The sequence below is a fragment of the Macaca nemestrina genome, chromosome 5, assembly GCF_043159975.1.
Source record: "Macaca nemestrina isolate mMacNem1 chromosome 5, mMacNem.hap1, whole genome shotgun sequence".
Lineage (NCBI taxonomy): Eukaryota > Metazoa > Chordata > Mammalia > Primates > Cercopithecidae > Macaca > Macaca nemestrina.
Window position 1 is genome coordinate 157,831,803 of NC_092129.1, and position 119,582 is coordinate 157,951,384.

At 41.8% G+C, this 119,582-nt stretch overlaps 15 protein-coding genes, 3 long non-coding RNA genes and 1 pseudogene across 23 annotated transcripts in view; 8 read left to right on the forward strand and 11 right to left on the reverse strand.

The window, feature by feature from the left end:
* LOC139363482 (uncharacterized) overlaps positions 1 to 1,960 on the forward strand; it is a 13,884-nt gene extending 11,924 nt beyond the window's left edge. Inside the window, exons 2-3 of the long non-coding RNA XR_011623950.1 lie at positions 249 to 488; positions 579 to 1,960. This is a non-coding gene — a long non-coding RNA (uncharacterized lncRNA). The remainder of the gene's footprint in view (positions 1 to 248; positions 489 to 578) is intronic.
* A 672-nt stretch (positions 1,961 to 2,632) lies between these two features.
* Positions 2,633 to 6,242, reverse strand: LOC105482596 (uncharacterized). Its single transcript, XR_987722.2, has 2 exons — positions 5,112 to 6,242; positions 2,633 to 3,412 (listed from the first exon to the last, which is right to left on the reverse strand). It is a non-coding gene; the product is annotated as an uncharacterized lncRNA (long non-coding RNA).
* Positions 6,243 to 8,469: 2,227 nt separating this feature from the next.
* LOC112422912 (histone H2B type 1-F/J/L-like) lies at positions 8,470 to 10,887 on the reverse strand. The gene has a single exon (XM_071097472.1). It carries the CDS (start codon positions 10,813 to 10,815, stop codon positions 10,435 to 10,437), a length of 381 nt encoding a protein of 126 aa, XP_070953573.1. The 5' UTR covers positions 10,816 to 10,887; the 3' UTR covers positions 8,470 to 10,434.
* A 903-nt stretch (positions 10,888 to 11,790) lies between these two features.
* LOC112426770 (histone H3.1) lies at positions 11,791 to 12,331 on the forward strand. Its single transcript, XM_024793003.2, has one exon. It carries the CDS (start codon positions 11,834 to 11,836, stop codon positions 12,242 to 12,244), a length of 411 nt encoding a protein of 136 aa, XP_024648771.2. The 5' UTR covers positions 11,791 to 11,833; the 3' UTR covers positions 12,245 to 12,331.
* A 3,701-nt stretch (positions 12,332 to 16,032) lies between these two features.
* LOC105482587 (histone H4) lies at positions 16,033 to 16,480 on the reverse strand. The gene has a single exon (XM_011742787.3). It carries the CDS (start codon positions 16,411 to 16,413, stop codon positions 16,102 to 16,104), a length of 312 nt encoding a protein of 103 aa, XP_011741089.3. The 5' UTR covers positions 16,414 to 16,480; the 3' UTR covers positions 16,033 to 16,101.
* A 5,346-nt stretch (positions 16,481 to 21,826) lies between these two features.
* On the forward strand, positions 21,827 to 24,414 carry H1-3 (H1.3 linker histone, cluster member). Its single transcript, XM_071097473.1, has one exon. The coding sequence runs from the start codon at positions 21,890 to 21,892 to the stop codon at positions 22,550 to 22,552; it is 663 nt and encodes a 220-aa protein (XP_070953574.1). The 5' UTR covers positions 21,827 to 21,889; the 3' UTR covers positions 22,553 to 24,414.
* Positions 24,415 to 29,584: 5,170 nt separating this feature from the next.
* Positions 29,585 to 32,855, reverse strand: LOC105482589 (histone H3.1). Of its 2 annotated transcripts, XR_011623951.1 has the most exons (3): positions 32,733 to 32,855; positions 30,330 to 31,882; positions 29,585 to 29,738 (listed from the first exon to the last, which is right to left on the reverse strand). XR_011623951.1 is itself a non-coding variant. In XM_071097474.1 (2 exons), the coding sequence occupies exon 2, from the start codon at positions 31,873 to 31,875 to the stop codon at positions 31,465 to 31,467; it is 411 nt and encodes a 136-aa protein (XP_070953575.1). In that variant the 5' UTR covers positions 31,876 to 31,882; positions 32,733 to 32,855; the 3' UTR covers positions 29,585 to 31,464. The 2 variants fall into 2 exon arrangements, 1 of the variants encoding a protein (XP_070953575.1); XM_071097474.1 differs by having other exon boundaries at positions 29,585 to 31,882.
* A 6,917-nt stretch (positions 32,856 to 39,772) lies between these two features.
* Positions 39,773 to 40,376, reverse strand: LOC105482591 (histone H2A type 1-B). The gene has a single exon (XM_011742791.3). It carries the CDS (start codon positions 40,280 to 40,282, stop codon positions 39,890 to 39,892), a length of 393 nt encoding a protein of 130 aa, XP_011741093.1. The 5' UTR covers positions 40,283 to 40,376; the 3' UTR covers positions 39,773 to 39,889.
* A 180-nt stretch (positions 40,377 to 40,556) lies between these two features.
* Positions 40,557 to 41,084, forward strand: LOC105482592 (histone H2B type 1-C/E/F/G/I). The gene has a single exon (XM_011742792.2). It carries the CDS (start codon positions 40,614 to 40,616, stop codon positions 40,992 to 40,994), a length of 381 nt encoding a protein of 126 aa, XP_011741094.1. The 5' UTR covers positions 40,557 to 40,613; the 3' UTR covers positions 40,995 to 41,084.
* An 11,496-nt stretch (positions 41,085 to 52,580) lies between these two features.
* Positions 52,581 to 53,002, reverse strand: LOC139363483 (histone H4). The gene has a single exon (XM_071097476.1). The coding sequence runs from the start codon at positions 52,958 to 52,960 to the stop codon at positions 52,649 to 52,651; it is 312 nt and encodes a 103-aa protein (XP_070953577.1). The 5' UTR covers positions 52,961 to 53,002; the 3' UTR covers positions 52,581 to 52,648.
* A 1,581-nt stretch (positions 53,003 to 54,583) lies between these two features.
* On the reverse strand, positions 54,584 to 55,674 carry LOC112426769 (small ribosomal subunit protein eS10-like; annotated as a pseudogene).
* Positions 55,675 to 57,328: 1,654 nt separating this feature from the next.
* On the reverse strand, positions 57,329 to 57,866 carry LOC105482594 (histone H2B type 1-C/E/F/G/I). Its single transcript, XM_011742794.3, has one exon. It carries the CDS (start codon positions 57,757 to 57,759, stop codon positions 57,379 to 57,381), a length of 381 nt encoding a protein of 126 aa, XP_011741096.1. The 5' UTR covers positions 57,760 to 57,866; the 3' UTR covers positions 57,329 to 57,378.
* Positions 57,867 to 58,023: 157 nt separating this feature from the next.
* On the forward strand, positions 58,024 to 58,569 carry LOC105482595 (histone H2A type 1-D). Its single transcript, XM_011742795.3, has one exon. The coding sequence runs from the start codon at positions 58,076 to 58,078 to the stop codon at positions 58,466 to 58,468; it is 393 nt and encodes a 130-aa protein (XP_011741097.1). The 5' UTR covers positions 58,024 to 58,075; the 3' UTR covers positions 58,469 to 58,569.
* Positions 58,570 to 58,994: 425 nt separating this feature from the next.
* On the forward strand, positions 58,995 to 61,351 carry LOC112426763 (histone H3.1). The gene has a single exon (XM_024792990.2). The coding sequence runs from the start codon at positions 60,061 to 60,063 to the stop codon at positions 60,469 to 60,471; it is 411 nt and encodes a 136-aa protein (XP_024648758.1). The 5' UTR covers positions 58,995 to 60,060; the 3' UTR covers positions 60,472 to 61,351.
* Positions 61,352 to 68,512: 7,161 nt separating this feature from the next.
* LOC105482584 (histone H4) lies at positions 68,513 to 84,654 on the forward strand. 3 transcript variants are annotated; one of them, XM_071097479.1, is made up of 4 exons: positions 68,513 to 69,552; positions 69,748 to 69,872; positions 73,294 to 76,398; positions 80,857 to 84,654. In XM_071097479.1, exon 1 carries the CDS (start codon positions 68,567 to 68,569, stop codon positions 68,876 to 68,878), a length of 312 nt encoding a protein of 103 aa, XP_070953580.1. In that variant the 5' UTR covers positions 68,513 to 68,566; the 3' UTR covers positions 68,879 to 69,552; positions 69,748 to 69,872; positions 73,294 to 76,398; positions 80,857 to 84,654. The 3 variants fall into 3 exon arrangements, with proteins under 3 accessions (XP_070953580.1, XP_070953581.1, XP_070953582.1); XM_071097480.1 differs by lacking the exon at positions 73,294 to 76,398; XM_071097481.1 differs by lacking the exon at positions 73,294 to 76,398 and having other exon boundaries at positions 84,249 to 84,654.
* LOC105482585 (histone H2B type 1-C/E/F/G/I-like) lies at positions 73,503 to 73,934 on the reverse strand. The gene has a single exon (XM_071097478.1). The coding sequence runs from the start codon at positions 73,932 to 73,934 to the stop codon at positions 73,503 to 73,505; it is 432 nt and encodes a 143-aa protein (XP_070953579.1).
* Positions 77,925 to 101,064, reverse strand: LOC105482580 (histone H2B type 1-M-like). 3 transcript variants are annotated; one of them, XR_011623952.1, is made up of 3 exons: positions 100,467 to 101,064; positions 88,486 to 88,633; positions 77,925 to 87,209 (listed from the first exon to the last, which is right to left on the reverse strand). XR_011623952.1 is itself a non-coding variant. In XM_011742781.3 (2 exons), the coding sequence occupies exon 1, from the start codon at positions 100,926 to 100,928 to the stop codon at positions 100,476 to 100,478; it is 453 nt and encodes a 150-aa protein (XP_011741083.1). In that variant the 5' UTR covers positions 100,929 to 101,064; the 3' UTR covers positions 77,925 to 87,209; positions 100,467 to 100,475. The 3 variants fall into 3 exon arrangements, 2 of the variants coding, with proteins under 2 accessions (XP_011741083.1, XP_011741082.1); XM_011742781.3 differs by lacking the exon at positions 88,486 to 88,633; XM_011742780.3 differs by lacking the exons at positions 77,925 to 87,209; positions 88,486 to 88,633 and adding an exon at positions 98,897 to 100,169.
* Positions 101,065 to 101,754: 690 nt separating this feature from the next.
* Positions 101,755 to 102,643, reverse strand: H1-4 (H1.4 linker histone, cluster member). Its single transcript, XM_011742782.3, has one exon. The coding sequence runs from the start codon at positions 102,562 to 102,564 to the stop codon at positions 101,905 to 101,907; it is 660 nt and encodes a 219-aa protein (XP_011741084.1). The 5' UTR covers positions 102,565 to 102,643; the 3' UTR covers positions 101,755 to 101,904.
* Positions 102,644 to 115,121: 12,478 nt separating this feature from the next.
* LOC139363484 (uncharacterized) lies at positions 115,122 to 116,349 on the forward strand. The gene is made up of 3 exons (XR_011623954.1): positions 115,122 to 115,204; positions 115,309 to 115,426; positions 116,216 to 116,349. It is a non-coding gene; the product is annotated as an uncharacterized lncRNA (long non-coding RNA).
* Positions 116,350 to 119,582: the final 3,233 nt, after the last annotated feature.

The window sequence follows — 119,582 nt, forward strand, 5'->3', positions numbered from 1 at the left end:
TCTGTATTTTCTCCTTGAACTTTTCTTTTCTCTTTTCTTTCTCTTTCTTTCTTTTTTTTTTTTTTGAGACAGTCTGACTCTGTTATCCAGGCTGGACTGCAGTGGTGTGATCCTAGCTCACTGCAGTCTCGAACTCCTTGCCTCAAGCAGTCTTCCCCACCTCTGTCTCCCAAAGTGTTGGATTACAGGCATGAGTCATGACCCCTGGCCTCCTTACTGATTTTGTTTAATTTTTTTTTCTATTATAGAGATGAGGTCTCGCTCTATTACGCAGGCTGGTCTTGAACTCCTGGGCTCAAGTGATCCTCATGCCTCAGCATCCCAAAGTGCTGCAATTACTGGTGTGAGTCACAGCATCCAGCCCTCCTTATGCTTTTCTAATTGAGGATCCAAGAGGCAACATATCCAATGAAACTACCTCATCCTCATGGTCACATCCACATTGAAAGATCACTAGGCTGTGGACGGAAGTTCTGCTGCTGATAGAGGTGAATATAGCTTCCTCTCCTCTGGTTAACTCTTAAGAAGTCCACATTTTGCTTTGTTTCACTCAATGAAATCTTATGTTTCTTTTACAGATGAAGTGTTTTGACCTGAAGATTCATCCAGCAACAAGTGAATGAATTTCCTTTTAGAAATTAAGAATCTGGACCCTTCTTTGGTGCAGAGCATACTAGTTAAGATAAATACAAGTTTATTTTCTGTGGATATGAGGTTCAAAAAGGGCATTCTAGATCAACAGTTCCCTCTTTCTTCCAGCAGTAATTCTGGAACCCAAATGCCCTCTGTCTTTGTGGCTTAGCAGTCTTAAATGTGGCTTCCACATTTGCCCTGCAAAGGGAAAGAAGATGGAAAAATCCTTCGTGGAAAGTTGTTATGTCCCAGGCCTGGAAATGTCAATCTTTACTTGTATTTATGTTCCATTGGCAGGAACTTAGCTAAAAGGCCACACCTAATTGGAAGAGAAGTTGAAAAAAGAGGTTTCAACATGGGCCCAAAAGAAGAAAAAGGTTAAATTAATGCCCAGAATTAATAAGAGAAAAAGCATATGAATTTATTAACGTGTACACTGCAGAGGGGGTTGGATAGAGTGATCACCCAATATTGCAATAGGGCATAGATGTTTATCCTACTTCCTAGGGAAATGGGAGCTTGAGAAGTGTTTTTAGGGGTATAATAAATGACTTTTAGGGGAATTCAATGGCCTTGAAGAACGTGCAAGAGCCTGGGACAATGTCTGTTAGGGCTGCAGAGTAGGCAGTGGTTTGTGACAGAATCTGTCTAGGCTTGTTGACAGGCTTGTGTTTCTTCGGGTGGTATTAGTTCATTTAATGAAAACTCAGGATAGAGACTAAAGATAATTGTATTCTTTGGCAGGTTTGGACTTTAGGCAGATAAGGAACTTCTGAAAACAACTTCATCCTGTGCTTTGGGAGACACAGAGAACTGAGAGACAGGAGGGGTGGGGAGAGGGTCAGAGACCTTGTAGCTTCTTCAGTTCAGGATGTCATAGTGCCTTATTTTGGGATATCAGTTTCTGAGCCCCAACAGTGTCATATATCTTTGATTTTAGATATCATATCTTGCTCTCAATCCATTTCCAGAAAACCTGCTTATCTTCTGAAGTTGCTGTGCAGAAGCCCCCATTTTGTTCTTCATAGTGGTAGAAACAAAAGTGAAATAAAAGTCAGAATTCTTTGTTAGACCCAACTCTAAGCTTGAGCAATTGCCTCATCATTACAAAAATTTATTGTTTCTGGTTTATAAATGAGGAAACAAGCTGAATGGTTCTGCATAATGCCTAAAGTCATCCAGTTAATAAATGATGTAACAAATTTCAACCCAGGTAGTAGGTCTCAAAACTCTCCTAATGTTAAGCATATTCCATTGCTGTGCTATAGTTTGTGAAAATAAATAAAATTTGATGTGATGGTGCATTCCTGTAGCCTGTCCTACTCTGGAGGCCGAGGTGGGAGAGTCATTAGAGACATGAGTTGGAGGCTGCAGTGAGCTATGATTGAGCCACTGCACTCCAGGCTGGGTGACAAAATGAGACCTCATCTCCTTAAGAAGAAAAAACACACAAAAAAACCAGCTGTTGGAATTCCCAAAACACATTAAGATTGAGAGAGATGAGATAACTTGAGTTCTTTTCTTTCTTGCTCTATACAGTGTCTAGAATTAAGCAACATTAGGCATTAGGGAGAAAAGTCTCCTGCCTTCTTTTTTTTTTTTTTTGAGACGGAGTCTCACTCTATTGGCCAAGCTGGAGTGCAGTGGCATGATCTCAGCTCACTGCAACCTCTGCTGCTTGGGTTCAAGCAATTCTCCTGCCTCAACCTCGTGAGTAGCAGGGATTACAGGTGCCTGCCACTATGCCCGGCTAATTTTTGTATTTTTTAGTAGAGGTGGGGTTTCACCATCTTGGCCAGGCTGGTCTTGAACTCCTGACCTCGTGATACACACACCTCGGCCTCCCAAAATGCTGGGATTACAGGTGTGAGCCACCTTGGCCGGTCCTGGCTTCTTAATTAATGATCCTTGTTAAACATTTAACCTCCCCTTTGTTGTCGTGCTTTTCGGGGTCTGTCTCGCACAGCCTGGCTGACTGATGTATGAAAGGAATACTCACACACAGGTATGCAGTGTGTAAGAGCAGCCTTCTGACCTTTCAGAAGGTCCGCTCCTTTCCTTATAGTTTCTCCTACCACTCTGACTGATCTCCTATATCTCCCCCTTTTGTTTTTTGCATCAGGTTTTGTTGATTGAAGAATACAGATGTGTACAGTGACAGGCTTGACAGGTGCAGCGGTTCCAGCTTGTGTTGCAGCTTTGTATCCTAGAAGCAGTAGATAACATAAGACAAGCATGAGTATAATCAGTAATATTCTTTTCCAATCAAAGAGTTACCCCCAGGAGTGGGGGTCTATCCAGGAGAGGTGTTTTTGCACATTGTTCTATAGGGCTGTTACTGAGGAACCCCACCAGGGGTATGTTAATCCCTCCTACCAAAGCAGTTACGTTGTTAGAAACTGGGAAGGGGGTGTCTGCCCAAGTAACAGGGCAGAAGAAAGGTGGATCTAGAAGATGGGCCTAATAGAGTGTAGCAGGTATGAGTTGCAGGCAGAGTGAGAGAAAAACCAATACCCTATGAGTGTTGCAATGTACAACAAAGAGCATAGCAAGGAACAGATTATCTGGAGGGAATGGTGTTTGTGTCTGGAGAGGGATTCGCTCAGCTTCCTGAGTTGTCTTCTTCAGCATAATGTCCAGGGCCTCTGTTGTCTGTGGAAGCCGCATCGTTCTGGGGCTGCGGGTCCTGCAGGGTCATTTCCTTTATTTTTGGTACCGGGCTGGGTTCCAGCCACGCCATGGTATGGTTTGATGTGTCGCACAGAAATCCAAAGAGGACCTGAGGGAGTGTGAACACAAGCCTATCCTTTTCCGCACGTTAACAAATCATTTGGACCGCACCATAGATTACTATTTACATCTTTCTATAAAAACTAAAGGTTTCATATTCTGAAAGGTTTTTGCAAAGTGCTTTTCTATGGCTGATTGAAATTTATTGTTTAAATTTAGGAAGCTAAGGGTAAATAAGGCTAAATTTAAGAAGTTAAGGGTAAATAAGGCTTGTGCTAGTAGTGTTGTAGGGTCCTTACTCGTATTCCCCCCTTTTTTGTTTTTTAAGCATATTTTTAAGGGTGGAGTGGGCACGTTCCACTATGGCTTGTTCTTATATAGAAGAGGGTTCTTTTCCTGAGTTACTTTGGTCTTTACTATTGGGGCATTCCTGCTTCATATGACCTGGCTTTTCTCATTGAAAACAATTTGGATTTTTATCCCTTTTTACTTTTTGAGGCTTTAATGCCATAGCCAATATTCTGGCTTTGTGTGTTTCAGTCCCCACCAGCTGACATGCTCATATGAGTTCCCTACTGTAGCTGCTTTCCCTCTGACTGCTTGCATTGCTTGCTGGCAATCCACATTAGCATTTTCATAGACCAATTACAACAATAAGATATCAGCGGCCTTGGCATGACTGATTTGTCTCTTAAGTGCCTGGGTTAACCAATTGATAAATTCAACAAATGGCTCCTGAGGCCCTTGTGGAACATTTATAAAAGATCTCTGTTGAACTCCACCTTCAGGAATTTGGTCCTAGGCCCCGTGAGTGCACAAAGACAGTTGCGCATAGGCTTGAGGGACAAAATTTAATTGTTGTTATATATTAATATAGGGACCCCTCCCCTGGAGCACAGCAGCTATGTTCTGTCCTGCCAATTGATTCTGGTCAGCCTGTTGTTCGCACAATTCATTATATTCTGCCCTCTGGAGGAGGTATTGACTGGCCTCTAAAGTTATTTTAGCTAGCACTGACCAGTCCCATGGAGTCAATATGGTAGTTATCTGCCATAGCCTCAATTATCCTCTTGTGAATGGGCTAGCAGGTCCATTTTCTCTAATGCTTTTCCTTATTTCCTTAAAAGTGTTGAAAGTAATAGGCTTCTGTACCCAATTGGCCTGTTGATCTTACACCACGGGACAAGCGAGGAGCTCCCCTTCTAATGCTGCTTGCCTAAGACGGGGTCCCATAACTGTAGTATATCTCATGTCTTCTTCCCAATTTATTGGGGGAGGAGACTTAGGAAACACCTCCGTCTCCTCTTTGGTATCTTTACCCGGGTAATGGCGGGGCTGAAGGAGGAGGAGGAGGCAGTAAGGTAGATGATGGTTCTTCCTCCCCTTCTTTTTTAGGCTCTTCTGTGTAGAGCAGGACCAAAGCAGCCCTAACCAAGGCCCATAACATTAAAGATGTTACTGGGACCTGTTGCCCTTGTACCTGATGTTGTTTAAGATTTCTTCCCAATTGCTTCCAGAGCCCTAGGTCTAGTGTGCCTTCTTCTGGGAATCATGGGCTATGTAATACAACAGTTTGCATTACATCCCTTAATTGAGCCTCTGAAACCAAGGTTCTGCTAGCTTTAAGCAGCTGTTTCAATACTTTTACATACTGTTGCTGTTGAGCTGATAACTGTTGTCCCATGATGAAACCCTAGCTTGAGAATCCCCTTGAACTTGGAAATCCCCAGCGGGGACCAATTACTTACTGAGCAGTCACTTCACATTAATTTTCGAGGGTTTGGTCCAGATCCGTTGCAGTGTTCCTCACACTGGGCACCACCTGCCAGATCTGTCCCGCAGACCCTGACTGACTGACTGACTGACTGACGGATGGAAAGAGCACTCACACACAGGTATGCAGTGTGTAAGAGCAGCTAGGAGTCACCTGGCTCAAGTGGCCAAAGTGCAGCCCCGAGAAGCTGGAGCTGCTTGCTTTTATTCAGTGCAGGCAGAATGCTGAAAGCCTGGGGCAAACAGTCTGTGGGTAATTAACATTTATTGTTCCCCTTTCAGGGAATGTCACACACATGGATGTTCAAAGGTGAATTTCAGGATAACTTCAAACAAACAAGCCTGATCAAGATAATTTCCCCTTGCTCCCTTGCACATACTCCTCACTCTCTGCCTCAAGGTTAACAGCTGCCTTCAGCTATTCTCCTGAAGTTGTGCAGAGCCTTGCTATAAGCTCCTTTAACTCTGCCTATATAAATGAAATCTGAACTTATCTATTTCAGAATTATATCTCTATTACTTTGGATTTGGTATTTCCAGGTGGTCCATCCTTATGTTTTGTGCTTGAATAAATTCTTTATATTCTTCATGGTGCAAGAAGAAGGGCTTAAACAAAAACAATAAAAATATATTCTGACTCTTTTGGTTATTTTTGTTTGATAAGTTGTATACATTATTTTCTCCATGGGACAATGTTTCCTGTCCTAGATAATAAGGACCATGTGTGGTTCACCTTTGTGGTTTGATTCAAGTAATGTGGGCATTTCAGATGTGAAAGGCTTTGAGGAACAAGGCAGACTACCTTGAAATGAGAAAGCTGAGGTTTTAAAGCAAAAGGTGGCCAGGCATGGTAGCTCACGCCTTTAATCCCAGGACTTTGGGAGGCTGAGACGGGCGGATCACCTGAGATCGGGAGTTTGAGACCATCCTGATCAACATGGAGAAACCTCGTCTCTACTAAAAATGCAAAATTAGCCGGGTGTGGTGGTGCACGCCTGTAATCCCAGCTACTCGGGAGGCTGAGGCAGGATAATCACTTGAACCCTGGAGGCAGAGGTTTCAGTGAGCCAACATCATGCCATTGCACTCCAGCCTGGGCAACAAGAGTGAAAGTCCGTCTAAGAATAAATAAATAAATAAATAAATAAATAAATAAATAAAGCAAGCAAGCAAAAGGCAAGGTTGAATCATATTGGTGGGGGTCGGGGGAGTCAATGCATAAAGAACGTTGACACCAATAGGTATGTCTCCAATGCTGAGATGAGAAAATCCGGGAAGATAGAGCACAGGACTAAGGCAGGTAGCATTGGAGCTTCTTCTGTACCTGATTGCTGACTAGAATGGATATTTGTAATAGCATAGCCAGACACAGTAGCTCATGCCTGTAATCCTAGCAGTTTGGAAGGCCAAGGCAGGTGGATCACTTGAGCCTGAGAGTTTGAGACCAATCTGGGCAACATGGCAAAACACCGTCTCTACAAAAAATATTTTAAAATGTGCTGGGCATGTAGGTGTGTGCCTGCGGTCCTAGCTACTTGGGAGGCTGAGGTGGGATCACCTGAGTCCAGAGATGTTGAAGCCGCAGTGAGCTGTGATCACACCACTGTACTCCAGCCTGGGTGACAGAGTGAGACCGCGTCTCAAAAAACAAAACAAAAAAGCAGAGTGCCATTGGACTTCAAACTCAGCCCAATCTCATTCACTTTAGGCATTGAGTCTGACCATGTAGCCCTGACTTCATTTTTCAAGGTGTTTTTCTGATTTACCAAGTCCTATGCTGATTGCAAACAGCTACATTTGAAGTCAGTGCCGTCTGTTCATGTTAAAATGAACATTTGATTCTAGTTAGAGATGCATTGTTTTCTTATCTTCCTAACTGAAGCAATTCTTGCCAACATTTACTTTTTTTTTTTTTTTTTTTTTTTTTTTTAGACAGGGTCTCTCACTCTGTCACCCAGGCTGGAGTGTAGTGGTGCAATCTTGGCTCACTGCAACCTGCACCTCCCAGGTTCAAGTGATTCTGCTGCCTCCGCTTCCCGAGTAGCTGGGATAATTGGTGCAGGCCATCATGCCCACCTAATTTTTGTATTTTTAGTAGAGATGGGGTTTCACCATGTTGGCCAAGGCGGGTCTCCAAGTCCTGACAGGTGATCCGCCCGCCTCAGCCTCCCATAGTGCTGGGATTACAGGCGTGAGCCACTGCACAGGCCTTCCCTTCCTTCAGGATTAAATGTAAACATGATAGCTGGAGCTGGAACAGTGATATATTCAGAAAGACAAAATTACAATGTCATGCAGAGAACTACTTTAATGCAATGATAGCCTCCAAATACACTACCAGGCAGGCTGTTCCAGAGGCTGTGAATAGAAAGTCTCATAGCCCAATATAAGTTTCCTGAGCTCCATAGCTTAATTTTATTGAATCAATTTGAAACATGTAGCAAGAAGCAAGCAGAAAGAGCTTTGGCAAGTGAACACATTTCAGATAGGTTGTAAATGGCAGTCTCACTACCTGAATCCTTGGTTATGCATGTCATATGTGTGAGGTTTCTCTCTCCCTCTTGCATATTTTGCCCACTGAGAGGGTGATTTCGAGAAACAGAGTTCATGATAAGCAAAGGAGTCAGCAGATGCAAATTATGTGGAGCCAACACACGCTTGCTCTATTGGTATACAGCCACCTATATTGCTCAATAGTGGTATGCTGACCAGCCATGCCTTTTATAGGCATGCTGTCTGTAGAGGGCCAATGAGGCCAGCCAAAACTGGTGTTAATAGTGGGCGGTCAATTTATGACCCCATAAATATTGAGTACTTTATAAATATGTGGTGTCTCACAAATATCCAAAGGTTTTTGGGTCTTTCATCTATTCCTGTTTCTTGAGTAGCACACACACAAGCCCTGCTGACTTTCTCTATGTCTAACATGTCTCACAGGCTACTCATTTATGATTGATTAAGAATATAGGCTTTGATTTTTGTCTACATTTCACAGACTTCTTGTATAGGTAATACTTAACACTTCCTATGAATTTCATCTGTCCCATTTGTTGGGTTGGTACTCCACAGGAGAATTCAATAGCAGAATATATTCGAGAGTATTTCAAATAATAAGAAACACGTTACATTTATATATAGAGGACAAACACATTTTATGTATATATGTATGTATGAGATATATATATATAGAGAGAGAGAGAGAGAGATTTTTTTTTTTTTTGAGATGGAGTCTCTCTCTGTAGCCCAGGCTGGAGTGCAGTAGTGAGATCTCGGCTCACTGCAAGCTCCATATCCGGGGTTCACGTCATTCTCCTGCCTTGGCCTCCCGAGTAGCTGGGACTACAGGCGCCAGCCACCACGCCCAGCTAATTGTTTGTATTTTTAGTAGAGACAGGGTTTTACTGTGGTAGCCAGCATGGTCTCCTGACCTCGTGCTCCGCCTGCCTCTGCCTCCCAAAGTGCTGGGATTACAGGCGTGAGCCACTGTGCCCGGCCGCGACAGAGGGAATTTCTAAGGATATCGGAACTCCCATGTCTGAGCTGTATTAGGTTTGTGTGAGGGAAAAGTAGACTTTCATTTTCATTAACTAGTAACTATTTTAAGTTGTTACTTCCAGAGGTATCATATACTAACTCACACAGGTGGACATTAAAAAAACCTTTTATTAAAAAATTATTTGCATAAATGTACAATATTTGCTGTCTTATAGTATTCTATATTTCAGTGAGGTCATACATTTTAGTAAAGCAATTCTATGAAATCCTTGTAAACCACTGATGAGACATGGCCAGATGAGAATATAAATGGGTAGCCCCTATTTGTAACCATAGTTCCATCAATATAGACTTGAACTCTGTGCTCTCTCCCTTCCTCTGTCATGGCTCTCTTGCTCTCTCCCCACCCCTCCTCCCTGGCCACTAGGGAGGAGGCAAGAATATCTACTTTTGAATTCCATGCTGCTGGCTCTTCTTCTGCCATCTCTTTTGCTCCACCCTCCATCCAGAACTGCCTCCAGGAACTTGTAAGTTTTCAAGATTATGTTAATTCAGCTTTTGCCAATTTAAATTCAGTCCCATCAAAAGCCCGTTAAAAGAAAAACATGAGCTTCAGACTTATGTTTCTTTCTTTAGTTTGTGAGTTTATTGTATAAATATCCACTTTAGATTTCAATCCAGGTAAAGGACAGGGATAGTTTCTATCTTTCTCACTGCTCTTTCCTAAGTATTTTCTGTAATTTAATAGGTTCTCAGTAAATGAATAAACTCAAAGTACTAGTCCATCCACCAGCTATTTTGAAGAAAAATTGAAGGTACATCTCAGACCTAGCTTCTTAAAATACTCTTCCCTTACCTCCTGCTACCCCTACATTTTATGATTCAAGAGAAATGCCCATGAGGGTGGAGGAATGTAGAGGTTTCAGTATGTATTACCCTACCATTACAGTTGGTAATCTTGGTATTTAAAAAATCCACAGCAGAAGTTGTGTACATGGTTTTGCTGATTCCTGTTAGCGTTTTCAAGTTAAGACTCCCTGAGCCTGGCCTTTTTGCTGACTGCCAACCAACATTACCTAAAAACAAAGACACATTGTTGCCAGGCCTTTTAGTATTTATATTCTCTGCTCTACTTTGTCTTACAAATCTAAATTTTTTCAAAGACACCTAAAACCCCTCATATTACTTGCTGAATAACTAAAGGTTTATTCCATGGCATTTTTTTTCATTTTCATAGTTTGTCATCTAATCCTTATCTATTAAGAAATTTCAATTTTTCTCAGGTACTTGGTAAACTATAATATCCCAGTTGACATTAAATTCTAGGAGGCTCCCACAAAGATCACATTATGCTATCTAGAGTGGGTTCACTATCATAGGCGCTCAATGTATTTTCAAGTCATCTTGAATACTCAAATTTACCAGCTCCAGACTGGACGTGTTGCTCCAAGCTGATTGCATCTAGGTTGCAAACTTAATTTTTGGTTCCTAAACTAGAACGTCCACTTTTCCTGCTGTGTCAAATTATCTGCTCAGCAATACAAGGCAAGGCTGAGGTGGGAAAACTTGCTTGAGTTTAACACCAGTAGCCTGGGCAATGTAGTTACACACCACCTTTATAAAAACAAATAAGCTCTAAAATCTTAGTGTTTAACAGAGGCACAGGATAAACTGGCAATGTAGAATTTTACCTGTATTGGCCACACTTCTCCCGTAGAATACAGCAGCACCCAGCATTAAAACTCTTAATTGAAATTGTTAAGTGGCTCTGAAAAGAGCCTTTGGGTTTGAACAGGCGTCCATTTACTTGGAGCTGGTGTACTTGGTGACGGCCTTAGTGCCCTCGGACACGGCGTGCTTGGCCAGCTCCCCAGGCAGCAGCAGGCGCACCGCCGTCTGAATCTCCCTGGAGGTGATGGTGGAACGCTTGTTGTAATGCGCCAGGCGGGAAGCCTCACTCGCGATGCGCTCGAAGATGTCGTTGACGAAGGAATTCATGATCCCCATGGCTTTGGAGGAGATGCCGGTGTCAGGGTGGACCTGCTTCAGCACCTTGTACACGTACACAGAGTAGCTCTCCTTACGGCTGCGCTTGCGCTTCTTGCCATCCTTCTTCTGCGCCTTGGTTACCGCCTTCTTGGAGCCCTTCTTTGGAGCGGGAGCGGACTTAGCTGGATCAGGCATTGCAACAAAATGGAGGAGTAGGAATACACCCAAGAGTGGACGCTTAACTGCACAGCTGGCCGTTTTTGTAGGTCTTTTATGCAAATAGGTGCTTAATCATTCTCAATCCCTGATTGGACCAAATCAGCCAATAAAAAAGTTAAATTCAAGTCACTTTTCGATTGGATATTTATGCGAAACCTACCTTAAATCCTTTTCTACACCACCCGGGGGAAAAAACGTAGTTTTTCATTCAAAACATTAGAAAAATTGATGCCTTGTCAGTAACATCTAGCTATAAGTTATGTCTCCTTAGGTGCGAATTTAAACAGAAACAAAGACGGATATTATGTTTCTAGTTTCCTACCAAATTGCAGCTTCCGGTTTTAAAATTATCTATGAATAACTAATTTTAAAATGGAAATTACCTAAAGATTTACGTGTTTCCAGAATTATACTATCGTCTTTCTTTTATAATCTGATCAAAGTCGTCAGCATTCTTACAAAAAATTTAAGCTTTTTCGGTAATCAAAGGATGAACACATTTCAAGAGCGATGGGATTTTAATATATCCCCTAGGAACGGAGTGTCTGGAAGTGAAACCAGTGTTTGTTGAAAGGTTCAGAATATAAGGAATAGGGTACTTATATTAAAAACATTTCTTCAAAATAAGAATTTTTAAAAAAATATAAAGGACAAATTGAGCTGCACCAATCACTTTCAAACGCGGAATTTTCGAAATCGCTCCGGAACTGCAGAAAGTTCATTTCCGTCTGTCAAACATAATCCCAAAGTGATTAAAATAAAATCAATGAAGCTACATAATACAGGTAGGCACATAAAACATAATAAAATGTAAGGAACTAGGGGAAAAAAGTATTTAGATAGGTTAAGGTTTTCTAAAATGAGACCTAGTAGCAGATCACAAGTCAGGGCGCGAAATTGGAAGATTCGGACCAATCAGAAGGACTTTGCCTTTATAAATAGGAGTAAGAACAACTGTTGGTTCCGTTGTGACCGTTGCTTGAAACCCATTCCTATGGCCCGCACGAAGCAAACGGCTCGTAAGTCCACTGGCGGCAAAGCGCCACGCAAGCAGCTGGCCACTAAGGCGGCTCGCAAGAGCGCGCCGGCCACCGGTGGCGTGAAGAAGCCCCACCGCTACCGGCCTGGCACCGTCGCCCTCCGTGAAATACGCCGCTATCAGAAATCGACTGAGCTACTGATTCGCAAGCTGCCATTCCAGCGTCTGGTACGTGAGATCGCGCAGGACTTCAAGACCGACCTGCGCTTCCAGAGCTCGGCGGTGATGGCGCTGCAGGAGGCCTGCGAGGCTTACTTGGTGGGGCTCTTTGAGGACACCAACCTGTGTGCCATCCACGCCAAGCGAGTGACTATCATGCCCAAGGACATCCAGCTAGCTCGCCGCATTCGCGGAGAGAGAGCATAAGTTGTACTAAGGGTGTGTGCCAACTTAAACCAAAGGCTCTTTTCAGAGCCACCAACAGTTTCAGTTGAAAGGGCGGTAGCACTAGGGAGTAACGTCTCCTGAAACAAGGAGCGTGGTGGGTTAGGGGATAGGGGGAGGACCCGTGGCTCTTCTAGCCTTTTTTCTCTTGGCCATTGTCTTCAAAATGGCCCGCAGCGGCGGCTCAGGCCTGTAATCCCAGCACTGTGGTAGCCCGAGGCGGGCGAATAACTTATACAAAGGTCAGGAATTCGAGATTAGCCTTGCTAACACGGTGAAACCCCCGTCTTCACTAAAAGTGCAAAACCAAAAAACAAAATTACGGGCGTGGTGACGCCCTCCTGCAGTCCCAGCTATACCGGGGGCTGAGGCAGGAGAATCGCTTGAATCCGGGAAGCAGAGGTTGCAGTAAGTCGAGATCGCGCCACTGCACTCCAGCATGGGTTACAGCGAAACTCAAAACAGAAAACGGCTGTGTGCTGAGGCAAAACCAAAACTACAGGGAAAAAGGAAACAACTTGTGGACAAAAGTGTACGAAAGCTTTATTTGTGACAGCATAGGGAGTTAAATCATTATCTTATTTTTTTTGGCTTGCCCTGAGAGTTCATTTGAGACATCAACAGGAGAAACGGATACAAGTTAATATAATACAAACTTTACGTGGCACGGGAGTCTTCCAATTAAAACCCCAGGGTGCAGGTGTACACTATGCCCAGGGAAAACTGGGTTCAGGGAAATATTACTGCAACCTTTTTTTTTTTTTTTTTTTTTTTGAGACAGATTCGCTCTTGTCACCCAGGATGGAGTGCGGTGGCGCGATGCGGGATCCCGGCTCACTGCAACCTCCACCTCCCAGGTTCAAGCGATTCTCCTGCCTCAGCCTCCCGAGTAGCTGGGATCACATGTGTGTGCCACCACACCCGGCTAATTTTGTAGTTTTAGTGGAAACAAGGGTTTCGCCATGTTGGCTATGGTTGGTCTGGAACTCCTGACCTCAGGTGATCTGACCGCCTTGGCCTCCCAAAGTGCTGGGATTATAGCACCGTAATCCACTGTGCCCAGCTCAATTTCTTGTTATTCTAGTTATTTAATCAGCCTAGCCAACATGGCGAAACCCTGTCTCCACTATAAATACAAAATTAGCCGGACGTAGTAGCAGGCCACTGTAATCCCAGCGACTAGGGAGGCTGAGGCAGGAGAATCACTTGAGCCTGGGAGGTGGAGGTTGCAATGAGCCGAGATCCTGCCACTGCACTCCAGCCTGGGCGACAGAGTGAGACTCCGCCTCAAAAAAAAAAAAAAAAAAAAATCTAGTTATTCAAAATAATGCAGAAATAGGCTGTGATAGGATTGCTACTTTTATTGCTTGGAATTCCATGGTTTATCAAGTTTGTTTGTTTGTTTTCCCCACAAATAGTTGTTTGCACTCTTGACTTTTTGTTGTGGTGATGTGCTCATTAGGCCGTAATTCATTTATGAAGGTAAATGATTTCTTAGATATTGCTGACTCTGCTTCAAACACCCATGATCTTTAGGACTGTGTGTTTGGTGCATCCTAACTGCACAATAAAAAATCCACTATTATTTTGAACATTCTATTTTAGACACATCATTTATTTCCACTTAAATGCTCGTATTTAACTAGCTCAGCAAATATTTTGTATGATGAAAAAAGTGGTGCTTAGTCTGTATTTTGGCTTGTGTGCAAATTCCCTTTCTCCTATTAACATTTATGGCAGTTTTCCCTGAGTTTCCTGTTGTACCAACCCCAGAAGACAGTCAACCCTTGTACCTTCTGTCCACATGAGAAGAACAGGGCATGGAACCTCTGGCAATTTACATTATTTTTTTCTGGGCAATTCTTCATTGTTTAATTGTATAGTGCTTAATATAAGTGAACATACACTGAATGTATTGGTGTTTCAAAGGCAATGTTTTAAAATCCTTCGGTGTGCTTTACCAGTGTATTATTATTTTGTCTGTAAAAAACAGTGTGTGGCAATAAGAATTCGTTTAGCAACTGGCTGGTGAGGTGGCTCATGGCTGTAATCCCAGCATTTTGGGAGGCTGAGGCGGGCGGATCACCTGAGGGCAGGAGTTGTCAACAACATTTCTGCAATTGCCATAATTATTTTCATAATTTTCTGTATCCCTATAAAGTATAACATAGTGTTTACACAGTAGATTGACCGTTGACAAAAAAACAAAAAAATAAAAAAAACAAATGAGAAGCCACTTCTTTGGTGTGGTGAAAAAATGAAAATGTTAGGAGGCAGGATCACAGGAGATAACATGGTAGGTTGACAAAGCACAAGGAGAAACACTTTAGGTTATAAATTACCAGTACTTGAGATCAATGACCTGAAATCACAGTAAGTGCCCCAGCAAAGAATTCACTGGGTAAGACAAAAACTTAGGCTTTTTTTTTTTTCTTTTTGAGACAGAGCCTTGCTCTGTGCTCTAAGCCTAGAGTGCAGTGGCGCGAGGTCGGCTCAATGCAACCTCAGTCTCCCAGGTTCAAGCGATCCTCCTGCCTCAGCCTCCAGAGTAGCTGGGACTACAGGCGCGCGCCACCACGTTCCCGTCTGGCTAATTTTTGTATTTGTAGTAGAGATGGAGTTTTGCAGTGCTGGCCCGGCTGGTCTCGAACCCCTTGAGCTCAAGTGATCCACCCGCCTCGGCCTCCCAAAGTGCTGGGATTACAGATGGGATTACAGACATGAGCCACCGAGCCCGGGCAAACTTGTTTTTATTTATTTATTTATTTATTTATTTATTTTTTATTTTTAAAGACATGATCTCTGTTGCCCAGGCTGGAGTGCAGCGGCGCAGTCTCAGCTTACTTAAATCTCCGCCTTCCCTGTTCAAACGATTCTCCTGCCTCAGCCCTTGCAGATTAGCTGCGACCGCGGGCGTCCGCCACCACGCCGTGATAACTTTCCTATTTAAAATTTTTTAGTGGAGTCGGAATTTCACCATTTTGTTTGCCCAGCCTAGTCTCGAACCCCTGAGCTCTATTAATCCGCCCGCCTTTGTCTCCCAAGGTGCTGTGATTGCAGGCCTGAGGCACCGCGACTGGACACAAGTAATGGATTTTTAAGTTTACCAGTAATTGATCTGTCCACAGCCTCCCTAAGATCATTCAGGTTCTATGGCTAACAAATAATAACACTTAGGCCGGGCACGGTGACTCACGCCTCTAATCCCCTGCACTTTAGGGAGGCCAAGGCGGACGGATCACCTGAGGTCGGGAGTTCCAGACCAGCCTGACCAACACGTAAAAAACCAGTCTGTACTAAAAATACAAAATTAGCCGACTGTGGTGGTGCATGCCTGTAATCCCTTCTACTCTGGAGGTTGGCAGGAAAATCACTTAAACCCGGGGGTGGTTGCGGTGAGCAGAGATTGCCCCATTGCACTGGAGCCTGGATAAGAGCAACTCCGTTTAAAAAAATGTAATGCTTAGTGTAGTTAAGTCGTAGCCATCTAATATAGAAATAGTTAAATTTTAGAAAACTAGTAACAAAACACCATACGTCACGAAAGATTGGTGGTATTCCTGAATCATTTCCACTATTTTTTTCCGTGGAGGTTTGAGACCGAAATATCTTAACAAGTTTCTAATGTCCTTTCGCTTTTTGTTCTTAACACATCCGCCATTTTGGGAGTATCGCTGAAAACGGCTTTTAAGTCAGCTACAACCCAATAAAGTTTACAAAACAAAACACAAATCGCCTGTATCTTCGCTGTAATCAGTTACAGCCCTTCGTGTGACGATGGAGGTGGCCCTGAAAAGGGCCTTTTATGGGTAAGCTGTTAAATAAAGCCGGGGTGAGGCTCAGCCACCAAAGCCGTACAGAGTGCGACCCTGGCGCTTGAGCGCGTAGACCACATCCATGGCGGTGACTGTCTTACGCTTGGCGTGCTCCGTGTAGGTTACAGCATCTCTGATCACATTCTCCAGAAACACCTTAAGCACACCTCGGGTCTCCTCATAAATGAGGCCCGAGATGCGTTTCACGCCGCCGCGTCGGGCCAAACGACGGATGGCAGGCTTCGTGATGCCCTGGATGTTGTCACGCAACACTTTGCGGTGGCGCTTGGCGCCTCCCTTTCCCAAACCTTTACCACCTTTGCCTCTCCCAGACATTATCAGAGATGAACACCAACTCTTATCTCGGCAACTTTGCTACTCACTGAAGCCCCTTATATGTCAATTATGCGGACCTTTTTGGAGACTGAATTTGAGGGGCGGGAACGAAACCTCTGTCTCCGCCTTTTCCGTACCTTACTGGGCGTCCCCTACGCTATTGCCTTGGGAAGGAAAGGGGGCGGTGAGGATAGGGGAAATGCAACTTGATTTGACTCCTTCCCTCTTCCTTGTTTGGGTCTTGAGTGTAGGTTTTTGTGTCCTCTAGCCCAGTTTTTGTGGGCTTTCGAAGAACTGATAATATCTGTCTCTTAAAAGCCTTATCATTTGCAAAAAGGCAGTAACGCTACACTTGCCTACCAAACGGATAGACAAGAGAATAAAATTATTATTTATTTTGAAACAGTATCGCTCTGTTGCCCAGACTGGAGTGCAGTGGCGTGATCTCGGTTCACTGCAACCTCCGCCTCTTGAGTTCAAGCGATTCTCCTGCCTCAGCCTCTGGATTAGCTGCTACTACAGGCGCGCATCACCACGCCTGGCTAATTTCTGTATTTTTAGTAGAGATGGGGTTTCGCCATGGTGACCAGGCTGGTCTCGAACTCCTGATCTCAGGTGATCGGGGGACCTCTCTTGGTCTCCCAAAGTGCTTGGATTACAGGCATGAGCCACTGCGCCTGGCCTTAATTTATAAATGTGAAGATTCTTTAAAAATGTATTTTTACTAATTTTTTTTTTTGAGAGGGGCCTTGCTCTGTTGCCCAGGCTGGAGTGCAGTGGTGCTATCTCAGCTCACTGCAATCTCCGCCTTCTGGGTTCAAGCGATTGTCATGCCTCAGCCTCACAAGTAGCTGGGATTACAGGCATGCATCGCCACACCCAGGTAATTTTTGTATTTTCTCATTAAAGACAGGGTTTCGCCATGTTGTCCAGGGTCGTCTTGAACTCCTGACCTCAGGTGATCCACCCGCCTTGGCCTCACAAAGTGCTGGGATTACCGGCGTGAGCCACCACGGCCGCCCATTTTTATTGATTCTTAAAATGTAGCAATACTTCTTAAATTTGGCCAATCATGGGACTTAGCGTTTGGCAGAGACGTATACATTCGTTTTTGGCATTCCTAATAAAGAAAGACCTCTAGTAAGGGAAACCAATATTAAGTGAAGTTTAATTTTTACTTTTTCAACGTTTAATGCAATGTCTGAGGCCTAACGATAAGGAACCCCAGGCTTGAAGACATTATCCTCTAATAAATGGTATTGTATTGTTGACTTGATTCTGGAGTCTCATTACCTTGCTACCTACCAGTGCTTTTATGTCACTAAAGCATACATGGTAAATCATGGTGAATAAAGATTTGTAAATTAACAAAAATAATACTAATAAATTCTGTGAAATACTGTCCTAATAAAAGATTCCTGAAGAAATGTTCTACAGACATAGGGTATGTGTAGTAGAAAGATTCAACATTAACTCTTACATTCTACTCCTTCACATTCATTGCCTCCTATATACTGCAGGGGCAACTTAAAAATTCCTTCTCTGCTGGTGCCTAAAGGCAGTGAGAAGATTATTCATTTTGTGCAGTTAAGAGTCTACTTAAATTTTGGCTTAGGTTCAGTTACTGTAGGAATAGACACAAGGATCTCAAATGCTCTCCTTTTTGAGGTAGGCACCAAACAAGCATCATTCATTCACTCAACAATTTAATGTTCACTACATGCCAAGAATGGTGTACAAATACCAGGTTTACAAAGGTAATCACATTTATTCCCTTAAAGAATTCAAAAGTTTAGTAAAGGGAAAAGTAAACTCAGGGTTAGGGGGCAGATATCAGACCAGCATACTTCTACTTACTCTTGAGTATTTAAGGGTGGAGCAGCCATATCCCAGCTTTACTGGCATCACTCTGAAGCTTGTTAGACATACAGAATTTCGGGCTCAACCCCAATTCAATGGAATTGATATTGCATTTTTAATGAGATTTCTAAGTGGGTGGTGGGTATGCTCTTCCAAGTTTGAGAATATTGGTTTTAAAGCTCTGCTGTCCTATATTAGCCACTAGCAACATGTGCTCATTTTTATTTAAATTAATTTAAATTAAAAACTAATTTGTACACTTACTCTAGCCACATTAAGGTGCTCAATAGCCACATATGGGTAGTGGCTACCTATTGGACAGTGTCAATACAGAACATTTTTATCATTGCAGAAAGTTCTATTGGGCTGTATCTATGATAAGGGGGTTTCTTCTGAAGAGCTTCTAATCCAGTCTAGAAGGGAACACGGAGTTTGGTGGATGCCTGAGACATGTAAAAAGAAAATTGTAAGTTCGAGTGTAGTAGTGGCCTTTTTAGGAAATAAAATTAATACAATACTGTTGTACCCGAAGAGGAATTTCAAGGACGGTTATAATCGATGTGATTTCTCATGGACCTTCTGAACACATTCAATTCTAACACAAAGCCTTACTTTCTGTAATAGTCTATATATGCTTTCACCCATTTTAATATTTATTCTACATATTTTCTTTTTTTGTTGATAATCTTTAAAATCTGAATTGCGTGATGCTTAAGCACTGTCTCACTGAATTGATCTAGTGAATACTACCTACAACTCTCACAGTCATTTACTGTGGTGGTGGTGGGGATAGGGGAGTTAACACAAAATGAAGAGAACACTGAGCCATAAGTTAGACAGCTATCATTTATCTAACTAGTTTTTCCTAGCTACTTTTTGCATCTATAAAATAAATATTTCCAACCATAGTGTAATGGGAAATCTACTGTTTTAGAATATATTCAGATTTAGGATTCCAAAGCAACACAGAACTCTTTTTGAGGACTACCAACGTAATAGGTGAAACTTTGCAGGACTTCAAGTTTACAGTCCATGGGGTGATCCAGCTTTCAGGAACCTTGTCCATGCTGCAATTACAGAGAAGATAAGTACCTAGGTCCCAAATTATGTAGCCCAGTTCCTTTCCTCTTTGAACATCTGGCGAAATTTTTGGTGAAACTGAGTCTCAGTTATTGCCCTCCAGAAAGGGCAGAGATTAGTTAACCCAATGCCTTTTTACTTATTGAGACCCTAAGTAGCCATGGGAACCAGTCAGTGTTGCACAAGAATGAAATGGTGGCATCTGTTAATTGACTATATCTAACAGGGTGAACAATTCCAACAATTATCCAACAAGTATTAAGACTACAATAACGATCAAAATAATAAACAGTAAACAATCAGAATTTTAGTTGTATCTTTACGTCTAGGCAATATAAAGCTATGGTCCCAAAAAAGAAATACTTATATTATGCTTGTGACTATCACTGTTAATAATGATATCCATGAAGATGCACTGTCCCTGCCTCCAGAAACCTATAAAATACTTCCCTACTGGAACTATGGGGTGCTACTAATCCAATTCTGTAAATTTAGCTCTTTTATAAACTATATTTGTATTTTTGTGGTATATAACATGGTCTTAAGTCCCAGAGACTTGTTTTCAATACATGCAAGAGAGTAAATAATTACTTAATACAAGCGTAGTAATTTTTTTTTTTTTTTTTTTTGAGAAGGAGTTTCACTCTTGTTGCCTAGGCTGGAGTGCAATGGTGCTATCTTGGCTCACTGCAACCTCCGCCTCCTGAGTTCACCGATTCTCCTACCTCAGCCTCCCAAGTAGCTGGGATTACAGGTGTGTGCTACCATGCCCAGCTAATTTTTGTATTTTTAGTAGAGACAAGGTTTTACCATGTTGGTTAGGCTGGTCTCGAACTCCTGAACCTCAGGTAGTCTGCCCACCTTGGCCTCACAAAGTGCTGGGATTACAGGTGTGAGACAGCCACTGCATCTGGCCAAGACAAGCTAAGTAATTTTTTATGAAATTTGTTGAATGAGGAAAGATGACATCTTTAAAGTTGATTATTTTATCTAGGGTTTATATGAAAAAATCTTCTAATCACTATTGAGTGTAGGCCAGAATAACTTGATTTTTTGAAATGAGTATTTTTGTCAGAGGAAACATAAGATCAAACTACTTCTCTCGTTTCTTTAACAAACATAGGAGTTCATTTCAGCATCTGATTATTTGATGGAGAATATTAATGTGCTTAATTATCCAATAATAACCTAATTCCATCAGCTGTATTGCAAACTAACAGATAAGGAATGATAAGGAATAGTGAAGTTACTCATGTTTTCTCTGAAATATTTGTTCAGCTCCTTAGGTGGACATATTCAACCTGTTAATTTAGGGTATGACAGCTTAGTTAGTATTTTGCGTGTAAAAAGCCAAGGAGAATGATGAAAATTTAGAAAGTGATTTAGATAAGATTGTTTTCTTTCTAAACCTTGATGCCCACACTTGCAATGTTGAATGTTTGTAATTTATTTTTTTAAAGTGATTCTTACCAGTTATTCAAACAGTTTGTATACAGAGGAAGTGAAATTTGTATTATATGATTTCAAAATATAAAAAATGTACAAAATTCTATGAGGAATATTAGCAAAAAAATAGTGTCTTTCATTAAATTATTTATAAAGTGATGGGACACGAACATGTACACAAGCTCTCAATGCTCATAGTTGGCAAAATGATGTTGGCCTGCCATTCTGTTATTTGTTGGTTCAGTTTTCTTTTTTGGAGATGTGGTAGTTGATCTTTAATGCCCATTCTAGGTCGGAAAAATCCATGATGCTAACTTTTAAGAGAAGGTTGGTGACTCTACTTAGGATTTTTTTTCTATAAGAGGAATGATGTCGCCTCACGCTTATCTTTCTGGAAATGTTTAAACCACTGAAATACAGAGATCAAATCCAACTTACACACTGGTAACTCAAATATTATTTTTTAAAACTATCTTTTCTAAAATAATCACCCCTCTTATACATAGAACTTTCTACCTCAGCGCCAATTCCTAGAGGTTGATGCAAACAACTCGCCAGAGAGCCTGTGCTATTGCTCCTGCGAAAAACACCAATTTCCCTACACATTTGAATAAAAATGAGTTTATCTATATAAATTTGAGACGATAAGAATTCACAGAACAATGCCCTGGAAGAGACATTTGCAAATGAAAGAGGGAGAAATAGTATTTTTAAGGAAAACCTGAAAGTTGTCTCGATTTGACCGAAGTTTGAAAGAGAGTTGGGGGAATAAGAAAAGTTTCAAGATGCCGCTTTTAAAACTATGCATAGGAAAAAAGGCAGGAATGAAGCCCGAAGTCTCTCGGATCCGTTTCCCCCAAATTCCTCATTATTTCATGCCCAGATTTCTTATATTTTTACTCTTTTTTAAGGGGCAAGAAACACAGCAGCGCGGTAGATCGGAGGAGTCCTTTTCCAGCAGCTCCGCGCATGGAGGAAGGAACCAATCATCACTCAGCGTCTCTCTATATAAACCCTCAGCCTCCGGCGTAGAGAACACGCCGTTCTGACAGTTTGAGATTACTTTTGTCTTTTCTGGCAAGACAAAAACATGTCGGAGACTGCTCCAGTTGCTCCTATCACTTCTGCACCCGCAGAAAAAATACCTGTGAAGAAAAAGGCGAAGAAGGCAGGCGCTACTGCTGGGAAACGCAAGGCATCCGGACCCCCAGTGTCTGAGCTCATCACCAAGGCAGTGGCAGCTTCCAAAGAACGCAGTGGCGTTTCTCTGGCCGCGCTTAAGAAAGCGCTTGCGGCTGCTGGCTACGATGTAGAGAAAAACAACAGCCGTATCAAGCTTGGCCTCAAGAGCTTGGTGAGCAAGGGTACTTTGGTGCAGACCAAAGGCACCGGTGCTTCTGGCTCCTTTAAACTGAACAAGAAAGCCGCTTCCGGGGAAGGCAAACCCAAGGCCAAGAAGGCTGGCTCAGCCAAGCCTAGAAAGCCCGCTGCAGCAGCCAAGAAGCCCAAGAAAGCGAGTGGCGCCGCTACCCCGAAGAAAAGCGTCAAAAAGACTCCTAAGAAGGCAAAGAAGCCAGCAACAGCTGCTGCGACCAAGAAAGTGGCCAAGAGTGCGAAAAAGGTGAAAACACCCCAGCCAAAAAAAGCCAAGAGTCCAGCTAAAGCCAAAGCCCCTAAGCCCAAGGCAGCCAAGCCTAAGTCGGCGAAGCCGAAGGTTACAAAGGCAAAGAAGGCAGCTCCGAAAAAAAAGTGAAACTGGCGGGACGTTCCGCTTTGAAAATTTAAACGGCTCTTTTCAGAGCCACCCATCGGTCTCAGTCAAAAGAGCTGGCGCCTTTTTTGCGGGGCCAGGGGGGCTGCGGGTGTGGTGTGCGGGCGCGGTCTATCCCAGTCATGCCGGTTGGGGTTCAGTAACTCAGCTCCCAGCAGCCTGGGCGCAAGAATCCTTCTGCCTCAGCCACAGCCACCGGAGTAGCTAAGGCTACTTGAACCACCAGGTTTTGCTTTTTCTTCAAATTCCCGCGGTGTTGTGTGATTGGCCGGCTGATTTCTCTCAAAGTGTGCACTTAAAAAGTGGCTCTGAAAAAATTTTATTCCTGGCACAGGGATATGGTGTAAATGCTTTAGTTTGCTTTAGCATTGAGGTGACTTCTTGAGCACAGCCTGTCCTGGTTGTGAGCAGTACCTGGCATGCCCAAGGTTCCTGCGGCCCACCATCTTGTGCAGCGTTGAAAATGGCCAACTGCAGGTGGCGTCCGGTGTCTGTCTTTTAGCAGGCTTGTGAAACCCCTTAGCTCTGGGATATGGGCTGTCAGGTACCGTACTTGGAAATAGGCAGTGTGGGCCTGCACTGCCTGGCGCGGCGGCTCCCCTATAATCCCAGCATTTTGAGAGGCCGAGGCGGCCGCATCACGAGGTCAGGAGTTCGAGGCCAGCCTGAAAAACATGGTGAAACCCTCTCTCTACTAAACAAAATATAAAAATTAGGCGTAGTGCCGCGCGCCTGTAATTCCAGCTACTTGGGGGGGGGGGCTGAGGCCGAAGAATCACCTGAACCTGGGAGGCGGAAGTTGTAGTGAGCCGAGATCGCTCCACTGCACTCCAGCCTGGGCGATAGAGGGAGCCTGTCTCAAAAAGTGTGGCCATTCTTTTTCTGTCAGTGACCAGCGTCTCCAGGACTTATTTTCCCAGAGGCTCTCTTGCTTGTTCATTTATTTTTGCCTACTCTTAACCTTCTAGCACTGCCTCCAGGTAACACTGGCGTGCTGGCCCAACCTGCTCGGAGTAACTGTCTTTGCGGAGGACTCGGTGTATTAGGCCTACTGGCAACTAGGCCCGCGTGGCAAAGCAGGTCTTGCGTTTGGAGCGAGTTTGGTCTTGCTTCCCGCGTCCAGGTAACTTTAGAAAAAAAAATGCAATTCTAGTGTTAAGCCAATCAGAGGGAGAAGTCATCATCGTCTCTGACTCAGTTTTGTAAAACTTGCTTTTCTATTGGTTTGCAGAGCCTGCTGAATTAACCAATCAGAACGTATTGTTAGATTTTTATTTGCGGGGTTTTTCAGCGCCAAAAATTTTCACCTATCAGGTTGCGATATTAAAAGTTGGGTATGCTGGGACCTAGTCGAAAAGTCTGGTTTTTCCCCCCTCCCACTCAGATGGAATTCTCCAAATGGAATTCTCTTTTTGGAGACTACTCACCTTGTCATTCTGCGTAAATCTCCACAAGTATTGCTCCCACCCTGATGCTAAAAGATAGTATGAAAGGAACCTCTGTCAGTTTATAATCTACTTCCTTTCCCAAATTGCTTTCTCACAGATTGAGATGAACCAGGGAGCTAGAGTTAGCTATCCAATACATATTTGGTGATTAGATAAGAAATAGAGAAGGAAAAATAAATGAAAAACCTTGGAGAATGGAGCAAGAAGCTTGACATTGGGGTTACCAGGACAAAGAAATGGGCTGTAGGAAGTTGGGTTGACTTGGACGTACTACTGTTTCCATTGTATTTGGGAGGTTGAGGTTATTTTTTTTTTGTTTTGCTTTTGACTTTAGAAAAGCCCACTTAATCGTACTGAGAAATCTCGACAAAATCTAATTTCTACAGATGTTTATGGGACTCTAGATGGGAAAAAAATTATATTTTTACAAATCCTAAATGCAATTTGGTTATTTCCTTTGTGAGTACAGACAGCTAATCACTGGATTTCACATCAATGATAATCATAGATTTTTCATATCACTTTGTACTTATTACAGGTGTCTTGAAATAATTTACACTAATTGTGAACCTTTCAAGCCAACATTATACTTGCTGCTAGATCTTATTTTTTGATGTGTAACTAAAGCATATATACAGACTTTAAGAAAAAAAAATTTTAGTGTCACTACCTTTCTTACCCCGTTTAAGTATTTTTTTAAAGCGTGGTTTTGAGAAGGTGTCTATAGATTTCCAGAATCTCCAGAATACATAGCACAAAACAAGTCATGAACTCTTGAACAAGTTTGCAGTGGGACCAAATACCATAAATACCTCATGATTATAATACTTCTTAATCTTACTTTTTTGTTTATATTCTGCTTATTAGTTAATATTTTATTATATTTTACATTATTATTTGCCTCCCTCCCCCCAAAAAAGGATGTAGCCTGTGAGGTGTTTCTAGTTATAAGCAGGAGTTTAATTTTTTGAGAACCACGCCTACATCACACAATTTCTTATTTGTAGAGAAAGCCAAAATACCTCCCTGTATGAGAGTGGCTTGACTGAGAAGGGGATCTGAATAAATAGGAGGATTTGAAATATTTATTCAAAATAATCTTTTTGAAAATGAGTGAAAAATACAGGTATGTAGGCGTGAGCAAAACTTCTTCACCCTCCGAAAGTTCACTGAAAATCAATGGAAAAAAGGCAGATTAATAGAAAAGTCAAAATTCATCATAGGTTTATGTGACATGGGAACCTTCACAAGGAAGGCTCAGAGGTACAGGGGAAACCGTCCATTTTAATGCTTAGGGTTCAACAAAGTACCAACTGCCACGTAGAACTGTGATTGGATAAAAAGGGTGTCATCTAATGCTAATGGACTGGGGAAACATAGCAAGGCCTCTGTGCCTAGATTCTTCTTGGCCTCTGGCAAGATTCTTTCCTTCTGAGTATTCCTTCCTCATTCTAGAGGACCCTCTCTGTAATGAGGGAGGGTCTTATGATCTACAGCCAAACAACATAAGACATACGTTTTTATGGCTAGGTTTTACACAGAAAGGAGGGCGAAAAGTTACTGTAAGGTTTTTAGGTTTTATGGCTGGCTTTGAAGAAAAAGGGATTCTAGTTTCAGTAACCACCTTGGGGAAGAGGGAGTCTAGTTTTATCTGTAGCCTCAACAGAGGATGAGAGGCCAAAGAATAGCAGTAGGTCACTCACTTCTGCTTCTAAGGCCTTCCTTTTGGGGTATTATTTTACTATCCCTAATGGGGAGAAGGGATCTGGAATGTCTTTAGTACCCAGAATGACAAGATTTAGGCTTTTGATGAAAAGTGATAAGGAATAAGATAATTAGGTGGGGAATGTGGTATTCCACAAGAGCAGTCCAAATGACTATGACATACCTCTGGTTCCTTACTGTTGCAAAGCACTTATTTAACTGCCTCACTTGGGCAGTTACAATGCATTTATATCAGGTATAGCTAAAATGCTTGATTTACTGTTAAGAAACTTGGCGCTTAGAAAGGTTAAATGGCAAGAAATGACCATTTGCTGTCACTAAATGGTGGACCTAGGTCTCAAAACAAGTTTCTTGATTCCTAGAATCGTTCTTACGCTGCTTCAATTCTGTTACATCAACTGGAAAAGGAGTGGTATTTTCCAGTTCCTTTTTAGGCTCATTGAGAAAGAAGCAGAATTTATGTATTTCTATTTCTGGCCCTTTGTGAAGTATCCATTTCACAATATGTTTGGTATGCAACAGAAGCAATGAAATGTAATGATTCAATCAATGATCTTCCAGAGTTTCTCTGATTTATATAAATTCATATTCATATTCATTTGCCACAGAGGACATGCACTTGTTTTCAAGGAAATCTGAACTTGTTTAAATCTTTCTCCATATATTAAAATTTTGTAGCAGTTATAATGAATATCTTGAGATTGGTAAAGGATACTAACAGTGTCTTAGCATGGAAGTTGTGAAGGGCATTTTCATACTATCTTAGCTGTTGGAGAGTTCTTATGCGTATAGCATAGGTCTGACACAAAAGTAATTTTTAGAATCAACCTGAAGTCATTACTTTAACTTGAGGAAGCAGATTTTCATGGTATTGTGGGGAGGCCTCAATCTTCCCTGTTACACAGTCACAAAATCAGGTTGATTTTTACAGAATCCTAAATAATTCTTACATATTCTCCCTTCTACATTCTCTCTTCATTCTCTCATAGCTAGGATGATTCCAATGCTTACTAACTAGTTCCCTAATTTCTCTAGCCTCCAATTTCTCTTAACTATTTATTTACTTATTTATTTTTTGAGACAGAGTCTTGCTCTGTTGCCCAGGCTGGAGTGCAGTGGCTCAATCTCAGCTCACTGCAGCCTCTGCCTCCCTGGTTCCAGTGATTCTCTTGCCTCAGTCTCCCAGGTAGCTGGGATTACAGGCACACGCTACCATACCTGGCTAATTTGTTTTTGTATTTTTCATAGAGATGGGGTTTCACCATGTTGTTCAGGCTGGTCTCAAACTCCTGACCTCAGCTGATTCATCCACCTCAGCCGCTCAAAGTGCTAGGATTACAGGCGTGAGCACCATGCTCGGCCCATTTTAAAAAACAAACACCAAATATGCCTTATGAAAAAGGTCAGTGGCTTCTCATAGGTTCATGGGAAAGCCCTGTAGCCTCTTAGCCCCTTTTCATAATACTGTCTGCTCGCACTCACAGACACTAATAACAATGTAACCTTTCTGTTTCTTCTTATTTTATTATTATTGTTATTATTTTACAACTTTGTTCTGGAACAATTCCCCGTGAGAATCTTTATAATACTTCCAATTCCTTCTCAAATTACATCTCCCTCTAATTCAAAACGTAAACTTATCTCTGAAAATGTGCTTTCATGACATTTAATAATTAAGAACAATTATTATCAATAGAAAAATTTTAATGCATCTATTGTTTACTCCCATTAACTAAACTGAACTATAGAGCATTTGTCTCATTTTCCACTACTCTAGGGGCATGTGTGTGTGTGTGTATGTGTATGTGTGTGTGTGTCTGAATTTAAAAATTCCATCAAATGGGTTACATTATTGTCAGATAGTCATCAAATTCAGTGATTTCATTTTCTGTTTTCCTGTGTGAGAAAACAGGGGTAACAAATTTCTCTGCCCCTTTCATGACTCTTGTGTCCATGGCCTGATTTACAAGACTATCTTCCTTATCTTCGGAAGTATACCATTTTATATATATATGCAATTTTTAGTGGTGGCAACTACAAAACAAAAATGAAAAAAGTATTTCAAGTTTGCCTTTCAAATTCCCAAATGTTAAATATCAATATTTACTGTTGGCAGGTCGAGTAGGGAGGGTATGGAGAAATAATAAAATGGGATTTCTGAATTGTCTTGAGTTTTACCTATTATCTTTATAATATGAAGAAACTACTGGTTATTCAGAGATTACATACTTATTTTATTTTAATTATAAGTACTTGCAGGCAACTATGTAACTGTGAAATGGATACACACTATAGTGTGCCAACAAGTACATAGACAATATGATCTGACACATGAGTAAGATTTGAGATCTTCCCCAAATAAAATCACAATTTATTTTAAAAACATCTAGTATTATTTACTACTTTCTCAGTGTATGCCTTTGAAGAAAGTTTCTTGTGTATATGTGGTTAAATCAAGGCTATTATTTGAATAGTACACAGTAAGGCTAAAATTTGTGAATGTTAAGATCATATTTTACTGTATGTATATGAGTTTCATTTCTGTAAAATTTGCAGTACTAATTATAGTGTAACTTCACAATCATATAAGATCCTGAACATTTCATTTTATTATTATTATTATTATTTTTTGAGATGGAGTCTCGCCCTGTTGCCCAGGCTGGAGTGTGGTGGTGTGTAATCTCAGCTCACTGCAACCTCCGCCTCCTAGGTTCAAAGATTCTTCTGCCTCAGCCTCCCGAGTAGCTGGGATTACAGATGTCTGCCACCACACCCAGCTAATTTTTGTATTTTTAGTAGAGATGGTGTTTCACCATGTTGGCCAGGCTGGTGTTATTAATTTTTTTAAGATGGAATGTTGCTTTGTCACCCAGCCTAGAGTGGAGTGGCGTAGTCTCGGTTCACTGCAGCCCCTGCCTCCTAGGTTTAAGTGATTCTCCTTGCCTCAGCCTCCCAAGTAACTGGGATTACAGGCACGTGCCACTACGCCCGGCTAATTTTTGTATTTTTTTAGTAGAGACTGGGTTTAGCCATGCTGGCCAAGCTGGTCTTGAACTCCTGACCTTAGGTCATCTGCCTGCCTTGGCCTCCCAAAGTGCTAGGATTACAGGCGTGAGCCACCCTGCCTGGCCTAAGACCCTGTACATTTTAAAACATCCATTTATGCCGGGCGTGGTGGCTCGCGCCTGTAATTCCAGCACTTTGGGAGGCCAAGGCGGGCAGATCACTAGGTCAGGAGATCGAGACCATCCTGGCTAACATGGTGAAACCCCGTCTCTACTAAAAATACAAAAAAAATTTTAGCCGGGCGTGGCAGCGAGCGCCTGTGGTCCCAGCTACTCGGGATGCTGAGGCAGGAGAATGGTGTGAACCTAGGAGGCGAAGCTTGCAGTGAGCGGAGATCATGCCATTGCACTCCAGCCTGGGCGACAGAGCGAGACTCCGTCTCAAGAAAAAAGAGAAAAAAAAAATCCGTTTATTTTATTGTATATGAAAAATTTAAACATGTTAGTAGCTATTCCAGGTGATAAAGCCCTCAGGAGTAAGTGATGAGGATTCTGCTGAGGCTTTTTATTTAAAACAGTAATGCCTGGTGGGGAAAGTTTTGGCTCCAGCATTATCTGAAATTTTCTTAGTTTCAGTTTAAATTAGTTTTAGATAATAGATAACTATTGAACTTACATTTTTGGAGACTTCGTAAAATACTGCATGACTTCTGGCCCATTGCGGACACTCAATAAGTGTGGATTTTTCCTATTTAGAAAAACTATATATTAAAATTATAAAAACTTTAATCTTTTATTTTTGTAAATAAGAATTCACTCAATGGTAAATTCTGTTCAGTAATCTTTTATTTTAAATCTCAACTTGACTAAATTTCCAGAGACTTTGTTTTAGGCAAATGACCATGCTAGGTGTTCTGGTGGATTCAATGATATAAGAAGATGCATTCTGTGCCCACCAAGTCCAAGTCCTCATGTATTGAAGTCCAACAGCTGTAACAGAAATACAGGTTAAAACTTGCTGAGGTAGAATCTTAAAGAAAGTACAGGATACAGGAAACAACATTTAAATAGAGAATGCTTTTATCCAGCATAATATGATGTTCACTATGGTACAAATATCTGACAGCAGTTACCTTAATTATGGATAGTTATACTGTTTTCCTCATACACTGAATCTGTAATTCACAGGACCTACGTCTTTATGTCTGACGGGCTTCCATGAACAAAAATTTCTTCCATAAATCTCCAGGACTTCTTACTATGGCTACCTTGGCCTGCATAGCTATTTACAGCTTTGTCACTAACACATGACTAACCTCTTTCCTTAGTGCAACTTGAGGGAAAAGAGCACATTAAAAAAAGTTAATAGAAATTTCTCAATGACAGTTGAAACTACTCCGCCCCATTTCAAAACTGAGGAATTTCCTGAAATGTTTAAATATAAAAAATTCTTCCAAATAGCACGTAGTATCCCATATAGTACACACACCCTTCTGCATTTCCAAATAACAGCCTGTATGATTTCGGAACAGAATTCCTTATTTTCCTTCCCTCCTTCATCTACCAGTTTCGAAGCTGTACCTTTGTATGGAAAGGCAGAATATTTTTCTGTAAGAACTTGGAAGTCGTCAAAGGATTTTCATTTGATGATAAACATGGGGTACTTTCAATGAGATTTCATTAAAACAGGGTATTTACTAAAGTTGAAAAGTTCTTTTAAGATATCAGCTGGAAGGCCGGGCGCGGTGGCTTATGCCTGTAATCCCAGCTACTCCGAAGGCTGAGGTAGGAGCATCGCTTGAATCCGGGAGGAGGAGGTTGCGGTGAGCCGAGATCGCGCCAATGCACTCCAACCTGGGCAACAAGAAACTCCGTCTCAAAAAAAAAAAAAAAGAAAAAGAAAAAAGAAAAAAAAAAAGAAAAAGGAAAACAAAAGATATCAGCTAGAAAGTTGAAAAGGCTCATGATTTTTGCATTTTCCTTTCTCACTCAGGTATGTCAGACACACCCATCTGCACCTTCGTTGCTTTGACTCCTGCAGTTTAGAACCTAAGCAAGGCTTTCAAGTCTGCAAGAGCTGTGTTAATGCCACGGATCTAGGTGTTCCAGCTAATAACCTTAGCCTTAGACCAGTATCAGGCGCACAGAGAGGGTAACCTTGACCGCACCCAAGGCGCCGACCGTCGCCGGCAAGTAGCTGGGTCTCAAAACACTAGTGGAGTAAGACAGCCTGATGCAGACCAAAAGCGCTGGCCCCTCGGGCAAGTTCAAACAGACATCCGGGAAAGGCAAATCCAAGGAGTTGAAAGCCTATGCAGTTAAGACCTCAAATACAGGCCACCACTTGGAGGAGCCTTAAGAGCCAGAAAACAAGAGAATGGGTTAAGCGGGGGCCAGTTAAGTGGCTAGGAGTTAGAAAAGGAGAGCAAAGTACAAGAAATAAGCAGAGGGCCTGAACAGCAAAACAAAGCCTGCTAAACCAATGGAAAACCCGGGAGGGAGGCGGAGCCCCAGGCAAAACCTGAGGAAGCGCTTGAATTTGGAATTTTAAATTAAGCATTACATTGAGGGGGCTAAATGCCATTATTTCAAAGGTCTGTTTCGATCAGTGCAGTTTCGTGGTCTAATGTGTCTTGAAAGATTACAGCTTTTTTCATGGAGAAAGTGATTGGCTCTGAAAAGAGCCTTTGGGTTGAAGGTTGGCACTCAAAACGATTTACGCTCTCTCGCCACGAATGCGGCGGGCAAGCTGGATGTCCTTAGGCATGATGGTGACGCGTTTGGCATGGATAGCGCACAGGTTGGTGTCCTCAAAAAGCCCCACCAAGTAAGCCTCGCAGGCCTCCTGCAGTGCCATCACAGCGGAACTCTGAAAGCGCAGGTCGGTCTTGAAGTCCTGAGCGATTTCTCGCACCAGGCGCTGAAACGGCAGCTTCCGGATAAGAAGCTCGGTGGACTTCTGGTAGCGACGAATCTCGCGCAAAGCCACGGTACCAGGGCGGTAGCGATGAGGCTTCTTCACGCCACCCGTGGCTGGAGCGCTCTTGCGAGCTGCTTTAGTCGCCAGCTGCTTGCGCGGTGCTTTACCGCCTGTGGATTTACGAGCGGTCTGCTTAGTACGCGCCATACCTCACCTGCAAAGTAAGTGGGTTAGGAAAATTGGTTTACCCCTCTATTTATATAGGAACAGAATCACTCTGATTGGATTGTGGACAATCCCTGTTAGTGATCGGTTGCTAAATTCCGGATGTGCTCGGAGCGATTCACGATTGGTTTATTTTTTCAGTGCAAGATTCTGATTGGTAAATTTGGATAGAGAACTGGCTCCTTTAAACAAGTTGTTTTTTTTGTTACAGGTATCTTTGATGTTTTGCATACAGCATGACCTGCAAAGACATTTATCATTTAACTTAAATGACTGACCTTTTATCCTGTTTAGCTATAAAAAATCGAATGTGTTTGAATTAGAAAATGCTTTAGAATTTTTTTTCAACAATCTCCGCTGCTTTATTCTGCTTAATTTTCCTGAAGTTTTCCCCTTCCCTATCCACTCATTTAAAATCCGTCGTCTAAGTATCTCTCAATGAGTCCTCGTTTCATTAGGGAGTATAGCTAATTCATTCAAACAAGGTTTTCTAAGATACACTGTTTAAACATAAGGAACTTTGTGTTTCATTTGTGTTAGAGTAAAATTCTAACATCTTGGAATCCCTACCTCTGTAATATCAGGTTTGACTCAAATCATTTAACGGTATTATTTTGTTTTGTTGAAATTAAAATGTCCAGACATAATGGCAAGAGCCGTCAAAAAAAGGCATTTTCAGTATAGAATCTTGAAAAAGATGGCGGCGAAGAGAGTCTTAGAAGGTTGTTTCTTTATAAGACAACAATGGCGCAGTTTCTCTAGATCCCTGCGGGAGAGAACTGAGGTGCCCTGAACAATTTAAGACACGTCCAACAGAACTTTTATAGGACTGGACTCACCCAAATAACAGGACTTCTTAACTTGGTTTTCGCTTCCAAACTCAACAGCTCCCAATTACTTTGAAAATGTTAACAAATGTTTACTGGAAAAGATTCTTAAGGAATGACATTATAGCCTAACACAGTGTTTTAAATCAACCTATCGGGTTCCCTGTAAGGTGTTCTTTTCCTAGCCAATAAAAAGAGCAGTTTGGGAATTCTTAATTTACATACTTTTAATCTATTGGCTACTTTGGTTCAGGCAGAGTTTAGATTTACAAGTTCGCGTTTGTGTAACAGTACATTTCAGAAAGGGATAGTGCGCATGCGCGCCTGTTGCGAGGTCTAGTTTCTTTTTGTTTTTCTTTCCTATTAGGTTTTCTTTCTTATTGGAAAGCTATTTTGTAAAGTGTTGTAGCAGGTCCGCAATGACGCTGGCATGTAGTCCAAGGAGATTGACATCATGAATATGCTGGAGCCCCCGTCCTCCAGGGAGGGGAGACGGCCAAACCAAATTTCTCGCTGCCCGCAAATGCCTGCGGATGCCTGCAAGCTGGAGGGAGGGAGGAGACAAAGAATGTTTTGTGCATTCCTGTTCATTCCTTGAATTCTGTTAAACCTGCCCTATTTTAGGGCATTCATCAAAATTCTGCTAACCACAGGATTGATACAATTGCACCTTTCAAGTTAGTGTCTATTTTGCAAATTTGAATTATCTTAGGACTCATGGGCAAGTCTTGACTGAAGTTACACGTTGTCACGCGTTTCAGTCTCACATCTGAAATATATATGAGTCCCTTGCTTCTCTCCTTTTCAGAAAAAGAAACTTCTGTACACTTTAAATCATGGTAAAACGGTTAGATATGTTGGCAAAATGGTTTTATAAGAAGCAAGTAAAGAACTGAAATCCTTTTGTACAATATGATCACATATCTGTGGGCTGGGCTGTTTGTTAATGAGAGCTATGCCCTCTCTATGCTTTTCCTCTCCACACTCCCTACATGTCATCTTCTGAGGTCCAAGGCCTGTTTATTGATATTATCTTCTGTTTTCTCATTTTCATTTTACTTTTTTCATTTCTATTATGAGAATGTTAATATCTACAACTAAAAAATGTTTCCAAAATCAAAAGATACACTTTAGGTTAAAGGTTCAAAACACAGTCAGTGAGAACCATTAAGGAAATTCCGTCTTTATACCCCACAGTTTGATTTCCTCCCCAGTGTTCTTAAATCTGTCAATCCGGTGTTTTGCCATCTGAAGCTACCTTCAGTTCCTTTCATAATCCTCATCTCTAAATATGTGTAAAGCTTTATTTTAGAACTCAGTGCAAAGTTTACCTGATTACATAAGAACTTACCAGCTCACTTGTATTAATCAGTAATTTCTATCATTATCTCCATACTTGAACACAATTTCCCGTAGGATCTGTGTTTTATGATAAAACAGTCAGAAACCAGTTGTGGCTACTGAGCATTTGAAATGTGGCTGTTGCTGCTGAGGACTGACTTTCTTTTTTTTGAGGAGTCTTGCTCTGTCACTCAGGATGGAATGCAGTGGCATTATTTCAGCACACTATTACCTCCACCTCCTGAGTTTAAGCGATTCTCCTGCCTCAGCCTCCAGAGTAGCTGGAATTAGAGGTGCTGGTCACCACGCCCGGCTTATGTATTTGGGGGGCGGGTGGGGGGGAGGTATTTTTAGTAGAAACGGGGTTTCACCATGTTGGCTCAGCTGGTCTGGATCTCCTGACCTTAAGTAACCCGTCCGCCTTGGCCTCCCAAAGTGCTGGGATTACAGCCATGAGTCACCGTGCCAGGCCTGAATTTTTATTGTACTTATTTTTCGTTATTTTATTTCAAAAGCTGATACTCCAGTTATTGGAAAATGTTAGATATGTTTTGAACAATCACATATATGAATTTAATTCTACAGCATTGAAGTTTATGAAATCACAATGAAATTCCATTTACTTCCAACAAACATTTAATACCAAATTTAATAGGATGTCCCTCATATTTAGAAGACTTAAGATTTAAAAAAGAATGTGAAATATTGCATTAATAATGTTTTTATATTGACTATATTTTGAAATAATGATTTTGTATTTTGAGTTAAATATAATAATTGTTAAAATTCTTTTACCAGTTTATTAATTTTTAAAGTGTGCTTACTGGAAAAATCAACATTACATATGCAGCTTGTATTATTCTTTTTTATTTTATTCTTATTTTTTGAGGCAGTGCCTCGCTCTGTCACCCAGGCTGTGGGATTACAGGCACCAGCCACCACGCCCAGCTAATTTTGGTATTTTTAGTAGAGACGGGGTTTCACCATTTTGGCCAGGTTGATCTCGAACTTCTGACCTCAGGTGATCCGCCTGCCTCGGCCTCCCAAACTGCTGGCATTACAAGCGTGAGCCACCGCATCTGGCCGTGGCTTGTGTTATTCTTTATAAATAGCATTGTTCCAGGATTCTCCATTTCTCTTCTCTGTTTCTTGATTCTTTACCAAATCTTGACAGCATACGCCTTGAAACAATGAGGATATTCAATATACTTCTATGAACCCAGTTATAGCATCTGGACTTAATCTACAATAAGTATCTATATCTACATCTACATGTCTATACAGTTGTGTTAGGGAACTAAGGGGGCTTGTTAAACCATTACTCATTGAGGCAAGAAGAGGTGGGTAACTAGCAAAATTATTGATGTTTGAATTTTTCCATGGCAAAATATCAGTAAGTGAACAGTATTAGAAATTCTTTTAGCCAGGCACAGTGGCTCAGGCCTATAACGCCAGTGACCCAGGAGGCTGGGGTAGGAGGATTGCTTGAAGCTAGGAATTTGAGGCTCCAGTGTCATAATTGTGACACTGCACCCCAGTCTGGGCAACAGAGCAAGACCAAAAAATGAAAAAAAAAAAAAAATAAGAGAAGTATTATATGAATATTTTTCTCTCTATCGTATGTTTTTGAGGGACAGCATCTACAACTGCTAATTCTGGTGTTTAAAAAAAGGGGAAGAGAAATCACTGTGGAAGCACAATGCCATTTCATGAAAAGAAGAAAGTCCAGAAAATAATTTGCCATTCCTGGAAGCTACATAAACTCCAAGAAAGACTCAGATAAGAACATCAGGTCAATTACTTTGAAGTCTAAAAAGAATAAAAAATTAAAGTGTTTATTATTTTATAGGAGCCAAGTCAAGCTCTGAAGCTTTGCTGAAAGATTAGCTTGCAAAAGGCAGATTAACTGTAGAAAAGTTACACAAATTTATTAACGTGTTCAAGGAAGCCTTTAGAATGAAAACACAAAAGATACAAGAAAAAATTGTCCACTTTTATGCTTAGGTTCAACAGCATATGGACAACCTTGTAGAAATTTGATTGGATAAAAAGGGTATGATGTAATGTTAATAAACTGAGTGGAGAAACCCAGCAAGGCTTGTTTATCTAGACTCTTCTTGGCCTCTGTCAACTGAAGAATGAGAAGGTTTATACATTTGCAAAGGAGAGCTTTATTTCTCAAAGTATTGCAGCCTGCAAGGTGGCCATTCTGACAGGCTGGGAAGGGTAGCCTTGGTTTGCTGAGAGACAGGGAGTTGGAGGGAAGGAGGGAGGGATAAAACAGGAATTTTTGAGGAATGGGTGGGCCAAATATACTTATTTAACAGGTTATAGGAGGAGCTATGAATATTCATGAAGGAGACCCAAGCACATGTGTATTAAGTTTACATGTATGTAACATATGTCACATGATCACTTTGGGGTGAAGATTTAACATGTAAATGAGTTATAATTAGGTCCTATATATAAAACTGAAATGTAGGGCAGAAGTCTATGATCCGCATTCTGAGGAGACTGGTCACATTCAGTTGCAGGCCTGCAGTCATTTATCAAGAAACTCTATGGTCCTTAATACCTGTCTTGTCTGGACCACCATGGAGAAGGGTGGAAGGGGCCAGATAAAGTAAGTAAAGGGGCTTTCTGGTGTATTATTCCCTCAAATCGGACTTTGAGAAAATCTAGCAGTGATCAGAAAGGGGAAGAAGGGTATAAACAAACAGGATGTGCAGCCTCCATCCTGTCATGCCTGGGAACTTAAACTTTTGGGATCGTTTAGCTAAAGGAGGGTCCATTATTCTGTCAAAGGGGTTTAGAATGTTCATTTCATCCCTCACCTCTTTGAACATGCATTCTTTCCTTCTGGGTATTGAGTATGGGACAGCTCCATCTCTGGAATGGGGTGTTATGACCTGCAATTAAACAAGGTGGGTCAAATAATTTCTCTGTGGTCAGTTGTTACACAAAAAGGTGGAAGGGAAGTTAGAGTAATATTTTTAGTTTTTATGGCTGGCTTTGGGGAAAAAGGATTCTGGTTGTCATAAGCCACGCTGGGAAAGAGGAATTTTAGTTTCTATGTCTAGCCTCAGAAGAGAATGGGACTGAGAGACAGGAGGGCAGGAGAAAGTCAGAGAAAAATTTTGCTTTTGAGGTTGCTTCTTTGGCCTTCATTTTGGGGTATTGTTTCTGAGCCCGAATTTGATTAATGAGTAAAGGATGTCAAGGAGTTTTACTATGGGGCTTCATAGACAGTTTTTCTTGCAATTGCTATATTTTTATCTTGTTTTAGTTAAAATGTAGTTTAAGAAAAATCATAAGATTTCTAAGGAAAAACGGGAGGGGACATAATGTGTCCCATTATAAAACATTTATAGTTTTTACAGAGTTTGCAGGGAAATGTGCTTTCATCATCTCACAATTTACTATTGATTAAAGGTATCACACTTCTTGAAGTTACTTCTTGGAGGCTTTTGTCTGGTGATGCAAATAATTTCTGTTATTTGTATCACCAGAAATTATTTTTGATGCTAATTATTTTTGATGCAAATTTTTGTGATGCAAATAATTTCTGTTCAGTGGAACAGATATAACTCCAATTATTTAGGACCCTTGGGTCATTAATTTTTTTTGTAATCTCATTCAGCAACCTTGTCCTAATATTTAAGAAAGGGCAGCTTTTCCCTTAAGTAGCTCAGTGACTTCTGGTAGCGACGGAGTTTGCCATGATTCAGGGCCTGTATCTGAGGGACATCTTCAAGCTGTTGGTGGCCAGAGTGCTCTTTCTGGCTGCCTTGGTGGCCAGCTGCTTAGGAGGCTCTTTGCTACCAGTGGACTTTCGTGTGGTTGGCTTGGTGTAGGCCATGACCTTTCATATCAGATTTACAGATCAGTTCTCTTTTTTTTTTTTTTTTTGTTTTGAGACAGAGTCTTGCGCTGTCGCCCGGGCTGGAGTGCAGTGGCCCGATCTCAGCTCACTGCAAGCTCCGCCTCCCGGGTTTGCGCCATTCTCCTGCCTCAGCCTCCTGAGTAGCTGGGACTACAGGCGCCCGCCACCTCGCCTGGCTATTTTTTTGTATTTTTTAGTAGAGACGGGGTTTCACTGTGTTAGCCAAGATGGTCTCGATCTCCTGACCTCATGATCCGCCTGTCTCGGCCTCCCAAAGTGCAGGGATTACAGGCTTGAGCCACCGCGCCTGGCCCAGATCAGTTCTCTTTACAGAGCCTGGTGTGATGCAATTAGTTTTGAGATTTTTTTTTTGTGGAGCAATGTGACTGGATTTCTACTAAAGTTGAATAATTATGCTTTACAGTGTAGTCCATTTATAAATTTCGGTCATAAAGCTAAGTTTTTGCTGCTGGTTTTTTTTTTTCTTTCTTTCCTAAACAGGATCTTGCTTTGTCCCCCATAGCTCACTGCAGCTTCGAACTCTTGGGCTCAATCAATCCTTCCCCGCCTACTTCTCCCAAGTACCTAAGATCTCAGATCAAGCCACCATGCCAGGCTAAGTTTTTCCTTTTTTTTTTTTGAGACGACGGAGTCTCCCTCTGTTGCCCAGGCTGGAGTACAATGGCACCATCTCGGCTCACTGCAACCCCCGCCTCCCGGGTTCAAGTGATTCTCCTGCCTTAGCCTCCCGAGTAGCTGGGATTTCAGGAGCCCACTGCCAGGCCCAGCTAATTTTTTTGTATTTTTAGTAGAAACCTAATTTTTAGGTTTTGCCATGTTTGCCAGGCAGATCTCAAACTCCTGACGTCAAGTGATCTGCCCCCCTCGGCCTCCCACAGTGCTGGGATTACAGGCGTGAGCCACCGGGCAGGGCAGGCTTTTTACTTTTTGTGGAGATGAAGGGGGTGTCTGGCTTTATTGCCCAGCCCGGTCTTGATAACCTAGGCTCAAGCGATTCTTCTGCCTTGGTCTTTCAAATTGCTGGAATTACAGGTCTGAGCGAGGGCGTTAGGCCATTACAGCTTAGTTTCGTTTAGTGTTGACTTTAGAATACTATGTTAATTGCGCTTTTTGAAAAGAGAAACCCAACAAACACAAATCTCACTGGAGGAATGTGGTCTTTTTTTTTTTTTTTTTTTTGAGACGTAGTCATGCTCTGTTGCCCAGGCTGGAGTGCAATGGCGCGATCGTGGCTCACTGCAGCCTCTGCCTCCCAGAATCAAGCGCTTCTCCTGCCTCAGCCTCCCAAGTTGCTGGGACTACAGATGACCGCCACCACGCCCGGCTACTTTTTGTATTTTTAGTGGAGACGGGCTTTCATTATGTTGGCCAGGCTGATCTCGAACTCCTGACCTTGTGATCCGCCCGCCTTGGCCTCACAAAGTGCTGGGATTACAGGCACGAGCCACTGAGCCCAGTCGGAATGTAGTCATTTTTAAAACTTAAAAAGCCCGCCCTGAAATGCTAATGGGCAGCTATCCTTCTTTGTTCTCTTACTACTGTATCAATCTTTCAGCCTTTTCTGACAAGTGCACATGAATAAACAGCCTATGTGAAATAATAAAATGTATACACACCATGGACTTATACACAAAATAACGTAGTGACACACCTTGAGGTGTTACAACATCGGTTCCTATTCTTGTGTACCTTTATAAACGCATTTTTACTGCAGACACACCAGTAAGACAAATTAGTGCACGAAATGTGAGCAAGGATTTCAATCATGAACTGACCAGTAACGTTAGAAGCATTCGTAAAACTAGAACAGTGTTTCAGGCATTGTATGGGTATTCCAGCACTTTACAGAAAAAGTAGGTGGCTCTGAAAAGAGCCTTTGGTTTCTGGGACTCGGGGTCACTGATGGACTCGACTAGTAATCATTTCACTTGCCCTTGGCCTTATGGTGGCTCTCCGTCTTCTTAGGCAGCAGCACGGCCTGGATGTTGGGCAGGACACCGCCCTGCGCAATGGTCACGCGACCTAGAAGCTTATTTAGCTCCTCGTCGTTGCGGATGGCTAGCTGCAGGTGGCGCGGGATGATGCGGGTCTTCTTGTTGTCGCGAGCCGCGTTGCCAGCTAGCTCCAAGATCTCAGCGGTCAGATATTCCAGCACCGCCGCCAGGTACACGGGAGCGCCCGCCCCGACTCGTTCGGAATAGTTGCCCTTGCGGAGGAGGCGGTGGACACGGCCGACTGGAAACTGAAGCCCGGCCCTGGAAGAACGCGTTTTAGCCTTTGCCCGAGCTTTGCCGCCTTGCTTTCCTCGTCCAGACATAGTGGCTTCCTAGCAGCACAAGAGATAACAACCAACAGGATAAAGAAAAAGAATGTGCTCGATGGAGGAATAAGAAGCTAGTTATAGTCGTCGGTAGAATTGTAAAAGGCGCAGTTTGATTGGTTAAAATTATTCTTTGACGAAACAACCAATTAGAAAGGAAATAAGGTGAAAGCTATTTTACATGTATGCGTCACTAACACATTGCCCAATCAGTGCTGAATAATTTGAATTCTTTATTTGCATAAAAGACGTATAAAAGGAGACACTCTAGACACGAGCTGTTATTTAAGTGCTTTCATCCTTACTGTTGTTCTTAATTTCTGACAATATGCCTGAGCCAGCTAAGTCAGCTCCTGCTCCGAAGAAGGGCTCCAAGAAGGCTGTGACCAAGGCGCAAAAGAAGGATGGCAAGAAGCGCAAGCGCAGCCGTAAGGAGAGCTACTCCGTATACGTGTACAAGGTGCTGAAACAGGTTCACCCCGATACCGGCATCTCATCGAAAGCCATGGGCATCATGAATTCCTTTGTAAACGACATCTTCGAGCGCATCGCAGGTGAGGCTTCCCGCCTGGCGCACTACAACAAGCGCTCCACCATCACCTCCAGGGAGATCCAGACGGCCGTGCGACTGCTGCTTCCTGGAGAGCTGGCCAAGCACGCAGTGTCCGAAGGTACTAAGGCTGTCACCAAGTATACAAGCTCCAAGTAAATGTGTGCTTAGGCACTTTAGAACTCAAAGGCTCTTTTCAGAGCCACTCAAGTCTCACATAAAGAGCTTTAATGCTGAATATCACCGTTTTCTAGGGAATAATTTTTCCAATTTTGTAGTTCCAGCACTTTGGGAGCCCGAGGCGTGTGCGGATCTAGACTAGCCTACCTAACATGGTTAAATCCCGTCTCTACTAAAAATGCAAACAATTTGCTGGGCGTGGGGCAGTTGTCTGTAATCCCAGCTACTTGAGAGGCTGAGGCAGGAGAATCTTGAACCCGGACGGCGGAGGTTGCAGTGAAACGAGATGGCGCCTTTGCATTCCAGCCTGGGCGATAAGGGCGAGGCTTCGTCTCAAAAAAAAAAAAAAAAAAAAAAAAAAAAAAAGCACGAAATACACGTATTCTGTGTTGGCAAGATCCTGTAATCCTAGCAGTTTGGGAGGCCGATGCATGAGGCTCGATTCAGCTCAGGAGTTAACAGGTTTACCTGGGTAATATACTGAGAACTCATCTCTGCAAAAAATGAAACTAACCGGTTGTGACTCGTTGCGTCTGTACTATCACTTACTCGGTAGGCTGAGGACGTAGGATAGCTTAAACTGGAGCTACAGGCTGCAGGAAGATGTGATCACGCCACTGCAATTCCAGCCTGGGCGACACTGGTAGGGGTAGGAACAGTAGTCTTTGGGTCCCTGAAGATCACCTGACAAGTTTGACTCTTCTGAGCATTCTGTTGTGGAGTTTGTTGTGGAGGGACTACCATGGGCATTGGCAATGTAAAGTTGAGCTAAAAATCTCGTTTTGGGCCGGGTGCGGTGGCTCACGCCCGTAATCCCAGCACTTTGGGAGGCCGAGGTGGGCGAATCACGAGGTCAGGAGATCGAGACTATCCTGGCTAACATTGAAACCCCGTCTCTACCAAAAAAATACAAACAAAATTAGTCGGGCGTGGTGGCACTTGCCTGTACTTACAGCTACTCCGGAGGCTGAGGCTGGAGAATCCCTTGAACCCGCGAGGCGGAGGTTGCAGTGAGCCCAGATCGCGCCACTGCACTCCATCCTGGGCGACAGAGCTAGACTCTGTGTATATAAATATATAAATATATACATATATAAAAATATATACATATAAATATATACATATATAAATATATATACTATATATAAAAAAATATATATAAATATACATACATATACCTTTGAACCCAGGAGGCGAGCCTGGTGGATCACTTGAGGTCAGGGGTTCAAAAACAGCCTGACCCACATGGTGAAACCCCGTGTCTACTAAAAATACAAAATTAGCCGGGTGTGGTGGCGCATGCTTGTAACCCCAGCTACTACGGAGACTGAGGCAGGAGAATCGCTTGAACCCGGGAAGCGGAGGTTGCAGTGAGAAGATCGCGCCATTTCACTGCAGCCTGGGCAACAGAGGGAGACTCCGTCTCAAACACAGAAACCATTAGTTTATACTCATTAATCAAATTTCTAAAATGGGACCAAAAAAAAAAAAAAAAGGTCGCTACTCCATAGTACTCCATGAGCAACCTCAGGTTTCTGAAAACGACAACATAGCACTCCAAAGTATGGTGCCTTGACACAGTGAACATTCTAAGAAATTAGTAGAACAACATAGACAGGAATGTTCTTATGACCTTCCTCTGAAGCAGGTCTTAAGACCTTCCTGTGAGTCTTGTAGAGTATGAGAGGAATCGGAACAAATAGACATTGCTCGATTTCTCCTTGTTTATTATCCTTGGCTCATATTATTTTTGTCTCGTTATATTTCTGCATGACTCTCTACTCTTCATCAAACCTAGTGCAGAAACACTCAGGTTTAACCCCTTCTTCAGGTCTTTATTTCCTTATGTCATGTAAAACTTTATATTAAATGTATATGTTTTTCTCTTGGCCAGGCGCCGTGGCTCACGCCGGTAATCCCAGCACTTTGGGAGGCCGAGGCGGACGGATCACGAGGTCAGGGGATTGAGATCATCCTGGCTAACACGGTGAAACCCCGTCTCTACTGAAAATACAAAAAAAATTAGCAGGGAATGGTGGCAGGCGCCTGTGGTCCCAGCTACTCCGGAGGCTGATGCTGGAGAATGGCGTGAACCTGGGAGGTGGAGCTTGCTGTGAGCCAAGATCGCGCCACTGCACTCCAGCCTGGGCGACAGAGCAAGACTCCGTCTCAAAAAATAAACAAATAAATAAATTAAAAAAATAAATGTGTATGTTTTTCTCTTGTTAATCTGTATTTTGTTTCAGGGCCCCAGCCAATGAACATAAGATGGGTAAAAGGAAACACTCTTTCCTCCCCTACAACACACACTAGGGGTGGATGTGCATCTGTGTTCTGTGTGTTTGTCTTTGTGGAGTACAAAAGCTGGCATAACATAGAAAAGGTGTGGAGAAAAGTAATCCTAGAATGAAAATATTTGAGAAGTGTGTTTGCTAGGGCTTCCAAAACAAACTACCAAGACTGTGTGGCTTAAAAAAATTAATTTTGTCACAATTCTGAAGGCTGCAAGTTCAAGATCAACCCAGTGAGCACGATTGATTTTTTCTTGGGCCACTCTCCTTGGGGTTTCCCCTCTCTGGTCTTTCCTCTGTGTGTGTGGTTTGTTTTTTAATATAATCTTATAGGGACAGTAGTCAGATTAGATTAGTACCCACCCCTAAAACCTCATTTTACACCTTTAAAGACCTTATCTCCAAATAAAGTCACATTTTCAAGTACTTGGTATTGGACTTCAACATTTGAATTGTGGGCTGGGGACAGGCAATTCAGTCGATATCAAAAATTATGGTGATTAAGCTTCTAAATAGTACACGAAATAAGTATTTCACAGGCATATCAAACTCAGCGCAACTAAAACAGACCTTATGATACACTACCTAGCTTCACTTACTCATCCAACTTTGAAATCTAGTCCCCATTCCAGAGTATTCCCTTTTCTTTTATGCAAATACTTAAAAATATACGTCTTACTGATTCTAACTTCTAATTTTATGTTAATATTGTCCATATTTTTGTTTACTGTGGCTAAAAACTGGAAATATTAATGTTGAAGAGTTAGACTTTGCCTAAAACTAGGTTTTATCCCTAATGGAATATTGTGCAGCTGTTAAAAATAATGCTTTTAAAAAAGATAAATGACATAAAATATGCTCATTGCATAGTATAGGGTAAATCCAAGTTGCCAAATAGCGTTTTCTTATTTATGTGACATCACACACACACACATTCACACGCACACACACACTATATAGTTTTAGGAAAAAAGAGTGACTATAAGGGTCAATGCCAAAATGTTAAGAGTGCTGTTACATTTTTTTTGGTGCAATAGCTCCTCTGAAGGTAACTTTCTCTATTTGTCTCTATCCAAAACTCTCCATGGTGTGGTTAAGAAATAGGAAACTCTCCCTAGGCCCTTTCCTCTCCAAGTCTCCCTGCCCTATGTTAAGAAAAATTAATTTATTCCACAGGTAATCACTGAGCACCAACTATGTACCAGCTATTATCCTATGCAATACAAAAATGAATAGAGTAAATTTAAGATATACTTACTAAGGAAATTGAAAATCAAGACAATAGAATATCCTCGCATAAAAGGAAAAAAATTTTAAAAGTGTGAAATGACTGTAAGGAACAGGGGAACAAGAAGGATTAAGGCCAGAAAGTGACATAATTTACGGTCAGGTCATGGTTACCTCTGGGGGCAGTAGCAGGAAGATGAGAGATGAGGTCAAAGCAGTTCTTGGTAATATAACAAATATAATAGACATAACCAATATATTTGATTGATAATTGGGTTCAAGCATGGCCATCATATTATTCTTTATAACTTGTATATCGATTTGTTACATTTTTAAATGTATCTAGAAGTACAAACTTAAAAGCAAGTAAAGAAAAAATAATCTACAAACATGTTTGTGGAAAATCACTTCAACTTCTATAAAAAGAACTTCTGTAAACTATGAAATATTGCTTATAGCAAAAATTTAGTTATAAAAAAGGAAAACTCTCCTTATACTCCAAAAGACTGTAGATGCTGAAAAAAGAGTGGGTGCTTAACAAAAATCTCTGCTACTATATAAAACTTGATTTTTTTCCCCCTTTTTTCCTTTTTTTTTTCAGATGGAGTCTCTTTCTGTCACCCAGGCTGGAGTGCAGTGGTGTGATCTTGGCTCACTGCAACCTCCACTTCCCGGGTTTGAGTAATTCTCCTGCCTCAGCCTCCTGACTAGCTGGGACTACAGGCCACATGTGTGCCACCATGCTAATTTTTGTATTTTAGTAGAGATGGGGTTTCACCATGTTGGCCAGGCTGGTCTCGAACTCCTGACCTCAGGTGATCTACCTGCCTTGGCCACCCAAAGTGATGGGATTACAGGTGTGCGCCGCTGTGCCTGGCCTATGATACTTGTTTTTTAAGGGATTCTTCTTGAAATATACTCCTTTTCTGCCAGGGAAAGGAAATACTTCACATGTACGCTGAAGTATTTCATTTCATCATTTGTAAATTTGTTTAGATTTACATTTATTTCATTCATATCCATTCATTCAGGCACTTGTTCAGATAAATTAAACACATAATTTGAATTCAATATACTAAATGCAAGAAGTAATTTTGTAAAAGATATGAGAATTGTTTTACATAATCAGAACAGTTGCTGGGTTAGGAAAGGGATTTTTTGTGGTTCCCTGTTGTTCAGAAGAAAGTCCACATTCCTGTCATTGGCCTAACATGCCTCCAAACCTGGCACAAACCCACTTGTCCAAGCATCAACCATCACTTCCAATACTGACATGATTTATACTATTGTCTGCACTTCTATTTTCTTTTATTTTTTCTTTAGAGATGGAGTCCTGTTCTCATTGCCCAGACTGGAGTGCAATGGCACGATCTCTGCTCACTTCAGCCTCTGCCTCCTGAGTTCAAGTGATTCTCCTGCCTCAGTCTCCCAAGTAGCTGGGATTACAGGCGTTTGCCACCATGCCTAATTTTGTATTTTTAGTAGAGACAGGGTTTCACCAGGTTGGTCAGGCTGGTCTCGAACTCCTGACCTCATGTGATCTACCTGCCTCAGCCTCACAAATTGCTGGGCTTACAGGTGTGAGCCATTGTGCCTGGCCTCTTTTCTGACATTCTACATAGTATTTAATTCTTGCTCTGCTTTCCATAAAGGCATGTTTTGACTGACCAAATAGACTGGATGCTCCTCAAGGGCAGGAAAAAAATATAGAGGGAGGTGGTGGGGAGGGGTTATAATGCTAAACAATGTTGTTATGGATAGCCTCAAGAAGACTATGATATTTGAATACAAACCCGAAGGAAGTGAGGGAACACCACCTACAGAAATCTAGAAGCTGACTGGACCACTCAAGGGGAACCATCGGTATGTCGTTCCTGTGAGGAGTACCTCTAGCAAGTTCCAGGAACTGGTGGAGTTGGCTAGGAAGGAGTGGAAGAGTAGTGGGATTTGAGGCCAAAGAGTTAATAAGGATCAGACAGTGTGGCCTGTAACCCACTGAAAGGACCTTGAGTTTTTCTTAAGTGACATGAGAACCATTGTGGGGGTTTCAGCAGAGGAGTCATCTGATCTGAATTGCCCTTTATTGGAATTCCTCTGGGAGAACCAGGTGATGACAGTGTTGTAGTAATAAAGGTAGAAGATGGCAGTGGCTTGACCAGAGGAGTAGCATTGGGAATGAGAAATGGTTGGATTCTGTTTGTGTTTTCAAGGAAGAGCTCATAGAACTTACTGATGGATTGTTATGTAGGATGTGAAAGAAAAAGACAAAAATGATTCCAACTAAGAGTATAAATGCCATTCACCAGTTTCAAGATGATGAGATTAGCTGTTTTGTCAGAGAGAATGAAATTCTGTTGAAATTGGAAGTTCATATTAATTGGACTTTCAAGTAGAGATGTCAAGTAAGTAACAGGGTCTCTGAGTATGGAGTACAACGCTGTGGGCTGGTCATTTAGTGTTCACGACATAAATATATGTATAGTATCTCCACAGCAACAAGGAAACATCAGTTCAAAAGAATCAGATGGAGATTTTCATTCTCCAGGTCCATCTTCTCAGAGCGATCAGAAGTGGCAGAGCTAAGGGAAGAGAAAAGGCAGCATCAGATACAGAGCTCTGAAGCCAGTTTCCACAAATAGGCTTCAGGATGCCTGAGAACACATAGAATTCAATCAGGGGATTGAAATGTGCCCAAATATGTGACGATAGTGGGTGTATTTTGTAAAAACTGTGAATATCTATCACTGGATCTCCAAAGTTATTCCCCATGGCTCTAACTTTAATAGATTATTTGAGTGAGGATTCCAATGTTATTTTATACTCTTATGAGTAAGGGCATTTTTCCACATTTGTAAAATAGGAATAATATTTGTTTGTTCTGAAAATTATAGGAGAAAAGGAAAATTACTGGAGAAATTGTAAAACTGTAACTTAGAAATTCACGTCGTTAATACTAAACAAACATTCTTTACTTCTTTGACCCAAAGCTTTTTCTGTTTATTATCTACCTTCTTTCTTAAGAGATTTAGTCCCATCTTGTGGCTTTTTTACTCTTATGGCAATTATGCTTTGACTGTGAATTATGTTTCCATGTTTCTTTTCTTTCTTGTTTTTTTTTTTTTTGAGACGGAGTTTCGCTCTTTTTGCCCAGGCTGGAATGCAACGGCAAAATCTCGGCTCACCACAACCTCCGCCTCCCAGGTTCAGGCGATTCTCCTGCCTCAGCCTCCCAAGTAGCTGGGATTATAGGCATGTGCCACCACCCTGGCTAATTTCATAGTTCTAGTAGAGATGGGGTTTCTCCATGTTGGTCAGGCTGGTCTTGAACTCCTGACTTCAGGTGATCCACCTGCCTCGGCCTCTCAAAGTGCTGGGATTACAGGTGTGAGCCACTGCACTGGGCCCCATGTTTCTTTTCTAACCTGCAGGTTTTTATAGCCAACTGCCTATTTCATATCTTTCATATCTTTCTCTTAGATATGTAACAGGCATCTTAAATTCTCTCTGGATATACAAAAATAAGAATTTGAATCCTCTCCAAAACTTGTTCCTTTCTTATTTTTCCACATTTTAGCAATCGATACCTCCAATTCCAGTTGCTTTGGCTAAAATCATTGGAATCATCATACATTTTTGTCTGTTTTTCATACTCTACACATTCAGTAGCTCAGAAAAAACTATCAACCTTAATTCAAAATATATATAGAATCCAAGCACTTTTCATAGCCTGTACTACTAACACACTGGTCCAAGCCACTGTCATCTCAACTGCATTACTGTAGTACCCTCTGAACTGGTCTCCTTGCTCCTACCCTGGTCCCATCACACTTTATTCTTCATCAGGCATCCAGATAGCTCATTTAAAAATATAAATCAGGTCCAGTGTGGTGGCTCATGCCTGTAGTCCCAGCCCTTTGGGAGGCTGAGGCGAGCGAATCACGAGGTCAGGAGATGAAGACCATCCTGGCTAACATGGTGAAACCTCATCTCTACTAAAAATACAAAATATTAGCCAGGTGTGGTGGCTACACGCTTGTAGTCCCAGCTACTCGGGAGGCTGAGGCAGGAGAATCACTTGAACCTGGGAGGCTGAGGTTGCAGTGAGCTGAGATTGCGCCACTACACTCCAGCCTGGGTGACAGAATGAGACTCTGTCTCAAAAAAAAAAAAAAATTTTTATATATATATATATATATATATATATACACACACACACACACACATATATATATGTGTGTGTGTGTCTATAAATCAGAGTATGTCAGTTCTCTGCTCAAAACCTTGCAGTGGCTCCCATCTCACTCAGAATAAAACAGTAGTCATACTGGTCTACAAGGCCATATAGAGACTCGTCTCCATTTGCCTTGCAGATCTTATTGGTTTTTAATTTGCACCCTCTCCAATACCAGCAGTGGGTTCTTGATCCTCACAAAATAGAAATCGACAAAGAATATAAGATGGACTTGAGCAAGGCAGTTTATTAGGGCTTTCGGCTTGAGCAGAAAGGGAGACAGCAGCCAGAGGTATACTTGCAGCTGGCTCCTTGAAAGCAAGCTAGTGTGTACTTTGTTATTCTTTTCTGGGCTTTGTCCAGGTGACATCATGGCATGTTTGGGGTGGTCTGTTTTGGAAACACCTTTGCAGTCCCTTGTCATGTTTTTTCCTGTGTCTCAGGCCTCACTGGCATCTTAAATCTTCATGCAGGGGTATAATTTTTATCATTAACATGATGCAAAATTTAGGTTAGGATAATCTAAGACCCTACAGTGCATGTTCATTTGGGGAAGGTCTTTTGGAAGTCCCTATGCTGATGGCCAGGATGTTTGTGGTTAGAGTGTTCTATTTCTTTGATGTCTGATTGCTTGATTTTATGAGCGGAAGCTTCAGTGGCTGCAAGGTTATGGAGCTGGGTGCTGCTGTAGTCAGCGTAGCATGTAAAGAAGTGTGGTGGGGTCCCTTGTCCTGCCTTCCAATGTTCACTTCTGCCCCTTTTTCCAGCCATAATACTTGCTTTTTACCTCCAGGCTTTCTTGCTTGGTATTCCATTTGGAATATTCTCCTGTAGCAGGACGAGCCGCAGACAAAACTCCTCAGACACCGGATTAAAGAAGGAAGAGGTTTTTTATTCAGCCAGGAGCGTCCTCACTTTCTCAATGTTTTTTTTCTTTATCATTTTATGAGTAAAATTTCCCAAGACAGTATCATTTAAAATATCACCTCTTCCCACCACATGCTATGCCTTTTCCTGCTTCAGTGATCTTCATAGCAGTCAGCACCATCTGACACAGTATGTTTTGTTTTGTGTGTGTACCACCACCCAATAAATATAAATTCTATGTACACAGACATATTGTTTTGTTCTCATTCACTGCTTTAACTCCCAGAGCATAGAACAATGCTTGGCACATGCTATGTGCTCCTTTTTGTCGCTGTTGTTACACTAACATCCTCATAAAACCTTTTCTCCTCAAACCAGTGCCTTAGTACCAATAACATGATGCTTTTCATATATATGCACAAGGTCACACTTTTAAAAAATGACATTCAAAATAACTATTTTCCTGATTTCAAAGTATCAGCCTACGGATTACTTGTTGGCTAGAAGAAAAATCTCATTTTCAGTGGAACTATCACCCTAAACCACCAATTTTTTTTTTTTTTTGGCAGTCTTTCTCTGTTGCCTAGACCGGAGTGCAGTGGTACCACCTTGGCTCACTACAACCTCCGCCTCCCAGGCTCCAGCCATTCTCCTAACTCAGCCTTCTGATTAACTGGGATTACAGGTGCCTGCCACCATGCCCGGTTAATTTTTTTTATTTTAGTAGAGTTGGGTTTTCACCATGATGGCCAGGCTGGTTTTGAACTCCTGACCTCAGGTGATCCGCCCACCTTGCCCTTACAACGTGCTGGGATTAGAGGCATGAGCCACTGTGCCCAGCCCAAACCTGCGATTTTTCTATCACTTTGAATTTGCATAAAACCAGACATCAAGTGCTTCTGATGTAGTATACTACTATGTACATTAAATGTGTAAACTGTTCCTGACAGGTATATTCACCTTTCAATTAAGTGTATAGAAGTCACTTGTACTTTACAGGACATGGAGAATACAGAAGCTAAAATGATTAAGAATCAAGCCAATCCAAAAAAAAAAAAAAAAAAAACCATTCTGTAAGTCTGGTCTTCAAAAAATCAACGTCCAAAAATGGGGAAGTAGGGGAGAGGAGCCTGTTTTAGATAAGAAAACTGGAGACACAACCGAAGTTATGGCGGCATCCTTCTTTAAACAAACCAGATCTCCAAGACATCTGGGGCATAACCGGGATGTTTTCAATGTGGAATGAGTACATGTCTTTTTTGAACAATAGACAATGAGATTCAAGTAGGAAGTAACGAAGGCTTTATTTTCAGAGGGAGAAGAATCCCAGGATGTAGTGAGCACTCTGTGTCAGTGAAGGGGAGCTGGAATATATACATGCCTTACAGTCAATCCTACATCACAGATTAAGTAGGTTTGGAAAAATTCTTTGAATATTATTCATGAGGGAAGTCAGGCACTTACACTTTGGCAAAACATGTAACATACATTTCATGTGAACCATGGGGAGGATTTTAGCATTACAATGAGGTGGGATTTAGCTTTATGCTAAAAGATGAACTGTAGGGCACAAAGACAATTTGTTCAATCTCTACAAGCTGGCTGAAACTGGCTTAAGGTCTATGTCCACTTATCAATAACGAATATATGTAAGACTGGTCCTCTAATTGGAGTTGTGGCAGGACTGCAAAACAGGGGAAAGGGATTTCTGGCTGGTCAATCAGAATCCGTTGGAACATTTTCTAACTAGTTTCTACAATGCTTTCCAGCAGTTAGTTTCTGCTTACAGGAAAGAAATCATACGGCAATTAACACTAAGATGATTAATCCTTCATTTTTTCTGCTAGCCATGCAACTCGATTATGTGGGGTTTACTATATACTCAACAATTTGGGGTATAATGTCCTATTATAGCATAGTATGTATACTATAAAAACTGTCATAAACATTCTACCTACTTTTTAAATGTTTTTGTTACCGAAGATTCCAGGGGTTCAGTCCAGGTCCTGCTGCTCGCCAGAGAATTTCAATGACCTAGGAGGGAAGGCTTTAATCCCGTGCTGCTGCTTAGGAGAAAGGGAGATGAAATCACAAATCCGTCTCCCGGACCAAAATTGGGGGGGTTTATGTAGCGAGAAGAGCGAGAAAACAGGAAATCAGGGAGTGCTAAGGAAGCAATCATGATGGTTGAGAAACATGGAGTCTCACGGTGTGGATGCAGTGATCCGGCGAGTTTCAGTTCCTCGCTTGAGGCAAGTACATGAGTTCCTAAACTAAGATTTGTCTCATGTGAGTTAAATGTTAAATTTCAAGCTTTAGGGTAGGATTAAAAGGTCAAATTTATTTAAAAAACAACAGATATTAGAACTTCCTAAGGGACAACTGGGCTGGCTTCATTAATATTCCGAAATGCATACTTGCAACCTCTCCTCGCGTGAGCTGATCTACCCCAGGGGCCTCTACACACCAGAAACTCGGTCGTTAACACAAAACAAGCCGCCAGGATTTGAAGCCCACATTACCACCCAGGAGATTTGTTATGCTAATTCGCGTATCCGCCCGTTGCCAGGCACCGGCTTTGTTCATCGCTGTCCGCCATTTTGAGCGGTTACGCAGTCTGGCAGTTTTCCTACTTAGTTACGTGAAAAACCATGCAGTTTTAAGTATTTAAAAAAAAGAAAGGCAAGAGAAACAGATGAGACACCACCACTCTAACCTTTTCGGTGCAACCTAAGCCCCTACTATACCTCCTGAAAAGGCTATGCCTAATATAGCAATTCTAAATGCAAAAGGATCCTAGCCTTAAAAATCGTATGCTGAAACCAAATATAATTTGGAACGAAAAAAAAAAAAAAAAACCTCGAAAGACATACGTACCTGTGGATAGAAACAATGACTTATGAAGTGACTAAGTGGTTAGCAAAAGTCATTAGCTCTTTTAAGGAAAAGTGTGGGCGGCCCTGAAAAGGGCCTTTAATTTGGGATAGTTGAGATGTTGAGTCGCTCAAGCAAGAGCCTTAGCCGCCGAAGCCGTAAAGAGTGCGTCCCTGTCGTTTGAGAGCGTAGACCACATCCATCGCTGTTACAGTCTTGCGCTTGGCGTGCTCCGTGTAAGTAACAGCGTCACGGATCACGTTCTCTAGAAACACCTTCAGTACCCCGCGGGTCTCCTCATAGATGAGTCCAGAAATGCGCTTGACACCGCCGCGCCGAGCAAGACGCCGGATGGCAGGTTTGGTAATACCCTGGATGTTATCTCGCAAGACTTTGCGGTGACGCTTGGCGCCCCCTTTACCCAAGCCTTTTCCGCCTTTGCCGCGACCAGACATGGCGAACCAGCCTGAAAGACAAACTGGAGAAATCTGGAAGACGAGCAACGGTAGTACCCTTATATGCTGGGAATTCGGACCTAATTGAAAACTGAAAACGCACATACGGGAACTTTGGTACTGCCTGCTGGCCCCACCCCTCACAGCTCAGACCCGGATGACGTCACCAAGGACACCAGTTCCCGCCGGAAGAGTGCGCTCTCCATGGAGGCGTCTCTGCAAGTCTTACGTCCCCCAAAAGGAAATTTAGGCCTATTTTAACAACTAAATGAGATTAAATATATTAACATTTTTAGGTTAATATCATTTATTGCTTGGATGCTCTAGAACGATTGAACAGGAGCTTCGGCTCACAAGACGAACTGTAGCAATCTCCTTCCATGAGGAGTTCAGCTTTGTTCCCACAGGCATGGTGCCTCTGACATTTCTGCTGCTTGCTCTCTTGGGGACCGAACCCCCTTAGGAAGTGTTTGAAAACTGCAAGATCTCACCCTCTCCAGCACCAAGCTAAGGGAAATCTGACCAAAAGGGTTTTCTTCCCGAAGAGAAAAATATGGATAATTAGTGATCCGTCGGGCGCTGTGGCTCACGACTGTAATCCGAGCACTTTGGGAGGCTGAGGAGGGCGGATCACCTAAGGTTGGGAGTTCAATACCAGTCTTTAACATGGAGAAACCCCGTCTCCACTAAGAACACAAAATTAGCCGGGCGTGGTGGCGCATGCCTGTAATCCCAACTACTTAGGAGGCTGAGGTAGGAGAATTGTTTGAACCCAGGAGGCAGAGGTTGTGGTGAGCCGAGATCACAGCATTGCACTCCAGCCTGGGCAACAAGAGTGAAACTCCGTCTCAAAGAAAAGAAAGAAAATTAGTGATCCCATTAATTCTAGTCCTCATCGTGGAGGCCCGTGTTACAATTTTGGCTTTTCTTTCTTCCCTGTTTATTAAAATTTATAATTCTCATTTAAACAACTAGCTAACTCGCACATCTAAACCTAAAAACCCACTGGTGTGTTAATGTTTAGTTCTCTATTGTTAGTTTTCTTTTCTTTTTGATTCTGGTAGCAGCCTTTATCACAAGAGAATTGGCAACGTGTAGTGGGCCAAGGTATTAAATAGGCGACTTCCTACAGACTTTTAAAATAAAAGGTGGTGTTGGGAGTCAGAAAACTACAAAATGACGGCCTCAGCAGTAAGTTTTTCTCCTTCTACATTCCTCTCTCTCCCTCCCATTCTCCCGGGAAGCTAGCTATAGGAACTAGACTCCTTCCTCCCCAAGATGGAACATATAAACCAAAGCTAGCCCCAAAGCTGGCCATAAAACCTAAAAATAATCAAATTTTCCTCCTTTCCATACAAATGTTAGGATTTCTACTGTGAAAAGAAATCAAATATGTAGAGACTAAACAAAAAGGAACTGTAAATTGCTGCTGTTAAAATCCCACCAATATCAAAATTCTGTGAGCCTGTGATATTTAGGAAGAATTTACATACTTCTATAATAATTGTAATAGTATTTACATATTTGTATTTAAATGTATAAAATTGTAATTTAATAGAACATTAGTTAATATGTTACTGAATTGGGTTTTTTTTTTTTTTTTTGAGTTTTTTGGCTGTAAGTTTATTCAATGCAAAATAATCCTCTCCAGTTTTGCTGAGGTGGCTGACCACGTCCATGACCAAATCTGCCTCTAAACTGGAATTCGGTTGCTGATCCAGCCCCAGCCTTGGCTTTCTTGTCAGCACCAGGGGACACAGCACTCCGTCTGTAGGTATCGCTGTCGGGTTCTCCTATTGTGAGTCTTGCAGGTTGCTCACCCTCCATCCAAACCTTTAGGCCGAGGGCTGCCAGGCTCTGGACTCTGGATGACTGCGGCCTTCAGTGGCAGGCACAATCTCTGGGGGCAGATGAAGGTAATTATGGAGATACTGGATGCTCTCATTGGTAAGGTACCAGTAGAAATGTCTCCAGGCAAACTGTTCCTTCAAGTAGCCTTGGGACTCGAGAGACTGCATGGCCTTCATGACACAAAGGTTGGGCACATTCTTGTCTGCCATTTCTAGGTGCTTAAGCATATGGACATCCTTCTTGGTCACCATGACTCCCTGCTTAAAAAGGAGTTCATAAATGGCAATCTGGTTCTTCTAAGGCATCAACATCTCGGCGACCGTGGGGTCTTGGGCCAGGGCTGGTACATTACTCAATTCTTAAACTTGTATAGTTGCACTGGTTTCCTATTGCTGGTTTGAAAAATTATCACATTTTATGATTAAAAAATACAAATTTGTAATTATATAGTTTTTAAAATTGGGGCTCAGTCAGATCTTACTGAGCAAAAGAGTCAAGGTGTTGACTTGATATTAACTAAAGAAATAAAGAGCCTGTGTCTTTTCCCTTGCCTTTTTACCCTGTAGATGCCACTCTCTCCTTGGATCATGGTCCTTTTCTTTCACTTTCAAAGCTGGAAATTTATGGCCAAATCGTTCTCATGCTGCCATATCTCTAGTTCTCTATTCCAATTCCCTCTTCCACTTTTAAGAATCTTTGTAATTGTATTGGGTTAACTCGTAACATGCAGGATAATCTCCTTAAGGTCAGCCAATTTAGTAGCCTTAATTCCATATAAACCTTAGTTGCCCTTTGTCACGTAATGTAACAAAGACTGCAGGAATTTGCAGACTCCAGGGATTAGGATGTGGTCATCATTGGGGTAGCCTTATTCTGCTTAGCACAGTGGATCACAATATTTTTAGAATCTGATAGAAAGCTATATAATTTGTTCTGGGAAGGAGAAACACATATGGCCACATTTTTGCATATAATTTCAGAAAGTTGTCGTATTCCCCTCAAGCTGATGTACACCTTAGTTTAGATATTTACTTATGGAACTACAGAAAGCAAAAATCGACTGCTATACCAATGTAAATTTGCACATGAAGCTATTTAGTATTTTTAGCTTTCATTTTTCTAGGTTTTTCTTGTTGTTTTCATATTTTCAGTTGGGGTTTATTTGAATGTTTATATATGCTTTGTAAGTGCTGTGTTCTGTGTCCATTTATGTGCCAGACAGGGAGTGGGAAGTTGAAAAAAAATTGTGGGACGGGTGCAGTGGCTCACACCTATAATCCCAGCATTTTGGGTGTCTGAGGAGGGTGGATCACCTGAGGTCAGGAGTTGGAAACCAGCTTGGCTAATACGGAGAAAGGCCGTGTGTACTAAAAATATAAAAATTAGCCGGGTGTGGTGGCAGCTGCCTCTTGTCCTAGCTACTTGGGAGGCTGAAACAGGAGAATCACTTGAACCCAGGAGGCGGAGGGTGCAGTGAGCCAAGATCGTGCCATTGAACTCTAGTCTGAGCGATAATAGTGAAACTTCGTAACAAAAAAAAAAAAAAGAAAAGAAAGTAATATAGAATACTATTCCTTTTTTCTTAACTGGGTTGAAATTCTAAGAATATTTTGTATAAAATATTTTAAATATTTTTAAAATACAAGAATATTTTGTAAAAATTCTAAGTATTCTACAATGGATGCCATTCATAACAATTTATGATCTTAAGTAAGGTTTGTAATTACAAGCAATACACTACAACTTCAGTATCTTTATATGTGAGTATATAGAATAGAAAAATTGTGGTATTTGTAAGTAGAATGACATAAATTATTTTTTCATTTAAAAATCACAATTTTTGCCTATTAGAATAAAATGAACATATATGAAGTCAACCTTGAAGGAAAAAAAGTAAAAAACAACTTTGAGGAAGTGACAACAAAATATTTTAGGGTTAAGGGTGTTTCTCTCCTGGACTTCCAGTTATTACTCACAAATGTTATTTTGCCAGTAGCCAAACTTTTCTTTAAACAAAGAACAATTTTGATTATTAGTGCTGCATCCAGGCACCGGTGTTCACATTTTTCAGTTTTCATGCACATGGCTTGTCTTGCTTTCCTTATATTTTGAAGAATTTGATTATATTATTTTAACCAGGCAAACTTGCCAATGCTGTTATGACTAAACCGGAATTAAGGAAGACATTCTTTTTCCCCACACTGTCAGTAGCAAAGGAAATATTACTTAATTTCAAAAGTTCTTTGCTTATGAAACCAGTTTGACAAGGGACACATCACAGCACAACATAAGAAAAATGTGCACATCAGCACAATGGGCTAGCCTTGTAACCAGCACTTTGGGTAAAATAAATACGCTACCCCTAACTTAAGATTAAGTACAGCATTTTGCCTTAAAGCAGTCAAAAGAACTGTGCTCTAGACCTACACAGCAGCAAACCCTTCAAATCAAGATAAAACCAAATCTGTTGGTAAACACAGAAAATATGCAGGTAATTACAACTCTATAGCTGAAAAAGTGGGTGGCTCTTAAAAGAGCCTTTGGGATTGGGTATGAAGACGTTAGAATTACTTAGAGCTGGTGTACTTGGTGACAGCCTTGGTGCCCTCGGACACGGCATGCTTGGCCAGTTCCCCGGGCAGCAGCAGGCGCACGGCAGTCTGGATCTCCCTGGAGGTGATGGTGGAGCGCTTGTTGTAATGCGCCAGGCGGGAAGCCTCCCCAGCAATGCGCTCGAAGATATCGTTGACGAAGGAGTTCATGATACCCATGGCTTTCGATGAGATGCCAGTGTCAGGGTGGACCTGCTTTAGCACCTTGTACACGTAAACGGAATAACTCTCCTTGCGACTACGCTTGCGCTTCTTGCCATCCTTCTTCTGCGCCTTGGTCACCGCCTTTTTGGAGCCCTTCTTTGGGGCAGGAGCAGACTTAGCAGGTTCAGGCATGTTAAAGAAACACCTCGCCCACAACCTAAAGAAAAATGACAAGTATCCTCACTCTGCAGCTCGTAATATCTCTAGAGCTGGTGTCCTAAACTGGCGTTTGAAAACTTACATATTGATTGGATAAATTGTCTCTGTGTGCCCTGTCATATGCAAACTAGGCGATTCTCGCGATTCTTTGTAATTGGTAGGTTGTTCTAGCCAATCAAATAGCGTTATTTACAATTCGGCCTCCAAGTATAATAGTTTCTCACTTGCTAACAAAATTCAGTTTTACATTTTTCACTGCGTTGCTCAACATCTATTTTAAGATATCAAAATGTCCGGACGCGGCAAGCAAGGCGGAAAGGCTCGAGCCAAGGCTAAGACCCGATCTTCTCGGGCCGGGCTCCAGTTCCCTGTGGGCCGAGTGCACCGCTTGCTCCGCAAGGGCAACTACTCCGAGCGAGTTGGGGCCGGCGCGCCGGTGTATCTGGCGGCGGTGCTGGAGTACCTGACTGCCGAGATCTTGGAGCTGGCGGGCAATGCCGCCCGCGACAACAAGAAGACCCGCATTATCCCCCGACACCTGCAGCTGGCTATCCGCAACGACGAGGAGCTAAACAAGCTGCTGGGTAAAGTCACAATTGCTCAGGGCGGTGTCCTGCCCAACATCCAGGCTGTATTGCTCCCCAAGAAGACTGAGAGCCACCACAAGGCCAAGGGCAAGTAAAACGAAAATTTGTATATTGACTTTTTACGGAGGCAATCTTAACCAAAGGCTCTTTTCAGAGCCACCCATGTACTCATTAAAAGGGCTCATATTTTTTTCCATGTCAGCTATTTTGCAGTTTTCTTTAGTAATTCTTCTACCTATAAGTTGGTGTCCTTACACTGTGTAACGTGAAACTAACCTTCCATTTTAAAGTCGCCATAAAAATAGTTAAGCAAATCGGCGGGGCGCGGTGGCTCACGCCTGTAATCCCAGGACTTTGTAAGGCCGAGGCTGGCGGATCACAAAGTCAGGAGTTCCAGACCAGCCTGACCAACATGGTGAAACCCCATCTCTACTAAAAATACAAAAATTAGCCGGGCGTGGTGGCGCGCGCCTGTAATGTTAGCTACTAAGGAGGTTGAAGCAGGAGAAAAGCTTGAACTGAGGCTGAGGTTGCAGTGAGCCGAGATCGGGTCACTGCACTCCAGTTTGGGCGACAGAGAGATACTCTGTCTCAAAAAAAAAAAAAAAAAAAAAAAAGGCAAAGTAATTAAAATGCAGAGAGAGCATAAGTCACAGGTAATTTAAATCGATCAATGCAGCAGCCCCTTACAATTGCAAAGCTGTTAAAAGGCGTGAGAAATACAGAGAAGAGGTTAATGTTCGTCAGTGTTTACATTTACATATGAATGTAGTGACTTAAAGCAACAGAACCAGAAACAACCTTTTATTATCTTTTGTATGCATCTTAATGATACGAAATTACCTGCAATTTGTAAGGATTTTTGAGGTCTGTTTTTGCTTTTTGCAAGCCACTTTCCACTCTACTGAGCTAACTCTCATTAATTATAAATAGGAATATAAACCTACATCCCCTGGAGCCAGATGGCCCTTAGGTGGAGCTTCTTTTCTTTGCACAGTGTTCAGCATTATTACAAGGGCACACTGGTCTTTTTGTGCCATTTATAAATTTGGCTATTTCTTTTCTTTACAGCAGATTACACAAATACCAGTTGAACTTGTAAAAGATGAGAGTGCTTTCATGTGAGGATGTCATATTGTAGTTAAATATGTGTTCATGTTGCTTGGCATCAGGTTTCAAATTAATAGTCATGGTGTACTTGGAACAAATTATTGAAAATATCTCCAAATTTAAATAGACAAATCAAGATATAAAATTAGCCTTTCTAAACTTGAGGGTAAAAAGAAATCACTTGACCAATCACAACTAGCGCGCGTTTTTTCAAAACGTTGATCAAAGCCAGTTTCAGGCGCCAACGTTTTTTTAAAAATTAAGTAAGACACGTTATCCTAGTAGCTAGATAAAATTTTGCAGAGGAAAATCAAAGTACGTTTTTTAAAAAAGCCAGAAAAATGGCACAGAGGGGAAAGGGTTGAAAACACCAGCAGTTAAAGGAGACGGACGGAGGAAAGTTTTAATATTTGGTCTACATGCAGGAGATGTTCTGTCAGGGAGTGGAGGTCTCCACCAATGGAGCTGCAGGGGAAAGGCTGCCTGGTCCAATCAGAACAGGGCTGCCTTTATATATACGGGTAGAAAGGCCTAGGCTTTCGGTTTTTCCTCATTTAGCGGGGTTTAGAAGTTCGCAATGGCTCGTACCAAGCAGACAGCTCGCAAGTCCACGGGTGGGAAGGCGCCACGCAAGCAGTTGGCCACCAAGGCTGCTAGAAAGAGCGCTCCGGCTACCGGCGGCGTGAAGAAGCCCCACCGCTACCGGCCCGGCACCGTGGCTCTGCGGGAGATCCGCCGCTACCAGAAGTCGACCGAGTTACTGATTCGCAAACTGCCATTCCAGCGTCTGGTCCGTGAGATCGCGCAGGATTTCAAGACCGATCTGCGCTTCCAGAGCTCGGCGGTGATGGCGCTGCAGGAGGCCTGCGAGGCCTACCTGGTGGGGCTCTTTGAGGACACCAACCTATGCGCCATTCACGCCAAGCGAGTGACTATCATGCCCAAGGACATCCAGCTTGCTCGCCGCATTCGTGGGGAGAGGGCGTAAATTTTGTTGTGAATGTGTGCTAACCAAAACCCAAAGGCTCTTTTCAGAGCCAACCACCTTTTCTATAAAAGTTGCTGTGTACTGTTGCTGTCCGTAAACTGGAGTCTCTGTTCAGTCAAGGTAAGTAAACATTCTTACCTCTATCCCTCTCCCCTCCCTTCACGGAATTGGTGTAAAAAATTTAATAATTGGGCAGTTATTAAAACAGCCTTTAAGGTACTCTAGTTTTTAATTTATGTTTTTGGGGGGCCGCTTTCTGGGGCTTGGGTACCTCCGGCTTGGGAACTTTCTTGGCCACCTTTGACCAACCAACCTTTTTCTCCAGCAGCCTCCATCCGCAAAAGCCTTCTTTGGGGTCTGCTTAGTACTTTTCTTCGGAATAAGGGCGCCCCAAGCTTTCTTGGGCCTTTCGGCTGCCGGGACAGCTGTCTTGGGCATGACGGCAGCGGCTTTCCTGGCCTCGGTCTTGATTTTCCTAAGACCGCCTTGTTTAGCGGGAACGAATCCGAGGCGCTGCTCTTAGCACGAAGACGCCCTCGTTTGTTTTCAAGTCCTAACCTTATTCAAATGATTTTTTAAAATTTGTATTTATTTTTACAACGAGGTCTCACTATGTTACCCAGGCTGATCTCAAAACTCCTCAGCTTGGCCAGGCGAGGTGGCTCAGTCTTGTAATCACAGCACTTTGGGATGCCAAGGCGGGCGGATAACGTGATGTCAAGAGTTCGAGACCAGCGTGCCCAACACATTGAAACTTCATCTCTACTGAGAATACAAAAATTAGCCAGGTGTGGTGGCACACGCCTGCAGTCTCAGCTACATGGAAGGCTGAGGCGGGAGAAGGACTTGAACGCGGGAGGCGGAAGTTGCAGTGAACCGAGATGGCCCCACTGTACTCCAGCTTGGGCAGCAGAGCTAGGCTCCGTCAAAAAAAAAAAAAAATAAATAAATTAAAAAAAAAAAAAAAAATCCCCAAACACAAACAAAACCACCAAAAACAACTCCTTAGCTTAAGAGATTCTCCCGCCTTGGCCTCCCAAAATGCTGAGATTACAGTACCGCGACCGGCAAGCTCCGGCTTAATGCGGCCGCTCATACTTAACATAGCCGCCAACACCTTGAGCGCGGCCGCAGACAGGCTGCTAGGTCATTAGTGAACTCAGGTACCGAAGGAGCCTGGATGTCTTGCGCTTCACTGCACCTTCGGACTTGCAAACCTTTTTCTTTACTTAAGTCTTTGACTTGGGAGATACACCAGGAGTCACGGCATGTAAAGTTTCGGACTTGATTGTAGGTTTGGATATCTAATAGTTAAAAAAAAAAAAAACAAATCAGGCTGCGAGTGTATCTATGATTACGTGTTATGTCACACATAGACACGCTGCGCGCTGATTGGTTCCCAGCTCAGTCTTTCAGCTTGGCAGCAACCTAGTCTCAACCCTGTTTCTGAGTTGTTTGTTGAAATTCAGAAAAGCAAAATAGTTTAAATTTCCTGAGGAGGAATCACACCAATTCTATTCTACAATGAACCAGAACGGCTAAGCCTTTATGATCTTTACATTTTCTTTCTCTAGTTTTTATTAAGGCAGCCTCGGCCTTTATCAAACGCTCCAGCTTTCAGAGATTCACAGTTCAGAGGGACAACTTCATTTTCATTTAAAATATAAACTATTCCATTTGTGTCTTCAATTGCTTGCTGTCTCATAATAGCCTACACATTTTTGGCCTATCATACAGTGAACAACTACTTGATTTTCATTGAGATTTAACCAGGAAATCTGTTTTATATGAGAAGAGAAATAACAGGTTCTTTTTGAATTTCTCCAGAAGAACAGCAGTACGGATACTTAGAACAACAGCTCTTTCTGATAAAATTAGTTGGGGCTGAAAATGTTTTATGATAGCTTCTTGTTACTATTTGGATATTTAGTTAATTTGGGAGGGTTCAAATAAATGTTCAACATTTCCTTGGGAAAATGGGAAATACAATGATCAGTGATTCTCCTGATGTTGGGACTGTTTGCATAGCTGAACTCAGGAGAGATCCAGGAAAGGGCATAAAAGACAGAGAGTTTGACTCGTTTATGAGTCAAAAAAAATTTTTTTTTAAAATTTTTACTGGGGGAAATTAATTACTAAAATGTTCATGAGTCTTTGGGTTCAGGGGTCTGTCATGCTTGGGGACATGGGGAAGATAAACTTTTGCAAAATATTCAAGTAACAGGATCAAGTATTATACACACAAGCACCACACACACACAAAATTCCCTAGAGAGAGAAATTTAAAGAACAACCATGTTTCATATTCAGTACTACATTTCTTGTTTAAACAACGATATAGGCTTATAGTGAATGAAGTACAGCTTATGTTCGATATGAGAGGAAAATGGAGTGATGGCAGAAAGTGATTTAACTGATTTTCTTCACTCCTCAATGTCTTGAACATATGTTGATCTGGGGAGCATATACATTTATATGTTTTACTAAGACTATGAAGGAAGTAAATGCTGGGGACAGAGCAAAACCCAAAAGGTGAGGGTTTCACACTTTTTGATCGCATCAAAATACAAATGACTTCATGTAGCAAATGCAACTAGGACATGAACAAATTAATGTTAATAAAAATTAAAATCAAATGGTTGAGATGAGAAACGAGCCAAATATGAATCACATTTACTTTGAGTGTGTATTCACTTTTTATGGAGCCCATGTATTTCTAATCTTAAAATGGCTTTAACCCATTATATTTGATTTCCTGGAGCACCAACAAAGGAAGAACTGACTTGTAGCCTTCCAACTGCGGGACTTCTCTAAGGTACTGTCCTATTTGCCTTCATGGGTTTGGGAGTTAGTTTCTTGCAGGTAACTAAAGTCTCTCCCTTCAGGCCTGTCCTCTTGCCTAAGTATCAAATTTGCATTTCTGGATGATTGCTGGATATCCACTTGTTCATCTTCTGTACCAGACTCTCAGTATGACCATCCTCATCTAAGTAGCTTCTGTCTAACTAAGATTGCTGGATATTGGCTTTATTGTTTACCTATAACACACCCTCAACATATCCAACCACATCTAGGAAGCAACCTTTCAAGTGACATTCCTATATATTCTATTCACAACAACACTATTGCTTTGTTAACCGACACTTCAATTATTCCCTTTCCTTTGTTGCCAAATCCAATCTGTTACTAAGTTTGGTGAATTCTCCCTAAATTCATCTTCCCTTGTTTATTTGCCTTTTCATGGTTGTAATTCTTGCTCTTCTATCTCTTCTTTGGACTGGCTATTGTTACAGCCTTCTGATGGGTGGTTCCTTTCTCTCATCCCTTTCTGCTGTCATTCATCCTCTTCATTGCTCTGGGTGAAATCTTCCTCATATGAGCTTCAAATTTATATGCCCCATCTCCTTGTAGCTTTATGTTTTCTTCACTTAAAAACTGTTTTTCTCTATTCTTACAAGCCATGAAGAAAAAGCTGGATTTGGCTGGGCGTGGTGGCTCAGGTCTGTAATCCCAGCACTTTGGGAGGCTGAGGTGGGTGGATCACCTGAGGTCGGGAGTTCGAGGCCAGCCTGACCAACACAGAGAAACTTCGTCTCTACTAAAAATACAAAAATTAGCTAGGCATGGTGGTGCGTGCCTGTAATCCCAGCTACTCAGGAGGCTGAGGCCGGAGAATCACTTGTACCCAGGAAATGGAGGTTGCAGTGAGCGGAGAACACGCCATTGCACTCCAGTCTGGGCAACAAGAGTGAAACTCCGTCTCAAAGAAAAAAAAAAGAGAGAGAAAAAGCTGGATTCATATAGCTTTAGATTTAAGAATAACTTTAGTATGGCAATCAAACTCTTTTATATGGCCTTAAATCAACACTCTGGAACTGTGGTTTAGTAGAAGTATGGAATTTGCAAACATGATGACATGTATTTGAGTCTTGTTTTGCCCCTTAGGAGCTATGTGATCTTGGTCTAATTATATTACCTTTCAGAGTATCTTTTTTTCAGTTTTTTTTCTTCTTTTTTCTCTCTTCTGCACTGTTTTAAACTTCAAACTAATCTAATGATGTATTTTGAAATGTTTATATTTTTCATTCCCCGTCTCTCAAAATCGATGAGATCTCTCTCTGTTTTGAATTCTTACATTGATTTCTTTCTTTCTTTTCTTTTTTTTTGAGACAGAATCTCACTCTGTTGCCAAGGCTGGAGTGCAGTGGCGTGATCTCGGCTCACTGCAACCTCCATCTCCCAGGTTCAAGCAATTCTTCTGCCTCAGCTTCCAGAGTAGCTGGGACCTGGGACTACAGGTGCATGCCAGCTAAGTTTTGTATTTTTAGTAGAGACTAGAGATGGAGTTTCACTATATTGGCCAGGCTGATCTTGAACTCCTGACCCTGTGATCCGCCAGCCTCCGCCTCCCAAAGTGCTGCAACTGCATGCGTGAGCCAGGGCACTAGGCCACCCCCCCATTGATTTCTTAGAAGGCCATTATAATCTGTTTCATATTAACTGCATACTTGTCCACTTTTAAATCTTCCTAGTAGTTTACAAATAACTAAAAGTACAGATTGGTATTATAGTATGGCATACAAATATTTACATTAAAAAACTTGCAGAAATACATCTAGGGAGTTGTGTCAAACCAGAACATAATTCAACTGTCCTTAACTTTCCATTTCTTTATTATGCCTTTGTGGCTACTCCCCAAATGCTTGTTTTCTGCAGCAGTATGCCCTGTGCAGTATTGTTGACATAGTAGTGCTTGACTCTTGTTTTTCATTTTAAATTGAATAACTGGGTGAGGCATTATACACCATTGAAGATGCAGATCAATTATGAAATAGGTAACTTGTTCAAGTTTTCACCATTTAGCTCTGAGTGGCCCACACTATGCCTCTCCTTCTAAGAAGCATTTTATTTATTTATTTATTTATTTATTTATTGAGATGGAATCTAACTCTTGCCCAGGCTGGAGTGCAGTGCTATAATATTGGCTTACTGCAAACTCTGCTTCCTGGGTTCAAGTGATTCTTGTGCCTCAGCCTCCCATGTAGCTGGGATTACAAGAGCATGCCACCATGCCCAGCTAATGTTTGTATTTTTAGCAGAGTCAGGGTTTCTCCATGTTGTCCAGCCTGCTCTTGAACTGGGCTCAAGTGATCCACCAGCCTTGGCCCCCCAAAGTGCTGGGATTACAGGCATGAGCCACCACGTCCGGCCAGATTAATATTTATTTATTTACTTATTTTTGAGACAGAGTTTCGCTCTTGTCGCCCAGACTGGAGTGCAATGGCGTGATCTTGTCTCACTATAACTTCTGTCTCCCAGGTTCAAGCAATTCTCTTGCCTCAGCCTCCCAAGGAGCTGGGATTATAGGTATGTGCCACCATGCCCAGCTAATTTTTGTATTTTTAGTAGAGGTGGGGTTTCACCATGTTGGCCAGGCTGGTCTCGAATGCTTGTCCTTAGGTGATCCACCCACCTTGGCTTCCCAAAGTGCTGGGATTACAGGCATGAGCCACTGTGCCCCGCCTAGAATAATGGTTTTAAATGCATTAGATAATATATAGGAATACAAAATAAAACAATTATATTAATATGCCATTATCAAATTATAAAAAATCCAAATTGGTGAAATATTAACATATGTGCTTTTAAATTTTTTATTTTATTTACTTACTGATTTTGAGACAGAGTCTCACTCTGTTGCCCGGGCTGGAGTGCAATGGTACCATCTTGGCTCAGTGCAGTCTCTGCTTCTCAGGTTCAAGGGATTAGCCACCCAAGTAACTGTGTGCCAATATGCCTGATAAATGTTTGCATTTTTAGTAGACACAGGGTATTGCCATGTTGGCTAGACTGGTCTTGAACTGCTGGGCTCAAGTGATCCTCCCATCTGGGCCTTTCAAAGAGCTGGGATTTACAGGCATAAGCCATGCCCTGGCATAGGTGCTTTTTAAATTAATACATTAAATAATAATCTGTCCATGTGACTAAGACTTATTATAGATTGGAAGGATTTAGTTTTTTTTTTTTTTTTGAGACGGAATCTTGCTCTGTCGCCTAGGCTGGAGTACAGTGGCACCATCTTGGCTCACTGCAAGCTCCGCGCCTCCTGGGTTCATGCCATTCTCCTGCCTCAGCCTCCCAAGTAGCTGGGACTATAGGTGCCCACCACCATGACCAGCTAATTTTTTTGTATTTTTAGTAGAGACGAGGTTTCACTGTGTTAGCCAGGATGGTCTCGATCTCCTGACCTTGTGATCCTCCTGCCTCAGCCTCCCAAAGTGCTGGGATTACAGGCGTGAGCCACTGCGCCCGGCTTTAGGATTGAGATTTTTAAATGCAATTTTGAGATATTGGCAATGGCAATGTGATACAAATAAAAGCACTTGTACTGCCAATTATACTGTTTGTTGCCTGAGTTCATACATAGAGAAAATGCTAACTTTCTGTTGGAGAATAGTAATAAGAAAAAAAAAAATTTGATTTTTTTTTTTTTCCTGTACTTATTCCCAGATCCCCTGAAGCCTTTCTATGTATCCCAGGCTAAGAACTTTACTCTGCAGTCTTTTTCCATGTATCATAAATTCATCAAACAGCAAACAACTGTGATAAACCTGGTTCTCCTCACAAGTCATGGAGGAAAAACCAAATATTCCACCCAAAGGACCTGGAACGTTTTATGGGGATTAACAATGAGTTAAGTTTTTCATTATTTATTATTTTGAGGAGTTCTCAAAATCAGATTTTAGCAAATTAGAAAACTCTGTCTCATCCCTTTCGAAGGGTGAACCTTAAGGATAGGAATTGAGAACACCCACAATATTGTAATATACCATAATTAATGTTTAATGATTGCTTATTTGGAATCTAGACATTATTTTAAGCATTTTGATAGGATTATCTCGTTCCAACTTAACAAATAATTACAAGTTAGAATTTTAAAGTACATTTAAAACAAGGAAACTTTGTATAGCTTGCCCAGGGTCACCCCCACAGCATGTATGTGGAGCAGACTGTCTCTATGATAGTTTGACTGGATACTATGATGCCAATTTGTTGGGGTAATAGAATGTGGTGAATGATACAGTGCTGGCTACAATCTGTCCTGTGATTAAAGGCACAACCAAAGCATACAATCAAATCATAAATTTTCATACATTTCAGCCCAACAAGGTTCTAATTGTTTTGGGGATGTACATATTCATGTCTTCAATGGGCCCTAAGTGATCTTATCCTAATTTGACCTCTAAATGTGTAACTTGCATATGCTTTTAGTTCCCTCAGTAGCACTATCTAGCCTGCAGGCTGAAGAGCCCTGCTTGGTTAACTAGGAATGCATAAATCGATAAAAAATAATATCAGAGACAATAAACATATGATTTGCTTAAAATACTTTGAAAGCACCTTGTGGCCCGGCGCGTGGCTCACACCTGTAATCCCAGCACTTTGGGAGGCCGAGGCAGGCGTATCACAAGTTCAGAAGTTCCAGACCATCCTGACCAATATGGTGAAACCCCGTCTCTTCTAACAAAATACCAAAATTAGCTGGGCATGGTGGCGGGCGCCTGTAACCCCAGCTACTCAGGAGGCTGAGGCAGGAGAATGCTTAAACCTGGGAGGCAGAGGTTGCAGTGAGCCTAGATCGTGCCACTGCACTCCCTCCTGGGCAACAGAGCAAGACCCTGTCGCAAAAACAAACAAACAAACAAAACCCAACAAAACACAGCACCTTGTGAGGGAAAGAGTGTGTACTAATTATTTCATATTCTGGGAAAAGTGGGGGACAGCTGTCAGGCTTCTTTGTCAAAAGTTTATGAACTGATGGCTCAGTTAATGACTGAAAGTATGATGTGTATCTACATACACATACATATCTAGGAGTATTTATGAAATCCCAACTGAGACTCTTTTGTTGCCTCAGGCCCCTCCTGGTCTCCTCCATTCTGAGCAAGGGAGAATTGCACAGAAGGGCGGGAACTGACTGTGGTTCCCGCCACTGCTCATGAGGTTTTCAAACAGGTCCGTCATACTGTTATAAAAGTGCTGCGTGGCTGTGCCAGAGGTATTGTGTTACAAGCTTAACAGCTGCGCTTTCGACATGTCTGGTCGCGGCAAGGGTGGGAAGGGCCTAGGTAAGGGTGGCGCCAAGCGTCACCGCAAGGTGTTGCGCGACAATATCCAAGGAATCACCAAGCCAGCCATCCGCCGCCTGGCTCGCCGCGGCGGCGTCAAGCGTATTTCTGGCCTCATCTATGAGGAGACTCGCGGAGTGCTGAAGGTTTTTCTGGAAAATGTAATCCGCGATGCTGTCACCTACACGGAGCACGCCAAACGCAAGACGGTCACAGCCATGGACGTGGTGTACGCGCTCAAGCGCCAGGGACGCACTCTGTATGGCTTCGGCGGCTGAGTTTAGCTCCACAGTTTGCTATCGCAAAACCAACGGCCCTTTTCAGGGCCACCTATCCACTCAGGAGAAAGAGTAGTAGTCACTGCTTAAAATTAATGTAGTTTCACGTGTTTAGTAGCTTCGGTTGTCAAGTTCAATTGTTTTATTACGTCTTGGCTTCATATCTTACTGGCTAGTGAGGATAGTGTATCTTTTATTTTTTGATTTATTTTCAGACAGTCTGGCTCTGTCTCCCACGCTGGAGTGCAATGGCGCGATCTCGGCAAACTGCAGTCTACGCCTCCCGGGTTCAAAGGATTCTTGTGCCTCAACCTTCCGCGTAGCTGAGACAACAGGCTTGCGCGACCAACACCCGCTAATTTTTGTATTTTTTGTAGCGATGGATTTTCGCCATGTTGCCCAGGCTCGTCTTGAATTCAAGCTCAAAGAGATTGCCCCTCCTCGGCATCCGAAAGTGCTGGGATTACAAGCGTGAGCCACCACGCATGGCCTGTGTTTTCTGTATTACTGTAAGGAGACTGATGGCAAACTTGCCGCTAGCATTCTGCATGGCTATCAGAGAAAGAAAGTAGCAAAGACTGTAGCTGTTGGAGAAACAAGGTAACAAAACCTGTATCACAGAAGGCAAGTGGTAAAGGCTGATTCTGCTGTGAAGAATAGGGAAAAAAATGGAGGTAGGTACTAGTTCCTACCAAGGCATTGTTATATGAAAGGAAGACAAAATGGCGTTCACATGGTTATGGGTATAGGGGGATAGGAGGTGTGTGGGAGGCACTTAACTGGCAAATACAATCTTTAAAGAAGAAAGTAGTAATTACCGTGGGAGAAACAACCATGAAAGTATATAAGATTCTCTCAACATTTTTCAGTGGAATGGGAAGAGGCCAACTTGTTTGGCTGTGTTCCTCTGAGCTGCCTTCCATCCGGAGCTACTGATTTTCTATTGTTGAATTTAAAAGGACTTTTTATTAATGTACCCGCGGCCAATTTAAAGGTATGTTGATCGAGTTTTTGTTGTTGTTGTTGTTGTTGGCCTTTTATCTTAAATAGTTTTAGACTTTATTATTAACACAAGTCATTTTACCTTAAATCATAGATCAGGCCACTGTGGTTGCATGAATGGGCATTTAAAACCGAGGTTATCATGATTAAATTCCCACCTTCTTTCCCTCTACACCTCAGGAAATGAGACAAAAATAAGTATGCCATTCTCTAGTGGGTTACTCCAGTCCTTATTCTTAATCACTGTAAAATTACAATCTCAGGACTATCAGTATGACACTATTATTCACTGTCCTCAAAATGGATTTTAGTTTGTGGAGAATATTGCATAAACCCTCATTTTTCCAATAAAGTTTTTTTCACTTTATCATAATAAAAAGAAAGCTGGACAGGTGGCTGTCTAGCAAGAGGCAACATTTCCTGGTCTTTCTGGGAGCAGATGTAAGCATGTGGCTACACTATTTCTAACACAGGTGAGACACAGAAAAGTTACTACCAGGTCTGGGCTTTGAAACTTTCATGTTACCTTCTTCCCCAGCTATAATGGTATTGATTTTGTTTTGAGCAAGCAGAGACCATTAGGCCCTAGGAGATGATAGAACGTTGACTTGGAAGGAAGGAAATTTCCTGATTGATCACAAGGAGCAGAGCTGCTTCACAAAGCTGGACTAATCACAATGGATTTGTTCCATGAAACAAAAATACCTGTCTTTAAGCTTATTTATTGTTAAGTCTCTTTGTAAGCAGCATAATTTTATCACACAAAATTCAGTTTTGTTTCATTGTAGAATGTCCTTCCATTGACCTAAAAGCTCTTTGCAGAAAAGCTGATGCCAAATGAGCCTATCGACTTGGTATCACCTCTGTTGTGTTCCATTATAGACAGAACACTGGGGCTAATTACAAGTTAGAGATCAGGCAGGGCACATGGCTCATGCCTGTAATCCCAGCAATTAGGGAGGCCGAAGTTTGTGGATCACTTGAGGTCAGGAGTTTGAGACCCTCCTGGCCAACACGGAGAAACCTCATCTCTAATAAAAATACAAAAATTAGCCGGGCATGCTGACACAGGCTTGTAGTTCCAGCAACTTCCAGGTCCGGGTCAGAGAGACTCTATCCAAAAAAAAAAAAAGTTAAGAGATCAATGGGTAGACTAGATAGTCTATATGTCTTCAGCAGTGGTAACCTATATATTTAGTGGGCTGACTTCCTTAAAGAGTGGTCCTGCCACGCACGATGGCTCTCACCTGTAATCCCAGCACTTTGGGAAGGTGAGGCAGGGGCATCGCCTGAGGTTGTCGGGAGTTCGATACCAGCCTGACCAACATGGAGAAACCCTGTCTCTACTAAAAATAAAAAAACTAGTTGGGTATGGTGGTGCATGCCTGTAATCCCAGCTACTCAGGAGGGTGAGGCAGGAAAATCGCTTGAACCCAGGAGGTGGAGGTTGTGGTGAGTCAAGATCTTGCCATTGCACTCCAGCCTGGGCAATGAGAGCGAAACTCTGTATCAAACAAAACAAAACAAAACAAAAAACAAAACAAAACAACAACAAAAAAAACAAGAGTAGTTCTTAGTAATAGATGGATCAAAAACTCCTTTGAGAATCTGTTGAAAATAGACATATGAACATAGACATTTTCTAAGGCTCATGCTCGGAAACTCAAGGAACTCCTAGGGCTCCCTGGATTCCTGTCAACAACCAGAAGTCTGGGATTTCAGGGTCTGAGATCTAGAGATCCCAAATTTAAAGATGGAGAGGAATCACAGACATAATACTAAATAATACATTGAACAGGAGTAAGTTTATTTTGTTACTATTTACTGAGTGAAACCGAGTTATGTATTCTTCTCCTTTTTTTTTTTCTTTGAGATGTAATTTCCCTCTGTGTCCCAGGCTGGAGTGCAGTGGTGTGATGGCAGCTCACTGCAACCTCCGCCTCCCTGGGTTCAAGCAATTATCCGATTCTTCTGCCTCAGCCTCCCAAGTAGCTGGAACTACAGGCCTGTGCCACTATGCTCAGCTAATTTTTGTATTTTTAATAGAGACAGGGTTTTGCCATGTTGGACAGGCTGGTGTTGAAATCCCGACCTCAGATGATCCGCCCTCCTTGGCCTCCCAAAGTGCTGGGATTACAGGCTTGAGCCACCATGCCCAGCCTATTGTCTCTCTTCTTTTACTAGGAAGATAAATCTCTTGTCTGTCTTGCTCACTGCAGTATTTCAATGCCTGGCACAGAGGGAATGCAGCCAGTATTTGATGAAATACTAAATGAAATCCCTTCAACTACTTTCTGATTTGATAATTGTATCCCCTGCTCCATTACTCCTGCCATTTCTTTGGCTTGAAACTTTATCCTCTTTCAACATCATTATTTCCCTCCACTGCATCCAGTCTCCTGCCACAGGAAGCATATTCCTAGAACTAGTTATAATTTTGTTAGTCCCTGCTCACAAGCTTTCTATAACTGTCTGCAAAATAAATCTAAACTTCATTGTTTGACATTCAGACTTCACAATCTTCTCCCACATCTTTATCACAAGAAAACTCCATGTAAGCAGGAGGCTTGGTTAGCATATTTTTTATATCAGCAATCTCCTTTAACAAGCTCTCCACGTGATTCTGATGCACACTCGTCTGAGAACCACTGTTCTCGGTGCAAAAGTCCTCAGTACAAAATTCACTGCTTGGCACTTCAATGTGAATGAATGACTATCCGTTTTCAACCTACAGGATGTAGCTTTCATCCACCTTCGCCTGGAAGGTGCTTGTATCAGGCAGTGCAGATGCCTCCTCCCCAAAAGTCATTTCCCCTCCTTTCTTCCTAATACAACTTTATTTCTTTGTTCCCTGACTTGTTCTCCGGAGAAGGCGGAATTCCTTTTAGCCTCAAGGATCTGATTAATTTGGCTACACCTATCCTAAAGATCACATGCCCCTTATTAATGATTGGATTGGGGATAAGTATATAGTCAGCTTTTGTGATTAGGAGAATCCTTAACAATGGAGACCCAACTTCTCTAAGAACATGATTAAGATGAGATGGGGATTGTCGACCAATGAACAATGTGTGTTGTGTGCAAATGCGAGTGTGGTTGCACAGAGAATTGTCTAGTTGGTGAAACCAGACAGGTCGCAGAGGTGGGGCAGTGGAGGGAAGAGGGTTTTATTTTTTCCTTTAGAACCTAAAAATCCAAATTAAGACCTTTTTGAAGGAATTGAGAAAAGAAAGGAAAAAAGCAAATTCAACATTAAGAACTATTTTGAGAGCAGCAGTCTCCTCCTTCCCCACCCCCGCTCCAGCCCCCTATGTGGGCTTCTTTTGTAAAACCCGTAGACTTTTAAGGACTCAAGAAGAGAAACGTAATTCGTCTTCATAGAGCAAAACCATGAAATTACTGTTGTCTCTTAGGTGCTATCGACTGATACCTCATAAAACACGGAAACCAGTTTCATAAAGCCACCAGCCCAACAAGTACCATTTTAAGTTTTAAAAACATGCCTACTTCAGCTGCAAGAGTTTCCAGTAACTTCACGTGTCAGTATATAGCTCCAATTGTGAAAAGGTGAATGGCTCTGAAAAGAGCCTTTGGGTTTACTAAGGCAGTTGCAGGGCTAAGTTTACTTGGAGCTCGTGTACTTGGTGACGGCCTTGGTGCCCTCCGACACGGCGTGCTTGGCCAGCTCCCCGGGCAGCAGCAGGCGCACGGCCGTCTGGATCTCCCTGGAGGTGATGGTCGAGCGCTTGTTGTAATGCGCCAGGCGGGAAGCCTCGCCAGCGATGCGCTCGAAGATGTCGTTGACAAAGGAATTCATGATCCCCATGGCTTTGGAGGAGATGCCGGTGTCGGGATGGACCTGTTTCAGCACCTTGTACACGTATACGGAGTAGCTCTCCTTACGGCTGCGCTTGCGCTTCTTGCCGTCCTTCTTCTGCGCCTTGGTCACGGCCTTTTTGGAGCCCTTCTTTGGGGCCGGAGCGGATTTCGCTGGCTCAGGCATGCTACCTTCGCTGTTCTGCAAGTAGGAATCAAAATGAAATCTACATCTCATGATCCTCGGAATTTGTAGACAATGTTATGTAAATGAAGATTTAGTTTCTCTATCTCTGATTCGTTCTTTTGTCGTGAAGTCTGCATGCAAATGAGGGAGCCTAGGTCTACTCTCCTATTGGTCGTATCCTGAGAGCAGTTTTCGTGCACGGGTCACCTAATTAACATTTTATATAACACGTTCCTGGCATTCCAAACAATTCAGATTAGTTTACTTATTCATTTTAAAAACTAAAAGTTGCTCTCCTCTATGCTTTTAAATGCCAGGGAGACAAAGCTTCTGGCGCAGTTACGTCTTCGAAATGTAAGGTCGGTTTAAAAGCTCCTGGAAAAGGTATTCCTTGGCATTCTGATGTAGATTCTAGAGCAGCAGGAGAGACCTGAAGAACGGCGAGCTAGGCGACCGGCGGTCACCCGCACAATCCCGAGAACAGTGTTTCCCACTTTTTACAGAGTGCACAAACACATCATGAAAATAAAGGGCAGGCAATAATGGTCCGGAGAACAACAACAACAACAACAACAACAACAAAAGTAAATAGCATCTCTTGAAGAGAGCTAAGACAGGAAAGCATGTCTTAGCCAAAATGGCTTCAGTCCTTAATGGAAAAGCAAGTCACACCTAGTTTAGCCCTACAGCGAGGATCCGAAATAAATATTCAGTCTTACTAGTGAAAATATTATTTAAAAAAATAAAATGAAAGAGTCCGCTATTTAACAAAGAGCTTTACTTTCAAGTTATTATTATCATATTTGGCTAAAGCCCGCTTCTTAGCTAACTGTTCAGTTTAAGAAACTGTTCTTCCTAAATTTGACTGTCCTTTTTAAGCCCTCCTCCTTCACCCCAGGCTCCCCAGGCCCCTAGACCCTCTCCTCTCCTGCCACCATTCCCATTTCCTGGGTCCTAAGTCTCCAGGCATGAAGGTGCTGTGCAAAATGTATTCCACTCTGTGAGTTAGCATCTAACAAAAGTGTACTCTGAATTTATTGTGTCTTATGTTTGTTTCACAAAGTAATTTGTTTTTCTCACTTCAGTGATGACGAGAAAACTTTAAAATATGTTTAACATCTTTTTTTTTTTTTAAATTTCCAATTTAGCTAATGTAGCAGTGTTCAGAATAGCTAATGCGCTTTATTTGTATTTATTTAATCAAAAAATCTTGGGGCCGGCGCGGTGCCACTTTTCCCTTAATACGGTTTAAATGTTCTGTCTCATTTGTCTTTCTCCTTTTGGGATTACACGTCTGTAATCCCAGCACTTTGGGAGGCCGAGGCGGGCGGATCACAAGGTCAGGAGATCCAGACCATCCTGGCTAACAGGGTGAAACCCTGTCTCTACTAAAAATACAAAAAAAATAGCTTGGCGTGGTGGCGGGCGCCTGTAGTCCCAGCTACTTGGGAGACTGAGGCAGGAGAATGGCATGCACCTCGGAGGCGGAGCTTGCTGTGAGCGGAGATCCTGGCATTGCACTGCAGCCGGGACAAGAGAAAGAGAGACTCCATCTCAAAGAAAAACAAACAAACAAACAAAACGGCCTGGAGTGATGACTCACACCTGTAATCCCAAAACTTTTAGAGGCCGAGGGGTGTGGATCAGGAGGTCAGGAGTTTGAGACCAGCCTGGCCAATATAGTGAAACCCCGTCGATACTAAAAATACAAAAATTAGCCGGGCATGGTGGCGTACGCCTGTAGTCTCAGCTACTTGAGAGGCTGAGGGAGAACCCCGGAGGCGGAGGTTGCAGTGAGCCAAGGCTGCACCTTTCCACTCCATCCTAGGTGAAACAGTAAGACTCTGTCTCAAAAAAAAAAAAAAAAAAAAGCTTATGTGATATTACTTTTTTCTCATTTAACAGAAAGGGAAATTAGAGAACTCAAGTGGCGGCGTCCTGCCTAAAACCCCATTGCTTATACTAGGTGTAACCAGAATGATGATTTAGGCAATCTGACTTGTATCTAGTCCGTTAGAAGACATCTTCACCTACCTTGGTGGGCTGTGTTGCAAAAAGAGAAACGGCGTTTTTCTCATGTTAAAAGAATGGAAAATGAAGCATTTCTTTAATGACTAAAAGAGGTTAGAAATGAAAAAAATTTTTGATTCTATGGTATAACTTAGTAGAGAAAAAGGAGAAAGACAAATGAGACAGAAAATTTAAACCCTATTAAGGGAAAAGTGGTAAAGGGAGAGAAAAAATAAACAGACGCAGTGGAAGGAGAGACAGACGTGAAGAGTAGGATAAAAAGAAAAAGAAATTCACCTAAAGAGGATGAACTAATATGTTGGAGAGACACAAAATGTATATACACAAAGAAAACCACAGAGAGAGGAGTTCATGATACAATCTGCAACTGCAAGAAGAAACAGAAAGAAAAGTGCAGATGAAGGCCCTTAACTACATCCAAACTCCACATATCAGATATTCAACTGACAAGATTGGATTGAGACCCTTAAGTGATTTAAATGAGGTAGGTAACACTGCCATTCGTGATTTTTGAAATTCCTGCTAAAGACTAAAATTTCTGTACTTATATATCTATATGAATAAAAATGGTGATATAGCACACAATTAAGAAAAAGACAATGGGAAATTTAAAAGTGACAGTAACTGTAGAGTGGCATTGAGATTTCCTGTTTCTGATTGAGATCTCAAGAGAGTTTTAAACTTTTTATAGTGAATAGATTTGTACAAAAGGGTATATGCAACATAAACAAGAATTGTAAAACAAATGGTTGGTACTTAAAAACCCAGTTTAAGAAGTAAAATATCATTAGTAATTAATAGGCCCTGTATAACTCTCCTCAATTCAGTGGGAGAGACAGGAAGAACTTTGAGCTAGGCAAACAGCAATCACTCACATAATCTTATGAACAGTATATTTCACTTTTCACAGAGTACACATGTACATCATCAAAATAAAGGGCAGTTTAAGAACTAGAATGTCAGGCCGGGCACAGCGGCTCATGCCTATAATTCCAGCACTCTGGGAGGTCAACACGGGTGGATCATCTGAGGTCAGGAGTTCAAGACCAGCCTGATCAAAATGGTGAAACCCTGTCTCTACTAAAAATACAAAAATTAGCTGGGCGTGGTGACACACGCCTGCAATCCCAGCCACTTGGGAGGTTGAGGAAGGAGAATTGCTTGAACCCAGGAGCTGGACGTTGCAGTGAGCCAAGATTGTGCCTCTGCACTCCTACCTGGGAGACAGAGTGAGACCCTGTCTCAAAAAAAAAAAAATTTTTTTTTAGAGAAGGGGATCTCACTATATTGCCCAGGCATTCTCCCGTCTTAGCCTCCCCAGTCACTGAAATTACAGGTGTCAGACACCAAGCCTGGCCCTACATTTTGTTTTAATCAATCTTATTTTTGTTTTTGTTTTTTGGTTTTTCTTGGTTTAAATATCTAAGAATGGATTCATAAATTGTAAGTCATTTCATTTTGCCTATTTTTATCTTCACATAAATGGAATCACAAGCTGTATATAATTTTATGATGTTTTTATCCAAACCAGTGTTTCTGAGATTCATTCATGTTCATATATGTTACTCCAGTACCATAGTTTCATTATTTTAAATAGCTAAATATACAGTAACACTAGTTTACTCAATTTATTATAACAGACCTTCATATTGTGTCTATCTGGGATTATCGAGGTCATTACTTCGGTGAACTTTCTTGCACATGTTTCCTGGTGTAGATGTGCACACATTTCTCTAGTATATATGTAATAAGGTGAGAGGCTGGTTGAGACATTCACATAGAGATGCTCAGGGTGAAGATACATCTATAGATCTAGAGTTCAAGGCTGAAGCCTGGCATAGAAAAATGGCAGGCCACCCTGCCATCCCTCAACCCTTAATGTCCTTGCAAGGTTTGAAATGTCTGGATGGAGGGAACCATTTTCCATTTCCTATTTCTCACTAGGTAATATATATTTTTTTCAGCTTCTGAGTTCCCTTCCCTGCCCCCCTTCCCTCCCATCCTTTCCCCTTCAGCTTCTGAGTTCCCTTCCCTGCCCCCCTTCCCTCCCATCCTTTCCCCTTCCCTTTCCTTTGCAGGCTTGGTAGCACACACCTGCAGTAGCTTGATCTCAGCTCACCACAGCCTCTGCCTCCTGGATTCAAGCAATTCTTGTGCCTCCGCCTCCTCAGTAACTGGAATTACCTGCATGTGCTACCATGCCTGGCTAATTTTTATATTTTAGTAGAGATGAGGTTTCACCATGTTGGCCAGGGTGCTCTCGAACTGCTCACCTCAGGTGATCTGCCGGCCTTGGCCTCCCAAAGTGCTGGGATTACAGGTGTGAGCCACCACTCTTGGTTGGGCCTGATTACTCTTTTAAAGATATTTTGATTGTTATTGATGATAGGATCTTTAAAAGCAAAATTCTATGAATTAAATCTGTTCATTTTTTCCTGGAAATTATGTAGAGATGGATTAGTGAATTTAAATCTTATTAGATTAGTTGCCTTCCTTGATAAGATAAATTGCATGAATTTCTTTTTTAAATAATTCAATCAAAGCACAGATAGAGCATCAGTAATTAAAATGTTCAGTGTTAATTCAAGTAGGGTTTGGTTAAGTTAAAGAAATGAAACAAAATGAATGACAACCCTATAGAAATGTAAGATCCAAGAGGGCAGGAATTTTTGCTTGTTTTATCCATTGATGTATATCTAGCACTTAGAATAGTGCCTGGCACATAGTACCTTCACATAAACATGTGAAAGCTGGCAGAATATTCCAGATTACAATATGCCATTTTGGCATAAGGATTATTTTGAGCTAAAGGGACTTAAAAACAGCAGATGCAAGAGGGGTGCTCTGATCTCCCGTTTTTCTTCCTAGAAGTAGAAGATAAAACCTCCCTATAGAAGATGTGCTCCCTGGCTGGGGTTAGTGGCTCACACCTGTAGTCCTAGCACTTTGGGAGACCGAGGCGGGCAAATCACGAGGTCAAGAGATGGAGACAAAAATTAGCTGGGCATGGTGGCACCTGCCTGTAGTCCCAGCTACTTGGGAGGCTGAGGCAGGAGAATCGGTTGAACCACACCCGGCTAATTTTAGTAATTTTAGTAGAGATGGGGTTTAACCATATTGGCCAGGATGGTCTGGATCTCATGACCTCGTCATCTGCCCGCCTCAGCCTCCCAAAGTGCTGGGATTACCGGCCTGAGCCACCAGGCTCGACCAATGAGTCTTCTTTAAATCACATATGATGAAGGGTGGTTTTTGCAGTAAGCCATTTTTGGAACAAAAGAAGGTGGGGAGGATTTCTGTAACCATTGCTGTTTTTTGATCACAGAGCTCAGATAAAGGTAAACAGGCCATTGAAATCTGCCTATAAAATAGGCAAAATTAAAATGAAAAATAATATCAATATTATTAGTTTCAATCAATGATATATCATTTAAATCTCACTGGGTCTGATGTTTAAAAAAATAAAAATGTAAAAGATTAAATACATTTGGTTTTATTTTAATGTAATCAGAAATTAGTGACATATATTATTTAAAGCAATACATGTTGGATATCATGAAAATTGCCTGTCTAGTCATACTTCCTGAATCCCAATTGCTCTCAACTCTTCTGATGTAGTAATCACTTGATGAGCTGAAGGGTGCTGTTACCTGGACCACAGGATCATTACTTTAAAAACAAAATTGGCTAGTATGCTTACAAATAAGTAGATTTCTCTGATAGTCATCTTTCCCATAAAAGTTCTCTCTAGCTCCAAGAACAGTGATTTTTTTTTTTCAGGTTTACATACAATGAAACTCAAAAATAATGTGAGATATTAAATTAAATGGAATATATCCAAGGTATTTTGCTATATGGTTGTAATTTCATGGAAGTTTTATTTTGCCTTTCTAAAAAAAAAAAAAAAAAAAGCATGTGTCAGTTTCTGAACATGAACGGTATTTTATCTTTTTACGATTTTTTTAAATTGAAGCAAAGAATATATGTAATAATGTGCCTTAGAGAGTACTCCTCTTATTTGGGCCTAAAAACAAATCATGCGTGGATTTAAAAAGACAATAATAACAATAATAAAGAAGATGAGGAACAAATATCCCCGGAAAATGTTTACCAAGACATTGCTAGTTTAGCAATATTAGTATCAGACAAAATATTAAAGCAAAGGTTTACAGGGATAGAGAGGGACACTGTAAGGACTCTTATCTGCAATGTGGAAAACAAGATATTCCAGAAAACTCTATTGAAGCAATACACCTATGAACTAGAGAAACTACAACCAACAAACTAGTACTTAGTTACTCAATTAACAAAAAACACAAGGGGCCGGGCACGGTGGCTCATGCCTGTAATCCCAGAACTTTGGGAAGTCAAGGCGGGTGAATCACTTGAGGTCAGGAGTTGGACACCAGCTTGGCCAACATGGTGAAACCCATCTCTACTAAAAATACAAAAATTAGCCGGGCATGGTGGTGCGCGCCTATAATCCAAGCTACTCAGGAGGCTGAGGCAGGAGAATCGCTTGAACCTGGGAAGTGGAGGTTGCAGTGAGCCGAGATCATGCCACTACAGTCCAGCCTGGGTGAAAGAGCAAGACTCTCTCAAACACACACACACACCCCCAAAGAAAAAAAAAAGCAAAGAAAAAACCACAAGGGAAATTCCCATAAACCATCCAGAACAATAAAATTTAGAAGCTGAAACGAGGGTGACAAATAGGACATCTTTGGTTCTCTGGGTGCAAATACCATTAATCAGGATTCCGAGCTCTGGGAATTAAAGTCTGCCCCTTAGGGAATAGAATTCTAGGCTCTTAAACAAAAGTGAAGACACATAGCATAAAGCCAGAATGCTTTGAAACAGGGGTAGCCTGGAGAAAAAAAGGAAAAAAGAAGAAAAAAACCTAGTAAACATCCCTGGGATAAAACCTTGTTTGTCTCTACAGGACTCTGGCTCTGAGGAGGTGGATGGAGAAAATTGGCCCCAAAGATTTAACCCTAAGTTTTAATGAAGTCTTGAGTTCCAATGAAGACGTCCTGAAATTAAATTGACTCAGGCTTATAGTGCCACCTCGTGCCTGATGAAGACAAACACAAACCCCTTCAGGAGGAAATCATCTTGAACCCAAGTTCTCTACATTTATACACATTATCTATTTATTGAGCAATCATTTATTGAACACCTATTATATGCCAGACACTCTGTCAGGAACTTAGGATGTTTAAATATAAGGTCGTAACAAATGTCACAAAATTGAAGAAAAACAGACACTTTGGAGAGTTTGGCTTATAAGCAAAGAAGAGCCTTCTATTTCCTTCTAGATCCCTAAGCAAACAAAGGATTTCAGATATTGAAATGATTAGATACAGACTATAAAAATAACTATTTACTAAAAGTTTAATGAAATAAAAAATAGAATAATAAAACAATCAAGGAGCACGGGATAATCAAAACCAAGTACATTTGAAAAAGAACAAAAGAGAACTTTGCTATACTCCATAATGATAAAATAAAAATCCAAAAGTAAGATGTAACATTCAAAACCTTATATGCACTGGACTACCGAACCACTACTATGTCAATAAATAACTGACAGAATTAGAAGGGGAATTTCAAATTTACAATTGTAGGGTAACTTTTCAATATTCTGTATGAGTGTTAAACACTTATATTACAAACAAAGAAAAATGCTAATGGTTGTCCAGGATTTGAATAAGACAATAAGCAAATTTGATCTATCTATGATTACCTTCATTTGACATAGAAAACATCCCTTCTATTTTTCAAAGCATACATTAGACAATTTCAAAAAAAAAATTAATCCTGGTTTCAGAAAGTTATAGAAATTAATGAACATAACTACAAAAAGGGAGATATAAAGAACGATAAGAGAATGCTGTGTAATGTTTACAAAAAATTAAACTCAGTGGAAAATAATTTTCAAGAAAAAGAAGAAAATAGACAAGCTGAGTAAACAAATTATGATTATGAAAATAAGGTAGGCAGTTAAAAAAAAAAATCTTTTCTGTGTCCTTCCACCCAAATACTGCCAAGTCCAATCTGATTTTCCAAGTTTTAGTGAATTTTTAAGGAATAGATCATCTCTTATTTTTTTTTTTTTTCTGAGATAGGTCTCGCTATGTTGCCTCCGCTGTAGTGCAGTGGCTATACACAGGCGTGATGGCAGCACCCTACAGTCTCTAACTCCTGGGCTCAAGTGGTCCTTCTGCTTTACCTCCTAAGTAGCTGGGACTACAGGGACATGCCACCTCACTTGGCATGATACCTATTTTACAGAATCTGTTACTATAGAAAAATAGCTCTCCTACTCACTTTTTTCTTTTAAAATTGTATAACGTTATTAGCAAAACTGGAGGAGAATACAAATTTTAAAAAGGGAGAAGAAAAAAACAAAAGTATAGCTTTGTCTCAGTAATGAACATTCATTTTTGTTTTTTAGAAATAAATGCCTATTATGAGAAAACATGGAAACCAGAAGAAATTGCAGAGACCATATTATTTAAATAAATAGCATATTATATAGGGTTTATTCTTAGAAGGAAGTTTAGCATTCTAAATCTGCCAGTTTAAGAAATTAATAAAGGAAGGCCCAGAGCAGTGGCTCACGCCTGCATTCCTAGTACTTTAGGAGGCCGAGGCAGGTGGGTCACTTGATGTCAGGAGTTCAAGGCCAGCCTGGCCAATGGCAGGAACCCTTGTCTTCTACTGAAAATACAAAAATTAGCCAGACATGGTGGCATGCACCTGTAGTCCCAACTACTTGGGAAACTGAGGCAGAAGAATCACTTGAACCTGGGAGGTGGAGGTTGTAATGAGCTTAGATCAAGGCACTGCACTCCAGCCTGGGTGACAGAGTGAGACTCCATCTCAAAAATAAAATATAAAATAAAAAGATTAATAAAAAACGTGATCATCTCCAAAGATAATGAGAAAGCATTTAACAAAATGTAACACTCTTTCATCATAAACACTTAACAATGAGAAGAGAACTTCATAAGGAGTAGCTACAGTGAGTATAACACTTAATGGTGCCATTTTGGAAGGATTCCCATAGAGGTGGAAGGAAGACAAGTGTGGTGTGAAACTACTCCTATTCAACATGGCATCACAGAGTTTGGCCAATACCATGAGATAGGAACAGACAGTGAGAAGAGCAAGGATTCAACAGGAAAAGATGATTATTTTTGAAAATAACGTAATTGTCAAGGTAAAAGTTCATGAGAATCTATAAACAATTACATCAAATAAGAATTGGAATTAGTGGGCATAGGCCAGGCACGGTGGTTCACACCTGTAATCCCATCACTTTGGGAGGCCGAGGCGGGTGGATCATGAGGTCAGGAGATGGAGACTATCCTGGCTAACACAGTAAAATCCCGTCTCTACTGAAAATACAAAAAATTAGCTGGGTGTGGTGGCACGTGCCTATAGTTTCAGCTACTCGGGAGGCTGAGGCAGAAGAATCGCTTGAACCTGGGTGGCAGAGATTGTGGTGAGCCGAGATTGAATCATTGCATTCCAGCCTTGGCGACAGAGCAAGGCTCCGTCAAAAAAAAAAAAAAAAGAATTGGAATTAGTGGGCATAAGAGTACCATACAAAAATTCATGGCATTTTTGTACACTAGCAATTACCTATCTGAAATCAAGATATTATAGAAAAGCTAGACATCACAACAGTACAACAGATTCTAAATCCAAGAGTAAATATTCCAGATGTATATGATAAAAATTTTGTAATGTCATTAAGTACATAAAACAATATCCATTTTAAAAAGAGGCAGCATTATAGTGTACTATGTTTATGTTTTGTGATGATTCAATATACTAAAATGTTCATATAAACTCTCCTAAAAGGATAGTTTTCTAAATTACTGAAAAATGTAATGTCAAGCAAACCCTAATGAATATTTTGTAGAGCACTGTAAAATTCATATCAATGAATGAAAATAGTCAAGATGATTCTCAAAAAAGAAAAAAAGAAAAAGGAAAAGAAGAGAGTGATGGGCCATGACTTACCACTATATATGAAGACATATGAACCTACAGTAATTAAAACAGTGTGGCATTTGGTCTAGGCATAATCAGCAGGTGAGTAGAACAGAGTTAGGCATTTTTGGAGTTTTCTGGGAGCCTCTTTGCTGACATATTCTAATTGCCTATAGATAGCTCTTCACTGGATGCTTTAACTCTGTATCCCTGGGAATAAGGTGGGTAGAGAGGGTGAATAATGCTAAAATATTTCTCTGATTCTAAACTCAACTCACTGTTTGCTATGGGAATCTGGTTGACTCAAGTTGGTGTGTGTTTTCAATGCAGAGAATGGAGACTTCATCTCCATACATGGTGTTGGGGTGCTGAAGCAAGATGAAGAGAGAAGCATCCCTGAAGGACCAGAGAAGTGGTAATTGCGTGGGCGTGTAGTGTGATATGGGGAGAGTACCATAAAAAAAAGAGACAGGTATATACTGTACTATATTTATGTGCAGTACTATTATTGGCAGAGAGAAAAGTGGAAATCTCACTGATCATGTGAAATGCAAGGTTTTGTTTTTACATGTTGTTAAATTAATTCCTTAGAGTTACCAAGAGATAATATTTGTAATGTAAAGAAGGGACCCTGGAGCTAACCTGCCTAGGTCAGAAAGCTCTCTGTCATGTATTAGGCGTAGGACATTGGACAAGTTATTTTAAGCTTCACTTGGTATATACTCATGGGTAAAAGTGGGATAACAGGCTGGGCGTGGTGGCTCACACCTGTAATCCCAGCACTTTGGGAGGCCGAGGCGGGCGGATCACAAGTCAGGAGTTCCAGACCAGCCTGACCAACATGGTGAAACCCTGTCTCTACTAAAAATGCAGAAATTAGCAGGGCATGGTGGAGCGTGCCTGTAATCCCAGCCATTCAGGAGGCTGAGGCAGGAGAATCGCTTGAACCCGGGAGGGGGAGGTTGCAATGAGGTGAGATCGCACCACTGCACTCCAGACTGGGCAACAGAGGGAGACTCCATCTCAAAAAAAAAAAAAAAAAAAAAAAAAAAGTGGGATAACAGTGCACAGATATGTTTTGGGGCTGACATTAGTATCTGGAAATCACTTAGAAATGTATGTGTAAAAAATAAAAAATAAAAAGAAATAAAAATAACTCGTAAGGGTTGTCAGCTATGTGCACCAACGGCTGCATTGTCTTTCTTGCTCCTGAAGTGCTTCTGCCTTCGTGGGCACCTTCCTTTATTAAAGTCATATGAAGATTAATATATAACGTCTTCTTCGACTTAAATGTTCATTTTTTTCCCTTCTGACTTTAGAAGAAATTAAAATATTTTCATAAGCCCCCAAAAGAACTTTGGGCCCTAGACACCGTGCCTGCTGTTTAATGGAGGACGGCGCTAACTGTACCTGAAGATGATTTTTTTTTTTTAAAAAAACATTCAATTAGGAAATAATTATTCGCACACATTCATATACATACATACACCGAATCCTCACACGAAGAGCCCTACAGGCGTGAGAACAGTAAGGGAGGTGCAAGAAACGTCTCCTTGGAGATGGGAGGCATATTTTCAGCTACTAGAGAAGGGGGGAAGTGCCACCTCTCTGAGAAGAAAGCAGGAGGATGCTGAGAGACTGAAGCTGAAATTTTCTTCCTGCTTCCTCACTCTTCTCGTTGGTTTCAGCAGTCTGAAAAGCTCTTGTGAGAGGAGCAAAAAGATCAAGGGAAGATTATTGCCTGGCTTCTCAGTCTTCAAAATTTCCGGTCCTCTGTTTTTTTGTTTTGAGACGGAGTCTCGCTCTGTCGCCAGGCTGGAGTGCAGTGGCGCGATCTCGGTCATTGCAACCTCCGCCTCCCGGGTTCTAGCGAATTCTTCTGCCTCAGCCTCCTGAGTAGCTGGGACTACAGGCGCGTGCCACCATACCCAGCTAACTTTTTGTACACCTGGTAGGGACGGGGTCTCACCGCGTAAGCCAGGATGGTCTCTATCTCCTGACCACGTCATCCGCCCGCCTCAGCCTCTCAAAGTGCTGGGATTACAGGCGTGAGCCACTGCGACGGCCGGTCCTCTGTTTTTAAACTGTCCACCGGATTGTTCGAAGTCTCCGATGTCCGGCGATCTGGTGGCCGCAGAAGAAAGAGGTCCACTCGCCGGGGACTGGGAACCACCAGCTACCTACGGGGAAACGTCCCGGACGCGCGCCGTGACGCCATATGCGGGAGCCGGATGGACGTAACGTGGCAGCGGCTTAAAGTGTGGCTCTGTTGTCAGGGCACGGAGGGGCGTGGCCGGACGGCCCTATGAGGGGGCGGGCGTTTGTGGCAAAGGTTGATGGGATGACCTTATGAGGGAGCCTGCATGGAGGGGCACGATGGGCCCCAAGACTCTTTTTCATGCCCGCATAGCCGTACCGGGAGTAGGATGACCGCTGCCATTTTTCAGGACCTTTCATCTTCGGCTTGAAGTTCTGTGCGATTTTCCGGCTTTGTGTGGCTATTTAGTATTAACATTTTAGGGCAGTTTCATTTCCTTTAAAGTAAAGCTCTCCAGATATGGTCTCCGGACCAGCAGCATCAGCATCACTTGGATAATTTAGAAGTACAAATTATCAGGTCTTACCTCAGATCGAATGCATTAGAAAAGTTTTGTGACTGCTTCAAAACATTGTTTCCCTTAATTCAGATGCTGGAGGAGACCTTTCAAATGGCAGCTTAGCATAAGCTAATATGTTTTTAACTTCACGTTCATTACCAAAGCCAAATCAGTGCTTAGGCCTTACCCACTCAGAACTTGATGCCGGAAAGTAAAGTGAAAACAGGTAGATAGATAGGTAGGTAGGTAGGTAGGTATATAGATAGATGTCTATAAAGGGGAGGTCTTAGAAGAAGGGTTTGGATCAACAATGAAGACAGAATTTACAATTCTCCGCAGATTTTATTAATAATAACTTTTCTTTTCAGACTTCTTGCCATCTTCTCATTCAGATTTTTCTTAGCAAAGGTAGTCCATGGCAAGTAATGAATTACCTATGTCTGTAACGGAAGTAAATTCTATTTTTATGTTTATAAACTCAAAAAGTAACATGAAGTGCAAACATCTTGTTTAGTTTCTTCCCCTCGGTAACCTTCATTTGATGAACCAGTGTGTAGCAAACCAGTATGAGTTGGATTTGGGTGGGATCCACACAGTCATTTTCAGGCAGACGAGACTTCCTAAGTTCTATGGATAGATTCATATTGCCAGTTATTTTATGCGTTAATTTCTCCTCTGCCTTCATGTCTCTCCCCTGATTGAAGAAATAAGAAGGGTTTAGTTATTAGGTGCCATTTTGCCATCACCATTAATATTTTCTATATAAAGAGGATTCTTTTTACATGTGCTTCTATGATAAACTATAGGAATTTCTACTTCAGTTCTAGCTACACTTTAGTAGCATTAACACATAATAAGTCATGCTTAGTCAAGAAATATCACTGAATAATGTGATCTTTGTTTCAACTTCCCCAACTACTCTTCTTGGGTGGGATTCAAATAGTTCAAAAGCTCATATTCTCTCCCTTTCATTTTTGACCTGAAAATATTTGAACACTCTAATTTGCATTTTAACTCAGTGAAAAGGAAAATATAATAACTGTTAAATTTTGCTAAGTGCTTACTAAAAGTCCATCACTGTTTTAAGAGCTTTACATGAACTATCTTAAAATAACTTTAAGAAGTGATCTACTATTATTATCCTCTTTGTATAGATGAGGAAAGTGAAACCCAGAAAATCTGAGTCACTCATTCAGTTGAACCGTTGTGACAACTCAGTAGTGGCCTCTATTCCTGTAGTTATAGATATTTGTGCACTTCAATTATGTTAGAAATTATGTCATGCTGCAAATACTTTTTGAGAGTCTGCCATGTGCCTGGAACAGCCTTAGGCATTAGGAAACCAGCAGCAAAACAGGTGAACTCCCTGTTTTTATGGACCTTACGGTCTTCAGGATTGGAAGGGGAGGCAAACAATAAACAAATTTAAGATAGTGCTAAGTATAATGAGGAATGCATACAGCAAGTTAAGAATGAGGATAGAAGGGTGCCATTTTACATTTGATGGTCAGAGAAAACCTCTCAGATGTGGTGACATTTTCATCAATCTGCTTAATCCAAAACCCAAGAAATGTGAGAAATATTTCAGTTATTTGACAGGTATTACACACAACTGAGACACCAAGTATATGACAAGGCCTATGTACTTATGTCCCCTTTTGGTTTTCTCTCTGTCTTTCTACCATATTTTGCTTTTGGTTTCTCTTAGGTCTCCAAGCTCTTTCCTGCCCCACCTTTTCTTTTTCTTTTTTTTTTTTTTTTGAGACAGCCTCTGCCGCCCAGGCTGGAGTGCAGTGGCTCCCTCTTGGCTTACTGCAACCTGCGCCTCCTGGGTTCAAGGGATTCTTTGGCCTCAGCCTCCCATGTACAGCTGGGACTACAGGCGCATGCCAGCAGGCCTGGCAAATTTTTGTATTTTTAGTAGAGACAGGGTTTCACCATATTGGCCAGACTGGTCTGGAACTTCTGACCTCGTGATCTGCCTGCTTCGGTCTTCGAAATTGCTGTGAGCCACTGCAGCTGGCCCCTCCCTTTTTTAGTAGGAGTTTGCTTCTTCCATTCCTTTTCTGAGTCCTTCTCAACTTCTTTCACCTTTTTTCTCATGCTGTCCCCAATTTCCTAGAAAGTAATTGTAACTTGGCTATAATATTTATAAAATATTGTTTTGTATTTATAAATAATATTTTGACATTTTAAAACAATATTTTATTACTCAAAAATTAGAATAAATATGTTTGCCTTGATGCAATTAATTTGGTAGTTCCTGTATGAGCCCAAGTTCATTTGACTTTGCTGAAGATTTCCAGAGTATCAGACACACTTCTTTAGGCTTTAGTGAAAGACAAAGGTAAATGAAAACAATTAGCTGTAAGTCTCCTTAACTGAGCATTCCAGGAGGTCAAGGACCACCATATCTCTCTGTGTATCTGCAGTGCCCAAGCCAGTACCTAGGAGTTTTGCATAGTTCATGAATTTCCTTACAAATCCTTCATGACTGATTTCTTCTATTTGGTTTCTTTTTTTTATACCCCTCTCTGCTGAGTTAATCTTACTAATCTTACACTTGGAACTTTTTTTTACTATTAATCATTAATCTTAAGTTTTATATATTAAATTATTAACTTAGTTTTAACTTCTTGTGCAATTTAAATTTCATTAATTTGTTTTTTCCATTTTAAAAAATTTTTTCTACTCTACAGTATTTTCTAGGATTTAAAATTTTTATTGTATTAATTTCTCTGCTTCAGTTTGTTGTTTTCTTTAAAAAGGCCCAATCTGTTTGTTGGACATTCTAACAATCAGACACTAGAGAATTGCTTTACAGACTGCAGTTTAAGATTTATCAGATGAATTAATACATTCAATGCATATTTTTTAAAAAGTACCTGCTATGTGCTGGGATAATGTTTTATATAACCTGTAGAGGCACTACTTTGTCCTTTACAATATCAGGGGAAAGTCCATCAGGATAATATGAAGGGATTTTATTGGGCTTTGTCTCTGTGGATAGTGGTCAATTTTAGTCTGAATTGTCGAAATTCTTAAAGGTTCTGCCATTTATAAAGGTATCAGAGCCAGGTGATTGTACATTTGATTTCTATGTAGTCTTTAAAGCACAAATGCTTTTTACATCCAAGCATTTCAAATATAAAAAAGGTATAGTGGTTTTAAATTATGTCAGTAAACTTTTTTACATTTTTTTGCCTTATCAAATTTTTATTTTTACTTATTTATTTATTTATTATTTTTTTTAAAAAATGGAGTTTTGCTCTTGTTGCCCAGGCTGGAGTGCAATGGTGTGATCTCGGCTCACCACAACCTTCGCCTCCCGGGTTCAAGCGACTCTCCTACCTCAGCCTCCTGAGTAGCTGGGATTACAGGCATGCGCCACCACACCCGGCTAATTTTGTATTTTTAATAGAGACAGGGTTTCTCCATGTTGGCCAGGGTGGTCTTGAACTCCCGACCTCAGGTGATCTGCCCGCCTCAACCTCTCAAAGTGCTGGGATTACAGGTGTGAGTCACTGGGCCCGGCCCAAGTTTTTATTTTTATACACTTTTTTTTTTTTAATATTAAAAAGGAAAGCACAATTACCACAAATTACAAAGGACTAAAGCAGGACTAGAATAATAAATGAATCAATTCAGCCTGGAAAGCAGATACCTTCAGTAATATTAATGTTACAATACAAGCTCATTCAAGTATTTTATGTCGCCTTTTTTTTTTTTTTTTGTCCTTTTAAATACGATACCCTAGCCCATAGTAAAGATGATATACTATGAGCGTAAGGTGGAACCTTCTCTACGAAGCCAGATGACAAGTTTTTGTCTCCAGTGAGAAATGGCTCTGAGTTCTTATCTTTTCTACCATCAACATGCCTGAAGGGGGATAGGGTCCAGGCTGGGGAAAATCCAAGGACCCTTCAACATGGGAGGATTCCATTCAGGAGGGTACCAGATAATTCAGATTACTCTACCTAGCCTTTTTTGACAAAATCAACCCTCACCCTCCATAGTCATCTTCCTTTGCTCTTCTCCTCACTTCCAGGGCCTTCTAAGCAGCTTACTTACTTTTGTAAAATCAATCACCAGGAAAAGGATTGATAGAACAACACAAAAATATTTAGCAACTTTGACATAGGGGCTTAGCACCTCTATCTGAGCCTCAGGGGTCTAAGCTGGGGGAGGGCCATCCAGCCCTGGGAGTGCATTTGTTCCCAGGTACAAGAGCGGGTGAAAGAGAAACCTGCCCCTTAACAGGGCTGAGACACACAGACCTTCTGATGTTTGATGCTCAAAGGTTGTGTTGGCATGGACAAACCTTGAAAGAGATATGATGAAAAGAGGGATCTGGGCAGGCTGTTGCTTTGTGTCTCAGGTCTTGGATCCCCATGGGAGGATGGTAGGTATGAAGTAGCTAGCCCTGATGGTCCCCGCCACTTCTGGCATGCTTGTCACAGATACATTGGTCCTAAATTCAAGTGTCTTCAGAAGTTGAAGATGTAAACTGCTCTTTGCAACATTAACTCCTATCATGTTACAAAAAAAAAAAAAAAAAAAAAGAAAGAGAAAACAAAAAGAAAAAAAGAGAGAAAATAATGTAAAGAAAAGCAAAAAAGAGGCCGGATGCGGTGGCTCACACCTGTAATCCCAGCACTTTGGAAGGGTGAGGCAGGGAGATCACCTGAGGTCAGGAGTTCGAAACCAGCCTGGTCAACATGGTGAAACCTGTCTCTACTAAAAATACAAAAATTAGCCAGACATGGTGGTGCATGACTGTAGTCCCAGTTACTCAGGGAGGCTAAGGCAGGAGAATGGCTTGAACCCAGGAGGCAGAGGTTGCAGTGAGCTGAGATTGAACAATTGCACTTTAGCCTGGGTGACAGAGCAAGACTCTGTGTAAAAAAAAAAAAAAAAAAAGCCCCCTCTGCTCATGCCAACCACCAATCTATGTTGAGATGAAGTCCTTACCTCCCTGCCCCAAAGGGGCTTCTTCTTTGAGGAATGTGTGTGAAGAAGATGGCAGCTCCCTGAACTGGGAGTAAACCCCAGATAAGAAGAGCCTTTCCCCACATCCCAAGGTTTCTTTGTGCCCCCAGATACAGCAGAGGAAAAAGAATGAAGTTTCTGTGGTGCTGGATACAGTACATGACTGCATGACCTGAAGGAAAGGAGGAATAAGGGGAAGGAGGAGGTGATCCAGGAGCCCAGTATCTGGTACGATGTGAAGCAGGCAACAGACTGAGCAGGGAAAGGCCTCAGATTCCACTGTCATAGCAGAGACCATGGTTTGAGACATGGGTCATAGGAACTGAAATGGGCTTCCCACATACCAACCACTGAAAGGTCAAAGGCAGGGAAGGGCCCAGGCTAAAAGCAATGAGATGTCCAAGGTAACAGACAAGCCTGTGATACTGTCACAGGCTGTGATTTGTCAGCCTGTGATACTGTCTCCTACTCCCAGACTTTGGGCTCTACAGAGTAATCAGTTGAAAAGGAGGGTCAAAGACATTGAGTCAGTGAGCAACAGGACCACCAACTCCTCTGTGTTGCCCAGATCCCACCGAGAGTGAACATGTAGTTATCCCTGTACCCGACACACATCTCAGTCTTTGTGGGTCAGTCCTTCATCACACTCCCTAGCTTCTGATGACAGCAGACTTCAGCCATTCCACTGTCATTCACAGCCCAACCCAGTCAGTGACTGAAGAAGAGAAGTCAGGTATACTCTATGTCCACATATATTCTCCTGCCACTGGGCTTCACCAGCTGGCAGGTTTCCCTCCCAGCCCCCACCTCCTTTTCATCCCTCATTCCCAGGTGAGGTCAATTGGAGGATGGGCAGAGATAGGTGGCTTACAGAGAGGGGATGCAAGATGGGGATACTCCACCAGACTCTAGTAGGAGAATGGCAACTTTCTCCACTTTTTAAGAGAGACAGAGCCTCCTTGAGGTCTCAGAGATCTTTCAGGTCAACGCAGGAAATATTTCCAAGCCTCAGCTGTGGGTGTTCGCATTTTCTCTCTGGGGTAGGGGAGATGTTCAAGTTGAGAACAAGTATGTTCCAGATGCAGGCCAAGTTTGCTTCAAACAAACTTGGCCTTGGGGTTTCATGGGTAGGATGAAAGATGTCATGGCAGGATGGGGCCTGGCATGAGGCAAAAGCACGCAGAGTAAGGACACAACGGTAGCAGCTGTGTACAGACACAGGATGTCAGCTTCAAACGATGCAATAGCAGGGATATCTTGGCATGGTTCTCATCCAAGCCACCACCAACCGTTGCCTCCAGGACAGAGGCTGTGTACATGCAGCAGCCCAGAGAAAGATTCTAGGGAGTCCAAGACCAGGCACATCCAGAGAAGGTGGGAGCTCTTTAGGTTGGCTCTCCACCGTGGAAAACAGACATTTGGGTATTTCAGATTCCCACTGCACAATAAGGCAACTTAAAAATATTTCCAAAAACAAAAATCCAAGGGGAGAGGATAGACATCATTATCTGTGGATTAGTTGGGGGATTTCTGATTTCTTATTTATTTATTTATTTATTTATTTATTTATTTATTTTTTGAGATGGAGTCTCGCACTGTCGCCCAGACTGGAGTGCAGTGGCGTGATCTCAGCTCACTGCAAGCTCCACCTTCCGGGTTCACGCCATTCTCCTGCCTCAGCCTCCTACAGGCGCCAGTCACCACGCCTGGCTAATTTTTTTGTAGTTATAGTAGAGACAGGGTTTCACCCTGTTAGCCAGGATGGTCTCCATCTCCTGAGCTAGTGATCCGCCAGCCTCAGCCTCCCAAAGTGCTGGGATTATAGGCGCGACCCACCGCGCCCAGCTGATTTCTTGTTTTTTAATTGTTGATTTTTTTTTTTTCCATTTTCCCAGGGACAGAAAGGTCAGAGAAAAATAAATCATCTTTCAATACTCTTTCCTGATATGAGCAGCATCTGTCTGGGCTGGGGAGTAAAGAGTGTGGGAAGAGGGGAGTGAGGAGAGGCTAGAATCTCCCCCCAAGCCCAAGTTTAGATCCTTTGGTTTCCTTCTCCCAGAAAATGGCAGATGGGCATGGTAGGGACAGCAGAGAGAGAACATGGTGATGACAAACCCTACAAGATCAAGGTGCTGGTTCTCCTGGGCTCAGGGGTGCCACTAGAGCCTTCCATGGGATGGTGCTGGGCAATGGGGCCTGCAGAGCCTTCTTGTGGGCTACATAGTTGGCTGGAAGGGACTGGAAGGGGAGCAGGAAGACATTAGGTTTGGGGACCAGGGTTGTAGCCTCCTAGCTATGGTAGGGCTGCAGATTTTGGTAATCCAGATGAACTATCAATACTTTAAAATTATATATGTATATAATTTTACATATATATAAATATATAATATTTATATATTATATATATATAAAAAATATATATCTATATATATCTCCCCCTTGCTCTCCCCACTTAGAAGAAGTTAGGATGTAAAGAATCATAGAGAGAGGAGAGGGAAGGGGATGTGGAGGCTCCTGTCCAGGGGTACTCTGATAGCCTAAATGGTGTGCACATTGCTACTAAGTACAAAGGCCCATGCTAATAACTCCAGGCCTGTCCTTTTTTTGTTCCCTGTCCTGGGACTGGGCATGGCCATGGACTCTTGCCCATCCCATCCCTTTCCCTGCGTCAAGCACCAGGGCTAAATGGTTTTTCACTTCCCCAAATCGGAGTGTTGGCTTGTCCACTTGTCATTTTCCAGGATGGGCTGGCCGGTGGGTGGTATAGAGGGCTGGCTGATCATGGTGACAGATCTGCTGGGAGACTGGGAGGGGCACTGCTTCCTGCCCTCACCCCTGCCACCTCCTGCTACCACTGAGTGTTGCTTGTGGTTGGCCTTCTCACCTATGGGGGGATCTACTCAGAAGTCTTCAAGATTTTGGAACTTGCTGAGGTATTTTTGCAGTTGGGGTCAATGTCCAAATTTTTGGCTTTGGAATATTTCAAGAAATTCTTTTACTATTCTTATCTGAAAGGGTGTAGCTTAATTCTACTTCAGGGTATGTGCCAGATTTCAGTGACTTGCTTATATTGAAAAACATATGCCAGATGAAATGGCTCATACCTGTAGTCTCAGCTACTTGGGAGTCTGAGGCAGGATTGCTTGAGCCCAGGAGTTCCAAGGTGCAATAAGCTACATCAGGTCCCTGCATCCCAGCCTGGGTGACAGAGCAAGACGCTGTCTCTAATAAATAAATAAATAAATAAATAAATAAATAAATAAATAACGTTTAAAAAGTGTGAAGTGTGTGAGTTTCGAATCTTGTTCACAAAAGGCATTGTGGCTTATTCCTTCCCCCTTCTCTTTCTGTTTTCTCCTGCTAAGAGATAACAGTTGTTTGGTTTTTGAAGATAATCAGTTACCCCTCTAGAGAGGTCTAACGGACAAGGAACTGAGGCCTCCACCCCAACAGTCAGCTTGAACTTGCCAGATATGTGAGTGTGCCACCTTGGAAGGGAATCCTCCAGCTACAGTCAAGGATTCGGATGACTGTAGCCTATGTTTACAACTTGACTTCAACCTCAACAAGACCCTGAGCCATAACCACCTAGCTAAATCACTTCTGGATTCTTGACTCACAGAAATTAGTTTTGGGATAATTTGTTACACTGCAATAGATAACTTAACAGAGATGGAGAGCCCCACAATGAAGCTTACAAAGCCACCATAATTTTTATAATGAAACTTGATAAAGGTAAGCCCAAAACAGAACATCATAGAATGGGCCACGTGCAGTAGCTCATGCCTGTAATCCCAGCTACACAGGAGGCTGAGGTAGGAGAATCACTTGAACCCAGGAGGTGGAGGTTTCAGTGAGCCGAGATCATGTCACTGCACTTCAGCCTGGGTGACAGAGAGAGACTAAATCTTAAAAAAAAAAAAAGAAAAAAAAAGAAATCATAGAATGATTTTATGTGAATAGAAATGGAAAAAATCCATGAAAAATATTAACAAAATTTACCCAGCTATTATTTAAGATAATAATATAACATGACCAAGTAAGATTTGGACTAGGAATAAAAGTATGAATCAACACAAGGAAATCTATCTACACTTCATGGCAACAGGGTTAAAAAGAAAAAGCATATGATTTCTTCAGATGTCAAAGTGATCGAATAAAATTCATAAATCATTCCTAATATGAAATCTTAAAAAAAGAATAGAAGGAAACTATAGGGCTTGGCACGGTAGCGGACACCTGTAATCCCAGCACTTTGGGACCCCACGGCGGGCAGATCACTTGAGGTCAGGAGTTTGAGACTAACCTGGCCAGCATAACGAAACCTTGTCTCTACTAAAAATACAAAAACATTAGCCGAGTGTGGTGGTGTGTGCCTGTAATCCTAGTTATTCAGGTGGCTGAAGTGAAGGCGGGAGGCTGGGAAGTGGAGGTTGCAGTGAGCAGAGATCCGGTCACTGCACTCCAGCCTGGGCAACAGAGCAAAACTCTGTCTCAAAACAACAACAAAGCAACAAAAACCAAAAACTACATTAACACAGTGAAAAATGCACATACACATGCATGCACATACACACAAAAGCAATTATAAATTACCAACCACCGAAGTCATTTCTATGAACACGAGGAAAAAGACAATACCTGCTAGCATGTCTAATATGACATATTGTTTGTGATGTAGCTAGCACAGTAAGATGATGAAAGCAAACAATAAATACTTACTGGAGAGAATATCAAACATTTTTATTTGCTAATAATAGTACTATATGCAATTAAAATCAAGTCAGTCGTCTAAATATTGATTAGGATTAATAGAATTTGTTAGCTAGCTAGACACAAAATTCACGTAAATAACCAATTGTCCAATTATCCTCCTACATACAGAATTTCAAACAGTGCTTTAGTGTGAGGTCATATGTCAATATGTAACAGAAGTCACAATATTTTGAAAATCAGTATTACATCTGTAAAAATTTGGGGAGTTTATTAATTCACAGCACACAGTGACTCCGTTTTTTTTGTATAATTTTTCTGTTTAAATATTTACTTTTTTAACCAAGGCTTGCTTTGGATGAGCAATACGTTAGTTTCAATTTTTATTTTCTTATATTATTTTTAATTATTAGTAATCCATCCATTCTAGAAAATTATTGGCCACGATCTTTTAAATCTCACACTTGCATCATTCTACCTGATTGTTTCTTCTGGTACTGTGATTAGATCCACGCCAGATCATATTTTACTACTAATTCCAAGTCTCTTTTCATTTATTTATTTATTATTTGAGACAAAGTCTCATTGTCATTGCCCAGGCTGGAGTGCAGTGGTGTGATCATGGCTCTCTTCAGTCTCAATTTCCCTGGCTCAAGTGATTCTCTCACCTTAGCCTCCTGAGTAGCTGGAACCACAGGCACGCACCACCATGACTGGCTAATTTTTTGTATTTTCAGTAGAGTCGGGCTTTTGCCATATTATTCAAGCTGGTCTCCAAATCCTGGGCTCAAGCTATCCTCCTGCCTCGGCCTCTGAAAGTGCTGGGATTACAGGCATGAGTCACCTTCCCTGGCCCTAATTCCAGGTTTCTTAAACTCACTTTTGCATTTTTCTCTCTGCATTTCACATAATTCCTTAAGATCTGATTACATAGTTTATTAAATTTCTACTAGTAGGTCCAATTGGCTGCTGTTTTTTTTTTTTTTTTTTTTTTTTTTTTGAGACGGAGTCTCGCTCTGTCACCCAGGCTGGAGTGCAGTGGCCGGATCTCAGCTCACTGCAAGCTCCGCCTCCCGGGTTTACGCCATTCTCCTGCCTCAGCCTCCCGAGTAGCTGGGACTACAGGCGCCTGCCACCTCGCCCGGCTAAGTTTTTGTATTTTTAGTAGAGACGGGGTTTCACTGTGTTAGCCAGGATGGTCTTGATCTCCTGACCTCGTGATCCGCCCGTCTTGGCCTCCCAAAGTGCTGGGATTACAGGCTTGAGCCACCGCGCCCGGCCGGCTGCTGTTAAACTCATGCAGTAAGCTTTTTATTTTAATTTGTCTTATAATTATATGTTTATTTTCTATAATTTCTATTAGGTTCTTTTTTCAAGTCTCTGTGGTCACTTTTTGTAATTCTTTAGTCCTTCAATATATTTATAAGACTCTTTTTCTTTCTTTTTTTCTTTTCTTCAGATGGAGTTTCACTCTTGCTGCCCAGGCTGGAGTATAGGGGCACGATCTTGGCTCACTGCAACCTCCACCTCCCTGGTTCATGCGATTCTACTGCCTCAGCCTCCTGAGTAGCTGGGATTAAAGGTGCACACCACCACACCTGGCTACTTTTTTGTGTATTTTTAGTAGAGACAGGGTTTCACTATGTTGGTCAGACTGGTCTCAAACTCCTGACCTCGTGATCTGCCTGCCTTGGCTTCCCAAAGTGCTGGGATTACAGGCGTGAGCCACCGTGCCTGGTCTCAAGTCTGTATCTTGTTAATTCTCCCTTTTCATTCCTTTCATTTCCATTGTTTGTTGCTTTTTTTTTTTTTTTTTTCCAGAGACAGGATCTCAAACTTCTGGTCTCAAGCAATCCTCCAGCCTCAGCCTCCCGAAGTGCTGGGATTATAAGCATTAGCCACCACACCCAGCTCCCCTTGTCTGTTGCTTTTGTTTTCATTAGTCATACTTCTGGTTTCATGATGTTTGGTCAATTTTGATTGTGAAGCTGCTTGTGCATTTTGGGGGGTATATTTTAGCTGTGGCAATTTGTTGAGGTGTAAAGTGAAGCTTGTTTTCCAGAGATGTCTTGTATCTGTTTTTACCGGGTGCTCAGGGGCACAAAACCAGCCTGGGATATGCCTAAATTAAATTCTCAGCTTGGGTGTTTGAATCCCTATGGTATGAATGCCAGGAATAAGTAAGCATCAAGGATGGCTTGTAGTCCAAACCTTAGCAGTGGAATCTATACTGCTCAATGTCAGGCCTCTGAGCCCAAGCTAAGCCATCATATCCCCAGTGACCTGCACGTATACATCCAGATGGCCTGAAGCAACTGAAGATCCACAGAAGTGAAAATAGCTTAACTGATGACATTCCACCATTGTGATTGGTTTCTACCCCACCCTAACTGATCAATGTTCTTTATAATCTCCCCACCCTTAATAAGTTTCTTTGTAATTCTCCCCACACTTGAGAATGTACTTGGTGAGCTTCACCCCCTGTCCCCAAAACATTGCTCTTAACTTCACCACCTATCCCAAAACCTGTAAGAACCAAGGATAGTCCCACCAACCTTTGCTGACTCCTTTTTCGGACTCAGCCTGCCTGCACCCAGGTGAAATAAACAGCCATGTTGCTCACACAAAGCCTGTTTGGTGATCTCTTCACACCGACACATGAAACACTCAGAACCCAACTTCAGAGCTGACTCTTTTATTTGCATTCATCTGTGATGGGTTTGTATGTGTGTTTATTTCTAGTTCATCCTTCTACCCTGAGGTGACAGATTTTCGTCTGGTGTCTCACCTTCACCTAAAAAGATCTCTTATCAGGCCCTATATACCCTGGTCGGTTTCCATATAACACCCTAAAAATGAAAGTTAAGGGTTGGGTAAAAGCCAGCTGTAGTGCTTGGGGTTTAACATGGGCCAAATCCCTGGCTCTGATTTCTCTTTACTTTTTTAGACCCTCTTTGTTACTTTTAAGAATTTAGAAACTGTTATTCAGGTTTTTAGTTATCCGTTTAAGTACCAAGCTTGCCACGTTATGGAAAATGTATCCCATAATCCAAGATTTCATGTTTGTTTATGAGGGCATGAAGACATTGAGGGCATGAGGACAATGAACTTCTAAACTCATTCGTCTTTTAGACAATGATCATCCACCACCTAAGTTCTCCATCTCAGCTAACATTTGACTCCAAACCTAGCCTCATCCATCTCACAATTTTCACGTGGTAAATATTGGTTCCTTTCCTTATGGCCACTCCCTCCTTGTTCCCTCTCGACTCTTCTGAGATTCTTTTTCTCCCACAATCATCCATTCCCCAGCAGTGAAAACCTTTTGTCATCATTCTATCTTGTGCAGCAGAAGCTACATCCTGCCAGAAGGAGGTTTTCTTTCCCTTTCTACCTTATCCAGTCCTAGGTACTAAGGGGCATCTAGGAAAGGGTAAATTGTACTGCAAAGGGGGCTTCAGTCCTGCGGTAACTATTGCCTACCTGCAGTCAGACACCTTAATGACTATTTGGGTTTCTGCCGTTACCTAGTGAACTTTTAACCTGAAAGCTGCCAAAAGAAAACTATAAATTAAATAGCTTTCTGAATAAGACGGTTTAGCAAAATAATTTTAAGGTGTCTCAGAAGTTGCTTCTTTTTTCCTGCACCTCAGCGCCTAGGATCCGCCTTTTCCTCCCCTACTCGCCTAAGAGCTTCAGAGAGAAACTGGCCCAATTACAAAGCAAACCAGAAACCTTTGTAATACTTCCGTGTTCAGCTCACATTGTCTTCAGCCTTTACTTGCAGTTATCACGTATCTGCATGGTAAAAATTTTACAAGAAAATGGGGGGCGGGGGTGATGGTGGAGAAAGCTCCAAACAGAAGGAAGTTGCAAAAGGGTGCTCTTTTGTGCTCAGGGTGGGCCGTCACCACACGAAGTCCCAGATCAACATCACGATCAACTTGGAAATCTGCACACGGAAACGAAAGAGCTGTACACTTACAGTACTTTCAGTTTATGTTAGTGTTATCTGACACTAAATGAGCTAATGATCTAGTATGTGCCCATAGCACTCAACTTCTGGTACCTATTGTTACTACCTATAATTTCCAAGTATTTCCTCTGCAGTACTAACATAACATTAAAGATTGGTAGTATGGTGCTGAGAAATCCAATAATCCCCCTTTTGAATGAAATTACAACTCATTTACTGAAAACATGCGTGGCTCTTAAAAGAGCCTTTGGGATTAGGTGTAAAGATGCTTACTTGGCAAAGTTACTTGGAACTGGTGTACTTGGTGACGGCCTTGGTGCCCTCCGACACGGCGTGCTTGGCCAGCTCCCCCGGAAGCAGCAGGCGCACGGCCGTCTGGATCTCCCTGGAAGTGATGGTCGAGCGCTTGTTGTAGTGCGCCAGGCGGGAAGCCTCGCCGGCGATGCGCTCGAAGATGTCGTTGACGAAGGAATTCATGATCCCCATAGCCTTGGAAGAGATGCCGGTGTCGGGGTGGACCTGCTTCAGCACCTTGTACACATACACGGAATAGCTCTCCTTGCGGCTGCGCTTGCGCTTCTTCCCGTCCTTCTTCTGCGCCTTAGTCACCGCCTTCTTGGAGCCCTTCTTTGGGGCAGGAGCAGACTTGGTAGGCTCAGGCATAGCAACGTTAATAATTACAACACTGTCGCAAACACCTGAGAAAATAATCACTCCCACCGATGCCCCGTTCATTTATAGATGCGGTATTCAAATGAGGTTAATCAGATTTCGTTTATGATTGGATTAATTTTCGTGTGTCGTCACAAATGCCAATGTAAACGACACTTAAAAGTCTACCTTTTCATTGGCTATTTCATTACTTTACTTTTACCCAATCAGAAAGCCCAGACCAGACTACCCGAGGCTACTATAAATAGTCGTCTTTAGACAAGTCAGCTGTGCACTTCTCTTGGAGCAGTTGTTTTTGAGATCACACTTTTTATTAGCGTTGTGGTGTCAGAACGTATACTGAAAGATACTTTAGATTAGGAGAGCTCACATTCTCTTTTCTTCCTCTAACAAATTATAGGACTCGTTGCATACACAAGTCATGGTAATTGGGATATTCCTGGAAGTCTGGCAGTTTTGCGTTTGGGAAGTCCTTCATCTATGCAAATGCTACATTTAAGGACCGAGTATTTTCTGCAGTGTCAATTTCTAATTTTTAGTTGTGGCAGTGGTTGAAATAGTGTACTATGCCACCTGTGTCGAGACGTACTCCTCTGCACTCCTTCATTGCTTGCCATACTCTGTAGGGAGCCAGCACGGAAATTGAGTGTTCTCTATTCGGAACTCATACGTCCCAGCCTAGAAGCCCGGGAAAATCCCGACTTTTTTTCCCATGCTATTTGCAGGCCAGATCTCGCTAAGTGTTAAGTACTACGGAGGTCGAAATGGGTTTTAACTCCAGTATTCGAAAACGCAATAAAAGCTCAATGACGCGGCTGCACTCCTGCTTGGCCGACGGAACGCGAAATGACCCCCTGGCCAAAAACAGCTCCTCTCTCCCGACTTTGTTCCCGGGAGACCCGCCCCTCAATAGCGGCGTTTTTTTTCCCCGGCCACACCCCCTGATAGTGTAACAGCTCTTTTACTGAAAGCGGTGGGTGGCTCTGAAAAGAGCCTTTGGGTTGTGTTGAGCTTCTAAGCAGTTGGCCAAAGGAACTTCCTACTTTTTCTTGGCTGCCGCCTTCTTTGGCTTGGCTGCCTTGGGCTTGGCGGTCTTTGGTTTAGCCGCCTTGGGTTTCACTGCTTTGGCCTTCGCTGGGCTCTTGGGCGCCTTTTTTGGCTTGGCTGCTTTAGCCTTTTTCGGGCTTTTCGCTTTTTTGGCTCCAGCAGCCGCAGCCGGCTTCTTCGCCTTCTTTGGGGTCTTCTTGGCGCTCTTCTTAGGGGTGGCTGCCCCCGTCGCCTTCTTGGGCTTCTTCGCCGCTCCTGTAGGCTTCTTGGCTTTGGCCGCGCCTGCCTTTTTAGCTTTAGGCTTGGCTTCCCCGGAGGCCGCCTTCTTGTTGAGTTTGAAAGAACCCGATGCGCCGGTGCCCTTGGTCTGCACCAGAGTGCCCTTGCTCACCAGGCTCTTGAGACCCAGCTTGATGCGGCTGTTGTTCTTCTCCACGTCATAGCCAGCGGCTGCCAGCGCTTTCTTGAGAGCGGCCAAAGATACACCGCTGCGCTCCTTGGAGGCGGCAACAGCCTTAGTAATGAGCTCGGACACGGGGGGCCCAGACGCTTTGCGCTTAGCCGCACCTGCGGACTTGCGAGCCTTCTTCTTCACGGGTGTTTTCTCGGCAGGGGCCGGAGCAGCGGGCGCGGCAGGCGCAGTCTCGGACATGTTGAAGGCAGGCGTGAGAGAGAGAGCAATTCGAGCCGGAAGCAGAGGCACTGGCCGGGACTCGGGCCGCGGCGCTGCGCCCGCCCGTTTATATAGGGCGGAGCTGCGCCGTGATTGGTGCGCTGTCCAGCCCGCCTCGCTGGCAGCCGCAGAGTGTCCTCTCGGATCCCGAGTTGTGTTTGTTACACCTCAAAAAAAGCCAAAAATATAAAAATTGTCTGCACCGAACTACCCGGTTTTTCTCAGATAATGATCCCCGAACCCTCAGGCTTCACGCAGATCTCAAATTATGAGGAAAGCACAAAGCCTTGTGCCAAAAACTTGCAATATTTCCCGCCGTGCTTGGCAAATTTCAACTCAGAGAAACAAAACTTTCTATTTTCTTCGTAAATTATAAACCGATCTTTAACTGTGGAGTTTTCTGACCTCTCAAATATGATTCTCCAAGTGGTTAGCTTCTGATATATCCAAAAAGCATGCCACTGGCATTAAGATTTTTATTACAAATCTGCACTTAAGTGAGGGAAGTAACACAGGCTCCTCGGAGAGTCCTGCCTATTGAGCCGAGGGCATTTGAGTTCATCAAACTGGTTTAGTTTAATGCTAAACAAATTATTCCTCATTTGACATTAAGTTTTGGACCCCTGGGACATCAATCTATGCAGCCATGGTTTTACATCTGTCCGCTATATCTGAGTTTTAAAACAATTCCTTTGGATAATTCTTTCCCTTTCTGCTCCCAAGGGTTGGGGGCGGGGCTGTTGCTTCTCTCTTCTCTGGACAACTGCTTCATGGATTGAGATACCTTGAATTCAGGGTATTTGGGAACGAAGGGAAGTCCAAAATATACTCAGGGTACAGAGTTGAAAAAAGATTAATTTTCGAATGTGATGTTCATAAAGTCACTGGAAGTGGAGGTGCACTTTTCTTTAAAGCATTTGTCTGCAGCCTTGCTGAGTGCTTTTGGCATATGCTTCAGAACCAAATTGCAATAAAGTAGCTTAGAGCTGGAATTCAAACATTGATAATAAGGGAAAATAAATAAGAACTGTATATTGAAACATATGTACTCCCATTATTAGAGAAGCCCAGCCGCTATTATTACTGAATAGTTGAGGAATGACTAGTCCACTCACCATGTATGGTTTCAATCCCCCTGAAGACTGTATCCCAACGCTTCGCAGAGCGCAATAGAAAGAAAAATAAGTGACATGTAGTGATTAAATGACAAGTTCAAATTTCGATCTCAGAAGCAGAGCTTTGAGAGTCTATCTAAGCTATTATAAATCATTGCCCTCTGAAAACATCCTTTGAACAATGTCTGAGTAAATCTCTTTAGGTAGTTGCCCAACCAAGAAGAGTGTATGTAGGTTGGCAGTGAAAGCCCAACTAAAAGAATTACTTCTGAATAACGGTATGGCTGGAACAGTATGGGTGGAACTACAAGCCACTTATCATGGAAACAAAATAAAATTTTGCCCAATGCTATAAGTTGATATGATACTGTTCTGTGGACGTGGCTGATTGTAATATGGCGTTGGATATCACTTTAAATGTTAATTTCATTGCCCAAAATCTCCAGACAAAAATTCTGCTACTGAAATAAAGAGAATATAGAATTTTGATATAACACGAGTGAAATGTGTCAACACAATACTGTTTAATGTTGAATTTGGTATAAAAGTGATGTAAATTATCAATGTTTTTAATATCTTCATGTGTAAATAAATAAAATTTAATTATTGCACAGCAGTGCAAAAGTAAATATGTCCTTTGGTGTTTATTGAAATAAAAAGGGAGATGGATAAATCTCCAAAACATACTAGGGAAACTGATTATATGGGCATTTGATTCCAGAATGGTAACATTATACCTATTTAATGACAACAAAAACCACTCCTGTAAATGGCTGAAAGTTACACAACACATGGAAGTTTGCTTTCACATGCCTCACTTTATCCAGTGTATTCCTCATGGCTAGGAAGGAGTTAAACTCCAAATTCTGTGGTCTTTCAGTTTCCACTGCTTGCCCCCTTAAACTGTGGTGTGTTTTCTTTTCCTTCTCTCTCTTTTTTTTTTTTTTTTTTGAGACAGAGTCTCACTATGTCACCTAGGCTGGAGTGCAATGGCGGGATCTCTGTTCACTGCAACCACTGTCTCTGCCTCGAAATGCATGGGCTGGGAGCAGTGGCTCACGCCTGTAATCCCAGCACTTTGGGATGCTAAGGCGAATGGATGACCTCAGATCAGGAGTTAGAGGCCAGCCTGACCAACATGCTGAAACCCCATCTCTGCTAAAGTAATGATGATGATAATAATAATAATAATAATAATAATAATAATAATAATAATAAAGTTAGCCAGGTATGGTGGTGTCCATGCGCCTGTAATCCCAGTTACTTGGGAAGCTGAGGGAGGAAAATTCCTTGAACCAGGAAGCTGGAGGTTGCAGTGAACATGCTCTTGAGCCTGGGTGACAGAGATTGAGGACTGGCCACTATTAAATCAAGCATCTATTTGATATTTGTTGGTGATGAAATATGAACAATAACAAAAGGCCTCAGTTTCTTATGGATCAGTGGGCTGGCTATCTCAGAACTAGGTGTGTGTGCACACACACATGTTCATGCATATGTCTTATTTTTTATTTTATTATTGTTTTTTCAGATGGAGGTTCGCTCTTGTCACCCAGGCTGGAGTGCAATGGCGCTATCTCAGCTCACTGCAAACTCCGGTTCCGGGGTTCAAGCAATTCTCCTGTCTCAAAAGCCCAAGTAGCTGGAATTATAGGCGACTGCCACCACACCCAGCTAACTTTTGTATTTTTAGTAGAGACAGGGTTTCACCATGTTGGTCAGGCTGGTCTCCAATTCCTGATATCAGGTGATCCACCCACCTCGGCCTCTCAAAGTGCTGCGATTTACCGGCTTGAGACACCTCGCCTGGCCCATGTGCTTCGTTTGTTTTTGAGACTGAGACGGAGTCTCGCTCTGTTTTCCAGGCTGGAGTGCAGTGGCAAGATCTTGGCTCAATGCAACCTCCACCTCCAGGGTTCAAGCAACTCTACTGCCTCAGCCACCTGAGTAGCTGGGATGACAGGCACCCACTACCACACCCAGCTAATTTTTTGTAGTTTTAGTAGAGACAGGGTTTTACCATGTTGGTCAGGCTGGTCTTGAACTCCTGACCTCAAACTGCCTTGGCCTCCCAAACTGCTAGGATTATAGGCATGAGCCACCCAGTCATGCATGTGTTTTAAACAGATTATGAGACCTTGTTCAAGATTATTCTGATGTCATAACTCTTCAGTAGGTCCTCAGAATCTGAATATTTATCAGATTTCTCATGTCACTCTTATGCCGGGCCAAGTTTGGGAGCTCTGCTGAACTCACTAGAGATGACCAACAGGGCAAATGTGCTTCCTGTCATGTGAGTTCTCCCATGGATTTATGGAGATCTTGGCTCAAGCCTGTAATCCCAGCACTTTGGGAGGCCGAGGCGGGCGGATCACAAGGTCAGAAGATCGAGACCACAGTGAAACCCCGTCTCTACTAAAAATACAAAAAAAAAAAAAATTAGCCGGGCGCGGTGGCGGGCGCCTGTAGTCCCAGCTACTCAGGAGGCTGAGGCAGGAGAATGGCGGGAACCCGGGAGGTGGAGCTTGCAGTGAGCCGAGATCGCGCCACTGCACTCCAGCCTGGGCAACAGCGTGAGACTCCGTCTCAAAAAAAAAAAAAAAAAAAAAAGAAATTATATCCATGCTGAATATGACCATATATTGGAAAGACGGGTCAGCATTAGTCCAATCTTGACTTCCTTTAATTCACACCTGCCTGGCCACTATAGTGGGCTGAAGAAGGAGAAAGGAGAGTAAGTAATCATCCAATAAGTCATTATTTTCCAACCACAGAAGGTAGACTGAACCTTGGCTTTCTGTGAACTACTTGAATCCTCTAGTACAGCATCTACATTCCTTATCCTTTTTATCATTTTTAATGATAGTTATCCTTTCCATTTGTTGGCTACTCCATTTGTTGTACTATGTGCTATCTGCAAAAATTTTTTTTTTTTCTGCTACAACTGGGCTGCAGCCTGAGCTACCTGCATTCTTACTTAATCAGTGTAAGAATCCTCTGTTATGGATAGTATCTCCACTTTATATAGGAGGAAATGGACATGCAGAAGTTAAGAAGTTATCTTGAGAAAACTAATGGTAAGAGGTACATTCCAGATTCCAGCGCACACTGGTTTTACTTCAAAGCATGTATGCTTATTAAACAGTGTTTTCTCAAACTTCAGGTCTGAACACGCATGAAAAGTTGTGAAATCAATTTAGTTGTCAAGGCCAAATTATTTCTCTTTTTAGGGAATTAGAATAGAATATAAAATACCAGTTTTCACTGCATGTAGTTTTAGTTATATACACAATTCTTTGTTTTAGGCCCCTAAGTAAAAGACATTTCTGCTGTGCCTATTCACATGTCTACAGTGATAGTATGTCTTCCTTGTGCAATTTCTTGAGCTTTTATAGTCATAAAATATTATCAAGTATGTTATTCTTTAATGAGCTAAGAAAGTAATTTCTTATCATTGGCATTTTTAAAGTCTCTAAGGTACCCTGAGTATTGGAAAATGGGGGACACGCTAATTGTTTTTATTTTGGACATGATAGCAGTAATATGCAACTACAAATATGACTATGAACTAAGGAGAACAATGTGCTTTGCAGAAAAGTTGAAAGAAAAGAGAAGATTGTGCTTGGTTGCTTTTACCTCACAGTTCTTCACTTGAAGAGCTTAATTCTGAATTTCTGTATTTTAATATAATGTTACCATGATTGTTTCATTAAAGACAGAGTTTGGAAAAGAAGTACTTTATACTAGATAGATGGACTATATATTATCTTCAACATTGTTTTCTTTTTACTTAAGTCAATAATTAAAGCTGTGATTTGCACAACCATGGTTATTTATCACAGCAATATTTGGAATTATAAAATATTTCAAACAACTTTAATGCCCCTACATAAGAGAGTGGTTGGATAAAGTAGGATGCATTTACACAGTGTAGTAATATGCAGCTACAAAAATGACTAACTAAGATCTCTATGAACTAGTATAAATTCCAGGATATACATTTAAGTGATAAGGCAAAGTCCAAAGGAATATACAAAATACAATGACCTTTCCTGAGAAAGAAGGGAATATAAGAAAACACACAATTTTTTATTCATTTGTGCACAAGAAATATAGAAATGATAAACCAAAAACTAAAAATCATTGGCTACCTGTGGGAGGTGAATGAGAAAGAAACAGGGGGAAAGAAGGAGGAATGGGAAAAAACAGTAAGGACTTTAAGAAGGGATTGAAACTTTTTTGAGTATACCTTTCATATAAGTGACTCTTACAACTATAGTAATGTTTCATATACCAGCAAAATAAACTATTATACAAACTATTAAAACTGATAGAAATGGGGGATACAAAATGGAATACAAGGAATTAAACAAATAAACCAAGCTGTATTAACCTAATAACATAGTAACACTTAAGGGAGGGAAGGAGATAAAAGTTAACCTAAGTAACATTGGAATACAATATTAATTGCATACTCCCTGGGCAGGGGCGTTGGTTTTCGCCTGTAATCTCAGCACTTTGGAAGGCCGAGACAGGCAGATCACCTGAGGTCAGGAGTTCGAGACCAGCCTGACCAACATGGGGAAACTCAGTCTCTACTAAAAATAAAAAAAATCAGCCAGGTGTGGTGGCACGCACCTGTAATCCCAGTTACTTGGGAGGCTGAGGCAAGATAATCACTTGAACCAGTGAGGCAGAGGTTGCAGTGAGCCGAGATCATGTCACTGTATTCCAGCCTGAGTGATAGAGCAAGACCTCATGTCAAAAAAAAAAAGAAAAGAAAAAGAAAACAAACAAAAAAAATTTACTTGCATACTTTAAGGTTAAGTCAAAAAAAAAAAAAAAACCCATATATACATATACATACACACTGTAATCTAGTATATATGGATTAGTATAGTATATACTAAATTTAGTTAAAGTATTTGTTATTAATATGGGTTATCAATTCTGAAACTACTTTATGTGCACATTACTATTAAGCAAATAAGTAAAATGATCTCTTTGTAGATAATAACAGTGTTCTCACCGGTGGAAAAATAATATTAACTAAAATGAACCCTGTAAAAAAAAATTAGCCAGGTGTGGTAGTTTGCACTTGTAGTACTAGCTACATGGGAGGCTGAGGTAGAAGGATCCCTTGAAACCAGGATTTCAAGGCTTCAGTAAGCTGTGATTGCATCATTCACTCCAGCCTGGGCAACAGAGCAAGAACTTGTCTTAAAAAAAACAAAAAAAAGAGGGCCGGGCGCGGTGGCTCAAGCCTGTAATCCCAGCACTTTGGTAGGCTGAGACGGGCGGATCACGAGGTCAGAAGATCGAGACCATACTGGCTAACCCAGTGAAACACCGTCTCTACTAAAAAAAATACAAGGGCGTGGTGGCGGGTGCCTGTAGTCCCAGCTACTCGGGAGGCTGAGCCAGGAGAATGGCGTGAACCCGGGAGGCAGAGCTTGCAGTGAGCCGAGATCACGCCACTGCACTCCAGCCTGGGTGACAAAACGAGACTCCGTCTCAAAAAAAAAAAAAAAAAAAAAGTATTGGATTTTAACATATATGTTTATATGTTTATAAATAAAAAGAAGGAAAAATTCTTCCTTCCAGTATAATTGCAATTAGTAAATGTAGAAGGAAGGAGGGAAACAGAAAATGGTCATTAGGCAAACAATATAGTGATCTTGCCTCACATAAAATCCATCAATGGATGCTAAAATTAGTGGGCAAATTTTAGGAAGCATGATTTGCTTCTCCAAGTTACCTTATCAACTACAAAGGAAAAGATAATAAGTTTACATTGAAGAATACTAGCAATCACCACCTTAGCTAAGTAAACATCACAAAGTAAGAAGGCATCTATGTATCATAAACTCATTGCATTGAGAAGGACATTTTATCATTTTTGTAGTATTTCCTGTCAAAAACACAGAAACTCACTCCAGTAGGGGGGAAAAAAAAAGACATTCATTAAGGGATATTCTTCAAAATAACCGATCAGCACTCTTCAAAAGTGTGAACATGATAAATATAAGAACAGACTGCAGAACTAATACAGACTTAAAGAGACTAAGAAACAAATAGTGACTAAATTCAGTGTGGGATCCAGAACAGGATTCTGACACAGAAAAAGAACATCAGTGGGAAGATGTGTAATATTTGAATAGGTCTGAAGTTTAGTTAACATTTTAGCAACGTCTATTTCCTATTTCTGATCATTGTATATGGTTATACAAAACATTAACATTAGAGGAAAACAGTTGCTGAAAATAAGAAACGTTGTATATTATATTTGCACCTTTGTTTTCGCAATTTTTTGCAAAAATAATTCTCTTAGTATTTCACCATGTTACAACACTTTTCGCAGGGCGCGGTGGCTCACGCCTGTAATCGCAGCACTTTGGGAGGCGGAGGCGAGCAGATCACGAGGTCAGGAGATGGAGACCATCCTGGCTAACACAGTGAAACCCCGTCTCTACTAAAAATACAAAAAAAGTAGCCAGGCGTGGCAGCCTGCGCCTGTTGTCCCAGCTACTTGGGAGGCTGAGGCAGGAGAATGGCGTGAACCCTGGAGGCGGAGCTTGCAGTGAGCCGAGATTGCGCCACTGCACTCCAGCCTGGGTGACAGAGCAAGACTCCGTCTCAAAAAAAAAAAAAAAAAAAAAAAGAATGCTTTTCATAGGTGGTAAAAAGAAAAAGAAAAAAATGCAAAACACCAAACTGTGATACAGAGAGTCTCCATAGTGGTGGAAATACAAATTATTTTTATTATTGTATCTAAACCTTTATGTGTTTTCAAAATTTCTACTGTCAGCATGGATTTCTTTATTAGCAAACAACATGTTTCTAGAGCTGGGCTCACGCCTATAATCCCAGCACTTTGGGAGGCTGAGGTGGATGGATCACTTGAGGTCAGGAGTTTGAGATCAGCCTGGCCAATATGGTGAAACCCTGTCTCTACTAATAATACAAAAAAATTAGCTGGGTGTGGTGGTGGGGATTACAGCTACTCAGGAGGCTGAGGTGGGAGAATCTCTTGAACCCGGGAGGTGGAGGCTGTAGTGAGCCAAGATCCTGTCACTGCACTCCAGCCTGGTTGACAATGTGAGACTCTGTCTCAAAGAAACAAACAAAAAACAAAAACAAACAATATGTTTTTCTTAAAAATATGATAAAGTTTATTTTTTAAAATATATCTACTTAGTGGCCCTGGACATCCAGATACTATTCCCTTTGTACTCTCCTTCTCTCAATTATCTGAACTTTTATTAAAATCATTTTCTAGGTTTTTTTTTGTACATATGTATCCATGAACAGTATGATTCAGTTTGTCCTCTTTCTGAAATTCATATATGTGAAATCATAGTGTATTATTGTGTGCCTTGCTCTTTTTTCCTTCACTATGATTCATTCCTCTTTCTTATATTGATGCAGAAAGCTCAGGTTTGTTGATCTGCATTGCTATTTCATATTATGAATTTGGCCCCATGTATTTACTTATCTAGTCTACTCCTCATGGACATTCTCTCGGTTGTAAAAGCTGGCATATTTAATTTTGTTGACTCTTCAGGCTTGTGTCTCTAAACTATCTCATAAGAAATTTTATTATTCTGAGGCCATTGTGGTCTGTGAAAGCCAAGAAGCATGTGGAGACCATGTTTGGGCAGTCCTCTCCTCCCTTCCTCACCTTTTCCCTCTTCTCCCCTCCCCTCTCTAATTTCAGTAAAGCTGATGACAACCAACTATGGACTTCATGAATAGCAATCAGAATACTGAAGAAATACTATGTTATAGGCGGCAGGGTGAAAAACATTGGTTTTGGAGATATTAGCAACCTTTCCATTTACTTTAACATTGAACCTATAATCATTTTTTCAAAGAATCTCTTCAGCATCTATTTATTGAAAGTTCTGGCCACTGTCTTTGGAAGAGGTGGTTTAATGAACACATTGTATTTGGCCTTCTTGTGTATCTTCAGTTTTTCTGTTTCTCTCTTTATCTATGATACTTCCTATAATTGTTTCCTTAATATCTCTTTACTTTTTACTCTCCATTTCCCTTACATTACATGAATTTGCTGGTTTGTAAATATAAGGATTATCTGTTTACACATGATCACTAATTTATATGCGGTGGCAGCTTGGCAAAGTGTTTAAACAGATCGACTCTGATATGGACTCTATTGCTACAAAACAAATTGTCCCAAAATTTAGTGGCTTAAAATAATAGAAAAAATTCATTATGTCACATGGTTTCCATGATTCAGGAATTTGAGGGTGAGTGAACAGTAGTTTCAATATGGGATCTCTCATGAGATTGGAGGCAAGCTATTTGCATGGACTTTAGTCATCTGCATACTTAAGCTGAAGAATGGGACTGGAAAATTCCCAGATGGCTTACCTGGCTGGCAAGTTGATGTTGGCTATCAGCAGAAGACTTCTGTTCCTTGGCACATGAGACCTTTTGTAGAGCTACACAAGGGTTCAGTATATTGCAGCTGGTTTCCTCCAGAGTGATTCAAGAGACAGCAAAACAGAAGTCACAATATCATTTATGACTTAACCTTGGGAGTCACAATATTTGTTAGTTTCATAGGTCAGAGCTATCCAATTTGGGAGGGAGATACTCAAGATACACAAGTCTGTGAATGCCAGAAGGTGAGAATTCACTGAGTCGTCTTGGAGTCTGGGTGTCAGAGTTATGGAGACAGACCACTCCATTTCAATCTCAATCCTGTATCGTTTACTAGGTGACTTTAAGAAACTTACTAAACTCTATTTCTCAATTTTCTCATGCCTAAAATTTAGATAAGAATATTGCGGTAAATTGTACTATTTCTCCCATGATTTTACTGCCCTTTTGGGAAGTATTATATATCCTTGCCCATTGATATGGGTTTACTATATTCCTCTCCATGTAAGGAGCACTCTTTCCTACTATCTATATATCAGTCTTTACAAGTGAGTTGCTTTGGTCAATAAAATATGAGTAGAAGTACCATGTGTCTACTTCCCTGCAGAATCTTTGAGAGCATTGAGATCCCTTTATGTCAGTTTAGCTCAGCTTGGGTCTGTCTATGAAGAAAATGTGGAGCAGAGCCATTGCTGATCCATACAGAAATAGAATTTGGGCCAGAAATAACCCTTCTTGTTATTATCCACCAAGATGTGGGGAGTTGTTATATAACTGGGCAAAAACTTAAGTTACAACTATTACCTACTTTAGTAGGATTGTTGGTAGGAGTAGACAATATTTTTGAAGTGCTTATAACAATGTCTGACATATAGTAAGAATATCTATTACTATGATTATTCAAACTTAAATTCACATGAGATAGGTTTATAAGCCATACCATTACTTTATCAACTTATAATGAAAGATATACTACATATTAAAAATACTTATCAGAGGTATGTTTATTGCATTACATTCTGGTCTACAGACAAAGATACAAATTAGAAGATAATTTCTGAGCGTAGAGTTGTAATAAAAGACATTTTCATCAAGCAGTGGTCTCCTGATCAATTGGCTCCTCTGTCCCAGGGACACTTGAGTACTGCGTTCTGCACTGTGGAAAAGATACAATGAACAATTCACCATTCTATGAACTCTTCATTTTCTAGGTGATCACCAGACTTTTTTTTTTTTTTTTTTTTTTTTTGAGACGGAGTCTCGCTCTGTCGCCCAGGCTGGAGTGCAGTGGTGGGATCTCAGCTCACGGCAAGCTCCGCCTCCCGGGTTTACGCCATTCTCCTGCCTCAGCCTCCCGAGGAGCTGGGACTACAGGCGCCCGCCACCACGCCCGGCTAATTTTTTGTATTTTTAGTAGAGACGGGGTTTCAGCGTGTTAGCCAGGATGGTCTCAATTTTCTGACGTGATCCGCCCGCCTCGGCCTCCCGAAGTGCTGGGATTCCAGGCGTGAGCCATCGCGCCTGGCTGCTGTATTGACTTCTAAATAATCCCAGTTCTGGGAATGCCTCTAAGATTTTTACGGGCACCTTGCCCGTAAAAACACCTTGTATTTTTTAGTAGAGACGGAGTTTCACCGGGTTAGCCAGGATGGTCTCGATCTCCTGACCTCGTGATCCGCCCGTCTCGGCCTCCCAAAGTGCTGGGATTACAGGCTTGAGCCACCGCGCCCGGCCTTTTTTTTTTTTTTTTTTTTTTTTTTTTTTTTTTTTAGATCATAGTTGCTCTTACATGAACTCTCTGTATTTGTAGTGTGGAAACTAAAGTAACTCAATCTAAGATGCTAATCTGCTGTATTGACTTCTTTTTTTTTTCCTTTGAGACAGAGTCTCTCTCTATCACCCAAGCAGGAATGCAGTGGTGCAATCTCGGCTCACTGCAAGCTCCGCCTTCCGGGTTTACGCCATTCTCCTTGCTCAGCCTCCGGAGTAGCTGGGACTACAGGCGCCCGCCACCACGCCCGGCTAATTTTTTGTATTATTAGTAGAGACGGGGTTTCAGCGTGTTAGCCAGGATGGTCTCGATTTTCTGACGTCGTGATCCGCCCGCCTCGGCCTCCCGAAGTGCTGGGATTCCAGGCGTGAGCCATCGCGCCTGGCTGCTGTATTGACTTCTAAATAATCCCAGTTCTGGGAATGCCTCTAAGATTTCTACTTCCCAGTACTTATCATAAATCCTGACCTTAAGTCAAAACAATCCCGATGTTATTGTAAACACATACTTACTATAAATCCTGCCGTTAGGCAAATTCCCTACATCTATAAACCCTGGGGTTTGGGGTGGGGTAATGGCAGGTGGACAGATTCACCAAGTTGTCTAGATGCCATGGAAGACATGGCTTCTGTTTATAAGTCCCTATTAAAAGTTTCTTTCTTGATTTGTCATCATCCTTCTTCTGCATCTCAGTTTCCTTGGCCTTTGGAGGCAGATTTGCTTAGAACTGCTAACGGAGGAACATGTTTTAAGTATAATATACCTGTTTAATTTATGTCAGTTATGGCCAGGCGCGGTGGCTCACGCCTGTAATCCCAGAACTTTGGGGGGCTGAGGTGGGCAGATCATCTGAGGTCACGAGTTGGAGACCAGCCTGGCCAACATGGCGAAACCCCATCTGTACTAAAAATACAAAAATAATTAGCTGGGCTTGGTGGTGCATGCCTATTATTCCAGCTACTAGGGAGGCTGAGGCAGGATAATTGCTTGAATCTGGGAGGCAGAGGTTGCAGTGAGCCAAGATTGTGCTACTGTACTCCAGCCTGGGTGACAGGGCAAGACTCCATCTTAAAAAAAAAAGAAAAATTATGTCAGTTACAATATAAGTATAGTGGATGACAATTCAGACTATTGGAATATATTCATGAAGTTTACTATAGAATAGATACTATGTGCTAGATACTGTTCTAAGCACTTGACAAGTAGTCCTTATAATAACCCTTATACTCTTAAAACCATTTTTCAGAAGACAAAATGATGCCCAAAGATGTCAATTGCCCATGGTCTTACAGCTAAGATAGCTGCCTCTCTTCCTGAGATTTTTCTGGTAACGAATTCTACCATTCTTTGTAAATTATTGTTATCCCAAGTTCAACAAAGTGTTATTTTCCTGTTTGTTAACTTTATTCTTTTTTCTCCCTTGTGACACAGAGTCTCACTCCCATTGCCCAGGCTGGATGTAGTGGCATGATCTCGGCTCACTGCAGCCTCTACCCCTTGGGCTCAAGTAATCCTCCCACCTTAGCCTCCAGAGAAAATGGGATCACAGGTGAACACCACCAAAATAATTTTTATATTTTTTGTAGAGGCGGAGTGTTGCCATGTTGCCCAAGCTGGAACTTTATTCCTTAGCATGCTTCCTTGATTTGGGGGTGAGGTAGAAAGCAAGGAGTGGAATATAAAACAGGAAGCGATTTGTGAGATAATGTACTTATTTTATGAAGTCATGGCATGATTCATGTTAGCTTTCTTCATAGTGTCCATCAGTGGCACTCACCTTCTGGAATATGGACAATTCAAGGTTTTGGGTTTTCTATTCCTTTCCTTTCTTCTTATTTTTTACTATTCCGCCTCACTGTCCCATGCTAGTCTCATATAAAATGCTTCCACCATTTCCCAATCAGCATGCAGTTCCTATGCTTTCCTTATGGAAAAATTCTAGAGTCCCCAATATTCAGAGATTTAAGGGACCACAGATATCACAAATCCTCCCATTTTACAAAACAAGAAACTTTAGCCCAGAGTAGTGAAGGTACATCCTGAAGAAGTGACTATCCTCTAAATTTCCAGCAGCATGAGCACCAGGTCAGACATTTAGGACTAGCAAACACTCCAAACCATGCTCTCTGTACATGAGTTGCTCAGGAAAGGGCAATGTTCATTCAATCCTACTGTTTGTCAGTGTACAAGTATAGTCCACGCTAGGGATTTCATATAGAAGGAATTAAATAGAGGTAATTAGATAAACAGGTGATGAAAGAGTTGAGAAACCCAAGAGAGGGGGTGAGGGCAACCCACAGATAAGCTGCAGCAGAAAGTTGCCACCTCTGTCCTCTAGGAACAAAGGGGAGAGGTGATGCTGGAGTCAAGCAGGAAGAGCGCAGGCTGGTAAGGCAGGAACTGAGACCACCAGGAGAAAGGCTCTGTGGTAGGACTAAAGTCAAAGTACCAAGGAGGCTGGAGAAGCCCCAGGAAACAAAGAAGAAGAGAAATACTCTGCCCCACCATCATCATCCATCAGTACCACCCATTGGCCAGATCTACTGGCAACTTGAGAGCATGGAAACCTGGGAAATGTAGTTTCCAGTGAGATACAGCAGCATCAGAGAGTAAATGGGCAAGTGATAGAAACAAACAAATGCAAACACCACAAATATTTCTGCAATTTTAGATTGTGACCCTGTACCTGCATGTGACCATGTACCTGCACTTAACAAAGTGCCCTAGGAAACACAGAGGTGCACTTCCATTTTTAAGGATGTCAGATCAAGAAGACAGTTCTGCCTTATTTTAAACAGATTGTGATTTACCCAGTGTGGTAGGTATTCTCTAGGATGATCCCTGCCTCTGAGGGTTCATCCTCTGGTATTATCTCCTTTCCTGTGGGCTGCACCTAGGGACTTGCTTCTAACAAATAGAATATGTCAAAAATGATGTTGTGTCACCTTTGACATTAGGTTACATAAGGTTATGGCTTCTTTCTTGGTCCCTCTCTCTGGCTCATTCTTTTGGAAGAAAGTCAGCTGCCATGTGGTGCATTGTCCTGTGGAGAGGCCCACATAGGGATTTGAGGTCTTTGGTCTAACAGCCCTGGAAATAATTGTATTCACTGAATCATGTAAATGAGCTTAGAAATGGATCAGTTACATGTAGTTTGGATAGCATAGCAACCTACAGTACGTTTGGGCAACAAGGAATATCAATCTCAACCTGAGGCTCAGCTTCTGAGCTGAAGGTTAGAACCGAACTAAAAGTTAGATTCCTAATCACAGAGCCAGACGACCAGTCCACATATGCTGCACCATGACACAAATGTGGGTCCACCAGAAACTAGGAGCTTAACTCAGGTCCTACATGACTGAGTGCCACTGGGGCATCTGTGGCATGTGGCAGTAGGGCCTACGCATATTTAAACACTACCCAGTGCAAAAGTTTAGAAAAGTTTCTTTTGCTCCTTTAAAAATAGCTAATGTTAAATAGAGAGGAAAGAGAGATAGTGGGCAAAGAATGGACAACAGAAAGGGGGGCATAAATGGAAAATTACAGAGAGCTATTGGTTTGTGACTTTCATTAAGAGCATTTGAGAAGATGAGATACAAGGTGATTTGAATAATGATTAAGAAGTTAAATCCTAGTCCCTTAATGAAAGCCTATATCCACTCATTTCCACTGTCTACCACCTTCGGAGGTAATTTAATTCCTCTCGTGGCTTCTGCCTGTCTTGTCAGCAGGCACAGTGTTGCTTGTGCCAGCTGGAACTAGTGGGCAGAGGGTTGCAGATACACAGTTCTTGTTCTCCTGCAGCCTACAGAGCCCTGAGCCCAGGAAGGGGGTAGCCTGATGCACAGAGAGGCTGTGCTCCAGAAAGGGACCCACACACAGCCCGGGCTGTTCCTTTTCATAGAGAAAGCATGAGAGCAGACTTGATAAAGAGAATAAACATTTTCTGTGTGGGTGTCAGCTGAGAAAGCCAGCCTTCCAGCACCTGGGAACATTGGCTGATCCTCCCACAGGAAAAGAAGCAGCCATTGTTCCCAGTTCATTGCCAGGCAACCCAGAGAAAGTCCCTGGGGTCATTGGTTGAAGAGCTCTGCTTGTGTCTTCACAGTGCCTTTGCTCACTGCTTTCCTAGCTATGCTGTTGCTGACAGTTCACATTGCCAGCATCACCATCCACCAGATGATGGTCACTTTCTCAGAAGGCCTCCCTGCCCCTCTGGGAATGGGAAAATGGTCAATGGAGGGCCTCACTGAGGTGACATTTAAGCGAGTATCTGCAAAAAGAGTGTTCTAGGCTTCCTCGTAAAATTTGGAGAGCAGACACGAAAACAGGGGAGGTGGCAAACAATATGGAAATATATGCAGTGGGTACAGATCATAGGAAAGAGTATGGAACTTAAATGAGACCAGAAGTGTAGGGGTCATTTGAGATAGGGCCCTTCTGGGTAGAAAAACAGCACAATAGAATGACCCAATGTGCATGTGCTGGATGGAGTTGGGGAGTGGAGAGAGAGAGAAGGATATCCTTACCAGGAAGGAGCAGCGAATATTTAAGGCAGTGGTGTGCTGATATGTTTACTGACTCTTGAGGAACAAAACAAAAAAACCCCTAGCATATGCTAGTTCCCATGGTGTAAATGCTGCCATTATGTCCAGTTTCAAACTACCAATGTTACACTGACTGCAGAGTAGAAAGGAAGGGAGGCTTTAAAATCACACATAGATCTTTAATTGGAGATCAGAGAAAATCACAATACCAAAGGCAGAAATATAACTCAGTGTGTGGATGTGGAAAAGCCATTGATTTGTTTTTGTGACCATACCTAAGGCCAACCAATTCAGAGCCCCAGCCTCTTCATCCTCAATCTGAAGGGACTGTGCTAAAGGAAATGGAAGATTCTTTCTGTGGTCTTTCATTGATTGTTTCCTTCCCCAGGGTCAATCTACCTAGGGCCTTCCTCATTTCTCTTTGCTCTGCCAAGTTTGCTCAGGTACCCAGTTGGGATGAATTCTCCATGTCCTCACTGAAGGTAGGAAGTCAAGTTGAACTAAAAGCAGAATGGGCAGAGTAGGGGGCATCCCTGTTTGGAAAGGTGGCTCAGCTGAGTCACAAACACGCATGCCGTCCACAGGGACTGCTGCTTCTGAACCTGGAGCTGACTTGGTGAGAGGTGAGTGGGTACACTCCACCACCATTCAACATTCCATGTCTACCAGGCTGACTCTTCTACAAGCTTCATTTAGCCATGGAGGCAAACTGCAACCAGAATCTGTTAGTACTTAGGTGTAAGATCCCCAGTTACTTCATTTTCTGCAGGTGGAAGCCAGCAATCTCAGATAGAAATCCCAACATTCTCTCCTGCTTTCACTTTTCCACATTTGAAAATCAGACAGACAGAAGATGGTCTTTATATAATTTTGCACATATTTATGTCAGGTTTTACAAGGAATATAGTGTTTTCTCATCTGCCATCTCATTTGATAGTTTTTCACAACTCTGGGAGGTACTATTATCTTATTTTACAAAAGAAAAATTTTGAGATGGCAGATAGCTAATCCCATCAGACACCTGGTGAGTGGCAAAGCTGGAACAAAATCACAGGTATTTTGGCTTCAGATTCCTGTTTTTCCAGAATACCTGAGTGCATGTCTATGCAGGTATGTATGTGTGCGTGTGTAGACGCACAAAACCCACTTTTTATAGGC

Excerpts from the sequence above, each read along its gene's own strand:
- LOC112422912 (XM_071097472.1), bottom strand. The coding sequence starts at position 10,815 with ATGCCTGATCCAGCTAAGTCCGCTCCCGCTCCAAAGAAGGGCTCCAAG.
- LOC112426770 (XM_024793003.2), top strand. The coding sequence starts at position 11,834 with ATGGCCCGCACGAAGCAAACGGCTCGTAAGTCCACTGGCGGCAAAGCG.
- LOC105482587 (XM_011742787.3), bottom strand. The coding sequence starts at position 16,413 with ATGTCTGGGAGAGGCAAAGGTGGTAAAGGTTTGGGAAAGGGAGGCGCC.
- H1-3 (XM_071097473.1), top strand. The coding sequence starts at position 21,890 with ATGTCGGAGACTGCTCCAGTTGCTCCTATCACTTCTGCACCCGCAGAA.
- LOC105482589 (XM_071097474.1), bottom strand. The coding sequence starts at position 31,875 with ATGGCGCGTACTAAGCAGACCGCTCGTAAATCCACAGGCGGTAAAGCA.
- LOC105482591 (XM_011742791.3), bottom strand. The coding sequence starts at position 40,282 with ATGTCTGGACGAGGAAAGCAAGGCGGCAAAGCTCGGGCAAAGGCTAAA.
- LOC105482592 (XM_011742792.2), top strand. The coding sequence starts at position 40,614 with ATGCCTGAGCCAGCTAAGTCAGCTCCTGCTCCGAAGAAGGGCTCCAAG.
- LOC139363483 (XM_071097476.1), bottom strand. The coding sequence starts at position 52,960 with ATGTCTGGTCGCGGCAAAGGCGGAAAAGGCTTGGGTAAAGGGGGCGCC.
- LOC105482594 (XM_011742794.3), bottom strand. The coding sequence starts at position 57,759 with ATGCCTGAACCTGCTAAGTCTGCTCCTGCCCCAAAGAAGGGCTCCAAA.
- LOC105482595 (XM_011742795.3), top strand. The coding sequence starts at position 58,076 with ATGTCCGGACGCGGCAAGCAAGGCGGAAAGGCTCGAGCCAAGGCTAAG.
- LOC112426763 (XM_024792990.2), top strand. The coding sequence starts at position 60,061 with ATGGCTCGTACCAAGCAGACAGCTCGCAAGTCCACGGGTGGGAAGGCG.
- LOC105482584 (XM_071097479.1), top strand. The coding sequence starts at position 68,567 with ATGTCTGGTCGCGGCAAGGGTGGGAAGGGCCTAGGTAAGGGTGGCGCC.
- LOC105482585 (XM_071097478.1), bottom strand. The coding sequence starts at position 73,934 with ATGAGATGTAGATTTCATTTTGATTCCTACTTGCAGAACAGCGAAGGT.
- LOC105482580 (XM_011742781.3), bottom strand. The coding sequence starts at position 100,928 with ATGAACGGGGCATCGGTGGGAGTGATTATTTTCTCAGGTGTTTGCGAC.
- H1-4 (XM_011742782.3), bottom strand. The coding sequence starts at position 102,564 with ATGTCCGAGACTGCGCCTGCCGCGCCCGCTGCTCCGGCCCCTGCCGAG.